General features: G+C 43.0%; 4 protein-coding genes, 1 long non-coding RNA gene and 1 pseudogene across 11 annotated transcripts in view; 4 read left to right on the top strand and 2 right to left on the bottom strand.

Annotated features, from left to right (window-relative positions):
- PHYH (phytanoyl-CoA 2-hydroxylase) overlaps positions 1–6,142 on the top strand; it is a 17,355-nt gene extending 11,213 nt beyond the window's left edge. The window contains exons 7-10 of one of the 2 annotated variants that reach the window (XM_067703606.1): positions 1,790–1,939; positions 3,828–3,959; positions 5,214–5,282; positions 5,826–6,142. In XM_067703606.1, the coding sequence (XP_067559707.1) occupies positions 1,790–1,939; positions 3,828–3,959; positions 5,214–5,255 (324 nt within the window). In that variant the 3' untranslated portion in view covers positions 5,256–5,282; positions 5,826–6,142. The remainder of the gene's footprint in view (positions 1–1,789; positions 1,940–3,827; positions 3,960–5,213; positions 5,283–5,825) is intronic. The other variant, XM_067703598.1, reaches the window with a different exon arrangement.
- Positions 6,143–26,505: 20,363 nt separating this feature from the next.
- Positions 26,506–36,220, top strand: UCMA (upper zone of growth plate and cartilage matrix associated). Of its 2 annotated transcripts, XM_067704935.1 has the most exons (5): positions 26,506–26,647; positions 26,962–27,027; positions 27,112–27,207; positions 30,542–30,640; positions 35,795–36,220. In XM_067704935.1, the coding sequence occupies exons 1-5, from the start codon at positions 26,590–26,592 to the stop codon at positions 35,890–35,892; spliced, it is 417 nt and encodes a 138-aa protein (XP_067561036.1). In that variant the 5' UTR covers positions 26,506–26,589; the 3' UTR covers positions 35,893–36,220. The 2 variants fall into 2 exon arrangements, with proteins under 2 accessions (XP_067561036.1, XP_067561120.1); XM_067705019.1 differs by lacking the exon at positions 26,962–27,027.
- Positions 36,221–45,038: 8,818 nt separating this feature from the next.
- Positions 45,039–81,863, bottom strand: MCM10 (minichromosome maintenance 10 replication initiation factor). 2 transcript variants are annotated; one of them, XM_067703542.1, is made up of 20 exons: positions 81,432–81,863; positions 79,555–79,642; positions 74,287–74,628; positions 73,378–73,482; positions 73,096–73,233; positions 71,287–71,458; positions 69,105–69,270; positions 67,233–67,400; positions 65,884–66,000; positions 63,032–63,231; positions 61,498–61,598; positions 60,407–60,517; positions 60,202–60,319; positions 58,265–58,493; positions 56,981–57,122; positions 56,235–56,353; positions 54,276–54,389; positions 52,241–52,386; positions 48,564–48,606; positions 45,039–48,477 (listed from the first exon to the last, which is right to left on the bottom strand). In XM_067703542.1, exons 2-20 carry the CDS (start codon positions 79,559–79,561, stop codon positions 48,394–48,396), a joined length of 2,622 nt encoding a protein of 873 aa, XP_067559643.1. In that variant the 5' UTR covers positions 79,562–79,642; positions 81,432–81,863; the 3' UTR covers positions 45,039–48,393. The 2 variants fall into 2 exon arrangements, with proteins under 2 accessions (XP_067559643.1, XP_067559636.1); XM_067703535.1 differs by having other exon boundaries at positions 81,512–81,863.
- Positions 81,752–128,047, top strand: LOC137205409 (uncharacterized). 2 transcript variants are annotated; one of them, XR_010934122.1, is made up of 4 exons: positions 81,752–81,803; positions 89,738–89,972; positions 122,324–122,422; positions 127,921–128,047. It is a non-coding gene; the product is annotated as an uncharacterized lncRNA (long non-coding RNA). The 2 variants fall into 2 exon arrangements; XR_010934124.1 differs by lacking the exons at positions 81,752–81,803; positions 89,738–89,972 and adding exons at positions 99,611–99,746; positions 101,539–101,602.
- OPTN (optineurin) lies at positions 92,650–133,201 on the bottom strand. 3 transcript variants are annotated; one of them, XM_067703567.1, is made up of 14 exons: positions 133,061–133,201; positions 128,024–128,200; positions 127,217–127,419; positions 122,610–122,771; positions 120,261–120,334; positions 117,971–118,105; positions 109,509–109,611; positions 107,887–108,002; positions 106,376–106,525; positions 105,906–105,999; positions 104,396–104,554; positions 99,494–99,624; positions 97,931–98,010; positions 92,650–93,604 (listed from the first exon to the last, which is right to left on the bottom strand). In XM_067703567.1, the coding sequence occupies exons 1-14, from the start codon at positions 133,071–133,073 to the stop codon at positions 93,477–93,479; spliced, it is 1,725 nt and encodes a 574-aa protein (XP_067559668.1). In that variant the 5' UTR covers positions 133,074–133,201; the 3' UTR covers positions 92,650–93,476. The 3 variants fall into 3 exon arrangements, with proteins under 3 accessions (XP_067559668.1, XP_067559657.1, XP_067559678.1); XM_067703556.1 differs by having other exon boundaries at positions 97,931–98,013; positions 133,061–133,199; XM_067703577.1 differs by lacking the exon at positions 133,061–133,201 and having other exon boundaries at positions 97,931–98,013; positions 128,024–128,189.
- An 8,456-nt stretch (positions 133,202–141,657) lies between these two features.
- Positions 141,658–143,296, top strand: LOC137206130 (ras GTPase-activating protein-binding protein 1 pseudogene; annotated as a pseudogene).
- Positions 143,297–144,179: the final 883 nt, after the last annotated feature.

Here is a 144,179-nt window from a genome sequence, read left to right as displayed (position 1 = left end):
TGGGTCTTTGTTGCTGCACACGGGCTTTCTCTAGTTGTGGCGAGTGGGAGCTACTCTTCGCTGCAGTGTGCAGGCTTCTCACTGCAGTGTCTTCTCTTGTTGCGGAGCGCGGGCTCTAGGTGCATGGGCTTCAGCAGTTGTGGCACGCGGGCTCTAGAGCGTAGGCTCAGTAGTTGTGGCGCATGGGCTTAGTTGCTCCGCATGTGGGATCTTCCCGGACCAGGGATCGAACCTGTGTTCCCTGCATTGGCAGGCGGATTCCTAACCACTGAGCCACCAGGGAAGCCCCTAGTTAGAATTCTTGCACTGAGGATTAGTGCTAAGTGAAAATATTTGAGTCTAGATTCTGATATAAAATCTGAAATTCGTCGATTAAGTTGAGGTTTAGGAAAGGTTGGTGCAAGCAACAGAAGTGGGTTTTCACTGACTTCAGCCGAAGGGAATGTTTTGGAGGGCTGCAGGGGCAGGCAGAATCGGTGGGAAAGCTGGCCAGCTCTGGGGGTTGGGGGTTGGGGGATGGGGAAGGAAAGCGGAAGTCCTTGCTCGGCGGGAACAGTTGGGTGGGGTACCTGGCATGGGCAGTGGACCCTGACTACATCCGGTCTCTTCGATCCTCTGCTCAGATTCAAAGCGGCCTCGGTGGGAGGTCAGATTAGCTTATCTTGGTTACATATCAACCCTGTGCACGGAGAGAAGCTCACTGGGTCAAAGTCCCAATACAGTGCAGTACGAAAGTAGTCATTCCCCAAAAGGAATTTGTATTTGGGATAGTCTTAGGAAAGGAAATGGGATGCTACCCTCCAAAGACCCATAAAGGTTTGCAAACTTTGTCACTTCTCGTTTTAGCTTCTTCCATAAAGACATAACCATTACCTAATACAGTGACTAACTTTGAAAATAGTTATAAACAAACACAATGTTTTATTTATTTTATTATTTTTTAAAATTATTCTTTATTTTATTTATTTATTTTTGGCTGCATTGGGTCTTCGTTACTGCGCGTGGGCTTTCTCTAGTTGCAGCGAGCGGGGCCTACTCTTCGTTGCGGTGCGCGGGCTTGTCATTGCAGTGGCTTTTCTTGTTGCGGAGCACGGGCTGTAGGCTCGCGGGCTTCAGGAGTTGTGGCGCACGGGCTCTAGAGCACAGGCTCAGCAGTTGTGGCGCACGGGCTTAGATGCTCTGTGGCATGTGGGATCTTCTCGGACCAGGGATGGAACCTGCGTCCCCTGCATTGGCAGGCGGATTATTAACCACTGCGCCACCAGGGAAGTTCCCATAATGTTATAATTTACTATTCTTTCTTTACTCTGCACGTGACATGAGTGGTTTTTCAGCCCAGAAAAACTGAGTATTTTCTCTCCCCTAGTCTGGGAGAATAGTTAGCTTCTCAGAGATGCTCCTGAGTAACAGAAGAATGATTTATGCCAAGTTCCAGGTGGGAAAGAATGATTATGGGTTAACCTGGAAAGCTGGTCTCCTGCATTACCACAAAATGCAAAGCTGATCTAGATCTTCATTTATAATTCAGTAATGAAGGGTAGGTGGAAATTCCAAATTTTTCATCCGGTCTAAAAAGTCCAAAATTTTAGCATCAACATGTGGCTTTCTTAAAACCAGTCATCTGAGAAGCTTTGGTATATGTAAGGTTTTTTGGTTTTTTTAAATCTAATTTATTTATCTGTTTCTCTTGGAAGAACTTAGAGAAGCTTTGTTTTCTCCTGATGAGTCATTGATAGGGTCTTAATTAGTGGCTTCCTCACATCTGGACTTGGCTTCTCTCGTGTTTTAGGGAGGGGTTAACGTCATGTTCCACGGGATCCAGGACTATGACAAAAATAATGACCGGGTGCACCTCCTGATGGAGAAAGGAGACACCGTTTTCTTTCATCCTTTGCTCATCCATGGATCTGGTCGGAACAAAAGTCAAGGATTCCGGAAGGTATGCATTCACATCACAGCTCTTTCTGAAGATGAACGGGTTAGGAACAAAAGTGCCATGATATATTCAAAGTTAAAGGATTTGTGACTTTTAACTAAACTGCCCTTTAGTCTGGTTTATTTAGCAGGAAATATATTTGCCTCCGTCACGCTTTCTTGCTCACAGCAGCAAGGAGCCAGGTGACCTCAGGATCCCAGCCTACTGAACATTCATGGAATTGCTTCAGAGTGAGTTTACTTAATTGGAAGCTGCTAGCGTATGGTTTCAGAGGCAAAAACAAAGGCAGACATACCAAATAAGAACATCTGGGATGTGTACAGCTCATATAAGAGGAACGTTTGTAATATTATTGCTACTGGGGAAAATATTATTGATCGCAAAGGAAGGTCTGAATTGGCCTCCCGGAAATCAGATATGGCCATGTTTTTCACCCCTTAGCCTCAGTGTTTTCAATTTCATGATTTCAGTGCTTACATTAAAAATTGACATAATTTCTCATAAATTCCCAGATTCCTTGCCTCTCTAAGATTCCGCAGATCTGACGATACTATGGGCTCCCATTTCCCTATGATGACATGGCTGTTTATACTAAATATTAGGGGCTTCTTTGGGGCCGAGGGAAGTTTTCCAGTCTGTCACAACAAGCCCTTGTGTCCCCTGAGGCTGAGGGTTAGTTGTCAGATTTCATCTTCCATTCATTCAAATATCCAGCAGGCTCCATGAGTCTGGTGAGGGATGGGCATGAGGGAAGAAGGCACTCCCCTCAGGGGTACCCAAAACACTCCACAGTCCAGTTACATAATATTTTAATGTAGTAGTTTAAAAAATCAAAATTAATGCCAAAAAATCCATGGTGAGCACAACGCCAAAATTTTAAAGACGAGGTCAGACCCTCCACTACCATGACCCTCAGAACTGTGCAAAGGGGTACAGGCACTACGCTGGAAATAATGTGTTTTAATATACTGACTTTATAATTTTTCAATATTTTTTAACTGCTTTAATGTTTGGGGAAGTATTAACCATTAAAAAATACATAAAAGGGTACAGGTAGGACTGTACAATTTTTCCCTGTTGCCTCAGGCTCCAGTATGGCTTGGTATGGCACTAGGGCTTCCATGGGAAATAAAGTTTGTGACTCAACTGCCTCGAAATTTGATATTTGGGGCAAAGTAGGAAGCTCTTCTGATGGGTGCAGTCACCCTAAGACAACTAACCTGTGACAAGGAAGGTGAGTTTTAACTACCGCCTTGCAAGTTAGATCTGTTTATAACTCCTTCAAGAATGGGGAGAACCGAGGAACTTCCATCCTACCTTCAAAAGGAAACGAGGTGGGTATTGTATGTGAATGCGATCAAACTTTAAACATCCTTCTGATTCAAGAGGGGTGTCTGCCTATTACTTCCTTTGCAAGGTCTTTTCAGTTTTTTCACCCCATCATCTGTGGCCATTGAAATACCAACTCATTACAAACTTAACTGAGTAACTTCTGTAACTGAGGTGATGAGAAACCCTGCAATACATTCCTCTGTAGGACTTGGCAGTATCCACTCATTAGAAAAATCAAATGCTAAAAAGTTAAAGACTTCTTACTTACTTAATTCTGTTCCCTGCCCCGTATATACCTTTGGAAAATAAATAACACAGCTAGTGAAAAACGTCATGTAAATTCTCAATTATCCTTTAGCTGGGTGGAAAAAAAAAGCAGCTGAGCCATCAAGAGACTGATTCAGGACACGTGGGAACAGCGTTCAGTCTAGAAATCGAACGCTCAGTGACAGAACTGACTTTCTAAAAGAAGCCTCCTTGCTAGGTTGCTGGTGTTAACGGGGTGTTTTTTGTTTGTTTGTCCTTGTTTTTGTAACATGAATCGATTCACTTTGCACAGGCAATTTCCTGCCATTTTGCGGATGCCAACTGCCACTACATCGATGTGAAGGGTACCAGTCAAGAAAACATTGGAGAGGAAGTTTTAGAGATAGCCAGTAAAATCCATGGAGTGAAAGACGTCAGCCTGAAGGTATGTATGTTTGTATGAAATGACAAGGTAAAGATCTTGGTTTTTTCTTTTCTTCAGATGCTTAATAATTCTCATACCTGATTTAATTTGAAAGTATAAAATGCTTGGGTTTAGAGCTCGTTTCGGAAACATTGCTGAGACCTGAGAATGACAGTGGAGTTTGTTTGTACTACTTCCTTCCCCAGCGTGGGAGACCTGAATTCTGTAAGTCTCTGGGCTGTCCTGTGGCACGCAGGCCGTCGTGTTGCAGAACGGACAGGTAGGAGAGGAAGTAGATAACATATTCAGGGGAGAGCAAATGGAGGACAAGGCTACCTTCTGAACGCACACGGTTTAAAGGTTTGGGCTGTCAATCATAGGCCTCCTTTGTTTGTAAAGAGAGTATATGCATTTGGAATTCCAGTAAGACTCCCAGAAAGCAATTCTCAAGCAAGTGTTTGTTTGGGTCAGTTTGCATCTGGAGTTTGACGAGAGCCTGCACGCAGCAGAGATGAGAGATCACTGATGCTTGTCATAGCGGGCGTAAGACGGTATTCCATATGCTTCCCTAATTAATACACCTTCTCTGCAGATTATTTGTTTTTAACTGGTGAACATTCCATGCTGCTGCTGATCGACAACAAGTTATCAGTCAAGGCAAATAAACTTATTTGCATCGTAGATTGTGTACATTTTAGCATCTGAACCAAGAACCTGACCCTACTTGTTAAATGTGCATTAGATAACTAAATGCATCTATTCTGGGGGCGACATGACCCCCAAATAGGCTGAGTGTAATGATAACTCAGGGCCTTCTAGTACTCTGAAGAGCCTTGCTCACCAAAGGCAGGGTACCACCTTCTGAAACAACTTCCCAGAGCACAAATCTTCCTCCACCCTTAACCCCTTTTCTCTTTGGAATCTGTGAATGTATCCCATATCTGAAAATGCTCTGGTCTCACACTGGCACATCCTGGAAGTCTTGTCCTTCTCCCTTTGTCCAGTACTTAAATGTCCTACAAAGGCAACATATTTTGCCAACTGGAGCTTCCATCCAACACCCTGAATTTCAAGGCAGGAAAAAAATGTATATACGTCTGAGGGCTGTCACAGTTGTACTAAATGAATCAGTTCCTGTATTTATTTGTCGTTACTCTCTCAGCTATAGTTCATTGGCTTTACTTAAAAGAACAATACTAACTTCTCTATAGAGTTCTTTGTCAGGTACAAAAGCACGTTCATATCCCTTTTCTTCTCTTCTTCACCAAAACCCAGTGGAGCAGTCATTATAGCTCCAAGTTCTTAATGAGAAAATGAAGAGTTCAAGAGATTGCCCTCAATTACGTAAGTGACGGAGATTTCAGAGTCAGGTCCAGTTCCCAAATCGTTCTTCCCAGGATACCTTGCTGTTTGCTCAAAAATAAACAAGAAAGTCTGAGTTGTTTTATTAGGAACAAAGAAGAAAAAACCCAAACCAGTAGCCCAGGACATCATTTTCATGATAATGATCTAATCAGGGGTACATGGCTCAGAATGGGGCAGGCAAACATAACCAAGGAAAGCAGGAGCTTGGGTACTAAACTGTTTGTATTGTGACCAGACTTAACCGCCAGTTCCAACACCTGTAATCAGCACGAGCACCAAGTAAAACAAGACTGACACGAGTGGGGACTCACTGTCTTGGCTACTAAACATGATTTTAGATGTTGGCAGGGACATTAACTGGACTCTCAGAATGTGCTTTATTTACTGTTATGACCATTGTGGATGGTTTTTTTTTCTTTTTTGTATTTAACCACTTGTAGATGCTAGTAATCTACTTTGCCTTATGGTGAATAGGTAAATCAAAGTGTCCCATAAAGTCACTGTGTTTGGTATTATTTCCAGGATGTTTGGAGATTTCGAGCACGCGTCGTGAAAGGAGAAAGAATCAACCTTTGAAATAGCCCTTCGCTCGAACTCTTTTCAAGAAAACCAGGATGGAACAAGGTCTCAGAGGAAAACCTTTTCTCAATGAGATGATGTAATCTTTTCTATCCACTTGTTAACAAAATCAAAGTGCACAGATCCGGTACTTAATTGCATACAGGTAATTCTGCAGCATGGTGGCGTGGCTTTAATGGGCATAAAATCAGTAAAAGTGAAATATTACTGTTTTAAGGAAAACTTGGGGTTGCAACTAATAAAGGTGATGCATAATTGAAGTCTGTTCGATCAGTTTCTTTCATTCAATTAGCTCTTTACCCAAGCAGGGATTAATGTTCTGAAACGCAAAGCCCACCACCTCCCAATTTCGTGTTGTGAGAGATTTCTTTTCAAATCTGGAACAATGAATATTGGAGGCACAGTTAGTGGAGGGCCGAAGAAGGGCATCAGGGAGTAAAAATGTGGGTGGAGACTCATGTTCTGACACGGGATTTCCTTCCATGGCCTCTCCAGCCCAACCAACCTCCTTAAAGACTGGATCTTTCCAAGCCTTTTTCTCTAAAGAGAGAAGACCAGGGTAACTTTCTCTGCCAATTCATATTGGGCATTTACGAATGAAATCTAACCTCTTTCAAAGGTCTTGGAAAATGGTTACTTTTTTTTTTTTAACATCCTTATTGGAGTATCATTGCTTTACAATGGTGTGTTAGTTTCTGCTTTATAACAAGAGCCAGGACATGGAAGCAACCTAAGTGTCCATCATCGGATGAATGGATAAAGAAGATGTGGCACATATATACAATGGAATATTACTCAGCCATAAAAAGAAACGAAATTGAGATATTTGTAGTGAGGTGGATGGACCTAGAGTCTGTCATACAGAGTGAAGTAAGTCAGAAAGAGAAAAATAAATACCATATGGTTAGATACTTTTGATTTGGATTTCGAGTGGTGTGGACTGGGGGGATTTAATAGAGCACTGTATTTCTACACCAGCTGAGGGCAGCAAGGAGCCACAGTCCTTATTCTTAAAAATTCTAGTTAAAGCTTTAATAAGAAAGAGTCCCCGTTTTTGTCATTCTGCTATGCACATGTTTTCCTAAATCTAGCTTCACCGTTTTTGTCAGTTTCTCTGTAAGAACACCCAGTTTAAGCTCAGGTCTTGCTAGATACTGGGGAAGACATGAGAATCCCTGACAGCGTCTAAGGATTATGGAATAATTGGAAATAAAATGTACATAGGGAAAGCCAGTGTAAACAGCATGTATGGGGCACTGTTCTGCAATAAACTTTTCCAACTAATTTTTTTTAAAGGTTTTTTTTTTTTCTTTTTAAAATTTATTTATTTTTGCTGTGTTGGGTCTTCGTTTCTGTGCGAGGGCTTTCTCTAGTTGTGGCAAGTGGGGGCCACTCTTCATCGCAGTGTGCGGGCCTCTCACTATCGCGGCCTCTCTTGTTGTGGAGCACAGGCTCCAGACACGCAGGCTCAGTAGTTGTGGCTCACGGGCCTAGTTGCTCCGCGGCATGTGGGATCTTCCCATACCAGGGCTCGAACCCGTGTCCCCTGCATTGGCAGGCAGATTCTCAACCACTGCACCATCAGGGAAGCCCCCAACTAATTTTGAATTTAAAATAAATGTGAAAAAGTAGACTTCATTAGGAAAACCAGACAGCAGAATTTGTCACTTCCCTTGTGCTTATTTATGGCTGCGTTGGGTCTTCGTAGCTGTGCGCGGGCTTTCTCTAGTTGCCGTGAGCGGGGGCTACTCTTTGTTGCCGAGCACGGACTCTAGGCTCACGGGCTTCAGTAGTTGTGGCACGTGGTCTCAGTAGTTGTGGCTCACAGGCTCTAGAGCACAGGCTCAGTAGTTGTGGCGCACGGTCTTAGTTGCCCCGTGGCATGTGGGATCTTCCCGGACCAGGGCTCAAACCTGTGACCCCTGCATTGGCAGGCGGATTCTTAACCACTGCGCCACCAGGGAAGCCCCCCTGTGCATTTTTGAGTGAACTCCAACTAGTCATTTGGGAAACATTTCCCATCTTAGCCGTGTCCCTTTTGCCTACTAGTTATCTAACAAATATCCAAGCATCTGTTACTGAACCAGGTTCGTTTTGCACCAGTTTCTAGAAAAGTTTTTCAAGCCGAAATGCTGAGACCCGAGGTCTGCAGCAGGGAGGAGACGGAAGAACAAAGCCTCAGATCTGCCTCCTGGAAGGCAAGGGGCTTGGGCTGTTTATGGGATAAGGCAGCAGGGCGGACTGAGGCATGGGGAGCGCGGGAAAGGTGACTGGGGAAAGGTGCAGTCAGGTCATCACTGTTATTCTGCGCAGGTGTGGCTAAGCCTCAGGTCTCTGCGCATTCAAAAAGGCAGGCGCTCTGCACAGACCCAGGGTGGTGTCTTCAGCCCCCTGATGTCAAAAGGTCACTTAACGGAGACTCGCGCATGCCCAGTTGGAGGGTGGGTGGTCCTATCCGGTCTTAACCAGTTCACCTCCAAGCAGACACAGCTGACTCCAAGTTCTGGGACAAGAACTCAGGCAAACATCGTATAGCAACAATTAAAACGACCTTGGTTAGTGGAGGCAGGTGAAATGGATTTGACTAACGATTACCCACGCTTTCACATTCACTCCGTGTAGCAGGCCCAAGTATGGAACGAAGACAGTAGCAGGATGAACTTGACTGCTTATTTTGCTTATGGGACCCCTGGAAAGGTGGGAGCCGATGTCCGCTGGAAACTGATGAGCTGGGATAGGAATATCACTAGATCTTGGCAGAATAAGGAAAAGCCTGGAAGATAACAAAAGCCTGGCTTCACAGTGGGGGAAGGGGATTTATCCTGGGCTTATGTTTATTTCACCGGAGACTCATCTAAAAAGAGTATATGAGGTACTCAAAGCACAGAACAAAACAAATAGAAAGGCTCCTCTTTTTCTATATTTGGGACTAATCATAGGAAAACCAGAAACCTTTCTCCTGGTATCTGCTTGGAGCTCGCCTCTTTTTTTTTTTTTTTTTTTTTTTTTGCGGTTCGCGGGCCTCTCACTGTTGTGGCCTCTCCCGTTGCGGAGCACAGGTTCCGGACGCGCAGGCTCAGCGGCCATGGCTCACGGGCCCAGCCGCTCCGCGGCATGTGGGATCTTCCCAGACCGGAGCACTAACCCGCGTCCCCTGCATCGGCAGGCAGACTCTCAACTACTGTGCCACCAGGGAAGCCCCTGAGCTTGCCCCTTTTAAACCACAGGTTAAATGAGTTTGAAAAGCTTATGATTGCATCAACAAAACATGATAACATTTCCCAAAGCTAATTCTAGTAATACAGCTCAACGGTTCAAACCATCTCAAATTTACCTGTCAAAATCTTTTCTTACTAACCCAACACAACGTGAATTAATCTCTCCTTCAACTCAACTCTTGTAACCATCCTGTATGTATAGTACATACCACCACCTGGCACTTAATACATTTCCTGAAAGTATGGTTTTCCCATTTGTAAATATCCTGCCTTCCTGAATAGAGATAGTAAAGACCCTTGAAGGTCCTGCCTATTCCTTTGGGCACCTCTGTTAGCGCTCACAGTGCCCTCACATATGAGACCCTTGCTATTTATTGCTTATTCAATGTAAGCACCAAACTTCTCAATTTTTTTGGCTGTGCTGCACAGCATGTGGGATCGAAGTTCCCTGACCAAGGACTGAACCCCTGCCTCCTGCAGTGGAAGTGCAGAGTCTTAACCATTGGACCACCAGGGAAGTCCCTCATTTTTGTAACTGTTTCTCTTTCGTAAGAGAGTATGTCCCTCTACCCTCCTACACTGTTGGTGGGAATGTAAATTGGTACAACCATTATGGAGAACAGTATGGAAGTTCCTTAAAAAACTAAAAATAGAACTACCATATGATCCAGCAATCCCACTCCTGGGCATATATCCGGAGAAAACTAATTCGAAAAGATACATGAACCCCAATGTTCATAGCAGCATAATTTACAATAGCCAAGACATGGAAACAACCTAAATGTCCATCGACAGATGAATGGATAAAGATGTGGTACTTACACACAATGGAATATGACCCAGCCATTAAAAAGAATGACATAATGCCATTTGCAGCAACATGGATGGACCTAGAGATTATCATACTAAGTGAAGTAAGTAAGACAGAGAAAGACTAATATCAGATACCACTTATATATGGAATCTAAAAAAATAATACAAATGAACTTATTTACAAAACAGAAACAGAGTCACTGATGTAGAAAACAAACTTATGGTTACCGGGGGGAAGGCAGGGTAGTGGGTGGGAGGGATGAACTGGGAGATTGGGACTGACACATACACACTGCTATATATACAACAGATAACTAACAAGGACCTACTGGATAGCACAGGGAACTCTTCTCAATACTCTGTAATGATCTATATGGGAAAAGAATCTTAAAAAGAGCAGATATATATATATATATATGTACAACTGACTCACTTTGCTGTATGGCAGAAACTAACACAACATTGTACATCAAAAAAGAGAGAGAGCATGTCCCTCTTAAACACACTTGGCCTGTGCAGCCTTGGCCCCGATTTCCGGTTCCTGACGTGTTTTCCCCTGAGTGTTCCAGCCACCTCTCGCTCCACTGCACTCTTCACCTCTTCACCAATACCTCTTTCATATATGTTGGGGGACAGGGACGCTGGGAAAGGAGGTGACTGTGACTGAGAAGTCTGGTTACTCATCAGAAGCTCCACAATAGGTTTGATTGTATTGAGTTTGATATCTATTTTTTAGGTGGATATGCTTTAAAAATTTTTAACTGCAGTAAAATGCACATAAAATTTACCACCTTAACCATTTCTAAGTGTACATTTGAGTGGTGTTAAGTACATTCACATTGTTGTGCAACCATCACTGCCATCTATCTCCAGAACCCTCTTCATCTTGCAAAACTAACCCCCTACTCCTCATTTACCCCTCCCTCCAACCCAGAGTACCACTAGTCTACCTTTTATCTATCTCTATGAATTTGACTATTCTAGGTTCCTCATGTAAGTGGGATCATACAGTATTTGTCTTTTTGCAGCTGGCTTATTCCACTTAGCATACTGTCCTCAAGGTTCATGTAGTTGTAGCAAGTGTCAGAACTTCCTTCTTTTTAAGGCTGAATAGTATTCTACTGAATGGATAGACCACATTTTGCTTATCCATTCCTCCATCTGCAGACACTTGGGTTGCTTCCAATTTGTATCGATTGTGAATAAAGTTGCTATGAACGTGGTATACAAATAACCCTTTGAGACCCTGTTTTCAATTCTTTTGCCGAATTTCAGGATCATATGGTAGTTCTATTTTTAATTTTTTGAGGACCCACCACACTGTTTTCCACAGCAGCTGCACCATTTTACATTCCCATCGAAAAATCACAAGGGTTCCAATTTCTGCACATCCTCTCCAACTCTTATTATTTTTGGTATTTTTTATAGTAGCCATCCTAATGGGTATGATGTGGTGCTGGGTTAGATATTTCTGACCAAAGTAAAATTCTTAGCTCAGACTTGTAAGGACAGTTGAAAGTTGACTACCTTACTGAAATAGAGTAGATGGAGGGAGGTGGTGTACATCTCTATCATCATGTAAATTCCCTCACTGTTCCAACCTGGAAACTTCTCCATCTCATAATACTTTAGTCTTTGGCTAAGACATTATCTCTGAACTATCAATTCTATCTTCTTCAGAAGGATACCTTTGGAAGTTCACAGGGACAAAATTATTCCAAATAAACATAAGCCACTCTTGGGTTTTAGTTCTAATGCCATTATCCTGAACAAGGCAGGTCCCACATAGGCTGACCCCCTTTGTCATGTGTTTGCAAGAGGGCTGAGAAGGTTCCCACTTCAAATCATCTTCCACCCATGTCACAAATTCCACCCTAGCCATGAGTTTGAGGACAGAGTCTCTTTCTAGACGCTCTCTTTTTTTTAAAAAAATGGGACTTGACTTTATTTTTAAATTAATTAATTAATTAATTATTTTTGGCTGTGCTGGGTCTTCGTTGCTGCACGCGGGCTTTCTCTAGTTGCGGTGAGCGGGGGCTACTCTTCGTTGCGGTGCGTGGGCTTCTCATTGCGGTGGCTTCTCTTGTTGCGGAGCACGGGCTCTAGGCGCATGGGCTTCAGTAGTTGTGGCTCACAGGCTCCAGAGCACAGGCTCAGTAGTTGTGGCTCACGGGCTTAGCTGCTCCGTGGCATGTGGGATCTTCCCGGACCAGGGCTCGAACCCATGTCCCCCGCATTGGCAGGCAGATTCTTAACCACTGCGTCACCAGGTAAGTCCCTAGACATTCTCTTTTAAAACTCAAGTGCCTCAGGAAGTCTGGCATTAAATCCTAACATCTTAGTGGGACATTTCCTCCTTTTTGATAAGAGAAATGGGACAGCCTTGGGAACAAAGGAAAGACAACAAATGGGGATAGAAAAGCAAAAGGGAAGAGGGTCACGGGAGGTGTGTAACAGTGATGCAAGGTGACATAGGCCAAAACTGGCCTTTCACCAGAACTGGCACTGAGCCCATGTGTACCAGAGCAGTTATATCTGCTGCTGAAATACGGAAAAACCGTCGTAACAGTGGGTAGCGAGCCGTTGTCCCGAGCATTTCCATCACCGCCCCCCAGGCCAAGTGCCGCCTCTCCATCCCAGTTGCTCCCACCTCTCTCCTGGGACTCCTCCCCACAACTTCCCAAATCCAGCGGCCAGAGGGGACCTGCCCCAGGACCGTGAACATGCCAAGCCTCACTAGTTATTCAACATTTTGATGTCACCTGCTTCCAACAACTGTCAAGTGGACAATAAAAGCAAGTCTCAGGATAGATTCTGCTACCGATTCCAACAGCTGTTGGCAAAGGGACAGAGGAGTCAGTCATCTAACCTGGTCTGTTCATCTCAGATCTCTCTCCTTTGCCATCCTGGGGTAGGAAACAGTGATCTGAGAGCAGGTGAGCCTTGTCATTTGATCTGGCCACAGGGTCCTTGTGAATGAGGGTCCCTGGACCTAGAATGCCACACCATTGGGGTCTGGTGGCCGCTTGCTTCTGTGTTGTACGTGAGAGGAGAGCTGTGGCCACACACTCTTTCTAGCCACAAGCGACCTCTATTAAGGATGGAGCACTGTTTCTAGCTTCCCTTATGGGAATGACAAACCCTCTGGTGCAGATTTAGATAATGATAGTTAAAGTACTTGAACATGAGTTCCTGGTGGGGATGCTTCAATGCTGACTAATCCGAGGGTGCAGATTAAATTTAATTAACACGCACCCATATTCTGCACTGTTGATTTTTTTGATTATTTTGCATATCAGAGGGCTCACCCATTTAAAATACACAATTCAGTGGCTTTCAGTAGATTCACAGATACGTGCAACCATCACCACAGTCAATTTTAGAACATTTCTGTCACCTCAAAAAAGAAAGCCGCTATACACACAATTCTCCTGAGAACTGTCATTTCTTGGAACAGAGTTGGGTGGGGAGAGGAAGGCCCAGGACTTTTCTCTTATTTATTTATCTATTTATTTATTTTTGCGGTACGCGGGCCTCTCTCTGTTGTGGCTTCTCCCCGTTGCGGAGCACAGGCTCCGGACGTGCAGGCTCAGCAGCCATGGCTCCCGGGCCCAGCCGCTCTGCGGCATGTGGGCGGGGCACAAACCCATGTCCCCTGCATTGGCAGGCGGACTCTCAACCACCGCGCCACCACGGAAGCCCAGGACTTTTCTCTTTTATTTGACTTTGATTGAACCAGGTGAATGCACTCCCCATTCAGAAACTAAAGCAAAATTTTAAAGTAAAAAAAATGAACAGGAAGAAACTGAGAGTGACTCAGAGACTGGTCACTAAGGGGTGCAAGCAAAACTCTCTCTGCCCTTCTCCGGATTTCTGCCCTAGGTCGGGAGTCAGTGATCTTTCTCTGTCAAGGGTCAAAGAGTCAAAAATATTTATTTTTCACTTCACTGGTCATACTGTGTCTATTGCAACAATTCCGGGAGGCAGCTGGGGACCACAGTAGCCGTGACCCCACGAAGCTCTATTTACAAAAACAGGTGGCCTGTGAGATTTGACCCCAGCTCCTGTTTGCCCCCGTGCTCTGGATGAATGCCCGGAGTCAGCAGAGCAAACAAGTCCTTTGCACCTGGGCAAGAAGCATCTGGCCTAGTGGCAGCTGTGCTTGGGGTGCACCCACGGTGCTTCTTTTTTTAAAAATAAATTTATTTATTTTCGGCTGTGTTGGGTCTTCGTTGCTTCACACGGACCTTCTCTAGGTGCAGCGAGCGGGGTTATTCTTCGTTGGGGTGCACGGGCTTCTCACTGCGGTGGCTTCTCTTGTTGCGGAGCACAGGCTCTAGGCACATGAGCTTCGGTAGCTGTGGCTCGCAGGCTCTAGAGCGCAGGCTCAGTAGTTGTGGCGCACGGGCCTTAGTTGCTCTGTGGCACATGAGATCTTCCCAGACCAGGGCTCGAACCCTTGTCCCCTGCATTGACAGGCAGATTCTTAACCACTGTGCCACCAGGAAGGCCCCGCACAGTGCTTCTTTAGGACAGAGAAGGTGCCGTGAGCCCGGCCCTGCCCAGGGCAGAGTGTGGCTTGCTTTCACGTGTGATGGATGGCTGTTACCTTTTCTGCTTTTCTTTTTTAAAAATGTATTCTTGGGCTTCCCTGGTGGCGCAGTGGTTGAGAGTCTGCCTGCCGATGCAGGGGACATGGGTTCGTGCCCCGGTCAGGGAAGATCCCACATGCCGCGGAGCAGGCTCGCTGAGCCTATGCTCTGCAATGGGAGAGGCCACAACAGTGAGAGGCCCACGTACTGCAAAAAAAAAAAAAAAAAAAAATGTATTCCTATTTTATAAAATTGAAATATAATTGACATATACCATTGTATTAGTTTTAGGTGCACCACATAATGATGATTTACATATATACCGCAAAGTGACTACCATAAATTTAGTTAACATCCTTATTTTTTTCCTTGATGCGGCCCATTGTTGATCTCAATTAAGTTAGGGACCCCGAGACCTGTGGTGTAGTCTGTAGCCCAGAAAGGAGCTCCTCTGAGGTGCAGAGGAGATGCTGATAGAGTCACAGAATCCACTTAATTATATACATCAATGTCCATCAAAACTCTTGGTTACAAACAACAGACACAGATCATGACCATAGGCAACAGTCATGCGCCGTGCTGGCAGGCTCTCTAGGGCTCAGAAACATGCAGGCAGCCAGGAGGCCCGGCATGCAGTGGACAAGAGCACACAAGAAAGATGGGCTGGGCCAGTGGCCGCAGCAAGAGCTGTGACCCTCCCACCCCCACCCCTGACCCTGGGGCCCCTGCTCTGGAGCCAAGACCTGGGGACAAGCTCTGGGGACAGAATGTGAGCCACATGCCACCTGCTGGCTGCCACCGAGGCGGGGAGAGAGAGGACACCGGCTTAGAGACGGCCAATATTTGTTACCGGTCTGAGACAATTTTTAAAAATTGTGGCAATGTGTGGAGGTATCTCTAGTGGCAAGAAGGAGTTAGGGGCCAAAAGAATATACATAAAAGACCTAACTCTTGTCTAAGTCACTGACTTTGTGTCTCATTTCCAGAACAAAAGGCCTCAAAGAACATAGACTTTATTAGGATAAATGTGGTCAGCGGTGTCTTCAACTCCCAGAATACATTTTTAAAAAACTTTTGATGCTACCATTTCTCTTTTAGTATTTATTTGTTTATTTGGCTGTGCCAGGTCTTTGCTGCGGTGTGCAGGATCTTCAGCCATGGCATGCAGGATCCCCAGTTGTGGCATGCGGGATCCAGCTCCCTGACCAGGGATCAAACCTGGGCGCCCCCGCATTGGGAGCATGGAGTCCCAACTGCTGGACCACCAGGGAAGTCTCTGACAGAGTACATTTTACTATCTATGTTTTGTGGAGTTTAACATATTTTCATATGCATTTCCTCACTGGACAAGCAGGACGGTACGGTGGAAAGATGAGCTTGGAGGTCAGACGAACTTGCATTTAATTCCTGGCTCTGATATTAAATAGCTGTGTGACCTTGGGTAAGTTACTTAACCTCTCTGGGTCTCAGAATGCTCATTTGAAAAATGGAATTAATAAGGCCTGTCTTTGAAAGTAAAAATATCCAGCTTGTTGGTGGAATATCAAAAGAGATCATACAGTGTAGTAGGCATTCAACAAGTGTTAGTTATAATGCTTTTTTTTTAATATTTAATTTTATTTATTTTTGGCTGCGTTGGGTCTTCATTGCTGCGTGTGGGCTTTCTCTAGTTGTGGCGAGCGGGGGCTACTCTTCGTTGTGGTTCACGGGCTTCTCTTTGCGGTGGATTCTCTTGTTGCGAAGCATGGGCTCTAGGCGTGCGGGCTTCAGTAGTTGTGGCTTAGTTGCTCTGTGGCATGTGGGATCTTCTCAGACCAGGGATCGAACCCGTGTCCCCTGCACTGGCAGGTGGATTCTTATCCACTGCACCACCAGGGAAGTCCCTATAATGCTTATTAATCCTCACAAATGTGAGATATGAGGACAAACATGTGTTGCCCCATTTTTGGTAATCCATTCTCTGAAGAGTAATTTAGCTGGTTTGTGCAAGAGATGAGACTGGAAAATCCCGGAGTTCTAATTCCTAGATCAGACGCTTTCTATCACACCACACTCAGAATACCTGCTGATGGTGTTTACTTATAATCACAAAGAAAATCATGGTTGTGGTTTATTTTCCTTGGTAGAATGTAGAGGAAGTGTCTATGTGAGCTCTGATTCCTTAAGTCTCAGAACTGGATGCAAAAACTTCTGCACTGACTCTGTTGGGGAGTGAAACCCCAGGAGACGAGAGTGAGGGAGAGGAGGGGAGGCTGGGAAGGAGAGGGAGCAGTGGCCAGATGGCTGGTGTGACACTGAACCAGCCACAGCTTCACAACAAAACAGCCTGCAGCTTGGTCACAGGGACATCTACAGAGAGGGCCTGGGGAACTTCTGCCGTCGGAGGATGATGTGGGGCAGCAACGGAGCAATTTAACTGCTGACTCTTTCCCTTATCCCGGGGGATAAAGATGGCATGGTCAATTAAATTCGGGGAATGCTAAATAAAAACATTTTCCAGCTGCAGGCCTTGTCAGAGCCTTTAATATGCTCCTGTGCATTGTGAATCTGGCGCAAAGGAGGAGAACAGAGTCTATATAGTACTCCCCAAATTTATCTGACCCTGGAAGCCTTTCATCTTGGAGTATCTTGTACTAGAGGGTGTCCAAACTTTGGGGAACCTACACCCTAAAATATTCCCCAGTGCTGGGCTGTTACTGGGAGTGACAGGATGATGCCCTCTCCCTCCGGTGAGATGCATTTTGGCATCTGGTGGGAGGAAGAGGGTCAGGGGTCTTGCCTGCTATTTACCAGTCCTTTTGGTTCCCCAGGCCTGTCGTGTAGGACTTAGGCTAACAGAGTCCCCTCGCACCCGAGTCTTGCCTGCAAAGCTGTCCCCACAAGTTGGGCAAGACAAGTTGGGGGGGACTGTGTGCCTGTTTTCCTTTAACACGGCTCAGCCCTGGCCCAAGCTTCTTGATGTGACTTAGTTTCTCTCCTCCCTGGGCCTGCCTTATGTAGTGCCGAGCTGTCCAGACTGTGGAGAATCCAGGATATAAGCCTTATATTCACAGGATTCCTGGATGGCCAGGGACCCCAGTCAGCTTGGCCCACACTTCTTGTCCCATAGACCTTATCTGTATGCTCTTCCATGGGCCTTGCCTTTCTGTTCCCCCAGAGAGCCCATCCTGAAACCAGAAAGCAGCTCTGTATTTCATCTCCAGAGAGAGAGCGTGCCTTTGCTGAGAAAAATGCACAACTTTCTAGGTGCCACTGCAGACCTAGGTTATCCATAATACCTCTGTCCTTGCAAAATTAAAAAACAAATTTTTTAATTGAAGTATAGTTGAATTATAACGTTGTGTTAATTACTGCTTTACAGAAAAGTGATGCAGTTATACATATATATACATTCTTTTTCACCTTCTTTTCCATTATGGTTCATCACAGGATATTGAATATAGTTCCCTGGGCTATACAGTAGGACCTTGTTGTTTATCCATTCTACATAAAGCAGTCTGCATCTGCTAATCCCAGCCTCCCAATCCAACCCTCTCCAAGCCCCCCTCCCCCTTGGCAATCACCAGTCTATTCTCTAGGTCCCTGATTCTGTGTCTGTTTCATAGATACGTTCATTTGTGAAAGACGTGAATTTTTCAAATTACACACACAAAGACTCTTAGAGGTTGAGGCCCAATGTTGGTATTATTTAAAATAATTTATTTTATTTATTTATTTTGGCCACACCATGCGGCATTCGGGATCTTAGTTCCCCAACCAGGGATCGGACCGGTGCCCCCTGCAGTGGAATTGTGGAGTCTTAACCGCTGGACCGCCAGGGGCGTCCCCAGTGCTGGTATTTTTAAAGCACCAGGGAGATCTGAATTCATAGTCAAGTCTGCGAACCACATCTCTAAACCCTCTAGAGTAAAGCTAATGTATATCCATCCATCCCAAGAGTGAGAACGTTCAAGTCTCTCCATCTGACAGAAGTCCAGGCTCTTTCCCATCGTACGTCACGGGTCCTGCAGGCAGCCGTACAATCTGCCTTGCTTGCATCTTTGGGAGGTTAAGCTTGGGACCATGGCCTAGTGAGATTAGGGTCTGCGCTGGAACCTGCCCTCGGTGAGTTGGGTCCGTCAGCAGGCTGGGTCAAGTCTTCAGTTCCTAAAGTGGTTGTAATTGCTAAGCTGTTGTCACCACGTAGAGCAGTAAACCCTTGGGGGTGGGCTTCCCACCTTCAAGTGTCACCTTCAGGACAGGGGCTTCAAGCCACTCTGACTGGGAGGCTTTTTAAATCCCTGACGGGTCAACTTCTGAGCAGTGAAGGCTAGGGGTGTGGTGTACCAGTAACCCAGGCACCAAGATGCTACTCCCAAAGCCTGGGGCAGCTTGGAAAGTGGGCAGTGGTTCAGTCTCATGGGTCAAAGGCAAGAGTCTGTTGAGGAAGGTGGGAGCCAGTGGGTCTGGGTCACAAGGCTCAGGCTCGTACGGTTAGGGCACAGGTGACCATGGCGGCACAGGGCGCTCCAGAGGTGGAAGCTACGTGCTCTGCTCTAGTTGCTGCCACGGGTAGCAGAACAAACGTCCTTCACTTTGTTTCTTTGCGTGGAGATGAGCCCCAGGTGACTCTCAGTCTAGGGTCTTAAGCCCAAGCTATGACAAGTCTCAGCAGTCTTAAAGATCAGCTCTTGCTGTTTCCACTGACAAGAAGCCCAAGCGATGCTGGGTGAGGACCTGCCCAAGACCCCCCTTCACTGACCTGAAACATCCCTCCAGCCCCTCTTCTTCTTCCTCTACCCCTCCAACCCCTCCCCGTCCCATAAGACCTGCCAAAGTGACTAATTTTCACAACAGTGAAGATCTACCCATTCCAGGTGATTGACCTCCTTCCAGAAAAATGGGCCCAACTCACCTTTCCCTTACATCACTAACTTACTTTACCCACCCCAACTCTAAAGGGATTCCTCAGCAAACCAGGAGAACCTGTCACGGTGGAACACCTTTCTGGCTACCTACACTGTTGTGGCTTCTCATCAGCAACTATTACACCATCATGTTCTCCATCTTCCATAACATTTCCAATAGGTACACACTCTTCTCTCACACATACACCATCATGTGTGCCCTGCTGTTTTATTTAGACTGTTTGCACTTTTCACTTTTGTAAGTACAGATACTTTAAACCTCGGTGCACATGAGTCTTTGTAATAGGTGTGGGATTTTTGGTGAGGGTTAGGGATAGTACTTTGGTGTGAGAAACACAAAAGGTGGCAAAGAGGAGAGGTGGGAAAAAATATAATGTAATTTTAGATGACTCGTGAGTAATTAGAAATCTCTGAATTCAGAGGGATATTAATATGTTTAGCTGACACAGGACAGACATTGACCAATCAGAATCAAGGCCAGCTGTGGGAGCACAGCAGGGTTCCCCGCTGGGCCCAGCATCATCCCCTTGGATAATGGACTATGGAAAGTAGGAGTCCTGCGAGGTAGCCTGGGGTACCTGGGGCAACAGTGGGTGAGAGATGGCTCAGGAAAGTGGATACTGAACAATTGATAAGGAAGTATTTTGATATTTTAGTAACTTGTTTTAGCCATAACAGTGCTTGTCTGTTGAATATCAACTCATATTCACAGCAGTCCTCCATGCAGCTGTAGAAGACCCCATGCCCTTTTCAGAGCTTTCCCCGCTAATGTGTCATATAGCCTAGTGGTGATGGTGGAAGGCAAATGCTTCTTGGCTTCCTTGCATGGCATGTGGGGAAAGCAAGACACAGAGAAAGGGTTATAATTTTCTCTATAAACTCAAGGAAGTTGTTGGTTACACTGAGAACAGAACATTAGCGTAGTGATGCCGATTGCACTGAATGGAGACATCTCCTGCCAGACTTAATTTCAGGAGGAGACTTCTAGACACCATTTTCATAGGGACTGATAATATTTCCATGGTGCATGAGGGAAAGAGCTATAAAGAAGCTCTATGACACGCTGGCTAGGTGCTTAGAGAAGTGAATGTCTTTCACAGGAAAATAAGAAACCAGGAAGGTTTTAGAAATGTTGTCCTGACTCACGAAGCCCTCACTTTCCACACCCACCTGTGTCAACACAGTCAGATCCAGAGGCACTTCAAATGAGTTGAAACTTTATATTTTGCAAACTTTCACTCTCTTGCCCAACAAATAAGCCTTCACATTCACATCTATAGGGTGTCTCCTTCTCACTGAGGAGGCGGCAGGAAAGGTGTCCATCTACGTGCTCTGTGAGGGCTCCTGAGGGGGCCGAGCTCTGAGGACCTCCTGCTTCCAAGGGTCATGAGTCCCCTTTTTGGTACAATCCTTAACTCACCTCTACCACACGGGGAGGTACTCGGGGTAGAATTAGTCCATTGAAAATGAAGTGAAATGAAAGAACATAATATATTCTTAGTATTAGCTATAGACAACGGGTTTTTCTATATTTAGTTCAGGATAACACTTACAGTTGGGCCATGGCATCTGGTGACCTCACCTGCACGGACCCACTCCCTAAGGATCATTTCCACTTACATGAGTTATGCCCTCTTTCCCTGGTGGATCAAATGAGATGCTGAGTCAGTGCCCTTGTCAAAGTTAAAACTGCACCAGAAAAAGCAAGGGAGAATTTATTCAAGACTATTGCAGTAGGGACTTCCCTGGTGGTCCAGTGGTTAAGAATCTGCCTTCCAATGCAGGTGACGCAGGTTCGATCCCTGGTCGGGGAACTAAGATCCCACATGCTGAGGGACAACTAAGCCTGCATGCCACAGCTACTGAGCCCACATGCTCGGGAGCGCCCCGTCCCCATGCCACAACTAGAGAGAAGTCCGCGTGCCGCAATGAAGAGCTCGCACGCTGCAACGAAAGATCCCGCATGCCGCAATGAAGATCCCGCGTGCCGCAACTAAGACCCGACACAGCCAAATAAATTAAAAAATAAAACATAAAAAGACTATTGCAATAGAGGAGAGAGACTGATCTCAACTCTACTGAAACAAAGGGCTGGAGATTTTTTTTTCCAATTGAAGTATAGTTGACTTAGAATATTATATTAGTTTCAGGTGTACCACATAGTAATTTGATACTTTTATAGAATATACTCCATACAAAGTTATTATAAAATATCGACTATATTCCCTGCACTGTACATTACAGCCTTATACCTAGTAGTTTGTGCCTCTTAATTTCCTTCCCCTATCTTGTTCCTCCCCCTATACCCTCCCCTCTGGAAACCACTAGTTTGTTCTCCGTATCTGTAAGTCTGTTTCTGTTTTGTTATATTTGTTCATTTGTTTTACTTTTCAGATTCTACATATTAGTGAAAACATACAGTATTTGTCTTTCTCTGCCTGACTTATTTCACTAAGCAGAATACCCTCCAGGTCCACCTATGTTGCTACCAATGGCAACATTTCGTTCTTTTTTATGGCTAAGTAATACCCCATTGTGTATATATACCCCATCTTGTTTCCCATTCATCTGTTGATGGGCATTTAGGTTGTTTCCATATCTTGGCTATTGTAAATCATGCTGCTGTGAACATTGGGGTGCATTTTTTTTTTTTTTTTTTTTTTTAAGCATGTATCTTTTTGAATTAGTGTTTTTGTTTTCTTTGGATAAATAACCAGGAGTGGAATTCCTGGATGGTATGGTAGACATGGAGAGGTTTTAAGAGCTAGGGTAGGGGGAATCACAGGCCACCTGTGTTTGCTAATTGGCCGTCACAATTGGAATAAAGTGCCCGTCAAAGTCAGGTGCCTACCCTCCCACAGAGGGCAAAAATGCTATCTCCTCTGGTGTGAGATAGAAGTGCTATCTCCTTTGGTGTTTTCATTTCAAAAACATGATTCCCAGGTCCTTGAGAAAGGCACTTCCTGGCTTGAATGTCTGGCAAGAGGTTAGAAGATTTGCGTACATTTCAAAGGTGCAGGGTAAGCATTTACAAGCGCACGTTTTCTAAATTAAATGTTCTTACAAAAGGGAGGTCAGGGGCTTACAGTCAGAAAGAAACCTGTCTAAAGTTCAGTCAAACTGAGGGGAACATGAAGGCCATCTTGGTTGCCCTCTAAGACAACCCACAAATGAACCACAGAATTCATGTCTGCTGCTTGAGAAGGACCCTGAACCCAGTGATACATAAACTTGGAAATTTCAGGTCCCTGGGGAGGTACCTTCTTATGAATAGCCCATTGAAGTGAGCTCATAAATGTTTCCCTTTAATGCCCTCACCCCAGAGTATTTTCCTTGATTAATGTTTATTGAAACATTTATGCGTCAGTTCGGTGCCAGAGACCATCTCAGGTATGAACAAGGTGGAAACTCCTCCTCAAAGAGACCTCACAGCATTGAAGGAGACAGACAAGTAAATGAACATCTTAGTTATAATGTGAGAGTTCCTCAGAAGTTAAACATGGAGTTACCATATGTTCCAACAATTCTACATCTAGGTATCCACCCAACAGAAATGAAAACATATGGCCACACAAAAACATGCACAAGAATGTTCACAGCACCATTATTTATAACAGCCAAAAGGTAGAAACAACCCAAATGTCCATCAACCAATGAATGGATAAATAAAATATGGTATATCTGTACAACACGGCATTATTTAGCAATAAGAAGGAGTGAAGTCTGCATGCATGCTACAACATGGATGACCCTTGAACACTGTATTTGAAGTGAAAGAAGTCAGTCACAAAAGCCGCACAGGGTATGATTCCATTTAGGTGAAATATTCGGAAGAGGCAAATCCACAGAGACAGAAAGCAGGGTAGTGGCGGCCCAGGGCTTTGAGGGTTGGGGAAAATGAGGAGTGACTGCTAATGCGCATGGAATTTCTTTTGGGGGTGATGAAAGTGTTCTAAAATTGACCGTGGGGATGGGATAGTATATTCACAAAATTACGGTTGTGGGAAGATGGGAAGAACACTGGATTTGACATCAGAAGACCTGGTTTGAATCCACAGATCACTGGACTTGATTTGTCCAATGACACACCCCTTGAACTTCCTCTGTTTTCTCCACCTCACAGAATGATCCTACCGTCCATCCACCCAGTTATCCAAACTAAAAACTCAGGAGCCACCTGAAATGCACACCTCCCAATCCCTCACTCCCTTGAGCTAATAAGTCATCAAGTCTCACTGATTCTATTTCTTCAATCTTTTTAAAGATCTGTCCTCTCCATTCCTGAGCTTCACCTGGACGAAGGCAACAGCCTTCTCTCATTGTCTCCACTTTAGTCTAATCCCTCTCACCCTCCACATCACGGGTGTGGTGTTCCTAAAAAAACCCTCATGTCACTTCCCTGATCAAAATCATTCAATGGTTCATTGTGTCATGAGAGCAAACACATATACAATGGTCTGTGCATGCCAGGCACTGCTGTAAGAACCGTGGATGCATTGTCTCCAATCCTCATATCAATCTGTGTGACAGAGGAGAGAATTGGGCACAGAGAGGTAAAATGACTTGCCCAAGGCCATGCAGCTGGTTCAGTCCAGAGCTGGGGCTGAACTGGGGGACTGGCCCTGGGATATGTGCTTACAGCTGCCATACTAGTCTCACAAGGATGGAGGCCAGACCCCTTACACCGTGACCTAGGCCCTGGCTACCTCCAGCCGCTCCGTGTGCTCCCGTGCTCTGCTATTGCTCATTGCCTGCAATTTCTCAAAAGGGCTTCATTTCTCTGGGCCCTTTGACAATGCCTTCCGTCTAACTGGGCTCTGGAAACCCTCATCTTTCAGGCTTCATCTCAGCCATCAGTGCTTCTTTAAAGTCTTCCTGACCTTCCCCCAACCCCCATGACCCCTACAGATGAGTATCCTGAAGCTGTTTCCATATCGTGTAATATATGTGTATATACACGTTTTTGTTGTTGTTGTTTAATATTTATTTGGTTGCACTGGGTCTTAGTTACGGCAGGCGGGCTTCTTAGTAGTGGCATGCATGTAGGATCTAGTTCCCTGACCAGGGATCGAACCCGGGCCCCCTGCATTGGGAGCGTGGAGTCTCAACCACTGCACCACCAGGGAAGTACCCTATACACGTGTTTTTGTAATAGCTTTTTTGAGATGTTGATCACATACCATGCAATTCACCCACGTAAAGTGTACAATTCAATGGGTTTTAGTATATTCGTAAAATTACAGTTGCATTAGAATCATGCTTTTGCCTTGCGGTGGGTGGCTTGTTATACTCTGGGGTATGATGTCACGAGGAGGCCACCTCTGCAGCACAGCCAGGTGCAGTGAGCAGCCCCAGAGGTGGGCGAGCTGAAGGTGCAAAACGAAAGAGGGTGGGAAGTGTAGACACCAAAGGGTCTAGAGGGAGAGAAAGCTCTGGAAGAACTGAGAGATTATACTTGGAGACCAGCCGTGGCCAGACCATTCCTTGGAGCACATCAGTGTAGCCGATAGAAATCTCAGGCCACCAGCCTTGGTATGTAAGAAATGTAAGCTTGTTTTTCCAGAACAAAGCTTACATCCCATTGCAAGCCTCCACCCTCCATTCAGTGAATTCTGGATCTCCTGCCCTTTTCTTCCGGGCTGGGCCTGAGAGAACTTCCTAGGGCTTGAGATTCTTCCCTAAGCCTTTCTGCGTGGACAGTGGATGCACAGTGTCCGACCTGAGGTGGAAGGTACTTCGGAAACGTTGGGCAGATTTACTAAAAGCTGGTGAGCGTGTGACTAGCACAGGTGCCTGGTTTAGGGTAGGTGTTCGATAAATATTCATGGCTGAAATGAATGGAACTAAAAAAGGCAGCAAGAAGAATTAGTGCATCAAGGATGTCACAGGTATTTCACACACCACTTTCTCACCCACAAGTCCCATCAACATCGCTCTGTCTCCTGGCCCTTCCCTCTTTCAAGTGACAGCTAGTCAACCTGACAGATGAATCCTTGCCGATGTGTCCTCATGGGTATTGCCCCTCCTGGGTTGATCATGCAGAACCCACCCGCACCTGGTTAAGTGAGGTCAGCCAGTGTTGAAGGGGAGCCCTCTGTGTGCTCACAGCCACCGAGAGCTGGCAGAGGTGTCAGTCGCACTTCCCTCCACTGGAAAACAACCCATTTATTTTGTTGGCTGTGCCTTGCTTATTTTTCCGCTATTAACATTCTTTTCCTGCCAATGGTCCAAGTACATGTGGGATGTTACTACGTGTCTGATGAAAGGGGAGCTTCATGTGGGTGGGTCTAGGGATGGTCACTATTAGGATGATTCTAAACAATGCCCAAAGGCAACTCTTTGGGCGGTTCAAACTTACATGACAGTGTCAAGAACAAAGCTCCTAAGGGACTGGGCTCTGATGGCCCCGTAGGGCTCGGATTCCATCGGCATTTCCATTTCTGGGAATGCATTTCCTCCCCTACACGGGGTGTGCCGTGAGAAGCGTGCCCAGAGGAGGGGCTCTTTACACTCTGTGCTCCGCCTCTCTTCCGTGGAAGGCCGACTGCCTCTCTTTCTCGATGTCTTGAAAGGGCTCGAGGGCCCCAGGCCAAGGGGTCTTTGCTTTGCTCGACAGTGAGCATCAGCTGGGGACATGTCAAGTCGGGGGCTACTGTCAGAATGGCCCACGTGTCCATGCCAGAGTCACACTAAGGGGGGCTCTTCCAGCCTTACGGTCCCTCCTGGCCTGACAGCTGAGTCAAAGTCCCCCATTGAGCCCCCCACATGCTTCAGCTTCCAGGACTAGAGTCCCCACCTCCCCTGAAGCAGATGCCAGGGGCTCTTTGAAATTTGCCCTTGGTCTTTGGAATCCTGACTCTGAGGCAACTCCTTGGGTGCGGATCTTGGAGAGGCCACTTCAGAACTGTCCTGGCTGAGGCTCCGATGACAGACTCTGCTTCTGTGTGGTTTGCAAGGTGCCAAAAACATCTCCGGTGCTCTGGAAGGCGCGGCCAATGGAAGTCGCGGCCGGGACCCCTCCCACTCCCCACCCCCCACCCCCCTCAGTGGCATCCCAGCCTCCTGCCTCTCTCTCTCCTTCCTGATCTGCCTGACACAGTAGTGAGGACCTGGCAGCCTCAGGATCTGTAGAACCCTGTGTCTGCAGTTCCCAGACAGAGCCTCGGCCTTTGCAAAGATGGCCTGGAGACAGCTGTTCCTGATCTGCTGTCTCTCGGCCGTTGTGCTCCTGTCCAGTGAGTATGCGAGGCCCCAGGATGGCCTTGGTGTTAGGTGAGGCTGCTCAGGTGGCCAGGTAGAGGGTGTACCTTCTGTTCAGAAGGCTGTACCTGGGTGTGTGTGTTTGTGTGTGTCTGTGTGTATAATACAACACAGTACAGAGAAACCAGCACGCCTGGTGGTTTCTTGGGGAAGTTGGCTGTGTGGCTGGTATCTGAGGCATCCAGTCTCCAGGGCAAGTCCAGCCCTGGGAAGGACTGTCCCGGTCTGGCTCAGGGTGAGGGCTCCTGTCGGGGTGCGGCAGCCCTCACGCTGTGCTCTCGTCCCACAGCCCTGCGGGAGGGGACTGCTGTGGCGGTGGGCTCCAGGCAGTTGGCAGGACATGAGGTGCAGGAAGGTGAGTGCCGGGGCCACCCAGGGGGCTCCCGAGGTAGCCCTGGTGAGCATGTGCCGGTTGTGACCGGCTTCTCTCGGGTTTCAGGCGTGGAAGGGAAGATCTTCATGCAGGAATCAGATGCCTTGAATTTCCTCAAGAAGCGAGGCAAGCGGTCCTCCAAATCCCGAGAAGAGGTCAATGGTAAGGATGCCGGTGGCCTGCCTTCTGCTCTTGCCTCGTGTTCCTTCTCTCTCCCACAGTCAGCTGGGCCAGGGACCAAGGGCTCAACCTAGGCCCTCGGGTCTCAATGACTGCAGCTCTGAATTAGAAGTTACATCACATTCCCTCGATTGTAGGTCACTCTTTGATTGGCTATGCTGCAGGGGTAAGAAACAAAGAGGATAGGGCCACACTGAATGCACTTAAGTGTTGAATTGCATCTCAGTTTCTGAAAGTTAAAAATGTTAAGGTCGGGGACGGGCGGCACTTCCCTGGCGGTCCAGCGGTTAGGACTCCCTGCTTCCACTGCAGGGGGCACGGGTTCCATCCCTGGTCGGGGGACTAAGACCCTGCATGCCGTGTAGCGAGGCCAAAAAAAGAAATGTTAAGGGGAAAATCTATGTTCAGTGGAGAGGGGACACAATAGCTCAGTGTGTGCTTTCCGGGTACTCATGGTGCACCCTACAGGCACTGTAAGCAGGGAGGAGGGCACATGGGACCGGGAACTGGAAATGTGGGCTTGGTGACAGATTTGCTGCTAAGTGGCCTTGACCACTTATTCTCCCTGGGCCCGTTTCCTTATTTACAAGCCCCTGAAAGAGTGGTGTTCAGCCAGCAGTGTGTTTTTTTTTTCTAGTTACTTTTTTTAAACATCTTTATTGGAGTATAATTGCCTTACCATGGTGTGTTAGTTTCTGCTTCATAACAAAGTGAATCAGCTACATATACATATATCCCCATTTCTCCTCCCTCTTGTGTCTCCCTCCCACCCTCCCTGTCCCACCCCTCTAGGTGGTCACAAAGCACCGAGCTGATCTCCCTGTGCTATGCGGCTGCTTCCCACTCGCTATCTATTTTACATTTGGTAGTGTATATATGTCCATGCCACTCTCTCACTTCGTCCCACCTTCCCATTCCCCCTCCCCGTGTCCTCAAGTCCATTCTCTACATCTGCCAGCAGTGTTTTTAAAAGTCTTCACTTCCAATGCATTTGGGAGGCTTTTGAGCTCAGAAGTATGTCTCCTTCTCAGCCTGAAGTAGGCCCTGGGATCCCCTGCTTGGCAGAGACCCTCATTTCCATGACCTGCCGACCCTTGAAGGGATTTGAGTTCTCTGTCCTTGAACTAGATTCTTCCAAGGACTCAGCTCTGACAGACTCTGAGTCCAAGGCTAGATTCGTTACTTATGTGTCTGTCTGAATAAACTCTTTGTGCCTCTCAGCACACTCAGCAAGGTAACTTGCTCAGTGAAAATAACAGGACTGTTTTCAAATGATGGGCAAGAAGTGAGATGAAAATGCTTGGAGATGAAATTCCCTTTTTTTTTTTTAAGTGGAGAAGTACACCACACTGGGAAAATCTCCAGGCCTCGCACAATTTGGGATTTAAAGGTTAGCAAATGTCAAGAAACACTGAAAAGACTGATGGAGTTTGGGCAGTTCTTGACGGAAATGAGAGAAGCAAACTTTTGGCAGACTCCCAGCGGGGAACGTGCAGGAATTTAAGAGGCAAATAGTTTCCATTCTCTAAGTGGATTCAGAACCATGAGATGCACGATTAAGCCAGAGGTCTGTCACCCAGGTTGGAAGCTCGGGGTTTCAGTCGTGGGAACCCAGGACAGCCCGGTGAACACCTAGGATGCACCTGAGTTAATCTATTGTTACCTGGTCAACTCCGGTGATGGGTAGAACAATGCCCAGTTATGTCTGAGGTTCAGTAAAGGCAGGCAACACTTTGATAAACTTGAATCTGGAACCAGAAAACAGGCAATTCCTATCTCTAAGCTTCTGCCAGACTAAAGATGTAAAGGTGTGAGGGCAGAAATGGATGAACCTAGAAACTTATTTGACGTTGGAAAATCTAAAATCGAGAGAGGTTTTTTGAGGGGGCTACATTAGAGCAGATGAGGGACAGCTGCACCTGCTGGTGAGCTGTGACCTGGCAGCTCAGGTAAGGTTCCCTCTGGTAAGCTTCATGTTCAACAGCCAAGGAGTGTTTACGTGTTCTCAGTGGCAGTTTTCAGTTATCACTGGGGGTATTTCTCCAACCAGAGGCGTACCTTCAGCTTTATAATGTGAAACTGGGACCCCTCATAAAAGAGTTTACAGCCAACTTTACTGGAATGCATTGCCTCACAAACTAAGGGATACCTGAGGTTGGTATTTTCATCATCAGGGAGTTTACCTGATCACCCCATATCCTGTACTAGTTATCTACTGCTGTGTAACAAATGAGCCCCAAATTGAGCAGCTTGAAACAACAAACATTTATTGTCCCAGCTTCTGGGGTCTAGGTCCAGCTTAGCTGGTGGCCTCAGGCTCAGGGTCTCTATGGGCTGTAGTCAAGGTATTGGCTGGGGCTGCATTCATTTCAAGGCCTGATTGAGAGAAGATTCGCTTTCAAGCTCACGCACATGGCCGTTGGCAAACCTCAAGTCCTGCGGACTACTGGTCAAGGACACCAGTGCCTGCCATGAGTGGGCCTCGCCACAGGACAGCTTACAACATGGCAGCTGGCTTCCCTCCGAGCAAGAGCAAAAGTGAGAGATAGACAGATAGATAGACAGACAGACCGACGAACCCAAGATGGAAGCCAGTCTTGTTTGTAACCTAATCTCAGAAGTCATATCCCGTCACTTCTGTCATATTTTGCCCATTAGAAGTGAGCCACTAGGCCAGTCCACACAAGGGGAGAGAATCACCTAAGGGCATGAATATCAGGATCATCTTAGATTCCCTGGACCACATCCTTATACCCTGTGGCAATTTCTATCACAGCAGCCATAATGCTCGGTGTAATTTATTTTCATATCTTTCTCCTTAAGTGGATCACAAGCCCCTTAGGCAGAGGGACAGAATCTTTCTTACTTGACTTTTTAATCCCAGTGCTTAGTATATATTCTGGCCATGATAGGAGCGCAAAGATGCTGAATGGACTTGCAGGTTAATTAATGTGAAATTAAGTTGGATTATTCCCTCACAGAATTCATTTCTATCATCAAATTCCTAGCTTCTAAGAGGACCAGCATGCTTGGATACACCATTCATTTTGCACCTGGAGCTAAATGGCTTCACCTTTTGGGGGTCTGTCCTCTCACTCACAAAACGAGGCAGGTGGGTGGGACACTCCCCCAGGTCCCTCAGGTTTAAAGTCTGTGTCAGGAGTGAACCATTTCAGTGAAGCCCCACTCTTAGCCCCTCACAAACAGCCCCTTTTGCACCTGATTAAGTTTCTCAGGCAGAATGATTAGTGTCCCCCTAAATGCGTGTGGCTGCCCCTATGCTTGGGGGCAACTCTCGCCTCTTCCCCTCCCCCAGCGGAGAACAGGCAGAAGCTGCAGGCGGATGAGCTACGGAAAGAACATTACGAGGAACAAAGGAACGAGTTTGAGAACTTCGTGGAGGAGCAAAACGATGGTAAGAGCTCGTCAGCCAGTGACTTCGGGGAAGTGGACCTCTGCAGGAGAACCATGTGATTTGCCTGTACTTCTCCCTAAATTTTACCTAGAGGAGGGAGGTAAGAGGAGGTCTACTTTCAATTCATATCTGTGGGAGTCTCGGAAAACAGGGAGAAAGTCACAACAGTGGCTACAGAACTTGAGAAGAAATGGAAGAGGACAGAACACCACTGGCTTGGAGACTGTGGGGCTGGGGGAGTTTTTGGTTGATCGTATTTTCTCCTCCTACTTGTGTGTGTTCTGTCTTAGCAGCTGCACTCCTGGCTTAGTTCCCGTTAGAGCTGAGTTGGGAGGATTTCAAACTCACTTTCAAGGGCCTTGGATTTCCATCAATGTCATGGCTCTAGGAACTGCCCATCCCGGAAAACCTAGGCCTTCATCTACCTAGTTATTATCATCAGCATCGGGTGACCAGTGGAAGCAAACCAGGACAAGTGAACTCAGATGGCTCCGGTCACGGGAGCTCTGTACCCTCCCCACCTCCAGCGTCAACATCTACAGCCCACGGGGCGGCTCCCCTCACCCAGAGCAAGTTTTTATGGGGTTTGCGTGTTCCCTCACCCAGGGGGCCCCCGAGCGTCTTGTTTGCAAAGCCTTGACCTTTGCCTCTGTGTCTCTCACCAGACAGTCAGCACACCTCATCCCCACCCTCTGGCCTTGGGAGACAGGGCTCCAGCCTCCTCCCAGGAATGCTGGTTTCAACCAGGCCTCTGGGTGTGGGGGAGGGTGGAGGGGGAGGGAGGCTCTGCCTTTGAATCCCAGCCTCCCATGGGGGATGGGATTCGACTTGGTATCTATTAAGCGCCCTCAAGGGTCACCTATAGCAAAAAATCCATAGAACAGGGTAATAGGGATCAGACCAGGCAGGCCAATGTGTGTTTTTATTCCTTTTTCGGTCTCTTCCAAAACTTCAAGATTTAAACGCTTCCAAGTAAGTTCCTGGATGCAGGTGAGCTTGGACATAAGACCCCAGTTAAGGTGACCTTTGTTAGAGAAAGTCTGCAATTTCAGTTCCCAAGTTGTCAACCCCTCGCTTGCCTGCTCTGGTGGATTTGGGAGGTAATATGCCCTTAGGGCACCTCTTAGTGGAAAGGACACCATCACCAGGTATCAGGGGGCTGCAGGCCATGCCCATGGCCTTGCAGGTGGCACCTGGCTGAGCCCTGCAGACAGGTGTTGGGCAGGACCCCAGCAAATCAAACATCCTGGGGAAAGCTCAGACTGTAGTAATTCAGAGGCAAATACTCCTGTTAAAGATTTGTTTACCTTGGTGGATGGCTTGGGGAGAAGCATTTAAAAAATGAGGATGTGGCCTCTAAAATTCCTTCAGTGTTTTTTTTTTTGTAACTCACAGTATTTTTTTTTTTTTTTTTTTTTTTTTGCGGTACGCGGGCCTCTCACTGTTGTGGCCTCTCCTGTTGCGGAGCACAGGCTCTGGATGCACAGGCTCAGCGGCCATGGCTCACGGGCCCAGCCGCTCCGCGGCATGTGGGATCTTCTCGGACCGGGGCACGAACCCGCGTCCCCTGCATCGCCAGGTGGACTCTCAACCACTGCGCCACCAGGGATGCCCGACGTTAGTTTTTAAAGACTTCCTTGCATTTGTTGTCTATAGAACCCTATCCTCCAAGAGTAAGTTTCCGTGCTATGCTTTTTTTTTTTTTTTTTTTTTTTTTGCGGTACGCGGGCCTCTCACTGTTGTGGCATCTCCCGTTGCGGAGCACAGGCTCCAGAGGTGCAGGCTCAGCGGCCATGGCTCATGGGCCCAGCCGCTCCACGGCACGTGGGATCTTCCCAGACCGGGGCACGAACACACGTCCCCTGTATCGGCAGGCGGACTCTCAACCACTGTGCCACCAGGGAAGCCCCTAACTCACAGTATTAATAGCAGCATTTTATTTTGTGCATTTTTAAATATTTCAGGTCCAAATCCCTAGCATCTGGATGAAAACCATTCCCTGTTTTCTCTCCCACGATGGATTAGGATGAGGGGTTAGGCACCTGAGGGATGCCAGGTCCTCCACCAAAGCCAGAGGAGACTAAGGTCAGGGGCCTCAGGCCTTGCCCATAGAGGAAGAGGCTGCAGGGCAGGGCACAGGCCTTCGGGGACTGTAGTGACAGCAGCCGTTGTCACTGGTTGAGCACTTGCCCTGCCAGACACTGTACTGAACCACCTAATGCTTACGACCAGCATCTCAGGTTTTACAATTGACACTTTACAGTTTTAAAAGCTCAGGCTTAGAAAGGATACATGAATAACCAAGGTGACGCAGGTAGTGAAGGATTTAAATGAAGGCGAGTTTGCCAGCAAAGCCCATGTTTTTGTACCGAAGGAAGACCAAATGCGTAGAGGTCTTGGAGAGGTTCTTCAACCCAAGGACTGGCCCGTGAGGATGGAGGGAGGGAGCGGCTCAGCGGGGGTCGCCCCCCCCACGAGCTTGATGAAAGAAGGAGAGGCAAAGAGGCGCAGGGGGTCCAGCCCGGCCGAGGGTAAACGCTGACAAAGGTGAAACTCGCTTCAGCTTCCCCCCTTCCCTTGCCTCTGCCCCGGAACAGACCATGCACAGAGGCCAGGTTGCCGGAAACCTCCACCGTGAGCAGCGCTCAGAGCCCTTCTCTGAGGCGCCCACGTTCCCCGTCGGTCAGGACCCCGGGTTCGGTTAGCTCTCTTGATTGACAACGTCACCTATTCTCAGAACACTGGAGAGCAGCAGATGATCGCTCTCTCCCCGAGGTACTTGCTGCATAAAAGCGAATGCTGAGAGATGCCACAGGGGACGGGAAGGACTTGGGTTTCCAGTGGAGGAATTTTAGGCAGGTGGTCTGAAGGGAGATTTCTGGATACCGGTGACCTTGCTGAGGGCCTGAAAACCCCACCTTAGTCAAAGGCCCCTCTACCAACCCACCCAGGATACTGGCCCTTGTCTGGGGAAGTGGGAGGGGCGTGGTTAGAGTCTCACTCGGCTCTGTCACGGCTCCAGCTTGTAACTCTACTCAAAACCACCAACTTCAAGGCAAAAATAGCTGAGTTCTGCCTCCAAAAGCTCAGGATAAACAGTGTTGAACTCCCACTTCTAAGGCCTACGTGGTAGCAGCCCAGGTCTGCTTCCACCTTCAAAGCCGGAAGCCTGGGTCAGGCTATCCCAGGCTGGCTGCACGACACCTGGCCACAAGTGGTCCCTACACGAAGGCTACAGTGTCCAGGCCTTGGGTCTTTACCAGCGAGACCTTCCCTTTGTCTAAATGAAATGGTCTAAGAAGAGTTCAGCATGATCTGGGAAGAAAAAATCAACTTTTATGTCAGAATCATGCTCTCAAGATTGGCCAAGGGTAGCTGCTCTACGTGGCCTGAGAAAGGTCTGAATGGCCCAAGGCTAACAGCCTGGGCTGACTCTGAGCTCCAGGTTTCCTCTAAGGAACCAAGTCCCTAAGAGGATTCTCAGCATCCAGGGTAGCGCCAACCCCAAGTTCACATAGAAGGAAACATACCCAGCAGACATGGCTCCTGCACACCCCGTGGTCACAAGGGTCCTTCCTGTTGCGGGCACCTGGCTCTCACAGGTGCTAAGGACCACGGGGACACCCACTTCCTCCATATCCTGAAGCCACCAGGCTGTCCTGTTTGCCCAATGCCACAGAGGATGCGTGTCACTAGCACCAAGGCAGGGTCACAGGCTTTTTGGTGAAGCCCACATTTGAGAAAATAGGCAAGGAAGACATTTTGAGTTTTGAATCCTTGCTATTACCTTCTATTAACTTTCTATCCTCTCAACGTTTTCTCCAAATACTCAAAAAAAAAATTGTGGTAAAATATCTAGAACACAAAATTTGCCACCTTACCTATTTTTAAGTGTACAATTCAGTGGCATTTAGTACATCCACAACCATCACCATTATTTATTTCCAAACCCCTTTAATCACCTCAAACTAACTTTGTATCCATTATGCATTAACTCCCCTCTCCCCACAGCCCTGGAAACCTCTAATATATTCTCTGTCCGTACACATATTTCACAGAAGAGAAATCACATAGTATTTGTCCTTTTGTGTCTGGTGTATTTCACTTGGCATGTTTCAAGGCTCATTCATGTTATAGCACATATCAGAATTTCATTCCTTTTTATGGCTGAATAATACATACAGACATATCTATATATTCCTGTCTGTCTGTCTGTCTATCTATCTATCATCTCACATTTTATCGATTCATCTATTCTTGTTTTAAGAACGGTTGGGTTAATGGTAATTCTGTTTAACTTTCTGAGGGTGCTTTTTAAACACCGAGAGCCTTGGGATATCTGCTCGCGCTTTAACGCGACAGTGAGTGTACCTAACAGTGAGTGACAGGCAGTCTTGAACTGGTATCAGGAGCCTAATTCTATAGGTTCACAAAGGCGTTATTCAGAAACATGTCTTATCAAAGACAGAAAAATCAGGACTTTCTTACTCATTAAAAACTCCCTTCTGCTCTTTTTAGCCTTTACTATGAAACATTTCAAACACATGGAAAAGTATATAGTATAACAAACTCTCATATAACCATCACCCAGAATCAGGGGTTATCAAGATCTTCCTGCACTTGCTTCACCCACCCCTTTCCCCAGTTAGCTTTAAAAACATAACTTTATTTTTAAAGCTAAGAAACAGTAAGAAGGAAAACCTTACTCATAATCCCATCACTCGGAACTGACAATCATTTCCATGAGTTTTTCAACAGTATGGTTTGCAGTCTGTTTTTCTGCTGCTGTGATTTTGGATTCTGTCTTAGTTGGTGTGTCTCTGGGCCAGTTTCTGCACGCGGCTCTTAGCCCTTCGCTGGCTGTACAGGGAAGGAACACTGAACTGAAGGCAGGGCCCCGGTCTCTGCTCTCTTGGCAATCAGCTCTGTGACGCTCACCTATCTGGGCCCGATCTGCATTAAAACGAGGCCTTTAGATTCGGCATCCTCTCAGGCCCTTCCAGCTGGGATTCTGTCTGTCATCCATGCACGCAGGCACAGTGGCTCATGTCACGTGTCACAGGCGGGGGGGGGGGGGGCTTTGGGCGGACTCGGTGGCTGCCCCCAGATCAGAGCCCTCCATCCTCACACGACGACTTCATCTCTTGTCCCCAGAACAGGAAGAGAGAAGCCGAGAGGCCATCGAGCAGTGGCGCCAGTGGCACAGTGACGGCCTGTACCCACCCTATCTCTACAACCGCCACCATATCTGACCTCAGCCCGATGCACCCAGAAGACGGCACCTGACAAACACGCCCACCCTCGGCATTCAGGCACCTCTTTTGCATACAAACAGGCCCCTTCCCAGGGCCTCAGCCTGGGGCCTTCTGTTCTCCTGGATGGAAACGCCCTGGCTTGCGCTTCTAGGCAGGTGAATTTCTGAGGTGAGCCAAGGCCTGTGGGGCATCACCCCTATGGTGGTTTCCCACTGCTTCGCCATGGTTCCCACAGTGAGACTCCTGGCCCATAGAACAATGAAAGAATCACAGTAGAGAGAAAAGACCACGTGTCTGCTTATAGTCTATGAATAAAAACGCTGAGTCAACACTCTGTACCATTCTCTTGAATCTCACACTGAGCCGCACCAGCTTGTCCCTCCCAGGTGACACTGGGCCTCTCCCGACTTGGGTGTCGGGAAGCTTGGATTCAGGAGCACTGCTCACTATTTCCGCAGCCTGTCTCAGCAGTCACGTGACTGGAAGGGACCTGCTAATGCAACTGTTTGGGAAAAACCATTCTCCAAAGCCCAGGTGCTTCGCATGTCTCTGAAAAAAGTCTTAAGGTTCAACGGTGGTTTCTTAATGGCATCACTCAGAGGCCAGGGTACGAGCAAGGCCGGCTGTAACCAAAACTAGACAGCAGATAAGGTTTAGTTTTAGTATCACCTCCTTTTTCCTCATAGTATTAATTTGCTAGAGCTGCATAGCCAAGTGCCAGAACTGGGAGGCTTAAAACAATGAACATTTATCCTCTCACAGTTCTGGAGGTTAGAAGTCTGAAGTCACGGTGTGGGCAGGGCCACACGCCCTCCTAAGGCTCCGGGTGAGGGCCCTCCCTTGCCTCTTCCAGCTTCCGGGGGCTCAGCTGTTCCCTGGCTTGTGGCAGCGTCACTCCAGTCTCTGTCGTCACTGTCACTCGGCCTTTTCTCCCCATGTCTCCACACACTCTCCCCTCTGTGTTTCTGTGTCTCTTCTTATAAGGACAACAGTCATTGAGTTAAGGGCCCACCCTACCAGCCCCACTAACTTGATTATATCTGCAAAGACCCTATTTCTAAATAAGGTCAACACTCACAGGTCTCAGGGGTTAGACTTCCGCATATCTTTCTGGGGAAACAATTCCGCCCATAGCAGTGCCCTTTCTTCTGTCCCAAGGGCTCTGCCTTCCTGCCCCAGACTCTGCACGAGGCTGCTTCCAGCCTTGCTCCCAACTGCCTTCAGGAATTCCACACTAAGAATGCAGAAAACTCAAGAACAGCCTAAGTGGGCACCCCTGTGGGGTCAGCTCTCGAAGACAAAGCGGACTGTGGGTGAAGAATGAGCACCCACTCCTGGCCACCTCCCCGCCCCGCTCCTGGGCCTTGTGCCTCCGCCGCCTTGACTTGGGTCCCAGGCTGGCTGCTCCAGCCTGCTTTGGAGGCTGGGTTTCCAGAACAGTAAAGGGCAACTTTGTTTCGAGGAAAAGCTGCTCAACTGTAGTAAAACCCCCCACCAGAGGTGGAACAATTAACCAGATCTGGACACTGTGCAATGAATGCAAAGGAATTTTTTAAAAGCCTGGGATAAAATCTTTAAAAACATTCAGTGATCAAGCAATATGCACATTCCAAGCCGCCTCATGTAGAGCCAGCACTTCATCTGAAACCAGGTTGTCAGCGAACACCCCACCTACACGATCTACGTTTTCCCACTGGCCACCCCCCGCCTTTGGGCCTGTCTTCAACAGACAGGCTCTTCGGGAAGCCCGCTGCCCCCCACGGCTCCCACTACAAGTACCAGGAGCTTCAACTTAGAAGGTGATAGCAGTGGAAGAAACTGGCATGAAATAAAAACTCTGCAGGTGCCTCAATATTTCATTACTGTTTTTTCTTATTACCTGATGAGACTGAAATTATTTGGGAGGAATGAGTATTCCAAAGTTTCGGAGCGTAAAGCTGAACAGACCAAAAGGGAGCTCTGCTATTTGTCCTCCATCTCTGCGATCTCTGGTCTACACTGGAGAAATCAGTCAGCTTGAGGGGAACATAGGTCAGAGATGGTCCTCTCTGAACTACAGGGCAGGAGCCTCACACACGCATCCCACCCGCTTCCTACTGCACCCTTGAAAAGAGCAGGACAGGGAGCCTTAGCAAACGGGCCAGACAGACCCCCTGGTCCAGGGTCTGTGCTCTCGGGGGCGGGGCCCCTCATGGTACCCGGCCACACACACAGATGAGAAATTCTTGCTACAGGCATGTAGGAACCACAGTGCCTCTGCTCAGCTCAGTTACTCAGGGAAGCGAGACAGGGTTGTCATGGGGCAGGTGCGAGTTCTGCTGACTGCTAGCTCAGGTCCTGAGCTCAGGGCTGCCAGCTGCTGGGCCAGCGATCCAAGTGGGCCTGTGCTCTACCCGCATGAAATGCCCTCTTGGTTGACCAGGAGCCAGATGCCAAGCCAGAAGATCCAGCCCCTGACCCTTTAGGTTGGTAACCCCAACTGACGAGGGTGTGCGTGCGTTTTCACACACCCAGATGTACAACAGAGAAAAGGCAAAGCACTGCTCTCTCACCTCAGCTAGGAAACAAAGGAGCCACAGTCTGGCTCATATGGTGACAATCACACACCCAACGCCTTCTGACCGGAGGGCCAGGAACCAGGTGCGCGGCAGCCGATGGAGTCTGACTCAAGGCCATACTCTGCAGCCACCTGGCTCGAAAAGCCTGCTGCTTACACAGGAGGGAACGCCGGGCCCATATAGATGTCAAATACCAAGAATGGTCTTGGTGAGTGGCCGGTTTAAAAGAAAAGCAGCGGACTTCCCTGGTGGCGCAATGGTTGAGAGTCCGCCTGCCAATGCAGGGGACGCGGGTTCGTGCCCGGGTCTGGGAGGGTCCCGCATGCCGCGGAGCGGCTGGGCCCGTGAGCCATGGCCGCTGAGCCTGCGCGTCCGGAGCCTGTGCTCCGCAACGGGAGAGGCCACAGCACTGAGAGGCCCGCGTACCGCAAAAAAAAAAAAAGAAAAGCAGCCTTTCCTTGTTTGTTCAAGAGCCAGGCTTGGCATGTCAGCTCTAGATAAAGAATTCTGGCAGAAGGAAGAATTCTATTACCTTGTTCTACCCCATCCTTAACAAGGGCCCCATTATACCTCAGGGTTTTAGAATTCCTTCTCTCAGAACCAATTGCAGCCATTTCCTGGGTAGGGTAAGAAGGATGCCAAAGGAAACATGACCGGAATCGGGGTAGCTGAATTTCATAGGAATTAGTAACGGAGGATCTATATTTTCAGAGACAGGCTTTGTCAAAAGGGTGGCCTTTGGGACATTCTTCTAACTCTTCTCTGTTCTTTCCTTACCATCCCCAAGTCCTTTAGGGGTTCCAGGTAAGTGGTTGAAAACAAATTTTGTCAAACGATGAATTGGTGAAAACTCATTATTTTTTTCCACTAATTCTGTATGTTGTCATTTTATTTTCTTCTTCATCTTCTCCTTCTTCTTTTATTTTTTTGAGAGTGTGTGTGCTCCAGGGGAGATTCTGCAACTTATTATCATGTGCCTTTGTTTACTTAGATTTCTGGAAGGAGGTGGTAATTTTCCTAAGACCCAAAATGATTTTAAATTTTTTTTAAAAAAGTGTCATATGCTTTTTAAAAATATTTAGTTGGGAAAATTCATTTCTAATTCCTTTTCAACCATTACGTTCTAATTCTTTGGCAAGTTTTTCATAATTTAAAAGTTCTTAAGGGATTTGTCCAAAAGCAAATTGGTTAAGTATGGATATTCTAGTTCACAATTTTAACTGGTATACTCTGTGATCTTACAGTGTACTACCACTGTAAAAAAAGTTTTGTCCACTTTCCACGTTATTTTGATTTTTTTAATTAAAAATATTGTGCATAGGCAATGTATACACATGATTTAAATTTTTCACAGGACAAAAAAGAATTCAATATCCTTTCCCTGTCTCCCAAAGAAAACCATCATCCCCAAGTCCTGAGCATCCTTCAAGTGACCTGGGCACATCTAAGTATCCAGCTATACTTCTTTTCCACTTTTATTTTTAAACTTTAAAATTCATTTTTGACCAGTGATGCCTACTTTACATATTAAACTAATTTTCTACCACTGAAAATCTGTATAGTAATTTATAGCTAAGCAGTTTTCATAAAGCCTTTTAAAGAAAAAGCTTCCTATGGGAACGGCGATATTTGAGGAGACATGACTGAAAAGAACACTGATTTAATAAAGTGAAAAGTGAAAAATATTTTTCTAGATAATTTCTCATTAATTTAGACCCTGTAATAATGAGTTTCAAATAACACACTAGTGAGCCTGAACCATTTAGTGTGTAGGCTCCCAAATTAAAAACTTTCTAAATAAAATGACGTCATTAATATGAGGCAGTGAGGTCCGGGAGCCTTCGAGTATGATTTTATTAGCTCATGTTTGGTTTGTTTATCATGTACCCAGCACAGAATTGTAGTAACAAGGTGCAAGATATTTTCTATTTTGTAAGCGGATTTAGATAATAAAAAACCCAAATATACCGTTAGATTGGTCCCTTGAAATCACTGCTGAAAAAGAGAGAATAGTACATTCCTTTAGTAAGTCACTGAAGACAGCTTTTCTTGAACCTTTAACTCAAAGTGCATGAATGACACACAACTGGACACTACTTTTGTTTGGGCAAGATTAATAATTATGTAATAAAGTCAGCATCACCACCTGAAAATGTACTTAGCTCAGGACTTGAATCCACTTCCTCCTCTCAAGGTTGAGCCCACTAACGGTCAATTGATAACATCACTCCAGGGAATATAAGAGAAGACAAACAGGAAAACCACACCATTATTTAGAGATCTCATCCAACCTTACTCAAAATACTTCCTTGACACTTAATGGTGAAGGAAAATGCTTTCCTCCTCAGACTGGGAACAAGAAAAAAAAGTCATACAGGAAATGAAATGTTAAAACTTCTCAGGCAACAAGATCCCATATGAAAATCCTAAGGAATGTATAAAAAAGCTGCTATACTAGTAGGTAAGTTTGGCATGGTCCCAGAACACAAGGCCAATAGACAAATATGCATTGTATTTCTGTATACTAGCATGTATGCAGAATAATAATTGGAAATTAAAATGGAAAAAAATACCGTTTATGACACCATCAAAACTATTTAAAAATAAAGACAAAATATATATACAATCTGTACACTGAAACCACTAAACATTGCTGAGAAAATTAAAGAAGACCCAAATAAATGGAGAGGCATATTCATAGATACAAAATCTTAATATTAAAGACTAAACACAATCCTAATAAAAATTTCAGCAGGGTTTCTGGGGTAGAAATTGATAAGCTGATTCAGAAATTTACACTGAAACGCAAAGGACCTAGAATTGCCAAAACAAATTTTAAAAAGAACAAAGCTGGAGAACTAACACTACCTGATTCCAAGACTTACTATATAGCTTCGGTAATTAAGACAATGGTACTGGCATAAGGAATGACATCCAGATTAATTTAACAGCACTAAGTCCAGAAGTAGACCCCCAAAATGTATGGTCAACTGATTTTTGACAAAGGAGTGAAAATAATCCAATGAGGAAATTATAATCTTTTCACTGAGTGGTGCCGTAACAACTAAATGTCCATTTGGAAAACAAGGACCCACAACCCTTACCTCATAGCTTATACAGAAATTAACCTGAAATGGATCATAGACCTAATAGTAAAAGCTAAAACCATATTAAAAAATTCTAGAAGAAAATCTTTGTGATCTTAAGGCAGGTAAAGATTTCTTAGCTAGAATACAAAACACATGAACCATAAAGTGATAAAATGGGCTCCACCAAAATGACAAAAATGCTCTTTGAAAGACACTTAAAAAAATGAAAAGGCAAGCCACAAATTGGGAGAAAATATTCACCATACATATATCCACAAAAAGCACTTGTATCCAGAACATAGAAAGAATTCTTACAACTCAACCCAGTAAATAAGTAAACAGATATGTCACCAAAAGAGATATACCAACGGCCAATTGCACAGGAAAAGATGTCATGAGGGAAATGCAAATTAAAACCACAATGAGATACCACCACACACCCATCAGGAATGGCTAAAACTGAGAAGACTGACAACACCGAGTACTGTTGAGGGTCTGGAGCAAATGGAACTCTGGTGCATCATCAGTGGGCATGTAAAAGGCCACTTCGGAAAACAGTTCAGCAGTTTTGTTTGTTTGTTTGTTTTGCAGTACGCGGGCCTCTCACTGTTGTGGCCTCTCCCGCCATGGAGCACAGGCTCTGGACGTGCAGGCTCAGCGGCCATGGCTCACGGGCCCAGCCGCTCCACGGCATGTGGGATCTTCCCAGACCGGGGCACGAACTCGTGTCCCCTGCATCGGCAGGCGGACTCTCAACCACTGCGCCACCAGGGAAGCCCCAGCAGTTTCTTATAAAGCTAAACATACTTACCAGGAATCCCACTCCTAGATATTTACCTAAGAGAAACAAAAACATATCCATAGAAAGACTTATACCTGAATATTGCTAATGGCTTTATTCATAACAGCCCCAAACTGGAAACAAGCCAACCCAAATGTCCATCTACAGGCGAATAAACAGTGACATATCCATACAGTTGAAATACTCAACAATAAAAAATGAACTATGGACACAGGCAATAACATGGATTTATTTCAAAATATGCAGAGTGAAGTATAAGAGTACATTCTGTATGATTCCATTTATATGAAACTCTAGGAAAGACAGATCTAAGCAGATTGTAAACGGATCAGTGACGGATGGGACCAGGGCATGTGGCCTGACTGGGAAGTGGCAGAGGCAACTTTTTGGGGTGGTGGGAATGTTCTCTATCTTGCTTGTGGTGGTGGTCATGTGGATGTATAAATTCATCAAAATTTACCAAACTGTACACTTAAGATGCGTGCCTTTTGCTGTGTGAAATTTAGCCCTTAATAAAGTTGACTTAAAAAAATACCAATAGAGAAGTCTCTGCTCAAGCAACATTACCACAGACTTCATTGCAATCCTGGTTTCTTCCCATAGTTTCAATCACTGAATTTTCTAATCTGCAAAATGGGGACACTCCCGATCTGGCCCTGTTTTGGGAAATATTATACAGTTGCTCCTCATTATTTGTGGATGCCATGTTTTTCCAAATTCACCTAATTGCTAAAATTTATAAAAGCAATAAATGTGGTGTTTTTGTGGTCACTTACGGACATGCACATGTGCAGACCAACAAGAAATCTAAGTTGTTCTCAGCTGAGGTAGAACAACAACTTTTGCTGGTTTCAGCTCTGATGCTGTAAAAAGATGTCGTTTTCATGCCACGTTCATCACATTTTTGTGCTTCTTTGGTGTACTTTTGCTGCTGAAAATGGCCCACAGGCATAGTGCTTAAGTGTTCCTGAGGGCAAGAAGGCTGGGATGCACCCTCTGGAGAAAAAGCGTGTGATGAGATCAGCTTTGTTCCATTAGGAGATACACTGCTGTCGGCTGTGAGTTCCATGTTAATGAATCGACGATACATATTAAATAAGGTGTTTTTAAACAGAAACACACATAATACAAGGTTATGTATTGATCCGGTGAAGAAGCCGTGACCAGAGGCTCAAGGGAACCTAAGCCTGTATTTCCTCTAGGAGCAGTGATTGGGTATCTGCTAGTTCAGCTGGTGACTTTATGAAACATAATTACTGTGAATAACAAAAATCCACTCTCTATGTATTTCTAGTTCTTTCTTCCTTTCTTTGGTGAAATGGCTTTGAGTTTTCACCACCGTGATTACTGATGTCCTGCTTTTCTCCAAAATGCAGGTCAGTCTTACTGGATACATGGTCTGACTGTACAGGACATGGCAGGCCTCTCCCCCATTTTGATCTGGAGAGTTCAGCTGTGTGGCTATACTGTCTTTCTTTAATTTTCTAAAATTCCACAGCTTTTTCACAAACTGCTGTCGACTTATGCCAACTGATTTCTTCCACCTTTTGTGCCTCTCTGTTATTTTCTTTAGATATATCGCCGTTTCTTTCTTCAATATTGGCAAATACAGAATCTCATTTTGGGGGTCAGTCATCCTTCTTTTGAGTGGTGCTGTTTGCAAATCTCTCCTTGTGGCACCTGAGATGTCTGTTTTACGTGTAAGAGCAGAGGCTCTGATGGGCTGCTAGCAGTGACAACTTAGGCAAACAGACTTACTCTCCTGATTTTAAAAAATTAATGTTGTCAGACACATTTAATCTCTTATGAACATCAAGCTTTACTTCTATCATCAACTTTTACACAAGAACCCAATCGTTCAATCACTGCCTGTCAACTTAGCTATATATCAACTTGAAACGTTTTTAGAAGTTGAAAACTGGAAAAATTTTAAAAGTGGAAACTTTAAATGTTTTAAGTTCCCTTTGGGGACAATTCCACACCAATCATTCAGAAGCTTCTTATTTGCTATTCTGGATCACTGTTATCTACATTAGTTCAGTTTTCCTTTTGTTGTTTGGAAAGGGAAAGTATGGTTTAACAAAACTCAAGAAAAAGATGATTTTCTTTAAAAAGCCACTTAATTCCTCTAAACAGAAAAAAGCATAGGGAGTTCCCTGGTGGCCTACTGGTTAGGATTCTGGGCTTTCAGTGCCGTGGCCCAGTTTCAATCGCTGGTCGGGGAACTGAGATCCTGCAAGCCCTGTGGCACGGCCAAATAAATAAATAAAATAAACCAAAAAAGAAAATAAAGGAAAAAGGCATAGAAAAAATAATCTATTGTAAAGATCAGAACATTGTGATCAACCACGAAGGACATGGCCAGTTTTTGTGTACTAACTTAGACCACCGTGTGCTTACTCTCTTCTGATGGCCCGTGATTATACAATAATCTCTATGTTGTCAAAGACAGCATAAGAAAAAAACACACATTTTGGATTTATATGAAAGCATTTAATACACATTGATAAAGAAGGTGGCAGGATTAAAGACTTGCCTCACGATGAATCACGTTTTCAATACAAACAAGTGCGTGCCCCCTCCAGCCCACCCATCCCTTCCCATCCCTGAATATTCTCTCTCACACACACACACACACACACACACACAAGGCAACCCAGTGGAAGCCCCCCAACACCTAGAGTAACTGAGAAGTAACTCAATTATATTTTTAATTATTTAAAATGTAAAAATCAAATTTAAAAACAGAGGGCATCTAGGTTCAGCTCACCCATTAACCTTTATAAGAAAGTTACTACATGACTTATACACAATATACAAGTGAATCTGGACTCTGACAACACCCTTGGTTCAAACAAGAACAAGTTGCTTACATAGGAAGGGGCTCCTCAAAGAGCAACCTGGCATTCAGTGTCCAGGCAGCTGCTCAGTAGTCACCTACTTCAGATCCATAGCTCTCTTTTAGGTTTATGGGACAAACACATCTACTCAAGATGAGCCATCAAAAATATCAGAATTTCAAGGGCTTTTGGTTCTTTTTGAAACTTAAACATTTTCTCTGTTAAAAATTAAAGAAAAAAACCACACACACACCTCCTGGAAAGTGAAATACTCCTAAAGATATAGCTATAAGGATGTGACCTTAGGGGGAACGCAAGCATCAGACACAGCACCTTCTATGCACAGAGAGCAGACTTCGATGAAATCTAAGGCATGTGAAATTTATTTCTGGCTCTCGGAAACCTAAAGCAACCATCTCTCACAACCACCTACGTCCCTACTATAATACCATCTTGGGGGAAACCTAAATTATTCCTAGCTAGAGTTTAAATCCCAATATAATAATCCTACCAATTGACCCAATCTTTAAGTGGCATTCACTTGGGTCAAACGGTATTTGGAAAATCAGGTCGCCCAGGCAGAGGACTCTCCTAAATGGAATTTTCTGGTGGTAACCTGCGTGAGGTTTGACCTATACTTCTATTTTTTTGTTTGTTTGTTTGAACAATTCAGAAAACATTAAGTTCCTTGTATTCACAGTTTGTAAAATCCCTCCACCCACCCAACATTCACTGAGCACCAGTAGGTCAGCACTATGTTTGGCACCTGGAAATTGAACCACACTAAAATATACAAGCTAGCAGGTGACATGGATAAACAAACCCATTACAATAAGTTCCCTGCCAGAGCAACATTCAAAATACAGCAACAATCTGGAGGAAGGAGCGCCGACTGCTCCCAGGGACACTGGGCAGGCGTCACAGAGAAAGCATGCTCAAGCTGCTTATCTTGTTTTTTTCCTTTTCATCATGACATCTTACAACATAAGTGACAATACAGAGATGAGCAGTAGTCTCCATGTCCCCATGACCCGGCTTTAACAGTTGGTAACTCAGCCACTTGTGGTTCACCGAAAGCCCCGTTGCTGCCTTCCATCCCTTTACTTTGCTTTGAAAGCCAATCCTCGACAATTTTATCATTTCACCCATAAATACTGAGCTGTGTTTGAGGAATGACCTGGAAAGGATCTTCCATGAGTAACATTCATCTCCCCATCTATTCTTCTGCCGGTCACTCTAACAGAGTCATACACCCTGATTCCTGACGGTGACTCCCAAGCCTGGGCTGGTTCAGGGCAAAGACCCAAGACATCATGGGTGCCTCTGAGTTGGCTGAAGGACAAGACGGAGCTGACCCGGTGAAACCCCATCGTGCCTTATCTCGAATGCTGACCGCATTCTTCTGGCCCTTGGTCCTCATAAAATTGCTATTTCTTCAGAAGCATATTGAGCACCTAATGTTTGTACCAAATGGTGGCTACAGTCCACATTCCCATGTGCCCTTAGCAACCTCTGGGGGAACCTCAGACAGTATGGGTCTTGCCCTGTGGGCCAAGCTGCCCCAGAGTTGCTTCCTGCCACGGCCTTGATCTCCCTTGGGTGGGAAGCCTGGTGCAGCTGAACGTCTGGGCTGTCTGTCTCCCACCTCTTCAGAGTTTCCCCTCAACATCCATGCAGTTAGTTACCTAACCCCGAACGCTACCCTGGACTCCCTCTCCAGCACAATCTGTCTGTTCCTTTAAGGCCATCCACCACTGTCCACCTCCATCATCACCCTTCCGTTCAGGCTGCCGTTCCTTTCCCTCAGGTGCTGCGATCCGCCAGCATCGTTCTGCCTTTAGCACCCCTGCCCCCGCCTCATTCTCCACGCAGCAGCTGAGTGGTATGAGAGAGTCCCCTGCTGAAAACCCTCTCGTGGGTCCCAGCACACACAGGACCAAGACCCATGTCCTCACCACAGCCAAGGAGGCACTGCAAAGTTCAAGGTCTGCCACCGCCTCCTTCTCCAGCCTCACCTGCGACACCACCTCCCGACCCGCAACCAAACTCTCCTTTCAGGGCCTGCTTTCTCGGGTCTCTGTGCTTTTACCTGGGAAGCGTAACAAAAGCCGCACCTACTGAGCCCTTGCGCATACGCGCTATCTCACATGAGTCCGCGCCACCAAGACACCATCGCCTTCGTTTTGCAGACGGGGAAAGTGAGGACGGGCACCTCGGCTGAGGACACAGAACTAGCGAGCGGAAGGGCTGAGACTCGGGCGTAACCACGAGTCCCAGGCTGCCCCTCACCCTGCAACATGCAGCGATCCCCGACCTATAATTCTTAACGTGTATGATAAAGCATATCTGCAAATCCCAAACTCCAGAGGATTCTCCTTGTGGGATGTTTCTGTTCTCCAATTGGGCTTCATGGCTTCTCAAATTTTATGTTTGTTTTGGTTAGAGGTTTCACTTTCTTTAAGCCATATTTAAATAAAGCCACACTTTAAAATGATGAGATTTTAGGCATTTCCATTACAGAGCTCCACGATATTCTAACAGCACAGAGACCATATAGATATGAATTGAAATGCCAAGTGGGTCAGTGACTTGATTTCCAAGAACAAAAGAGAGGTAACAGTGGAATCAACAGAAGGAACCCAGCTTTTAATATCAATACAGCAAGACTCTCTATCAAGGGCGACGGTCATAATTTTCTAGATGGCAAAACATTGTATTATTTTTAGACTTTGAGTGCTCAAAGACACATTTCAAGATCATTTAGTCCAACCTTCCTCATTTTACATGTGAGGAAACTGAAGCCCAGAAGTTAGGCAGGTTACCTGAGCTAAATTCATTCTTTTGTCTCTGGGTGTCCACATAAATACCAGAACCTTATTGTGATCAAGAAGCAACACTGCATTCTCTCCAACCCAAGAGAGAGAAACACAACTCTCTATCTACCTTCCAGTTTGGGGCATAAAAACTGTGAATTCTGCCATCAGTACTGAGAACAGGGAAGACAATGATACCTTGAATTTCCACTTAAAGGTCAACGTTAAATTTGATGTTAAACCAACACAACCGAGGAAGGAGGCAAAGCTGTAGGCTTAGCAAGTATTCGTTCTGACTGTGTCAATCAGGAACAGGGGCAATTCAGAGCCAATACTCTTGCTTTTCCAGAACCACAAGAAGCAATGTAGGCTGTGGGTACCTGTTTGAAGTCGGGGCTATTTAAGGCTATTCAGGAATTTGGCGTGTTCTTCTCCTCTTGGTAACAGGGTTTCTCCTCCTATCTTTGGACCTGTCTTTTCCTAGAAAAATAAAAATAGTTTAATAAGAAATGGGTCAATATTATTTGCATGGGTCACTAAAACCCATCACCTTGCAGATGACATACCTTTAACATTCCGTCCCGTTCCCACTTGAAGAGGCCACAATTACTGAAACAGAAAAGATGGGATTGACTCAGCAGTGAGGTTATGGGCCCATAGACATGAAGGTAATAGCACTCCCTGCGCTTGGGGGAAGATCTCCCCCATTTAAGCAGAAGCTGATCAAGGTGACATTCATTCCAGGCTATGCTCTATTGCTACTGAAAATACTCCAGTGATTTGAGAAACGGTCTTCAACTCTGCAGTAAGCTAGATACTTCAGAGAAGGAATTTCAAATGGTAGTATAACAGGGCTACACATGCTATAGGTGGTGAGTGCAAGCTTGGTTTCCAGTGCTGGTCACTGGGAAGACCCTTGGATCGAGGAAGCCAGCCTACAGCTACGTGCAGCCTATGGCTTGCCCCTTTTTCTCCTGTTCTGGAACTAAAAGGCTGTGATAAGAAAGGATTACTCTTCCTTCTGGTTTGAACAATCCTCCCCCCTCCCCCTTTTTCAGTAGTTAAGAACAGGGAAGACAGTGCTATCTTGATTTTCCACTCAAAGGTCAATGTTAAATTTGGTGTGAAACCAACACAACAGGAAGGAAATCTTTTCATAACCCAGAGATTTTTCACTCTCTTCACTCAAAGGGCCTGCAGACTCTCATGCTCACTTTTTAACATGGTAAGTGAATCCAGCCCCGAGGAGGCACTGGGATGCTATGGGGACAGCTCATTGTCTATGAAGTTTACTCTGGAGAAGAGAGAGAGAAACAGAAAAGAAATATAGTGAAGCCGTGGGACTATGTCTCCCAGCAGCTTTGGATCTGAGAGGGTCCGGGCTGTAGGGGTCACCCCACCAGCCTCATCCTTCCTCCCCATCTGGCTTAGACTCCACTCCCGCCCTGAGCATCAGCTGCCCGAGGACTTAGCCCCGAGCCTCTCCACCACCTTCCCCAGCTAGAGACCAACTGAATGTCTACTGAGAGACTTTCGTGGCCTACGACCAGATCAGTGATGATATTACGCACAGCTTACTGTCAGGGGTTGGCAATTACAACACAAGGGCCAAATCCAGCCTGCCACAGTTTTCGTGAGGTTTTGCTGAACACAGCCAAGCCTCCTTGTTTGAGCATCACCTATGGCTGCCACAAGAGCGGTGAAACAAACCACAGTGCCTGCCTAAGATATTTACTATCTGCCTTTCACAGAAACAGTTTGCCCATTTCTGCTCGAGATCAAGAATTGACAAGAGAGAGACCAGAGAAAGCAGATGTTAACAAAAATAACAGTGCCACCTGGAGGCTGAAAGGCATCGTGTTCTTCCATTTGAGTTGTACTTACTGCTTATCCTCAATGAACACATTTCTCTGATAATCAAATGTTTTACACAAGCTCTTGCTGTTACAATATTTTGGAGAGAAGTCAGATATCAATATACAAATAGCTACTTAGAACAATGCTAACCTAGATTGTAAAAAGATGCATAAACCAACTCCTGACAAGGTGATGAACTAGCCCCCACCCTCATCCCAAATCAGCTTTGGAGAAACTGGAAATGAGTGGAGTTAGGGGTCCAGGAAATAAACAACAACCAAAACGAAATGAGCAAACAAAAAGGTAGTGAGAATATCCTGGTGAAGAGGTGATAGTGAGATTGCCTCAAATTCCAAAGAATCAACATCATACAAATTATGTCCTTCAAGAATAATGCAATAAAGTTAGAAATTAATAACAAAAAAGATAAAATCAATCCCATATATATTACTAACTCTTGGGTCAAAAAGGAAATCATCCAAGACATTAAGAAATAATTTTAACTAAGTATCAAACTTTGCAGGTGACTGATAAAGCAGAACTACTTAGGGGGAAATAGGAGCTTTAAACTGATTTATGAGGGGACTTCCCTGGTAGCACAGTGGTTAAGAATCCACCTGCCAATGCAGAGGACACGGGTTCAAGCCCTGGTCTGGGAAGATCCCACATGCCACGGAGCAACTAAGCCCGTGTGCCACAACTACTGAGCCTGCGCTCTAGAGCCTGCGAGCCACAACTACTGAAGCCCACGCACCTTGAGCCCGTGCTCCGCAACGAGAAGCCACAGCAGTGAGAAGCCCGCGCACCTCAACGAAGAGTAGTCCCCACTCGCTGCAACTAGAGAAAGCCCACGTGCAGCAACAAAGACCCAACGTGGCCATAAATAAATAAATAAAACGCTGTTGGGAAAATGGTGCCAATAGACTTGCTCAACTCAGGGTTGCCACAAACCTTCAATTCATTTAAAAAAACTGATTTATGAGGCAACAAGAAAGGTTACATACTAATAAGTTGAGTTTAAGCTTTTAACTGAAGAATGTACACAAAACGGTACAAAGCAAACCCAAAGAAACAATAAGTACATAAGGATAAGGGTGGAAATCAGGAAAACAGAAAGAAAATCAATAAATGTTTAGAAAACTACAAGATGGTTTTCTGAAAAGGTTAACAGAACGCAGAGACTTCTATCAAGGTTGACTCTGAAAAACAGAAGAACAAAAACAACAGAACAAAATACAGCAAATACCTATTAATAAAATATAGCAAGTAACAGACTGAAAAAAGTACATTAGGGACAACTAAATATTAATAAGTTTGAAAATCTAAATGAAATGGATTCCTAGAAAAATATAAAAAGCTGAAATTGGTAGAAAAGAGACCATGAAATTGAAATGGTAATCAAAGCCACCACTTTCTTCCAAGAACAGGGCCTAAATAATTTTATAGCTGAGATTTACTAAACTTTCAAGAAATAATTGCTAGTTGATAGGTTATTTCAGGAAGCTGCCCAATTCGTTTTATAAGGCTCACATAATCTTGGTTTGAAAACGAGATAGGTCTATATAAGAAAAGGAAAAAAAAGGTCTAATTCACTTATGAATAGATATAAAAATCACATATGAAACATTAGCTAATTGATTATAACAGTGTGCTGAAATAAAAAAAGTCATCAGGATAAGTCGTGCTTATCCAAGGAATAAAAAAGGAAAGTTCAACTTCAGAAAAACTTAACAATGTAATGTACCACATTGATAAATCAAAGGAAAATAAGAAAAGATATCTAACAACACTCATAGTGAGTGAAGAAGGGGACAGAGAAATACATAAATTAGGAGAGCACTGAACACACCAAGGACAATGTTCTACAAACTGCACCCCGAACTGCACAGGTATTCCTCAGGCTGTTCTACATGAAGCATGCCCCCTGAGTAGTCAAACACAGCAGCTCTGCCTCTGTATCCAAAATTCCCCCCCAAAGTAAAAGCAAAAGTCCCTTAAAACACACATACTCACATATTATAAAAATTTAAACAAATAACTCTTTACAGCAGAGAAAAAAAAATTCCCTATCCAAGCCCCCCACAAACACACATATTTCACCAACCCACCATACGCAGGCTCCATTTATTTATTCAACAAACATTTCTGATAACCTACTATGCACTGGGCCCTATATTTAGTATTGGGGATACAGCTGTGAAAGGGGCAGGGTCCCTTCCCTCCAGGAGCATTTGGGGATACCCAGGAGCCGTAAGGTAGCACAGAGCAAGGGTGACCCTCCCGGGGTCACGGACTGTCCACAATTCCAAGGGAACAGCAACACATGGGAATTGGAAAAAGGTTCAGGAAGCCTGGATGAGACCAAGAACCCCAGCAATTCTCAAACCTGCAGTGCTTTTGGGGGAGCCTGCCGAGGGAGACAGTTCTGTTTCCACAGGGACACTTGAAAAACCTCTTCACACTGTCGTGCCAGTGGTAGTTGTGCTGCTCGCTGACGCAGGTCTCCAGAGGCTTGAAGTGGGTGTAAGCGCACTGCACAGAACAGCAGAAAGAAGGCACATGTCATGTCAAGAGCTCCGAAGGAGAAATGAGCCACCCGCCACAAGGGCAGCCTGTCCTGAGAACTGTTCTTTCGTCGCCACCAGGCAGGTGCCGGTGGAGCTACTATCTTCTGGCTGCAGTGATCATGTGATTTCTTGACTTTCCCCCTACTGATACCACTTCTTCTCATGTTTGCCCCAATGTCAGGTGTAAAATACACAATAATCTTCTGTGACATCAAGACAATAGCTAGGGCGAAGGAAGAAAAGGATTGGAAATCTCTAAGTAGCTTTGATTGGTCTGCCCTGTATTCACTGTAGTCCCTTATTGTAAGACAACAGATTACACCCATGGGGCCTATTCAGGAAGGATGATGAGCTGCTCTTTCATTTTCTCTTATAAGGCCACTGGAAAGGATTATAAACTTATTACTACTCCTATTTCATACACAGCAAAACCAAGACAGATATTAATTTACTTTTAATTTTGATCCTTCAAAGGACTGAAAAGAACAAGAAATGATAGGTGAAGGTTGAAACAGAGCCAGACAGTGTGCAATGTAATTTCGGGTAATCACACTGAGTCTAGATAAGTAACTTTTGGCCTTGGCAGCCTCAAAGAGGGCAGAGGAGAGTGGTATGCCAATTGGGGCAGGCAAAATAATCCCCCCAAGATGTGCATACCCTATTCCCTGGAACTTACAAGCATGTTATGTTACATGGCAAAGGGGAATTCAGGTTACAGATGCAATTACAGTTGCTAATCAGTTGATTTGTGACAAGAGGACCCCACCTCCCATTGCTGGTTTCAATGATGGAGGAAGGAGCCACGATCCAAGGGATGCAGGTGAGCTCTAGAAGCCGGGAAAGGCAAGGACATGGACTGTCCCCTAGAGCCTCCAGAAAGGAACGCACCCTACTGACATCTGGATTTTACCCCAGCGAGACCCACTTCTGACCTGCAAAACTGTGAGATAATAAATTTGTATTGTTCTAAGCCACCCAGTTGGTGGTCATTTGTTACAGCAGCAACAGGAAATGAATACACCAGCTTTGTCCTAATACAGCCACGCTGTCAGAGGAAAAGCTGTCCTATGAAGTAAAAGCTTTACTGATTCTCCACAGTCTGAACTTTCTCAAGGAAGCTCCACCTTTTGGCCCATCCCCTAAATGTAAAGGAGAATCTAAGGTTTTAAAGAGAATAAAGATAGAGAAAATTGCACTGGGTAAGCTAAACCTCTTTCTCCTCTTACATGTGTTCACGAAGCGGATTAGCCATGCAGACTTATTTCAAAGAAATGGTAATGGAAGTAGTATTCAGCAATAACTTTTTTTTTTGGCCATTTTTGATTAATGTTGAGGAGTAGAGGATTTTGAATTTTCTAATAGACTCAGGGTAAAAATTCCACAAACAGAGACAATAATACAATTCACACTCTGCCCTGAGATTCAATCTAGTAGGTTAGGACCTGAGCAGAAGGGAACAACAGTAGTTGATCATGACATCTGATGCCAAATCAAGTTGTTCAACCAAGGCCCCAGGGTCTTAGGTACTATGGACTGAGGGCGTGCTAAAACTTGAGGAGGAGAGATAAGAATACTCAGTCCAGTGGTCAGATGGGAAGAGGCTCTTCCACAGAACCAGGAGCTGTGGCCAAATGAGGAACATCTCAATACAAAGGCTCTACCATCAGAGCTCAGTGGATGGGTCACGAGAAGCCCGGTGCTGGGCTATCGGATGCCATTTGGTTTGCAGCCTAATTAAATGGCCCGGGCAGGACTCTGGTCATAAGACGTGGGCCCACACCCCAGACTCTCCACATCCTGCTGAGTCCCAGCAACCCCAGACAGGTCGTGGGGAGAACTGTCTCCCGCACTCACCGTCCTGCACGTCACGACTCGACATTTCACTTCCCGGGTGTTTCTCATCTTTTCTTCTATTTGTTCTTTTTTCACCAGGGGCTCAAAATAGTGTTCCTGCAGCTCAGCCTCGGCCTGGAATGACAAGACATCCAGAAGACCTTGTACCAAATCTGATATAGACTCAGGCAGCTGCTTAATAATAATCAAATCTGAACTGAACAGACAAGCTAACTGTATGAGGATCAATGAACTGCAACCCCAGACGGTAAGTAGAAACAAGCCCTTAATGGGCAAAAAGAGGGTATGAAAGCATTTGGTGATGTGTGAGACACTAAATACAAATTTAAACTACTGATGTGATTAACAGCATCATCAGATCAAGTGCGCACCAGAAGGGAACTGTTTCCACTGTTCCAATATAGATTCAGCTATGGGAGAGGTGCTGGATGCTTCCCCAGTGATGACACCCATTCTATTCGATACTATTCTCCAGACCAAGCACTTGGCAGGAACAATCCCTGCTTGTCTGGAACACAGGTAGGAGGTGTGAAGGCAGAGAGATATTCAGGGCAGGATGTGGTCACAGCTCGAGTCAGTGCAGCTGCACCAGGCAAAAGGCGCAAGGTCTTTGGTGGCCACAAGAACCAAGGAACTCAGCTCTACAGTCTTTTGGGGTCTGCTTGAGCACCTCTCCTGACTGAGTTTCAAGTCCAGTAGAAAGTTATATCATTGTCTCGTTAGCCCTTTGTTAATCAAAAGAAAGGCAGATCATTTGGCATATTGGCACTAAGTGGGGGACATTTTGAAAATCTGTGGGAGTACTTTTTTTGTTATCCCAGTGACCATAACCTTTGCTACTGGCAGGGACCACAGACACTACACCTTCTGCAATGCACGGAACAGTCCCTTACACATCAAAGGATTGTTCTCAATGTTCTACAGGGCATCCATGTGGATGAAAAACCCGATTATAACCCTCAAACCTAAAAGCATTATATACAACACCACAATACTTGTGCATGGTTTTCACATACACTGACTGTTCCCAAAGTCCTGTGGATGTGGAGAGACAACTGTGCTTTGATGTCTTCAAAAGTTTAAAAAAATAAACCACATTGTCAAAGAAATAGGCCCACGGTATTCAAGTTTCTAAGAAAACACATCTACTGAGTATTCATTGCTAGCTGCCTGATAAATCCACTTATATATACTTACAAATCCAAGCCTCTATTTTATTACTTCTTCAAGGGTAGTTGTGCCCATGTATTTTACATAATGAAATACATATTTTTATTATAAACATTTTCCTTTTTTCCTCTTTATATTACAGCTAGGATATTATATTGGTATTTTTGAAATTACTAGCTAGGTAATTTACATTATCCACAATTTAATTTCAGAATAAGAGAACAATACAAAACACTTGTTATTAAAAAGGGGCATTGTGAGTGTTGAGTTGAGAACTACTGATTTAGAGCATTTGCAGGGTCCATATAAAAATGTATGAATGGAAAAATCCCTTCCCATACTGCAAGGCAGAAAATAGTAGATAGTGGAGAGCCATTAAAACATAACTTCACAGCCATAACTACAGGTAAACGTTTTAAAGAGTTAATTAATCATTTAAAATTGAAGTATAGTTGACTTAACTTAGTTAAGGTGTACAACACCTTAGTTAGTTTTAGGTGTACAACACATTAATTTGACATTTTTATAGAATATACTTCAAAGTTATAAAATATTGACTGAAACATTTTATAATACTGAAGTCAATTTAAATAATGTTGAATGATATTCTTCAATGCAACAAAGGCAAAGCTAAAATCTATTAGCAATATTCCTGTTCTTCAAAACAAAATCAAACAAACTGACATACAACTAACATCTCGGCTAAGGAAACAGGAAGAGATTCTTAACAATACTAGCCCGAGTCTGAGGACATCTCTGTCACCTTTGACCTTCTGGGCTCTTTTTTACCTCTTTTAGGATCCCTGTGTGCCTCGATTTTGCTTTTAGAATTTTCTGAAAATCCTCAGATTCCAGGTAGGCAAGCTGTTCTCTCCTTTTTTTCCTGGCAGGCTCCAATTCATCCTCAGCTAGAGCAGAAAGAAAAAGAGTGAACAGAGGAACCTCAGAGGGCCAGCGGGCCTCGCCAACTCAGCTGCGTCTCCCCCTACAAGACCCTTCAAACTGCATTTACCCCCACTTGGTATGAGCAAAGGATGGCTCTTAGAGAACTGAGTTGAGAAGTACAAACTAGAATATGCGGGAGGGGATGGCAGACTTGACCACTAAATTAGAATAGTTTTCACCTTAAAATAAGAGCCAATTATGAAAACAGGTAACAACAACAACAACAAAATTCCTATTTACAAACTCATGTTAAAAGGACACTGCCAGCTTCAGAGTTTTAAAAATAAAAATAGGGCAATTTAAAACAAAGGAATTCTACTTCTTTCAAAACAAATCTTTCTACTAATATGTATGTGCAAAGATTCAATGAGTAATCTCAAGTTTTCAAATTGTGCATAATTTCATTTTAATTTAATGTGACTATAAAAAACAATCAGTTCCAACTGCAGAAATTCTACTTAGGTACTCTCCATAGAGGTAAATGGAAATAAAATAATGTCTTTTGATGTCAGGGAGGCTGGTTATGTTTTGGACCATTTCCTTTATAAGCAGTGTCTCTTTCCTACTACTAAGTTTCCCATTCGCAGTACCTTGAGGAGAAAATGTGTTGTTCTTTTCTACACGTTCCTTCACTTCCAGGACATCCTGGGGTTCCTTTAGCTTCTTAATGCTGTTTGGGTCTGTTTTTGTAAGAATCTGGCCTTTTACCCTTAATTTGGTTATAGCAGCCAACTAAAAAAAAAGGAAAGAGAGGGAGATAAAAATCTAAAAGATGAGATAGGCATCTGTAGCTCTGTATCCCTTTCCAGTGATTAGCCAGGGAATTCTGGCTGTTCTCAAACATACATTAGCAAAATATATCTTCATTTTACTTAGCATTATTAACACAATTATTAAAATTTCAAAGAATGGAAGACAGGTCTCTAAGTTAGTAAAACAAATCTCAGCTTATTTAAATATCAATAGTTAAACTTCAGCTAGTCCTTCAGCTAGTGTGTAGGCTTTTAGACCCACAGAGGAACAACATAAACATTTTGGAAGTTTGTTTCAGAATAGACAGATTAGGAAAGGATTCCAGCCCTGCCACTTACTAGTTTATAACCTGACTTAATTGTTCAGCTTCAGTTTCTACATTTACGAAATGGGGATGACAGCACTAACCTACCTTTTAGGGTTGTGGTTTTAAGGATAAAATGAGACAATGCAAGCCAAGCATGTACTTGCACATAGTAAATAGCATGTATGCACATATCACAGACACACAGTAACATACGTGCATAATTGCTATTACTATTACTGTAGGCATGGCTTTGGCTTGCAGCTAGCCTTTGCCCTTCATGTGGTTCTAGCTACTAACTAGAGTAAAGAGAAGACAGGCTCAAGTCGGGGGCTCAGGGTGACTCAGGAAAAGGAGAGACAGAGCTTGCTGAGGTGGTGGGGTTCTGACCACCCCCAATTCCCACTTCAATCAGAGCAGCTTAGCTTTTATCTGTCTACAGACTGGGCTTCTGTGTAAGATTTCTTTTAAAGAAGGATTCTTTAAACCACTATTTGACAATTCAATTGCCTCAACAATTCCAAGAATGTTTCCCCCTAATACTAGGGTCTCCAGCTGTAAAACAGTATCTTCTTCTAGGTTATCTCCTGCAGCCCAACAAGAACTAGTATGGAGACAGTAGTTAGTTCTCTTGGATTAAATTAATGGCATTATGTTGATACCCATTATCATTTAAAATTCCTTTGACTAGTTATCATGATCAATAAATAGGTATGAGGGGACTGTCTTTCCTGGTCACAGGTATATAAAGTTTGAAATACCAGCTGTGTGTCACAGAATACAAATTCAAGTGGTGAAGAAAAGAGATGCCAGTTACCTTTTTGGCTTCTGCTAACTTATTCAGTTTTGGTCTTGGTGGTGGTGACTCATCAAAAAATAGGACATCATCTCCTTCTGGGATGTCTCTTCCAAGCTTTGGCATCTGTATGGCTGGGGTTCCTTTCAGCTTGGGGAACTCAGCCCCCGCTGGTGGAGACCAAGAAGGGGGCTGCCGAGAAGAGGATGGCACAGCTGGGCTCTCAACTTCACTCGCACTTTGGAGAAATCTTTAAAGAAATAGGCAGTCACAAACTATGCACACGAGCACAAAACATGCAGACTGGGAGACCGCAGGCAGGCCACCAGCTGATAAGCAGTTGTCAGTAAAATAATTTTCCCTTTTTGGTTATTAATTCAGATTAGTGCACAGTAAAAACAATACTAGCCTCACTAACTCTTAAGCTAACTGGTTTTTCATTGAATAAGTGCTCACTGTTGCCCCAGTTTAGAACTGATTACTATTCTTATCAACTCGCTTCCCAGTGGGTGCAGACTATGGAGCACCTTCAGCCCTGAAGGCAAGCTGTGGACTGTATTCCTAGCCCTCTGGTTAGCCGAGATCCTTCAGGAACTCACCGAATCTCTCTGTACTTTGTTTCATCTACTGGGAAGAGATAACACATTTGTTACATTTGGAAGTCCTAACAGAAAGGTGCTATAATTCACACAGTGATTATTTTATATATGGCTTTAAGGACTATTTAAAAACAACAAAGGTCAGAAATCATCTAGGCCAAACCTCTCATTGTAGGGATAAAGAAATTGAGGCCCAAGAGCCAACTGCTCATAAGTGAGAGGCCCGGGACTAGTAGTACCAGGTAATCCTGGGCCAGTCTTCTCTCCCCTACCACATCCCCACTCCTGTAGGCTCTAGGCTGAGTTTGCAAATTGCCTAGCAGATCCTGCCCAAAGGTATGTTTTGTTTGGCCAGCAAAATTCTGAAAAACTTCAGACTAATGCCTTTAAACTGACGGGTGCTTTCTACTCCCTACAAGGTTCACAACTCCATATACATTTTTATGTCCATATATATACATTTACGTCACCTGTAGGCCCCTGATGAATACCTCTATAGATATCCCACCAGCACCTCAAACTAACCTGCCTGAGGCCAAATCCATTCTCTTATTTTTCCAAAGCATTTCCTCCTGACTCGTAATAGGTGTCCTTTTGCATGGAACTAGGTACCCTACAGGAGCCTAGATCTGGGACAGCATAATGGTTCAACACTGGAGTAGAACAGGTAGGTGTGAGTTCAAACTTGGCTCCACCACTTACTAACTCTGGTCTTCAGTTACATCAGCCCTAAAACAAGGCTAAGAACACCTCGCAGATTATGGTAAGGACCGATGGGATGTGTGTACAGTGTAAAGCAGGGTGGCTCAGCGCATGCTGGGTGACTGTAAGCAGTAGCTCTTGCTACCATCGCATAACTTGAGTTCAAGAGTCTTTGATTTGTTTACCTTCCACACCCATTTCCACTTGCTTTTGCCTCTGAAATGACTCTCCATTCTCAGTGCCTCATTTTTATCACTGACCTGAACAAATGCAGAATCTACGCATTGGCCCAGCCTGTAATTAAAAACCTAACTGTGGCAAAACTGAGAAATGGGCACCAAACAGCTCAACACCTACTTTCCCTTTTCACAAAACTGTCTTTATATGTTACTCCTTTCTCGTTTCCACAGTGATATTAATTACTGCAGCCTGTACCACCAGGTCTCAGGATTTACTAGCATAAGTCAGAAATACATAACTTTAAATGCTTTATAATTTTAAAGGTTATGTTAAAATTAATTTTTTAAAAACTTCCAAAGTTAAAAAGGTAGCCAACCACCCCAAATCCAAAGTCACACTTTTGAAATCTATTAAGACATCCTCAGAATTCCTGAGATGAGCTACCTAAACAGGGAACATTAAATCTGTGACTCCTACCGTTTCTGTATTTCTTCTGATTTCTTTTTCCGCAACTCTAACATATGCTGCTTCTGTTGCTTCAAGAAGGCTGATGCCGAGATAGACTGGAAAGCAGGTTTCGGGCTCCCCATGATCCCTGAAACACAAGGCACAGGCTGAGGGGGTTCTGAGAGGCTGTGGGGACCCACGCGCAGACACTAGAGCAGGTACAGGCTGACTCTACCTGATGACTTGACTTTGGCTAAATGATGTTTCAAGTTTCTGGCTCCAGACGTAGGCAAGTCCATCAGTTCCCTGAATTCCTCAGAGCAAGACAAGCTCTTCTGGCGTACTCCTGGAATATACAAATATCAGCATTAGAGGATTCAAAATTCAGAGTATTTTATGTCGTGTGACTTATCCCTTTTTAAACTCTGCTTTCATAACTTTAGTTATTTGTAAATGAAGTAGATGGAATATCAAGAGAAAAGAGAATCTTTTACCTCTAACCTCAGACCAGTAGGACTGCAAGGGTAAGACAAATGTATCTTATTTTTGAAAAATGATTAGAATACTAATACCTGCAGGGTCATTTCATACACTATTCCTGGAATATGCACTATACATAAGGATCCATGCTAGACCTGGACCACTGTTATGAACAGAGCCCCAAGGACAGGGTGGAGGTGGCATTCTCCAACCTAGACCTGTTTTAATGAAAGATAACCGACGAGTTTGACTAGGAACCTGATACTACTGATTCTAGTGCTGGACACTAAGAGTTAGACTCAGATACGTCAAGACATTTTATTTTATTTTATTATTTATTTTTTTGGCTGCATTGGGTCTTCGTTGCACACTGGCTTTCTCTAGTTGCAGTGAGCGGGGGCTAATCTTCGTTGCGGTGTGCAGGCTTCTCATTGCGGTGGCTTCTCTTGTTGTGGAGCACGGGCTCTAGGTGTGCGGGCTTCAGTAGTTGTGGTGCACGGGCTCTAGAGCACAGGCTCAGTAGTTGTGGCACACGGGCTTAGTTGCTCCGCGGCACATGGGGTCTTCCTGGACCAGGGAACAAACCTGTGTCCCCTGCATTGGCAGGCAGATTCTTAACCACTGCACCACCAGGGAAGTCCCCATCAAGACATTTTAAAAAGCTAAGACACAGCTAAGATTAATATGCTGTTTTTTCTTAAGATGCTGCCAACCAAGCTTGGTTCGTTCTGCTGAGGCCACATCACTCACCAAGTATAACTTAGTGTTAGGATCTAACCAGTTTCAATCCTGAAGGCTACATGTTTAAACCTGAGAAAGAAAAATAGTGTCTAGAAACAAAGTTACCGAGTTTTTGTTGAGTTTCCTGAAGGATCAAGTCTGTGCCCTTAACCACCAGATTAGTCAGAGTGGTTTGAATCTTCTTTTTAGGTGCGACAGCAGCTGCACTGAAATGACAAGAGTCACCCCCTCAAAAAAGGAAAATCACTGAACTTCAACACTCTGTGAGGTAAAGAAGGTGCAGAAGTAGTCATTTACTACAAACTGTCAACGTTTCTCAAATCACCATGTAAGTAGACTTTCTTAATACCATGGCCCTACAGCGTAACTGGTGTGTGCATTATGTCACAGATATAAAACAACAGGCGACCTACAAATTTGATTGAAGGCCGTTCCGGAAGAGCAAGTTGGCAAGAGAAATAAAAAATATGCCATCACTTTGATCAAGTAGACTAGGACTCACCAAGTAGTCTAGGATTTACCTAAGACCTATGCAAAAATTTAGGATATTAACGGAAGCTTTGTTTGTATTGTTAAAAGTTGGAAATGCTATAAATGTTTATCCATGGAGACTTATTTAAATTATCACAGAGCCATGTAAAAGAACACCACGTAGCCACTAAAAATAATGCCATAAGTGAATGTTCCACAAAGTAAAATTCATTATTTTATGTGGGAAAAAAGAACGTTGGCAAAGTATAGGTATATTATGATCTCATTTTATACTATTAAAACGTTATACATTTGAGAAAAAAGGACCCCTAGAACCATATATACCAAAACTAACAGTTATCTAGGTGGTGGGATTATAGATGGTTTTTACTGTTTTCTTTTGGCTAAACTGTACATACATTTTTTTAAAATAACATATGTGTATTGCTTTTTGCAATTTGGTAAAATACAGAAATTATTTTAAATCTTAAAAATGTGCTTGATATCACAAAATATACAGGAAGTGAGAGTCCTCTAGCCCAATTTCTGTTGGATCGAGGACAAAATCTGTTTTGTTCTTGGACCAAGTGTAGCTCCCTTGAGCCAGGTCCCCACCTGCCGCATCCTCAGACGTACTTTCTAGAGAACAGGGACGAGGCCATCCATCATCTACTCAGGGACTCCAGGGAGAGAATGAGATCCCCAGAGGGGAGGCCACGCATGCCAGCCTCAGCAGCGCCCCCTCCCCCGTGAGGCTTCTCTGCATATTCATTCACTAAATTAAATGTGGGTTCCACGAGGTCGGCAACCTCGCACTAATAGTCGTCAGGGAAATGATTTCAAGTATGTCAACACTATGATTAACACTTTTAACGGCCCATCAGCCCTGACAAAGCAGCACTATTCACATTAGAAGCCAAAGAGGAAGTGTGGGTTCCCTGTTAAAGACCACCATGACCTGACTTAGTTTCCCCGCCTTCTGAGTGTTTTCCTCTCTTCCCAGGAATGAAAGAGGCCCTCAGCCGTCTTGTTCCAGGCGGCACGCTATGAGAGATAAAACCTGTACAAGTCTTCCAGGACCGGGATAGAAACGTACAACCACTCTTTTTACTCTTAAAAGAAGACAAGCAAGACCGCTGACCCCAAAGAAGCCCTGAGAAAGTCTCACATTGAGGCTGCATACGAGGCTGAAGAAACTCCTCCGTAGTAAAAACCATCCTGACACAGCCTTTCTTTCAGGCTGATGCCTTTGCGGGCAAACTTCTTTGGAATTCGGCCGCCGGAGAAGGTGGACTGCAGGTCTGCTCGCCTGGCGCTGAGCCTCTTGTACTGGGCCTGGATGTGATACTGACAGTATTCACAGTCATTCTGTAAAAAGGAAGAGCGGCTGCATCAGCGTTAGGGAGACAGGCCGGGGACAACGTTAAGAGACACAGATCCTTTCTCCCAGTCTCACAGAGAGCTGTTCTGCGAGAAGAAGCCTCCCTGCTGACCTCTGAGACCATTCTTGATGCACAGCTAAGCAGCAACTTGAAGTTCTTTTCCTAGGTAAGGATGGGGGGGCGGGGATGAATTGGGAGATTGGGATTGACATATACACACTACTACATATAAAATACATAACTATAAGAACCTGCTGTAGAGCACAGGGAACTCTACTTAATACTCTGTAAGGGGCTATACGGGAAAAGAATCTAAAAACTGTGGATATATGTATTGATATATGTATAACTGATTCACTTTGCTGTACACCCGAAACCAACACAACACTGTAAATCAACTCTACGCCAATAAAAATTAAAAACAAAAAGCAGGGTTGGTGGGAGACGTTCTTCCCCTAAACTCCTCTGAACACACTACTTGGGTGAAAAAGTGGCATCATTCACCGCCTTTGCCCTCTTTCTACAATGGAAGTAAAATCAGCTTCTAGGATGAACCTTGAAAAGGTCATGCTAGGGACTTCCCTGGTGGCGCAGTGGTTAAGAATCCGTCTGCCAGTGCAGGGGACATGGATTCGAGCCCTGGTCCGGGAAGATCCCACATGCCGCGGAGCAACTAAGCCTGTGTGCCTCAACTACTGAGCCTGCGCTCTAGAGCCCAAGAGCCACAAATACTGAGCCCGCGTGCTGCAACTACTGAAGCCACGCACCTAGAGCCCGTGCTCCACAACAAGAGAAGCCACCGCAATGAGAAGCCCGTGCACCACAACGAAGAGTAGCCCCTGCTCGCTGCAACTAGAGAAAGCCCACGCGCAGCAACAAAGACCCAACGCAGCCAAAAATAAAATAAATAAATTTATTTAAAAAAAAGGAAATAAAATAAAAGGTTATGCTAAGCGAAAGAAGTCAGACACAAAGGTCCCATGTTGTATGATTCCTTTTATGGCACATATCTAGAGACAGAAAGCAGATTATAGGTCACCAGGCAAGTGATTACTTAATAGGTAGGGTGTGTTTTTATGGGGTGAAGAAAAGGTTTGGAAGTTAGAAGAAGCTGGTGGTTGCACAACAAAGCGAATACACTAAATATTACTGACGTGTACATTTTTAAATCGTCAATTATACATAATGTGAATTTTACCTCAATAAAAGTTAAAAATAAAACAAAATCAGTTTCTAGTGAGGTTTTCTGTTTCTCTGGTTGACTCTTGGACGAATGCTACCCTTTCAGTGAAAGAAACAAAGAGAAACTCCGAAGTATTACCCTATTGGGTGAACCTCAGAGATGGTGGCAGTGGCGTTTTAAGTGATTTGTCAAGTACTCCCCCTGAGACCTCTTTTTCCAACCATCTCCCTCCTTCCTATGTCCTGCTCACTAGTTCATCTGTTAGACAAGAATGAGGGAAACAAAAAGAGATGAAACCAAAATCTGTCATTTAATCCTTTCAAAGAGCTCTAAGAAGTACCACTTAGATGGATAGTATCCACTGGGATGGCTGCAATCAAAGACAGACAATAACAAGTGCTGGCCGGGACGTGGAGGAACTAGAACACTTACAATACTGCTGGGGAGAATGTAAAAGTCACTTTGCAAACCAGTTTGGTGGTTCCTCAAAAGCCTAAGCATAGAGTTACCATAAGACCCAGCAATTCCATCCTAGGCTTATATATACCCGAGGGAACTGAAAATGGACATCCACACAAAAACCTGTACGTGAATGTTCACAGCAGCATTGCCCGTAACAGTCAAATGCGAAACAACCCAAACGTCCATCAACCAATGAATGGATAAAAAGAGTGTGGTCATCAATGAAATATTATTCAACCATAAAAAGGAATGAAGCGCTAATAAATGGCTTTGTAGCATGGATATAGCACAGATGAATCTTAAAAGCATTATGCTAAGTGAAAGAAGCCAGACACAAAAGGCACATATTATACAATTCCATTGTATGAAATGTCCAGAATAGGCAAATCTATAGAGACAGAAAGTAGATTAGTGATTGCCAGGGCTTGGGGAGAGAGAAGAGTGGGGAATGACTGCTAATGGATATGGGTTTCTTGGAAGGGTCCTGAAAATGTTCTGAAATTACATAGTGGTGATGGTTGCACAACCCTCTGAATATATTAAAAGCTACTAAATTGTGCACTTTAGAATTGTGAATTGTCTGGTATGTGAATTCTATCTCAATAAAGCTTTATTTATTTTTTTAAAAAGAAAGCTCTAAGAAAAGGTATAATAGAGTTAAGTATTGACTAAAATAAGGTTTCGGTATATTTCATCATTAGTGTTTAATCTCCACCACTAGAAAGAATTGAGGGCAAATTAAAATTCTATCTTTCTTATACCTCCTAGTCAGCTAGCAATAAAAGATCACTTTCCTAAGAGGTTAAATCTTTCCCCCACCCTCAGCTTTGTAAACTGGCCACTATTAACCACACATTCAATTTTCTCACTTTGATGCTTCCTGTTATGTAGGAAACTCAGTTCCAAACAGGTCATTACAGGTAAAGTACCTATAATTTATTCCTATTAGTTTCTGTCTTTAGCAAAAACCACCCCAACAAAGCTGAAACCTACCAAATTCACAGTCTGTGTACACGGTTCTCCATTCTTCTTCTTTGCTTTACAGGTTCCCAGGTCAAGAGCTTCCCCCATAATTAAGACCTTTTGAGGATGATCAATAGATAAGCACACCTGTAGAAAAAACGGGGAGTTGGAGTTAAAAGCAGACAAAGGTACGGCCTTTCAACAGCAAGAATGGATATAACAACAGTTGGCGCGAGTTAAGAAGCTTTTTATCCTTTCTATCAGTGCACTGGAATTTGAAGCCAGTGTTCCATAAGACAGCTGTAGAAATGGGACGTGTAGAAGACACATTTAGTTCTCCACCCACTATCTATTTTCTCCCGTGTCTTTGCTATCAGAATCCAAACGCTCAGCCTTAGATGATGGATCCAGTTCCCAGTTTTCCCAGCATTCTTTGTAGCTAGTGGTGGTCATGTGACTCCACTCAGCAGGAGTCAGCAGGGAAGGTAGCTGGGAAAGCTTCTGCTTTCCTTTAAAAGCAGAGCAAGGAGCCTGGCTCACTTCCTGCCTTGAATGGAAATATGATGGCTAGAGCTTCACGGCCACCTTGTGACTAAGAGGAAAAGGCTGAGAGACTCATGGACACCAGCCCTGGCATCACCACACTGCCTATGTCTGGATTTTTTATTATATAAGAAAAACAAACCCCAGGGTTTACTATGAAAAAGAAACTGTAGCGAAGTTCTTCTGTTATTTGTAGCCAAACACCTTCTTAACCAATAAATGAAGACTTGCTGCCCTTCTCTGTGAAAGCAAGGAATGAAATAACTTAGTCTCTCACTCCTTGTGATATAATAATCTGCCTACAACAGAAGCAGTAGCTTCTTGCTGGCTTGAGTGGAGAAACTGTTGCTATTCATACTGTATCTAAGTTTGCAATTTACTAGAGAATCAGTAGGTAGTATCCAAACTCTAATGATGCTTGAGAAGATGAAAATTCACTTTAAAAATGAAAATTCACAAGCTGCAGCTATGATTGTACTAACAAATGGAACACAGTTCCCTCAACTATAAACCCTTGGCTTCTCAATGCCATCATGGAAATTCGTGGGAGATCTAAGGGAACCTGAGCCCAAGAGTTGAAAGAATTACAGGAACCTTGGAACGAACTTGAAAAGATATAACGAAAGAAGTTGTTATGAAGTACTCCAGAGCAGTCTGCAATTCAGCATGTTGGTGGGTGAGGGGTAGATGAATAAACAGAACCAGTTTAATGCGACAAAAGAATATAAAAGCTTGACTTACTACCTGGAGGTAGACCAATATAAATGTTTGTGATAGAACTCAGCTAAGTTATAAAGACCAATAAAAAAAAAAAAATCATGGAAACAGAGTCTTACCTCCTCTGAACCATCCTTGGGCTTCATGGGGTTCGCGTTGAGCAGCCCTACGACGGTACCCTGTTCAGTCTTCCACAGTTCTTTGTGAACCTCTCCAAAGAGGAACAGTGACACGTACCGCGTCAGGTCACGAAGATCATTCAATCGCCAGATGCTAAATGTTTTCCCCTGGAGCAAACATTTATTCTTATTTTTAATAAATTTTGAACAATGGGTTACAATGTCTCCATTTACTGTTCGAGTGTTCTACTGTGGAAAAATATCTAAGTATAACCCACCCTGAATATGTAATCATCAGAATGTCTGTTAATTATAAATTAATCCTTTCTCTAGGTTTTGGTATGACTCTTCTCATTTTAGAAATGAAGGTGAAGAAAGGCAAGCCAATAGCAAACTTGTTACTAGCAGATACAAACTATGATATATAAAATATTTAAACAACAAGGACCACTACTGTATAGCACAGGGAACTATATTCAATATCCTGTAATAAACCATAATGGAAAAGAATATATATATGTATAACTGGATCACTTTGCCGTATACCAAAAACTAACACAACATTGTAAATCAACTATACTTCAATAAAAAAAGAACTTACTAATATAAATTTTGTGAATATTATTTATCACTGATTATGTTATCAATATTAATAAGGAGGTTTCAGCTTAATGTTTCTAAATCTCTGCTTAGCTTAGAAGAAAAAAGCATCATTTAAAGAAAACTAGTTGTATTTAACTGTAAAATTTTGGAAATACTATGACATATCAAGAAGTGCAACTCAAAATGCTGCCCATTTATAATATGAACATCTTCCATGTTTACAGATTTTTTTTTTAAACAAAATAATTCACACAACATTGAATCAAGCTATTTCAGAGGCAGCCCAGAGTGGGCATGGTTACAGGTTATGGTGAGCTATCGCCCAGACTCAAGTATTCTAATTATTCTCCCAAGGATTTGTACAGAGGAGTTCAGATAAATTTCACACCTATTATTTCCATGTCATTATAGCCAGTAGTGATGCAATTAGGAACTTAACCAAATGAAAACCAGACTTGTTCACATTCAGCGAGATAGAACAGGGCTAGAGCAGGATTCAGAATCTGAAACTCAAGCCCTCGTGTCAGAGCTCATAAAAAAATCTAAGGTTGGCCAAGATCTAAACTGGAGAATGAATTAGTTTTGAGCAAGATTATTTGCAGTATTTTAGAGAGAGCCTTTGAATCAAAAGCCAGTTCCTTCATTTTACAGGTAAGGAAACGGAGGTCCTCAAAGAAAGATTCAGGGCCACCCTAAGGCCACAACTCCTGCTAAGTGGAGAACGAGGCTTAGCATCCAGATTTTCTGACGTGTCAGGCCATAAAATAATTTTCCTGTTATGCCTCAGTCAACTGTTATTTTAAAACTTGCTACATCTTTTGCAATATCCATCAAATTAAATATACCATACTGTACTGGCACAAGTCAGCAATTTCAGGACTGTTGCAATTGACATCTTACACCTAGTAAAGCTTCCAAAGGATCTGTGAACTCAGCCTCTCTGAGGACCTGCTTCCCTTGCACAAAAGGGACTGCAGTGTCATAGGGGCATCTACATGCATCAACAAACAATGACAAGTGACATAAGAAAGAATGACATGGACAGTAAAAAGCCCAAGAAGCCTGTACAACCAGATGTTCTTTAAGTAGGGCCCTCCTTACACATCTCCCCCGCGGGTACCAACCCAACGATGGTGTGGCAACTTGGGAACTTATTAGCAATGACTTCAAAATGAAATACTGATGGCCTCTGGGTAACAAATCAAGAACATATGAGTCCCCACTGTCAATCTGTGATGAAACAGCTGAGAAATCAATAAAATGGCTTACGCTGTTAGAACTCTGTGGAGTGATTTTCTTCAATATGACCCCAAATGTCACCCAGTCTATTTCTTCCAGCTTCTCACTTGCCATCTTTTCCTTGAGCTGAGATAGTCTGATCAGTCTTCGGCCAGTCATTTTCTTGTTCATTTCTGTGGAGGATACTCGAGGCTTCCTGGGTCAAGAAACCAGCGATTGGTAGATTATTATTCTAAGAAGAGATTATCTGGCACTGTAGCAAATTGGTTAGCACAGATGTAATTGGCAGAAATCTCTAAAGCACCTGTTTTCAGGGAGGTGTAGTTACGTAGTAATGGACAAGGCACATATTTTTACAGCAGATAAAAATGAGATAATTTTGGGACTTCCCTGGCGGTCCAGTGGTTAAGACTCTGTGCTTCCACTGCAGGGGGTACGGGTTTGATCTCTGGTCAGGGAACTAAGATCCCACATGGCGCACAGTGCGGCCAAAAAAAAAAAAAAAAGAGAGAGAGAGAGATAATTTTAAAAGCTAGGTCTGCTTTTCCTTGGATCTAGAACTGGGACCTCTGTAGAAAATAAAGATCACAAATTCTTTAAGTTCTTATGAATTCTAATATAAAGTTATAATATCCTTTTAAAAATAATCTCTTGGCTTTAATACAAAATCATGAATTGCTTAAGTAAATAAGATATTTCAATTCCATCAATTCTGTAAGAATTTCAGAAGTTCTACTATTTCTAATTAGTTTTCTTTAAGCCAACCTTTTCACATAATAAATAAAAGCTTTGAACCTAGCTTCAATTAATATATTCTTTTTCCTAATGAGTGGCTAAAAACTCATGAATTTGCAAATTGTTTTTCTCTAGTAGAATATTAACATCTGTTCCATGTTTGATCATATTACATATTCAAGGACAAGAGAAAACAGGAAAAAACATGCTTTCTGACTCTTTCAGAAGGCTTCTAGAAGAGAAAGTCCAAGAGCTACCTCTGAACAATGAAGAATATTCAGGAGGGAAACACTGACATAGGTGAAGAAATCCTTTCTTTGCCTTATTTCTGTAAGTTAATAGGTTACTATCAGGCAGTGATCCTTCCGAGTATTTCTAGGTTCTATGGTTCAGGTAGAACAATTATAGAGACTCAAACAATTCTGCAATCCGCTGAATTTGTAGGCCCCTCAGAAGCTTTGGCTGAGTGTTTCAACTTCATCTACTTCCATACAGTTCAAACGTTCAGCACGCTCACATCAGCAACATCTTTCATTATCTGTAGGGAGTTTCAACTGGGAAAGGCAGTATCATCTCAGGAGGGCCACGTTTACCTTGAAAAAGAACCCTGAGCCCCCTCAATGAGCTTTTACTGTATTCTGTCCCTCCGACACTGTCTCAAATGTAATTAAGATACTGATCTTCCCCCCAATTTTGGAGAGTACGGAGTCTTTACAATAAACTTCTACTGCATGTTAGCAGTCACTTGTTCTCCCCCTGCTTAATAATAAACTATTTAAGAGCTTAGCAGTTTTATTTTAGATTGACAGCTCAGGTCTTCTAGAGGGGTTGCACCTGGCTACTCAGATAGACAGTACTAAAGGCAATCGGGTTTCAGAGTTAAGGGTTACTGCTCTGCCCTGGGCTTCAAGAGCAGTAATAATGGAGATGCAAGGCAGTAGTGATGCAGAGCACAGAAGATTTAAAAGTCCAGGCTTTTCCCTGAACTGATCCTGGGATTTATTCCTATTTTAACTGAATATCTTAATTTCTCCATGGAAAAGATACACAGAATATAAATTGGCCTTAAAAGTTATCAGGAAGAAAAAGAGCACAGCTATTTCTCTTAACATCAACTGTAAGAAGACACTACTATCCTGGTTAAACTGTATATACCTTTAGGTGTTTAAAAATAGTCTCTATCACTGTTTCCATCAGTTTCTGATTAAATACAGTACTTATTATTTACTGACCTCTTTTTATGAACATATGTCTTTTATTCTTTACACAAGCAAGAGAAAGTTTTCCTCATTCATATGTAAATATATGGTTCAAACCCAGTGCTGATGGCCTAGTATGGTCAAGTTCAAGAGCTGTAGGTCTTATGCGGATCTGCGGTACAAACACACTATTTCTGGAACGCCAGGTCCCTAGGAAGGAGGAAGAGGCATCTAGTGGGGCCTATGAGCACAGTGAGAGGCCCGTTACAGTTACTGACCTGAGCCTCAGGCCGGAGAAGGCTTCCACGGAGACTGTCTGAGTTGTTTCCCCAGAGCTCCTGGGGGTCCCTGCACTCTGATCCCTCGTCATCCCACCAGGCTTGTTCCCAGGAGTTGTTCGGAGTGGTTGGGAAGGTGCACTTGTCATCTTGAAAGATGAGCTTTGGGGCTCTAAAAAATGAACATAAAAATTAAAAAGAAAACCACACTGATAACTAAACATTAAATGGAATTGGTTCTTTTTTTAATCAACATATGCAATAACCAAATCTTGAGAGAACAAAGCAAGTCCACAGGACCATTTCTGTACTACCCCCAGATCTGCAGTGTGGTCCAAAGAGCTTGCCACGTATGAAAATGTTTTATAGCGCCGCTGTCCAGTGTGGCGGCCACCAGCCACAGGTGGACACTGCCCACTTGAAACTGACTGGTGTAGCTAAGGAAATGATGCCTAATTTAATCTACTTAGCCACATGTAGCCAGTGGCTGCTGCAGCAGTGCTGCTCTAAAACACTGTTCCTCTGGGCAAAGCCATTTACTGAGTATTCACCATATACAGAGCACTGCAGAAGATTCCATAAGGGAGGTAGAGACCTCCTACAGAAATCAGTAATTAGTGGAGATGTATGCACAGGGTCAAATTCTACCTGAAAAACATCCAAAGTGAGCTCCCCTTTGTTTTCTTATCTCTTGTTTCATTTCATTTCAATCCCATTTTACTTGGGGGGGGTGTAATTAGGGGGCCCAGGGTATTCTGACATGGTTACTTTTCATATTTTAGAAGCATTTGATAATGCTCCTGAGGGTCAGAAAGCTTGGGTACTCTCCTTAATACAATGTCTCTCTCTCTTAAGTAAGATTGTTGTTTACCTTCAAAGCGACTTTGGATCACTTCTCGCAAGCCAGGGGCCAGGACAACCCTAGAACTTTAGAATCTCCAGAAACCATGCCCTTGACCCATCCCTTCAAAACCTAACTTTGGACATTGCCTAATAAAACAGCTTAGTAATATACCAAAAGTCCTAAGGGGATAAACACTATTAATAAGTGGATACATGGAATATATAATTTGTTGTCAAATAAATACGAACACTAGGAGCCTACAGCTATTCCGTCCTATTGAGCCATATGTATCATATTGTAATGAAAAGGGCCTCTCTGAACATGTGATCAATAAAATGTTGCTTACTCTAAACTATGTTATCTCCAGACCATTTTGTCTTAGATCTTCCAAAGAATCACTTTGGGCAAAAAGGCAGTACGACAAAACCAATACATAGAGCTTATAAATCCTTTTCATTTTATTTTGTGTGTATATATGTACGTGCTGAAATAGGATTTTGAGTACCATTCTATACTCCTGGCAAAGAAGCCTTTTCTAAAGAATGGACCTTCTGGTTTAAAACAACCTGGCTTCACATAAAACTTGATCATTTTATAAGGGGATCAGTCTCACAGTCTGAAGATTAAATCTCTAGATTGCTAGCATAAGAACTCAACCCAGTGGTTATACTTGACTATAATTCAAGTCAACTATAGGACTATAAGAGCTAAAAAAATATTGAATCCACTAAGCATTTAGTTAAATTATCTATTCTCTACCTAAGGATTTTCTAAGCACTTTGAGATGTAGAGAAAGATTAGGAAGTATAGCATATGGTTTCCATTCCCAGGAAGCTTACTTTTCTCAATGGGCAGGTAAGATACACCAAAACACACACACACATACACACACACATGACGTTGCCAAAATATATTGCAAACAGAACCCAAGCAGTGAGAAACCAGGGAGGCCTCAAGTACTACACCTGCAGGTGAAACTTTGGGTGTCCGAGCCACCCGCTTGGGTTTTGGTAGAGTAGGGACGTCAAGCTCTGCAGAAAAGCGCGACGACTCCTGAATTCTCTGAACTTTCTTCTCCTTAAGAGGGGGACGTGGAGACTTATCTACTCGATTAAAAGTAAAAGAAATTAGTAAAGAAAATTTAGAAAGGGGCTCAAAAACCGTTTTACCAGGAGTTGGATGCAGAAGTAATGTTATAATTTCTTCGTAAGAGAAATGCATACTATCCTTAGAATTAGTCTGATTACCTGGGGTTTTATGCAGACGGGCTGGACTTGCAGGCTGTTTAATTGTAGTTAGTTTCAGCTGTTCTTGTAAGGACTTCATTTGCTCTTGCAACTTCCTTAATTCATCTAGGGAAGAAAAATATATTGATTTAAGAACCAGACCAGAGGAAATAGTATACATGATGAAAGTGCTGAAATGATTTTTGATGTCCACCCATCACCTCCACAACCTTGAGACCCACAATAGAATCACATACCGAAAACTCACAATTAACTTTTGCACTTCGAAGGGGTCCCCTCAGAGAAAGAAACATGATTATTTCCAGTAATCAAATCTCTAATACCAAAGCTGGTTATGAATTTGTACTACTGACAGATAATCACAGATACATGTCCATGGTTGACAGTTTCTTAAGTCAAGAAATGATTGTATTTATTTCGTAAATCAAGTACCATAATTAATATAATAAATGCTGGCTCCTGTATTAGAAGAAATAGCCCATTGATTAGAGCAGAATTTTACTGTAATTTAAAAATATATAAGAAAGACGCCAGGAATAAGGAAATGGCAGTCCTCAATGTGAGTGTTCAGAAATGGTCTTCTGCTGAAGTAGAACGTGTAGCTGCTTTCTAGTCTTGTCCCTGGCCCCCTTTGCTAAATCCTGAAGTATTATTTTTCTGTAACGAGCGTGAGAAATGTTAGAGCCATTCTGCGAAGGATCAGTCACACCTGGCTGACCCTGATATAAGGGGGCCTCTGTACCCTCCGATGCTGGCTTTAAATGCTCGCTCCACTAACTCGTCCAATGTCCTTGGCAAAGTCCTTCATCTCTACCCCTGACTCGGCAGCTACTTTGAGGAAAGCTGTAAGACGGGCGGTCTGCATCAGGGCTACTGTAAAGGAATTAGAGAAAGCAAGTGGTAGGGCACCTTGCAGTTCCTGATTCGTTTTCCCTTGACTGGGGGCAGGACCAGGGAGGACCCTGCTGTGCGTTGATCGCGATGTAGGAGCTTCTTCCTCATCTGCTAAGTCATCCATGTCTCCAAAGAGAGCATCCAAATTCTCCTTTTGGTCTTCAGCCTTTTCCACTTCACCCTCATCAGCCTCCTCTGTGTAAGATTCACCATCACCGTCAGCATCAAAGAGCTCATCGAATGCATCAGGTTCACCATCTTGCTGGGTCAAGGGCTGACTCTCTTCTGAATTACAGTCCAAGGCCGACTCATTCTCCTCCAGCAGTGCGGTCAGCAGAGACAAATCATCCTCCTCCACTATGGGAAAAAGAAGAAAAAGCAAAGAAAGAAAGCCTACCTGTGAAAAACAGCCGTTGACAAGCAGAGTTAAAACATTCAACATTCATAAGGCAGTTAAAATGACTCGGCAGATTCACCATTTTGCCTGGTGTAAGTATTGTTCTTGTTTCTACCTTTCCTCTCCCCAAGTGCTTCTTGGAGGGCACTGGGCTAAGAAAGCAGGAGCCAGTATCTGCTTAGTGACCACCGTGGGGCAGCCACTGGGCTAGACCTGTTTACCTGTGCTACTTCAGCTAATCAGACACTTCCTGCAAACGAAATTCAACCCACAAGGGAATAACTGAAAAACATGCTAAGTATACATTTAGGTTCTAGATGGACATATTCCCTCACTTTTTAATCATCTGAGCAATTTTTAAAAACTATAGAAAGTTACAAAGCATTATATTAAATGTATTCATATCCTGTCACCCAGAATTAGCCATCACTAACATTTTATCATGTTTGCTTTTAGCTTGTACATTAAATGGTTGGGGAAAAAAAAAGTTTAAAAGGTTTATCACGTCAAATCTTGTCCCAACTCCTTACCACTGGCTGGCTCCGGGCCCCATTGCAATCACTGTCATAATTTTGCTATATCACTCGAGGCCATTCTTCATACTTTTAACATAAATATATAAGTATTCATTAACATAGTATTCGGTTGCTTTAAAAATATTTATATAGATTATTTCATACTGTACGTGTTACTCCTATCCTGGTTTCATTCAACATTGCATGTAAGATTCATCCAAATCAAAATATAGTTGTAGTTTATTTCTTTCAACTGCTGTATAGTATTCCACGGTAAGACTGTATCACGTTTTACTCACCCATTTTCCAATAAAGGCCATTTTCCAATAAACGGGCTAGTTCTAATTTTTTCCCACTGCAAACTAGGCTGCAAGCATGTATCTACCTTCCTGTACATTTGTGAGAGTTTCTCCCTACTGCCTCACCAACATCTGGTACATCATCTAAGATGTTCTCTAATCTGATGAATGATTTTAAAAGGTAGCTTGCTGCTTTGATTGGCATTTCCAGGATTACTGGTGAGGTAGAGAACTGCTTATGTTTACTGGCCAGTTGGATTTCTTCTTTCTTGATTTATCTGTTTATTTTGTTTGCTCATTTTTTCCCCTATTTGGGCATGATTCCTTTATAAAATCAAAGGCATTTAAAGCAAAATCATTAAGAATATGTGATGCACCCCCTCGCTCGAAAGACAGGGGCTGAAACCTAGAAAGGTTAAGGGTCTGTTCAGGATCACATGGTGAAACAGGTCAGCACAGGAGCCTGGGTTAGGATGGAGATCTCTAGATCAGTAAACCAATATCCTTTCCACTGCTCTATGCTCCCTTACCAGAAGGAAATGAGCCAATAGCCAAACTCAAGGCCTAGAATCTGATGAAAGAGTCTAAAGCTTAAAGTCAGGGGTTGCCTAACGATTAGTCTGAATTGCTTAGTCAACAAAGACTCCAAGACTGCAGGGTGCAGCAAGAGAGAAGAGCCCATGAGACTCCCTAGGCGCCAGCTGAGATCACCACACCCCCAAACGGAGCCAAGAGGCCCTCCTCTCTCTCCCGTTCCAAGCTGCTGTAAAGAGCACACCCTGGAAGAGGCCTGGGCCCACACCACTGGGAGCCACAGGTGAAAAAGGTTGCCTAGTGGCTCCACACTCTGGGCCTTGAACCCATCTTTTCATGAGGACCAGGGCTGATCCCGTGATGCCTTCCATCCCAGTTTACCTCGGTCACCACCCCAAATCATCTGTCTTCTCCAAGTTATACTACTCCATCTTCCACCATCCTTGCTCCCAAACTCCTGGAATCTGCTCTCTGGACCCAACAGAATCTACAACCAGCCCATTTCCTATATCTTCAGTTGCTCTTACAACAAAAATCTGGCTGCCTTGTGACCCTCTTGAGTGGAAGTTCTTTAATCATCCACACTGCAAATGCTGGAATGGTGTCCAGCACGCACTAAGCATGCAATAGATATCTGGAGATCAACTCCAGGGTTCTGATGTCTTCTTTGCTTATCCCTGTTCACTCTGGAACCTCTTAACTTTTTTTTTTTTTTTTTTTTTTTGCAGTACGCGGGCCTCTCACTGTTGCGGCCTCTCCCGTTGCGGAGCACAGGCTCTGGACGCGCAGGCTCAGCGGCCATGGCTCACGGGCGCAGCCGCTCTGCAGCATGTGGGATCTTCCCGGACCGGGGCACGAACCCGTGTCCCCTGCATCGGCAGGCAGACTCTCAACCACTGCGCCACCAGGGAAGCCCCCTCTTAACTTTCTTCAAGCCACAGTTCATGACAGAAGATTTTTTTCATCAAGATCCCCTCCTGGTTGCTGTCACCGACTGATTTCCCTTTGGATGCCTCCCTCTTCCCCTCCATCTCTACTGCTGTCACCATTCTCAGTCACTACAACCTGCACAAGGATGATCCAGCCAATGCCTTCGTCTCTGTTTCCTGACCTCACCTTCAATGGTCCTGTCCTCCCCTCATCTTATGGTTGCCAGGGATAATGGGGGTGGGTGGAGGGATAAATTGGGAGATTGGGACTGACATATACACGTTGCTATATATAAAATAGATAACTAATAAGAACTTGCTGTATAGTACAGGGAACTCTACTCAATATTCTGTAATGGCCTATATGGGAAAAGAATCTTAAGAAAAAAAAATAAAAAGAGTGGATATATGTTTAACTGATTCACTTTGCAGTACACCTGAAACTAAACAACATTATAAATCAACTATTCTCCAATAAAAGTTAAAAAAAAAAAAAAAGATGTCCAAATCCATCGACCCTCCTACAGTGTTTTTACCACCCTCATACCCCATCTCCTCACTTTGGATCCATGTTCTATCATTATAATCACTGCCTTCTAAAGCTTCTTAACTCCCCTGCTTGTCTCTCTTGCCCTCATGGTTCTTAACCTTGATGAAATCCGAGAGGCCACCACCTCCCTGCCTGCACTCCACCTGGTGAACTTTCCTGAACAAAGACCCACCACCATGACTGGTTTAACTTTAAATATACACCCGCCAATAACAAACGGGCAGTCAATACTGCTTAAAAATCCTCACACTTCCCTGATACACTTGCTTTCCTGTTCTCTAACTCCTTCACACGTCTCTCCTTAAACCTCTGATGCCCTCTCCTCCCACTTTAATCTTGGCTGACTGATGTTGTTTCGTATTTTATAGGAAAAAACATAGAAGCAATCAGACTTCATCATCTTTCACTACCAAACCTGAACCTGTATTCTCTGCTTTTCCTCCAGCGATGACAGATGAAGTGTCGAGTCCTATTTCTGGCCCATTTCTCCATTTAGACACTGGTTCCCACTTTCAGCTTCTCCAGGACTTCGGGTGACAATCACCAGCTCTCTCCCACATCACCGGTTCTTCCCTGTCTCCTGGCGCATTCCTCTCAGCATCCAAGCTCGTTCCAGCGCCTCCCATCTTACCAACTACCTGATATTTCCCTACTTGTTTTTTTATTATCTTGCTCTCTCTACTAGCAAGTAAACATGGATGTTGTTCAACAGCACCTAGCACCAGGAAACTTTTTGATTTCGTCTGTACTGGACCAAATTGTAAAGCCATGCCAGCCAAATGAGACTTTTTTTAGATACAGTGATTTCTGAGAGAACATGGACCCATTCACCACTTCTTCTCATGACCACCTCACAGCAAAAAGTTACACTTTGTATTACATCAATGGCTCTGTAGGTAATTTGGTGATTTTAAGAAATAGGAAACTATCATTATACCAATGGTACAATCAATCTCACATATTATCACAGTGCGATGAATTTCAACATTTGGTTTTAATTTTTTTAAAAGTCAAAGTGTAACAAAGTTGGGCTTTAAAATTACCAGCCAGAGTACACCTGAAACTAACACAACACTGTACATCAACTATACCCCAATAAAAATTTTGAAAAATAATAAACAAAATTACACAACCAGAAAAATAATGCATTTTACTTGTTAGGGTCTCTTCACAGCCAGCACAATCATTTTTGTGCTGCTCTCAGGCTAAGCTCTGCTAATTAGAGCAACATCACTTTGCTAGGTAAATATTTTGCACACATCCCTGCAAGATGAACAAAATTTAAAAGCACTATAAGAATTTAAGTGAGAGCTAGACTGAAACCATTTCAACAGATTTCAATATCAAATGTGAACTCCGACGTGGGCTGCCTGGGTTCAAATCCCTGCCTCTGACAGTTTCACTTGTGACAAGTCACTCAGACATCTGTCTTCCGGTCTATAAAATAGTTGCTGTGAGGGTAAAATCAGTTAATACAGTCATCTCTGGTATCCACAGGGCATGTGTTCCAGGATCCCGCATGGATACCAAAATCCATAGATGCTCAAGTCCCTTATATAAAACGGCGTAGTATTTGCATATAAGCTATGCACATCCTCCCGTACACTTTAAATCACCTCTAGGTGATTTATAATACCTAATACAATGAAAATGCTATGTAAATACTTGCCGGCTCTCAGCAAATTCAAGTTTTGTTTTTTGGTACTTTCTGGATTTTTTTTCTCGAATGTTTTCTATGTGCAGTTGGTTGAATCCACAGATATGGAAGGCCAACTGTATACGTAAGATCTCCGAGCAGTGCTTGGCATATTGTAAGTACATGTCAACTACCGTTATTATGAAAGACAATCAGTGCTGTCAGGAACAGAAATCTCACCTGATTAAAACAAATAACATTCACTGACTGAAGTGAGATTTCTTTCGAAACACTCAGACAGTGCTTGAGGGGAGGGCAGCGATTTTCACTATTTTATAAGTGGAATAAGTAACAACAAGCCCATGAACACAAGAGTGATTTTCCATGAAACAAAGAGGAACTGAGAAAACGGCTAGGACTCACCATCCATGCTGTCAAGAGAACAGTGGAGATGGAGAGCTGTGAGGCAGGATCAGGTGCCCAGGAGATGGCAGGAGATGCAGGACCTTGGCTGTGTGAAATGAACATAAGAAAAGACACCCTTGAGTCTTCTCTCTCACATTGCACGCGTATCCAGCAAACCCAGAAGCCTACATATTGTGGGGGCTCGAGCTCAGAATTCATCCAGACTCTGGCTATTTCTCACCCCACCACCAACACCATCTGCCTCCTAGTATGGAAGCAGTTCCTTTTCTTGTCTCCAATCTATGGTTACAGAAACTCGGTTGAGGTATAGTTTGTTTGATATTAGGTTACACAGATGAGACAAATTGTGAACAGGTATTATGAAGGCTGGTCTAAATAGTAGGGCTATTATTTTTTATTTCTTGTAACACATCTGAGGTCTACATTGTCCATAAGAGCCTACTGTGTGGTTCTACTTAGTTGCAGCCTTAGTCACATCAAGATTTCGATTCAGTACTAGTTAGCAAAGTTCAGAGGAATAGTTGGCATAGTTAATTAGGATAAAGTCATATAATTCTGTGCAGTTTCCTTTTTTCATTTAAAATGGTTTTTAGAACTGCAAGAAGAAAATATAAATTTTTCTAGGCTACTGCTTAACTTACATGGGCCCTATAATATATATGACCTTGGTAAGTCCGATGTCAAGTATTAATTATGGTGCTTTCTTTTCATTTATTCAACAAACATTTCTATGGACCCATCATGCAGGTTCTATGGACCCTGCACTGTGTTGTCTACTGGGGAATCTGCGGGATTGTAAGCTTCCTGAGGGCTAGGTAGGAGCAAACTGTTCTTGTTTATTTGTATAACCAACCCTGTTTTCCCCCGAACAAACCCACGCACCCTTCCTCACCCTCACACCTAGGACCATCCGACAAGTGCTAGGGGTTCTATCTCCAGCATATTGCTCAAATCTTTTACTTCTCCCCAATTTCACTGCCAAAAAGCCTAGTCCAAGCCACCATCAATCTTTTGCCTGGACTACCGTGTTAGCTTCCTGTATTGGTCTCCACTGTCTCTGTAATTTATCCTCTGTACAAAAGCTACGGTAATCTTTTCTTTCCTTAGTAGTCTTTTAGGAACGTTAAGTCAGATGGCAGCATTCCCTTGATAAAATTTCTTTAATGGTTTTTCCATTGCCCTTAGAACAAAATTTACAAAAGTTCCTGCGAGGCAATGGCTACTCTCTCCCGCCTACTTCCACTTCCTCAGTTTCTTCTAAAACCACTCCGCCCCCCCTCCCCCCCACGGAGGATGCTCCAGCCAGACTAGCCTGCTTTCAACTTCTTGAACACACAAGTGCTTTGGGGCCTCAGGTTCTTTGAAAAGCTCTCCCCTAGTTCCTTCTCATCCCTCAGTCTCTGCTTAACTCTCCATTTTTCTAAGCCTTTCCAGACCACCCTATCTGACCAGGCCCCTGGAACCCTCTCACCTCCTCCTTTTCACGACTTTATTGCACATTCCACTATGGTGTACCTGTCTGTTACCTGTTAGCCACTTTAAAGTGTAAACTTCACGAAGGCTGAAGTGATGGGTGACGCATTCAGTAACTATTAGCAAATCATCAATTTGAACAAATGAATGAATGAATAAGACACAGTACAGACGGCACCCGTTTAGCAAGCGTCTTAAAAGGTTATCTTTAAAAAGAAGAAACTGGACCCTTAAATAGCCTGGACGGCCGAACACCTGGCACCTCTCGGTGCATTTCGTAACTGCCCGCAATCCCCCAGCCCCGGAACCTCCGCCGCTCAGCACTCAGCGCCCACCCCCGCGCCCGGCCCCGCGCTCGGCCCAGGTCGCCCCCGCGCTCGCCCAATTCCACTCTCGCCCACCTGAGCGCCCCCGGACTCCGCGCCTCCCGCCCTCGGAGCTCGCTAAACTCTCCCACAGACGCGCGCGGGCAGTCCCTCACCCTGCCCCTCAACAGTCGCAGGCCCGCTCCTTAACCGGCTCCGAACTCCTTCCCTTTCTACAGCCAGACCGCCAAAATTCCAACTCGACTCCGCCCCCACGCCTCTGACGTCAGACGCACGCCGGCTCGGGGCTGCACTGATTGGCTACTTCAGAGGTCTTGGCGGAAACGACCGCGGGCGGGCGGGAAGAAGGTGACCCTTGCGTAGAGCAATCTGATTGGCTCACGTGACCGGCGCCCTCTTTGTTGGGGGCAAGGGAACTTCCGGTCGGTGCAGCCCTGGCTTCCTCCGGTAAGTGTTCTAGTGTCCCCACAGGCGCCGGGAAGTAGAACTGTCCCTGTACGGTATGTTCATAGGAGGTCAGAAGTTAGTTCCTGACACTTTCCGGCACTGACCGTGTCATCCAGTTCTGAGCCTCGTTTTCTCTTACGCTTGACGCAGAGAAGCCTGCACACTGAGGCTCAAACCGCGGAACCCACTGCAGACCTTCCCCCTGCCCTCACAGATTGCCTGTGGCTGGGTTGACTGTATAGAGGTCTGAACAGGCTTGTTGATAATTTCGCTCGGTTGGTTATTTTACAACCTCGTTTTCAGTTGAGATAATGGGACTGAAAAACAAACCAAAAATCTGGTCCACTTTTACCTCTCTCTGACCGTCGTCACCGTCTGTAAAATGAGAAGGAAAGACTAGATGAGATTCTTAGACCCAGTAGAAACCACTGTTTGCGGAGGAGTTCGTGGTCCGTGGACTTTAATTGCGTCAGAGTTGGGAATAACTGTTTTCTGCTTCTTCCCACCAAAATGTCAGCATCGGGAGACCAGGGGACCGTGTCTTTTTCATCTTCCTAGCTCTTCCTCTGTCTTTTCTCTTGCTGTTGGTGCCTGGCACACAATAAATGTTTACAGAGAGAAAAAGTCGAATAGAGTATTTGCTCCTGAACAAGGCACTTAGCTTTGGCGGGGGCGGGGCGGGGGGTCAATTTCTTCAACCGTAAAGTGCTGATAATAGCGATAACTAGAGGGTTTCAGGAAGGATCAAATGAGAATTTCCAGTACCTTTTCACACACTGGTTATCAGCCATAATCTTAGTGCCTCAGGTGTACATGTTTGGACAAAGACAAGGTACATATTGTAGGCATTTAGTCTAGTTTGGGAGATGTGATCTATGCATAAAAGACAACATAAGGTGACTACCAGGGAGCACCAGTCTTGCTGATGAGGAGGTAAAAGATAGGTGGAAAGATGAGGTGGAAACATTTTAAAATGTAGGTAAAACAAATAGGGTGGCAGATGATGAATATTCTGTAAGCGGTAAAGGGACCCCGTTTGAGCAGGTGGGGGAGGAAGGTAGATGGATAGAGAAAGGTGTGGCTAAGTGCCCAGACTATGCAGTTAAGACTGCATGATTTTTAATTGCCACATGCTAACTGTGCAACCTCGGCTAAGTTACTTAACCTCTCTGAGCCTCAACTTACTTATGTTCAAAACAAGGACAGTCATAGTTATTTCACAGGGTATTGTGAGGATTCATGAGAAAAACTTGAAAATATGCAGTGTGCCCAGCACATGTAAGCATTAAAAGTGTAATAACTTTTATTCTTACTACTTTATAAGGCAATGCTTAGGACGATTAAGCTAACAAAGATAGGTGCTCGGGAGAATTCCCTGGCGGCCCAGTGGTTAGGACTTGGTGCTTTCTCTGCCGTGGCCCCAGGTTCAATCCCTGGTCAGGGAACTAAGATCCTGCAAGCCGCACAGTGAGGCCAAAAAGAAAAAAAAATTCAAAAGATAGGTGCTCAGGAACTGGATACACCAGAAATTGAAGACAAAGAAGCTTGATAGATCGTGATAGTCCCATACTGTGAGAGCTGAAGGGAAGGGACGAATTGGAAGCACTTTACGAGGGAAACTTATCTGCTTTGGTAACTGACCAGAGGAAAGTTACCTTTGGCAGGAAAAGGAGAGGAGGATGGCCAGGTTGGCAACAGCTGAGAGACGGCTGACTTACAGAGGAGGAGCTTGCTTTGGACAGGGTAGAGATGTGAGTTCAGCCTGAGGCGATGGGGAGATTTCAGCGCTACCTTTAGATATGTGACCCAAGCCAAGGGGACATATCAGGGCTGCAGGTGTAGGCTTAGTGAGTGCAGTTGAGTTCTCTAAAGTAGAGATTGTAGAAGCAGAATATCTTTGAGTATGTTTCCAGGGTTAATGCACCAGACGATTAAATCGATGCTTCCACCTTTCGGCCCAGCAGGAAACAATGCTATTCAAAATCAGAAAATCAGGGCTTCCCTGGTGGCGCAGTGTTGAGAGTCCGCCTGCCGATGCAGGGGATACGGGCTCGTGCCCCGGTCCGGGAAGATCCCACATGCCGCGGAGCGGCTGGGCCCGTGAGCCATGGACGCTGAGCATGCGCGTCCGGAGCCTGTGCTCTGCCAACGGGAGAGGCCACAACAGTGAGAGGCCCGCGTACCGCAAAAAAAAAAAAAAAAAAAAAAAATCAGAAAATCAGATCTTCTGTTGGAATTAACAGCCGGTTTCCAAAGCACCCACACCACCTCCCTGTAGACATCTGTTTACATCTGCCTTCACATCTCATGCTTTATGGCACAGAATTCTCTAGAGTCTTATCCCAAACTTGAATTTGCCCAACTAACTGAACAAAAACGCTTTACTGAGAAAACTGTCATCCTTCCTCAGAGGCAGTTCTCTACTTGAAGATGAATGGCCCTCCTGAGAAAGGAAAACCCAGCCTCCTTAATTTTCCTAACAGAATATTGTCTTTGTTGCCCAAATAAATGTCTATTGCTTTTCAAACAATCTAGAGGTTACTTCAAGCAACAGGGTATGTTCCTCCATCTCAACTGATGCTTTGCAAAGAGAAGCCAATAAAAACAACTCTAGCCTTGCTGGTTTTAATTAATTCATGAGAATGCTCAACACATTTCTTCCTTGGTTTTGCTGAGTTAATAACTACAATACATACTCTATGCATGCAGAATAAATTCTAAAGGACAAAATTGCTACATAAACCTATCAGCTTACTGAGAGTTCCTAAGCCAATATTTTTTTGTATTATACTTCATATCTTTGCAATTACTTACCTAGAAAAAAGAACACTTGCAATAACTCAGTGATGACCAATATCTTCACAAAGAGAACATAATGTTATTTCAATAATTTTTAAAATGACGAACTCTGTAAGTCAAAGGATACCAAAGAAGATGGTAAAATTATTTCTACTTTTTGCTTTCATAGCAAAGCAGTTTTGGTACCTGTCCTTTCACTAAAACATTTGAATATTGGTCCATATACTTGATTCCTATTACACTTCAAAGCTGCAACTAGCTGTTCTATCAGCTTTCTTCCATGAATTAATGATTGCATAATAAATCTGATATTTCATTAAAAGCAATTCCAACTTAGCCCTTTCATTATGGGTCAAATGAAATTGTTGGTCAATTTTCACCATAATCTTGATTTTATGATTTAATGTGAACAATTTTATATGTGTTCATATTAAATAATCTTATATATAGTTAAAAGGTTTTTTTTTTTCATTTTTAAAGAAAATAATAGACTTTATTTTTTTAGAGCAATTTTAGGATTACAGAAAAATTGCGTGGAAAGAACAGAGTTCCCATATAGCCCCTTCCACACACACAATTTTTTTTAGTAGATCTTTATTGGAGTATAATTGCTTCACAGTACTGTGTTAGTTTCTGTTGTACAACAAAGTGAATCAGCCATATGCATACATATATCCCCATAGCTCCTCCCTCCCTCCCTATCCCACCCCTCTAGGTGGACACAAAGCACCGAGCTGATCTCCCTGTGCTATGCAGCTGCTTCCCACTAGCTATCTGTTTTACATTCTGTAGTGTATATATGTCCATGCCACTCTCTCACTTCGTCCCAGCTTCCCCCTCCCCATGTCCTCAAGTTCATTCTCTACATCTGCGTCTTTATTCCTGTCCTGCCCCTAGGTTCATCAGTACCTTTTTTTTTTTTTGAGATTCCATACATATGTGTTAGCATATGATATTTGTTTTTCTCTTTCTGACTTACTTCACTCTGTATGACAGACTCTAGGTCCATCCACCTCACTACAGATAACTCAGTTTCGTTTCTTTTTATGGCTGAGTAATATTCCATTGTATATATACACCACATCTTCTTTATCCATTCACCTGTCGATGGACATTTAGGTTGGTTCCATGTCCTGGCTATTGTAAATAGTGCTGCCGTGGACATTGTGGTACGTCCTCTTTTTTAAAATTTATTTATTTTTTGGCTCCGTTGGGTCTTCGTTGCTGTGTGCGGGCTTTCTCTAGTTTCAGCAAGTGGGGGCTTCTCTTGTTGCAGAGCACAGGCTCTAGGAGCGTGGGCTTCAGTAGTTGTGGCTTGCGGGCTCTAGAGCGCAGGCTCAGTAGTTGCGGTGCGTGGGCTTAGTTGCTCTGCGGCATGTGGGATCTTCCCAGACCAGGGCTCAATCCCATGTCCCCTGCATTGGCAGGCAGATTCTTAACCACTGCGCCACCAGGGAAGTTGCACATGTCTCTTTTTGAATTATGGTTTTCTCAGGGTATATGCCCAGTAGTGGGATTGCTGGGTCATATGGTAGCTCTGTTTTTAGTTTTTTAAGGAACCTCCATACTGTTCTCCATAGTGGCTGTACCAATTTACATTCCCACCAACAGTGCAGGAGGGCTCCCTTTTTCACCACACACTTTCCAGCATTTTTGTTTCTAGATTTTTTGATAATGGCCATTCTGACTGGTGTGGGGTGATACCTCATTGTAGTTTTGATTTGCATTTCTCTAATAGTTAGTGATGTTGAGCATCTTTTCATGTGCCCCTTGGCCATCTGTATGTTTTCTTTGGCACACACACAATTTTATTATTAACATCTTGCATTAGTATGGGACTTTCTGTTACAATTGATGAGCCAATATTGATACATTATTAACTAAAGTCTATAGTTTACATTAGGGTTCACTCTTTGTTACACATTCAATAGGTTTTGACAGAGGTATCCACCATTACAGTATTAAGCAGAATAGTTTCACTGCCCTAAAAATCTTCTGTGCTCTTAACCCCTCATCCCTCCACCAAACCTCTGGCAACCACTGACCTTCTTTACTGTCTCCGTAGTTTTGCTTTTTCCAGAGCATTATACAGTTCAAGTCATACAGTGTGTAGTCTTTTCGGATTGGCTTCTTTCACTTAGCAATATGCATTTAAGGTCTCTGCATTTTTTTTTTTTTTTGTGGTTTGATAGCTTATTTCTTTTTCGCACTGAATAATATTCCATCACATGGATGTACACCACAGTTTGATTATCCATTTATCTGTTGAAGGACATCTTGGTTGCTTCCAAGTTTTGGCAGTTATGAGTAAAGCTATTATGAACATTCATGTGCAGGTTTTGTATGGATGTAAGTTTTCAATACATTTGGGTAAATTCCAAGGATTGTGTGCTTAGTTTTGCAACAAATTGCCAATCTGTCTTCCAAAGTACCATTCTGCATTTCCATCAGCAGTGAATGAGAATTCCTGCTGTTCCACATCCTCCCGAGCACTTGGTGGTGTTATTGTTTTGAATTGTAGCCATTCTAATAAGTGTGAGATGGTATCTTGAAATTTGCAATCCCCTAAAGACGTACGCGGTTTAGCATCTTTTCATATGTTTATTTGCCAACTCTACATCTTTGGTGAGGTATCCATTATCTTTTGACCTTTAAAAAATTGGGTTGTTTTCTTATTGTTGCATTTTAAGAGTTCTTTGGATATTTTGATACCAGTTCTTTCTCAGATCTGTGTTTTGTAAAGATTTATTCCCAGTCTGTGGCTTGAGTTAGTTTTTGTGAAAGGTGTAATAAGGTCTGCAACTAGATTATTATTATTATTTTTCTTTTTGAATGTGGATGTTCAGTTGTGCCGGCACCATTTGTTGAAAATACTATCCTTTCTCCACTGAATTGCTTTTGCCCCTTTGTCAAAGACTCTCTGGGTCTATTTCTGGGCTCTCTGTTCTGTTCCATTCATGTGTTTGTCTATTCTTTCACCAGTACCACACTGTCCTGATTACTGTAGTTTTATAATAAGTCATAAAGTTGGGTAGTGTCCACCTTCCAACTTTGTTCTTTTCATTCAATAGCGTGTTGGCTATTCTAGGTCTTTTGCTTCTCCATATAAACTTTAGAATCAGTTTGTTGATAGCCACAAAATAACTTGGGATTTTGATTGTAATTGCATTGAATCTGTAGATCAGGTTAGGAAGAACTGATATCTTAACAATATGGAGTTTCCCTATACATAAACATGGAATATCTCTCCATTTATTTCTTTCATCAGATCTTATACATATTTTATTGGATTTATAACTAAGCATTTCATTTTGGGGTGTTAATATAGATGTTATCGTGTTTTTTTAATTTCAAGTTCCAATTATTCATGGCACACTGATATTGGTAATCTGTGTCTTCTCTTTTCTTAGTTAACATGGGTAGAGGTTTATCAATTTTATCAATTGTTTCAAAGAACCAGCTTTCGGTTTCATTGATTTTCTCTATCGAGCTCCTGGTTTAAATTTCATCGATTTCTGGCCTCAGTTGTATTATTTTCTTCTGTTTATTTTGCGTTTAACTTGCCATTCTTTTTCTAGTTTTTTTAAAGAAGCGTTAACTGTTGCTTTTAGATCTTCTTTTCTATATATGCAGTCAATGCGACACATTTCCTGCTAAGCCCTGCTTTCATTTCATCCCCAAATTTTGATGTTATATTTCATTTAGTTTAAAATATATTTAAATTTCTCTTGAGACTTACTTAATCCATGTATAACTTACAAAGTGTATTTAATCTCCAAGTGTTTTGAGGGTTTCCAGGTATCTTTGTGTTATTGATTTCTAGTTTAGTTCCACCGTGGTATGAGAACATACTGTGTATGATTTCTGTTGTTTTAAATTTCTTAAATTAAATTTAAATTTCTGTGTTTAATGGCTCAGAATGTGGTCTGTCATGGTAAATGTCCTCTAAGAGCCTGAGCAGAATGTGTATTCTGTCATATGTACACTATGAAGTATTCTATAAATGTCAGTTAGATGTAGTTGATTGATGCCGTTCAGTTCAACTATGTTCTTAATGAGTTTTTTGACTATTGGGTCTGTTAATCACTGACAGAGGGATTTTCAAGTCTCCAGCTATACTAGTGGATTGGTATATTTTTCCCTGTAGTTTTTGCCTTATGTATTTTGATGCTGTGTTTTTAGGTACATATACAGTAGGGATTTTTATGTCTTCTTGGAGAATTGATCCCTATATCACTTTGTAATGCCCCTTTATCCCTGATAATTTTCCTTGCTTTGAAATCTTGTCTGAAATTAACATAGCTACTCTTTCTTTTGATTAGTGTTGGCATGCTGTATCTTTCTCCATCTCTTTACATTTTATCTATATGTGTCTTTATATTTAAAGTGGGTAGAGAGCATATAGATGAGTCTTGCTTTTTTATCCATTCTCAAAGTTTCTGTCTTTTAATTGGTATATTGAGACCAATGATGTTTAAAGTGATTACTGATATAACTGGATTAACATCTACCATATTTGTTACTGTTTTCTGTTCACTGCCCTTGTTCTTTGTTTCTTCTATTGTCTTTCATTCTATTTCTGACTTTCCTGGTTTTAATGGAACATTTTATGTTATTCCATTTTCTCACTTCTCTTAGCGTATCAATTATACTTTCTAAAACTTTTTTTTGGGGCGTGGGGTGGTGTTGCCCTAGAGTTTGCAATATACATCGACTACTAATCCAAGTTCACTTTCAAAGAATACCATATCACTTCATGGGTAGGGAAAATACCTTGTAACAGAGTATCCCCAATTCTTCCCTCCTATCCCTTATAACACTGTTGTCATTTATTTCATTTATCCATTAGCTATAATCACCAAATACATGTGGCTGTTGTTACTTTGAACAAACTGTATTCTATTTGGGAATTCCCTGGCAGTCCAGTGGTTAGGACTCCATGCTTTCACTGCCAGGGCCTGGGTTCGATCCCTGGTCGGGGAACTAAGATCCCACAAGCCATGCAGCACAGCCAAAAAAAAAACACCAAAAAACAAAAAACGAGAAAACCTATTATCTGTTCATGAAGAATAAGAAAAATAAAAGACTTTATCTTCATGTATCCTTTCTCTAACGCTTTTCTTTTCTTTTTATAGATCTGAGTTTTTGACCTTCTCTGAGGAGGTTACATTTCTGGCAAGGCAGGTCTACTGGCAACAAATTCCATCAACTTTTGTTTGTCTAAGATAGTCTACTGCTCCTTCACTTTTGAAGAATAATTTCCATGGACACAGAATTATAGGCTGGTGGTTCTTCTCTCTCAACTGTCTTCTTGCTTGCATGGTTTCTGAAGAGAGGTCTGATATATTTCTTATCCTTGCTCTTCTACAGGTAAGTTATTTTTCCCTTTTGGCTTCTTTCAAAAAAATTTTTTTTGTTTTTGATTTTCTGCTTTTTGCCCATGATACACTTAGGTGAAGACTTTTTTGGCATTTATCCTGTGTGGTGTTCTCTGAGTTTCCCAGATCTGTGGTTTGTACCTGTCATTAATTTTTGAAAATTCTCAGCCATTATTACTTCAAACATTCCTCTGTCCCCTTCTCTCCTTCTGGTATTCTCATTGTACACTTTCTATAACTGCCTCACAGTTCTTGAATATTCTGTTCTTCTTCATTCTTTTTTTAAAATTGCTTTTCAGTTTTGGAAGTTTCTCATGCCATTTCTTCAAGCTCACTGATTCTTTTCTCAGCCATGGTCAGTCTACTCATGATCTCATCATAGGCATTCTTTATTTCTGTTACAGGCTTTTTGATTTGTAGTATTCCCTTTTGAGTTTTTCTTAGAGTTTCCATCTCTCTGCTTACATTACCCCTCTGTTCCTGCATATTGTCACTTTTTCCATTAGAGCTCTTAGGATGTTAATCACAGTTGTTTCAAATTCCGTTTTATATCTATCCATTATGTCTGAGTCTGGTTATGATGCTTTCTTTATCTTTAAAAACTATTTTTTGGTCTTTTAGTATGCCTTATAATTTTTTGTTGAAAACTGAACATGATGTACTAGGTAAAAGGAACTGTGGTAAATAGGCCTTTGGTGTGGGGTTTTTGTTTATCTGGTTAGGAGTTGGACTATTAGTGTTTGCTGCAGCTGTGTCATATGCTGAAATTTCCTCTGGTGTCCTTGTTTTTGTCTCCACTGTTGTCTTTGGGTTTCCCTATAGACTTCTTAGAGAAAGTCTAAGATGTGCAGTTGTTTCCGTTGTAATCCCTTGTTATTATACAGAAGCCCTGTTGATGTGGTGGTGAGGGGTAGCGGGGAGGGGAAGCATTCTATAGGTCTATGGTTAGTCTTTTCGTGAGCTTGTGCCTCTGGGCTGTGACCTTTACAGGTTTTTTCCCTCCTCCTTAGGTGCTAAGAATAAGGGGGCATAAGTTGGGTGTATCTGTTCCCCCAGGTTGGTCAGGCTCTGATAATATCCCAGCAAGTAAGGCTCTGGTAAAAAAGTTTCCCTGAGGAAACTTCTTAAGAAGAACAGAATGCTCTGGTGTATTTCAAAATGTCTACTCCCACCTGCCCCCCAGCCCTGCTGGAATTATGGGGGAGTTTTTTCTAATCTTTACTGTGGGAATCTGGTAGGATCTGTGGAGGTAAAACTCATGAAAGTGCAGGGTTCCCCCTAAGACTGAGCTCCCCCTGGAGTTTTTAACTCTCAAGCTCATCCACACTGAGACTTTAGCAATTCTTCAATTACAGTTTACATTTTCCTACTCAGGTACTGGCTCCTACTGTGGTTTCTGCTCCTGAGACTGTGGTCTGGTCATCAGCGACTCTCTGTATCTCCCTGTTTGTCTCTCCAGTTTGGGGGCAGAGGTTTACCCTGTGACCTCAGTTCTCTGAAAGATTTAAAAGAGTTGACGATTTTAAGTTTGTTCGGCGTTTTTCTTATTATAAGGATAGGAGTGATGACGTCCAAGCTCCTTACATGCCAGAACAAAATTATTTTTAACATAATATTTAAAGACTTAATTGTGTAAAATTATTAGCTGTAAAAGTTTCTTTTGCTCCCTCATATTTCTTCACATTTGCCATCTTTCTGTTGTTCCCATTAGCCACACAAGAATACAGCATGGCTGGCCCTAGAAGAGGGACCTAAATTCTGATGAGGTGTAGTTAACTGGTAACATGGAACAAGGCCTTGAAGACTAAATTAACTGGATAAGACATGCACAGACTTTACAAGTTGTTTACCAAACTGTTTGATTCCCCCAAAACAATAGCCTCAATTTAAATTGACCATATGAACTTGCCTTCATTTACAATCCATCTAATTAGCAAGGAAACAATTTGATAACAGGCTTAATCAGCACATTCACACTGTTATTTCACATTGGGATCAGGTTAATATTTTTACTTGAACAAAGTAAAAGGATATTCCCAATATCATAAGTGTAGAACCATTTGGTTTGCTTTTTTATTTAGGATACTGTAGAAATCTATCTTCTCCAATATAAGATAGTAAGGGAAAAGAATTTAAACTAGAAACTATAAACAAGAAATTAAAAGTAAAAATTTCATAGTTATTTTAGAAATGTCTTTAACAAACCCCCTGGGGTGGGGGGGGGGATCTAAATTACTGTTGAATTTGTGCAGTGTGTTCTCCTGGCATGAAGCTGTAATTAACTGTTTTGATTCCTGTTTTAAAAAATATATATACCTACACACATAGGCACACACAAGTCAAGTTTGTGTAGGAGAGATTCTTATGACAAAGTCAAACAGAGGAGATTTAAAATTTTTCTCTTAAATATTTTAGGATATAGATACATAAGGACATTGCTAACTTTTATGGCTGGTAAACTGTAGGTTTACAAAATACGGCAAATCCCTATCTTTTCACCTCCTTAGAAAGAACAGTTTCTAATTCAAACACCACTTACTGGTATCTAGTAAAGGGATTTGCTCATATTCACGGAATTAACAAAATGGTTCTGAATAAGTATTAAGCTTATATGAAGCTGAATACAGAAAACACATCCTATGAAATTAGCTAGTCATATATGAACAATGTGAAAGATTCATAAGCAAAATTTTATTTTGCAATAACTATTTTTTTTGCAATAACTATTTTTGTGATTATGAATATAGAGCCTGATCCAGGAAGAAAATTAATAGATAGCTATTCTTTTTAGAAATTAATACACTATTTACTGTATAGTTGATAAACATATACCTGCAGCACAACAAAAGAAAAAGAAAACTTTACACTGTGGATGATTACATGACATCCAGTGAACCTAATATATCCGCTTCACGTAGGTCAGTATTTTTTCACTTGTCCTGAGGATCAAGTAAAAGGTCACAGGGCTCATCTGAAAAGAGCCACATCGTAATTTTGGTGCTGTGGCTGAAATAAAACTGTAAGATATACATACATACACAACCCCAGATAGATCTATCTTAAATGAATAAAGAAAAATAACAATGTAATTTATTTAAAAATACTTCAAAGACACTTTCTTGATTAAATCTGTGACCACTTCATTTTTCCTGCCTCCTTAGAAAGTTCTTAATCAGTGAGGCTTCTTCCATCTTATTACCACATTTACTCTATCCACGATGTCACACACTCATAACCCGCATGGACAGTTCAGTGCTCACATCAACAATATTAAAAAAAAAACAGACCTCTTATCAGAAGAGTGGTACGTTAAGGATTCTATTTTGCGAGTTTGTGGGAATGCACCAAAAAATGTCCTTTTTAGAACATAATGGTTTTCTTTCTCCTAAAATAATGAGCCAAAATATTTGAGTGAAACAAATGACACAAAAGTACAACTCTTGGAGGAAAAAATCTGACATTTACCAACAGTTTGGGGGAGGTGAAAGGTCAACACTTAAATGATGCAGTCTGTAACATGAATCAGTAGTGTATCTATGTCGGGCAGAACTTCTCCACATTTGGGGCAAGAATGAATTGGAATATTCTGTTGTTCCTGCTGCATCCAGTTTCTATCCTCAGCTCCTGGGAATAAGCATTAAATGAAATGTTAATCCATTCCTTCCATGTTGCAAGCAGTTTTTAAAAACAGATGGTAAATTTTAATTTTAACATCAGTTAAACTTGGTAATCAATACCTCGTGGGAAATGAATACAGGTTTTATTTTGGTCTTTAACTGAAGTAATCGACACACATAGAAAAAAATCTCCAAAAGTAATACCTGCTTCCCTATCATGTTTTAGGATTTAGGCTCTGTTCCAGGTTCTAGGTATGTGAAAATATGTGGTTTTGGTTTTAGGTACAGGATGATACATGTTCTAGTAAAAACTAGAATATTTGAGAGAAGAAAAGGATAGATGAGGATGTAAGCTAAGGAGAAGGAGAGAATTTGGACAGTGCGCAGAGCGTGGAGAGGGACCCTGGAACAGCAGGGACCTTCTCAGGAGCAGAGACAACAATTACGGCCATTCAGTAGATGCTTTTGAGCACTTGGGAGATGGGAGAGAGGGATACAGACATGGTGGGGACATCAGGCAAGAAAAAGAGACAGTGGCACGACGTGAGGGAAGCACTGAGGCTGTGTCAGACACAAGGTGGTTTTGTTGGGGAGGGCAGGAAAGGGCGCCTGGCTCAGACTGCTCGGTGCAGACAGGCCCCTGATGAGACCAGCTCCACTTGAGAGGAGTCTTAAGAATGAACAAGAGTTATCCAGATAAAGGAAGTGAGGAGAAGGAATTGAAGAATCAGTCCTATTGTTTCCCCCAATTCTGGAGTTGGACTGAGGTTCAAGTCTTAAATCAAAGAACGCTCTGAAGAAGTCAGGGCTCTCAGCAGGTCCCCTGTGTGCAGACTGTGCTCAGTACAGGAAATGGTTTCTAGTTCCCAGAGCACCTCATTGATCTGATCTTTCTGCACCGATGCAAAGCATTTTAGTTTTTCAGCGTCTCCACCCAGGTCTCTAGATTTTTATTCAGCCCCCAAAATGTTTGTTTTTGCAGATGATAGTGGAGGTAACTTTTTTTTTTGATTAATTAATTTATTTTTGGCTATGTTGGGTCTTCGTAGCTGCACGTGGGCTTTCTCTAGTTGCGGCGAGCAGGGGCTGCTCTTTGTTGCGGTGCGTGGGCTTCTCATTGCGGTGGCTTCTCTTGTTGCGGAGCACGAGCTCTAGGCGCGCGGGCTTCAGTAGTTGTGGCACGTGGGCTCAGGAGTTGTGACTCACGGGCCCTAGAGTGCAGGCTCAGTAGTTGTGGTGCACGGGCTTAGTTGCTCCGCGGCATGTGGGATCTTCCCGGACCAGGGCTTGAACCCATGTCCCCTGCATTGGCAGGCGGACTCTTAACCACTACGCCACCAGGGAAGCCCGAGGTAACTTTTAGTATGGTTTTTTGCTTCTGAGCATATTATTTGAATTCACTAACATGGGAGACTGTTACGGATAGTTTGTGTTAAGCAAACTTTAGAAGCACCCTTGAATAGAAATACTGATCGCAAAGCATGATTTCTGAAGCAGGGAGCTTTCTAACAGTCTCATTGTTTCAGATCAGGGGTCAGTAACTTTCTGTAAAGGGCCAGACAGTAAATATTTTAGGCTTTACAGGTCATAAATTTTGGTCATAACTACTCAAGTCTGCCACTGTAGCATGAAAGTAGCCAGACAATATGTCAATAAGAGGGCATGACTATGCTGCAATAAAACTTTACTTATGCAAACATGTGACAGGCCAGATTTGGCCCGTGGGCTGCAGTTTACCAAACCCTGCTCTAGATGACAATCTGCCACTTATCAGGGACTGTTAATTCATCCCTTTAAACTTTATTGCATCTGTCTGTGCCTTTATTTTTGTCCTGGTCTAGGTTTCAAGATGCAGACTGGGGCTGTTTTATCAGTCAGCTAATGGGTTCCCTCTGCCTCCTGGCTCTTCACTATAAAATAAGCTTAGTCAGTTTTCATTATTAACACATCACACTCATTTCTGCCTTTGCCCCTTTATTCTCATACAGAAGTTATCTAAATCCTGGCTTCCAGGTCAAGCTTAAAGTCACATCTTTCCAAGCCCTTTCTCAACCCCCCTGGCCCTTAGGGGTTATCCTTTCCTCTTATCTCCAGCACTGTTATTTCTATTCCTTACTTGTTATCTTGTATTATGAATTCATCTTTTTATGTGCACATCCTGTCTCTCCAACTAAACCATAGGCCTTCACGGATCTGACCATGCCTTATGCCCCTTTGTTCCCTCGTGTTCAGTCAAGCGCCCAGACCAGAGTAGACACTTAGACGGCTGCAGACGGCAGAGGACAACCATGATGAAATATACTGAGGGGAGCTATTGTTTAAGGCAGCTTTGTTAGGAAACAAACAAAAAATCTTAAGACAATCTGTTTGGAATATTGTTTTTTATAAGACAAAAAAGCTTATTAGGATAATTAAGAATACACTTGCACTCTGTGGCAATTTTTTTTGTTTGTTTTTTTTGTGGTACGCGGGCCTCTCACTGCTGTTGCCTCTCCCGTTGCGGAGCACAGGCCCCGCGGCCATGGCTCACGGGCCCAGCCACTCTGTGGCATGTGGGATCTTCCCGGACTGGGGCACGAACCCGTGTCCCCTGCATCGGCAGGCAGACTCTCAACCACTGCGCCACCAGGGAAGCCCCTCTGTGGCAATTTTTAGATTATAAGTCAAAGAGTGTTTGACCAGTTTTTTTTTTTTTTTAAGTGTAAATAGATATTTGCCTTATATCTGCCCCTAAGAAATCCAGGTGCAAGAGATTGTCCGTTTTTTGAACCAAAACAATCTTGGAGGCACTTCTAGGTATGGGGTATATGGATGTTGCTATAGGATATTTAAATTCACGTTAGAGAAAAGGCCTGGTGGTGCTCATGTGGGTAGATGCAGCCTTCAGAGAACACAGCTTTGCCTGCTGATGCTAAAAAATGCCTGAGGCTAATATTTATGTCAGTCCCTGTGCTGCTTCTGCATATGCTCCATGAATACCATGTGTATTATTTTTTGTGGAATTTTTTTTCTATGTGTATTTTTAACCTGAATTACTACCTCTAATATTTACTTTAACCTAATTTTTCCTGTAAAAGAACTCTGGCAGGGGCATCGGTGGAGTTAGGAGGTAAAAGGGATACTCAGAAATTTCCCTAGGATTTAATAGTTAACTATACATACTAATATTGCTTCCTTGCTGTTGATAACACTGTGATAGTTCCATTTCAATAGTCTGTTGGTATGTGGAAGGGACTTAGACTCAGCCAGCATTTAAAAAAAGTTAAAGAACCAGTTATGTGAAATGTGGATAACATCTCTCTCTCGCTCTCTCTTTTTTTTTTTGGATAACATCTAACACCCTGATTCTTCTTAGTGGCATTGCTATTAACTTTTCATCTAGCTATGTCAGTCTTTGATCCTGTGAATTTTATGTTTTTTCATATCTAGACTCAAGGAAAATACTTCCCTTTCAGTGATGTAATTTACTGTAAATGACGGAACATTATTACTAGAGTATTAAAACCACGCAATAAACAAAGCACCATACTTTGAATAAGTGTCATGATCAATTTCACTCAGGGAATTAAAATCTGGATGTAGTATATAATTAGTGCCAATCTATTACATGCAGTACCATGTAGTGGTGAACAGTCAGATAACCTTGGGTCCCATGTCCAGTTCTGTGCCTAAAAATCCTCGTGATCCTGGGTTATTTAACCTTGTCTTCTGGAAGATGGTGATACTATATACCTCGTGGAATTTTTGAGGATCACATGAAATAATATGTATGAAGGGATCAGCACAGCATCCATGCATAGTCAACTCTCAATAAATGGTAACATTACTATGTGCAAAACAGGAAGCAGGTGAGCATATAAGCTCCAAGGGAGCTTATTTATTAGAGTACTTAAATGCATATTTAGAACACATAAATAATGGGGTAAGAGTTCATTGGAAAGAGACTGTAGGAAGAGAGATATGAGTGAGGGAAGGGCATCTACGTGAAGGATACCGCATAAGCAAGTATATGTAGCTATATAAGCTTAGGATAAGTTCAAGGAACAGGAAGTGATTCCACTGGCTAATATCTATAGGGGAACAGAGTGAGAGAAGGCTCAAAAGTTTGGCTATGCCAGGCCTTAACTGCTAGTGTGAAGAGTCTGGTCTGGATTCAGTAGAGAGTAGATGGAGTTTGAGGTACTGTGGAAAAAAGACTGATAGGTGCTACATTTTTGGTAGCTTGATTTGGAATCCATTGTATAGATGTATAGTGGAATTTTTCTTCAAGCATCTTCTTCATAGGATAGCTAACCCCGGGAGCCCTGACAACCTAGAATCACACGTGACTCACCTCTTTGAACGAGATAAGCCTGCTGGTCAGCGTCACTTGCTCTCGCCCCATGACGGCTCTGCATTTCCATCAGGGACTGCCTGCTGGGATGAAAAGCAGCACTATATGTGAAACCCTGAAATACGACAACGTTGAGCAGGCATTCAACAGAAGTACGAGAAAAAAAGACCTAAACTACAAAGCCAAGGTTCATAGAAACCAGAACTTAAGAGTAATTTGAGCTTTAAATATTACTGGCACTAGGACACAATGTAGTAAAAGTAAATAAGATTTTTAAAAATCAGGAAACAAACAAAATGTCAATTGACAGGGGAAAAGATTAGAAAAAAGTGGCATATTTCTAAAACAAGACACAACAGAGCAATTAAACAGAGTGAAGTAAATCTACATATATATATATACACACACACAGAGTTCAAAATTAGTTATGTAAAGCAAGTTGCAGAATAATACCTATAGTGACCGTTTTATAACCTAGGCACCTTGTTTTAAGAAATTAATATTACCTTGTTTTAAGATATTATATAGATGTGTATATATGCAAAAGTACAAAACAGCTGGGGATGCTGTTGCAGGCAGTGTGGGGAAGGGAGAGAGGACTATAATGGCAGGGGGTGTGGGGAGAAGACTGCAACTTCATCTACAACTCCTTTTTCTTTTAATAAAAATATACTTGGGGCTTCCCTGGTGGCACAGTGGTTGAGAGTCCGCCTGCCGATGCAGGGGACACGGGTTCGTGCCCCGGTCCAGGAAGATCCCACGTGCCGCGGAGCGGCTGGGCCCGTGAACCATGGCCACTGAGCCTGTGCGTCCGGAGCCTGTGCTCCGCAACAGGAGAGGTCACGGCAGTGAGAGGCCCGCGTACGGCAAAGGGAAAAAAAAATATATATATATATGCTTGAAGAAAATAAAACAAATATTAGTAACTGTCGATTCTGGATGGATACATATTGGTGTGTATTATTTTATTCTCTGTATTTTTCTATTTTCTATTCCTCAATATTTCAGTTTTTTATCAAAATGAAAATTTTAAAGATAGAAGTAATTTTAGCAGTATTTTCTTTGAAAACATTACAGAATTATTTAAAGTGTTAGGAATATTTCATCCATGACAATGGCAGGATATGACTTCGGAACACATAATGTCACGTTTTTACAATTTATCTAAAAGAACTCGATCAGGTTCCCACAAGATGCTGCCAGGCCTTGCAGGGCAAACTAAGTGTTAGGGACACCGTCAGGCAAAGTGTGCTCAGAGCGATTCTTTTTTTTTTTTTTTTTTTTGCGGTACGCAGGCCTCTCTCTCACTGTTGTGGACAGGCTCCTGACACGCAGGCCCAGCCGCTCCGCGGCCATGGCTCACGGGGCCAGCCGCTCCGCGGCATGTGGGATCTTCCCAGACCAGGGCACGAACGCGTGTCCCCTGCGTCGGCAGGCGGACTCTCAAGCACTGCGCCACCAGGGAAGCCCCAGAGCGATTCTTATAGCTCAAATTAGGAAACACTGTGGGTCACCTCTCCCACAGACCGGGTGATATGTGCTCTAAGTCTTCCCCTCATTCACCTGCCTTCATCTTCAAAAGCATTATTCTCTTTCAGCAGAATTGCCAGCTGCAATGCCATTTGCTCCTTTTCTTCATGAATCTTCTCTCTTGCTGCTCTTTCTGCATGAAAGTCAGAACAATAAACCTCCATCTGTTAGAGGAAAAAAAGAGACAGAAGTTACCACCCAGACAAATGTGGATTCTCTACAGCTCACCTGCTGATAAGGTGAAGAGGTAGTGCTGCATCCTGTGACATTGTCTTGCAAATAACAGGTACTTGTCCCTGCTAGAAACCAGTGTAATCACCATGACTTTCCAACTACCTTCAAAGAGAAGACACAAGTTACGTGTGTGTGTGTGTGTGTGTGTGCTTTAAACTATCAGAGCCCAGCAATTACATAGATATAGGTAGTTTAAATACTGTGTGTACCATTAGTTCAGTAAAATTCTCTGGTCTCTTTTTTAAAAATAATATTCAGTACTAGCTTAATATGGTAAATGGTTTATTTACCCTGTCAGGTATATTTATGAAGGCTGGCCTTAAGCTAAATTTAAAATAACAACAATAAATAGATGCTATTTATTGAATTCCAAACATCTGCAGCGTCCTATGTTTGGTGCCCTTATTGACCATTTTATTTCCTCCTTATCCAAAATCCTGGGAAGGCAGAATTGCTATGCTCATCTTACATTTATAAATTTAATAGCTCTTAATCTTGGGGAAATTAGTTAAGTGCTCAAACGAGCATTTGAACCCAGATTGAAGCCCATGTACCATGGACGCTTCCATTTACCATACTGCTTTCCACAGTGGTAGCCAGCCTCCAAGATGGCGCCAGTGATCCTTACCTCTTGGTAATCATACCCTCATGTGGTCCCCTCCCACAGTGAATGGGCCAACCTGTGTAACCACTAGGATATTACAGAAGTAATGGTGTGTGGCTTCTGAAACTAGGTCATAAAGGACACCATGGCTTCTGCCTTGTTCTCTCATGGATCACTTGCTCTGGGGGAAGCTAGTTGCCATGTCATGAGGGTATTCAAGCAGCCCTATGGAGAGGCACACATGGTCAGGAACTGAGGCCTCCCGCCCATAGCCATGAGAATGAGCCATCTTGGAAATAGATCTTTCAGTCCATCCTGAGTGCAGCCTCATGAGAGACCCCGAGTCAGAATCACCCTGCTAAGCTGCTCTTGGATTCCTGATCCATAGCAACTGTGTGAGATAACAAATGCTTGTTGTTTTAGCTGCTACGTTTGGAGAATAATTTGTTACCTATAAAAAAGTAAATATGCCATAATATGTAGTTTCTTCACTGTTACAAAAATTATAAAGTGAAAATGAATGCCTTAATAGTGAATTGAGCATTATTTCAATACCAGTTTTTAACTTCCTATATTTAAAATTGGGTTTTTCATTTCAAATTTAGTGGTTCTCGGATACAAATTTATTTATTATTTATTTTTTCGGATACAAATTTTTATCCATTACTTTAAAAAGTAAAATTAATAAAAATTTAAATATTCTAATCACACTGTAGTTACCAAAAAAGTATGAAATAGATCATTTTAAGGGACTTCTGCCATTTGTGAGTAATCCAACATTTTATGGTTATCATTGATAGATTATGGGCTTTTTTTTGAGTCAGACCTAAATCTGAGTTAGAGTCTCACCTCCATCAGTTATGAGCTTTGAGCCAGTAAGAACTGGGCCTTTGTTTTGTCCATTCCTATATCCCCAGCAGTGAGAACAGTGTCTGACATAAAGTGCTCAAAAAAGAGTTGTTGAATGAATGAACAAGAGTATCCATCAAAACAAATGTCTCTGTACAGAACATGGCAAAAGTACATGACTACAGTATCATGCACAAACAAAGGAAATGCCTTAAAGAGCTCAGGTTGAAATTCTATTCCTGTCGAAATAAAACTAAAACCATAAGTTCAGTCAACCACTTCCATATTTCACTGGGCCAGCCACTCTGGGCAGCTGGTACTGAGTATGTATATAGGGAATAATAAACTTCTGGCATTGTTACACTACAAATAATCTGTTTATCTTCTTCAGATTGGCAAACATTTAAAAGAGTGATGCAAGGATGTGGGGAAATAGGAGCTCTCATCTACTTCGGGTAAGAGAATAATTTTCATTATGCATTTTTGGAAGACAACTTGGTAATACTTATTTAACTTAAAAACAGTCATATCCAATGACCCAACCATTCCATTTCTGTATCTTACTAGAGATTCCACAAGTGCACAAAGACACAGATACAAGAATGTTCAGTTCAGCATTGTTGATAATAGCAAAAATACTGGTACAACCTACAGGTCCATTAATAGAGGACTGGTTAAACCTGTCATGGCAATGTACACTTTGGACACCATACAACTGTTAAAAAAAACTACATATGGCTGTGAGTAATAACATGGAGAGATATCCAAGATATATCATGAATGAAAAAGTAGTGCAAAATGTATGGCATGATCCCACTTTTAATTAAGCAAACAAAATAAAAACAAACAAAAAAAGGTTTCCCCCCACTTTTTTGGTAATTTTACATCTCAGGCAGGATGTATGTTCACTAATAAAACTCTTCTCTAAGGACTCCACCCACCAGTATGAAAAGTGGGCCAAAACAGTCACAACCAGCCAATTGTACACAAATTCTTCCAGAGAACAGTGAGAGAAGAAATGTGCCCCAACTTGTTTTTATGAGGCCAGTAAAACCCTGAAATCCAAACCCAACAAGGACATGAGCAGAAAGAAAATTCTAGGCCAATCATACTCAAGAATATAGATACAAAAATCCTAAGCAAAATATAAGCAAACCAAATCCAACAATATACACAGAGAATAATTCAAGAAAGGCAAAGTTTAATATTTTAAAAATCAGTGTGATTTACCACATTAACAAATTAAAGGAAAAAGGCATATAATTATCTAATTATATCATTATACGAAGAAAAACATTTCCTAAATAAAATTCAACATCCACTCAAAATAAACATTTTTGGCAAACAAGGAAGAGAAGGGAATTTTCTTAATCTAGTAAGTGATACCCATGAAAAGCCTATACCAAACACCACACACTCAACAGTGAAATGTTGGAAACACTGCCACTGAGACTGAGAGCAAGGCAAGGCTGCCTGCTCTCTCCACTGTTACACAGCATTGCACTGGGGTCCCAGCCAGTGCAATAAGGCAAGAAAAAGAAAGAAAAAAAATATAATGAACTGGAAAGGAAAAAAAAAAACTGTCATTATTTAACTGATCTTAGTGTACCAAGTCCAAAGGAATATTTAGAAATATTATTAGAATTAAAATGTGAGTTGAGTAAGTTTACTGCATGGAAAGTCAATATTAGGAATCAATTGTATTTCTATATAGCAGCAACCATTAGAAAATGAAGTTTTAAAAATGCTATTTATAAAACTATCATAAAAATAGAAAATATCAAAAAAATAGAAAATATCTAGGAATAATCTAATAAAAGATGAGCAAAACCTTTACTAAGAAGATTAAAAATATGACTGAAAATAATTAAAGAAGATATGTCATGTTTGTGGACTGGAAGAGTCAATGATGTAAAGTTGCCAATCATCTCCAAATTGATTTTTATATATTTAATAAAATTCTAATCAAAATCCCAGGGTTTTTTTTCTGTGTAGAAAATATCAAGCGAATTCTGAAATTTATAAGAAAAGGAAAACCTAAGGTCCTCTTGAAGAATCTCAATGAGGTAGGAAGACTTGCTACCAGATATCAAAGCATTTGATTCTTTATAATAAGACAGTATGGTACCAGAGCAAGGATGTACAAATAGCCCAATGGAACAGTATAGAATCCAGAAATAGACCTGTGGGTACCTGGACACAATATGTGACAAAGAGGGCATCAGAGTCCTTAAGATGACCTTTTAAATAAATGGTGCCAAATGAACAGGATATTCATGCAGAAAAAAATGTGAATCTTTACCCTTACCTCACTCCATATAGATGGTTTTTAGATCTTAATGTAAAAGGCAAAACCATAAAACTTTTAGAAGACAACATAGGAGAATATGTTCATGGCCCTGAGATAGTGAAAGTTTTTAAAACAGGACACAAAAAGTACTATAATCATAAATAAAAAGACTCATAAACTGGATTGCATTAAAATTAAGAATTTTCGTTCAACAGACACCTTCATGAGAGTGGAAAGGCAAATCATAGAGTGAAGAAATCTGCAAAAAGTATAACTGGCAAGGGCTTGTATGTGGAATATATAAAGAACTGCTATAAATTGAAGAAAAAGCCAGAAAACCAGAAGAAAACTGGGCAAAGACCTGATCAGGCTCTTCACAAAAGGGGATGCTTAGAAGGCCGTAAACATCTGAAAAAGTACTCACTCTCATACCATCAGGGAAATGCAGATTTAATGAGACACCATCATAAACCCACTAGAATCGTTAAAAATTCTAATACAAGTATGGGTAAGGATATAGAGCAACAGGAACTCTCTGTTGGTGGGAGTGAAAACTGGTCCACTTTGGAAACCTCTTTGGCATTATCTGTTAAAGCTGGGTAACATGCATACTCTATGAACAAGCAGTTCCACTCCTAGGTGTGTACCCAACAGAAACGAATGCACAGGTGAACAAAGAGACACGCGTAAGAATGACAGAGCAACATTAAACACAAAGCCCCAAACTGGAAACAATCCAGCTGTCTATAAACTGTAGAATGGGTAAATTCAGTGAGTAATACCCTTAAAAGTGTGGTGCACTTTCCACCTGTGATATACTTCAGTAAAAAGGTTTTTAAAAATATACTGGTGGAAATAGTATAAAATCAAAACAGATACTTTAAGCACTATCACTTTCCTGTTAGAGAATATAATCGGGGTTGGCCTGCCTCGGCTCACATTTGGGAACGAAGCCTACCTGAGCCCTGAGAACAGCCATGGTTTCCAGGTCCTTCTCCTGCTTGGCGATGGTCTGCTTCATCTCATCCATTTGGAGCTGCTTGGAAGCCAGGGCTTTCTCTGCCAGTTCCAGCTTTCCACTCAGTTCCTGCAGCACCACCTTATCCACTTTTTCCGACTGAAAAAGACAAACTTATTCTAGACATGGTTTTGAAATAATTCAACCTATTTTAGTAAAATATTAGATGAAGGTTTATTTTTTAAAAAATGACTGGCTGTAAACTATTCTGGTAATCAGCAGTGATAACTTATTCGGCAACTTTCATGCACTGAATTTACACCTTGAAGATAATAATTTCCTAATTTAAAATAATGATTTATAAAAAGAAAACACTAAAATAAGGGAGAAAATAGTAAACCCTATCTCAGGGCGGGTGTAAGCTGCTGATACTCCTATTCTTTCACTCACATTACTCTTAACTTTATGAAGTCAGTGGAATGTTTGAATTAAAAATTTACTAGGTCCTAGAGAGGAACAATATTCTAGTAAAAGTAAATGAAAAACAGAAAATATATTTCTAAGAATATAAACTCAAAGACCCCTTCTAATTCAAAGCTCCTGTGGTCTTTATTTATTCCAGCTTTATTGAGGTAAAACTGCCAAATAAAATTGTAAAATATTTAAAGTGTACAATGTGATGATTTGATATATATATACATCGTGAAAGGATTCCCACCATCGGGTTAATTACTACATCTATCAGCTGACATCTCTATCCATGGTGTTTAAATTATCACACCATTCTGGGGGCATTATTACTATTACTATTACAATAATTTAAGATGCAGCCGGATAAGTCCAGGGCCTCAAGTTCACTGACAGCAGGCAAGCTAGCCCTGTGATAGCTCCAGGCAGCAGTCTCACTATACAGTCATTACTCATGTAGGAGCCCAGGCTCAGCTCTCCTACAAACCCATCCACTGTTAGAAATGCTAAAAGCTTAGCCACGGAGCAAGTAAGCCCAGGCGCCACAATTACTGAGCCTGTACTCTAGAGCTCGTGCTCTAGAGCCTGCGAGCCACAACTACTGAGCCTGTGTGCCACAATTACTGAAGCCTGCGTGCTTAGAGCCCGCACTCTGCAACAAGAGAAGCCACTGCAATGAGAAGCTCGTGCACAGCAACGAAGAGTAGCCCCCACTCACTGCAACTAGAGAAAGCCCGCGCACAGCAACAAAGACCCAATGCAGCCAAAAATAAATAATAAATAAGTAAATAAATTTATTTAAAAAATGCTAAAACTGTACTCCGACCATAGGACATGCACATCACCTCTGTACACAAGGCACATTATACATGTGTGGAATATCAGGAGTTATAAAATGTTATAAACACTTAGACACAAGAAATCAATTACAAATGGAAAAACAACCCTTGAAACCAGACCTAGTTAAGGATTAACACAACTACTTTAGATATTTACATAAAATGTTAAATGGCTATGAAAGTAATTTTTTTTCTATGAGTACCTCTCTTCTTTTTAGTTCCTCAGTTGTTTTCAGTGCATTATTGTATTCTTGAAGAAGCCTGTTGTGTGTCAACTGTAGAGTGGCTAATTTGGACCTATTTAGAGAGAAATTTTAAAATGGAATCTTGGGAAAAATATCATAGAAGCTTAGTCTTACCTCCCAACCCTCTTCTGAACACTCAGGTGACAAAATCTTCCCTCCCACCCTTATCATCCCACCACCTACTAGCATGTTCTTACTTGCAAAGAAAACAATTCCCCCCTCCCCAATCAAGATAGATTACAAATAATTTTCATAATTGTTATTATAAAACTTAACATTTATCTCCTCAGAAAAGTCTACTAGTACGCCTTCAAATAAATAAAAGAGAAAAAAATTTTCAATTTATTCTTAAATCCTGATTCCAATCTGCATAAAAGAGCTATTCTATCTTCTTTTAGCAAGTAGCCATTCAGTCACAGCATACTCACTTTTCATCTTCTGTTTTTGCTTGCTCCATTTTGATTTCTGATCGCATGCTTTCTACTTGGAGCTCTAACTTTCTGTTATTATAAACAAGCTCTTGCTTTTCATTCAGCTCTGATGGGTTTGGAGAATTTTTCCTTTCAAGGGCCTGACATCTAAGAAAGAGCAAAATTTCATGAGGACAAAACAATACTTCATTTCTCAGTGGCTTTTAAACGAATCCCCAGATTATGTAGCAAATGCAAAGAATTTTAGGATTACATTTTTCAAAAATTTAACAGTACAAAATTAAATATTTTATCCTCCCTGCTTCTTTACTAGAAGTAAGTAATATTTCTGAACCATTATGCCTGAATATAAAAAAATACAGATTTTTGTAAAAGAAATTTCCATATTTCTGAACCGTTATGCCTAGCATAAACAAGTACAGATCTAAGATCACACAAGCTACTGTCTACCTGGAGTAATTGTTTCAACTAGTCATGCAAATATATTTCTGTGATTTACAGACCAAACTAGTAATTGGCTAGAGGTGCTTCCCATATAGTGATCCATGGATATCTTTAGTATTTTTAAAACTATGGGCTCTGTTAAGCATAAAAAATATGACTTCTGACAAAGATTCAATAGGGGAGAAGGAAATGCTTTCAGTCCTCTTAAAGATCAGAGAGAAAATTTCAATATAACAGCAAATACAAACCATTGATAGCTACGTGCAAGGCATTAACGCAAAGCATGTTAAACATTAGCTTACTTAATACAAAGTCAGAATTATGACACAGTTTACAAATGATAAAACTGAGACTCAGAGAGGTTAAATAAATAACTTGTCCAGGGTAATACCACAAAGAAGGGGTAGATCCATATTTCACCCTTAGGTCTGTTTCTCCAAAGTCCTTCGCATCAGCTGCTATGCTGTACTAGATAACCATTAATACTGTACAACCTTGGTCAGTGTAACTCCGTGGAAACATACACTTGTATATTGGGCTAGAAATATGTTTGCTAACTAATCCAAAAGAACAACATCAACTTAGCTTTCCTAAATTTGGGATAACTTCTTACATCAAGAGAAACAAGCAAATGCAAAATTCTCCCAATTTATAAATTAGACTTCATAACTGATTGAAAATCAATTTTTTTTCCTAAGTAAATCTCACTCAAGTTCTTCTTGCCCTTTGTAGCTTTTATGTTTGTTCACATCAATGTGGTCAGCTCACGTAAGTCACAGGAAGTCTGGCTCACTGCTTTTTCCAGGTCTTCATATACGCTTAACAAATGTCCCCAAACAGCAGAATCAGAGTCCCTTGGGCCCATTCCCCCATATTACTACAAGGACTTCTTAATATGTTTCTATATTAACCTGAACATTAGTGTTTTCTGAATTCATATTTTAATTAGGTCTCTTTTTCTTTTACTCAGTAAAACAGTAATAAAACTATATTTGTGTATATTAACATATTTTGTAAAACTGTACACTTTTCAAAGGAGGATAAAATTCGTCTCTCATTCTTACTTTTCCTGAAGTCTCTTCTTCATCAGGTCAGCCTCACTGAGTTTCGTGTGAGCCTCCTGAAGCTCCTTAAACAGGGTTGTCACCTGAAGGTTCAACGTTTCCACTTCACTTCCAACCTGTCATCCAGGCCATCACAAACACGCGTTTATCAGAGGCTAAATGAACCTCTTTGTGAGAAAACAGTGTGAACCACTGGTGTCTAAATAAGACTGCTGAATTGATTAAACTTTTGGCAATTAACGCCCCAAATACCTTGTATGGAAAAAAAAAGCTTTGGGTACAACTCTGTTTCATTATAGATCATTAACTGATCAGTTTGGATGCACTTGTGATAATGTCTTTATCTTAATTAAAATGAATCCTGGACTTCCCTGGTGGTGCAGTGGTTAAGAATCTGCCTGCCAACACAGGGGACACAGGTTAGAGCCCTGGTCCAGGAAGATCCCACATGCCATGGAGCAATTAAGCCCGTGCACCACAACTACTGAGCCTGTGCTCTAGAGCCGTGAGCCACAACTACTGAAGCCCACGTGCCTAGAGCCCATGCTCCACAACAAAGAGAAGCCACCACAATGAGAAGCCCGTGCACTGCAATGAAGAGTAGCCCCTGCTCGACGCAACTGGAGAAAGCCCGCACGCAGTAACAAAGACCCAAAGCAGCCAAAAATAAATAAATTAAAAAAAGAAAAGAATCCTGATCATAGTTCAAGGGATCATAGATCACAGTGATGTCAAAGCACAATCTAATTTATCCAGCTAGCAACTCATGCCCATGTTCCCTGGCTGATTTATTTTTCTAGTTTACTCAACTATTTTCACTGTACTGCCTTTTCCCTGGCAGCTCTAGAATTTTTGTCAGTGAGTTTTATGGTGCCATGGAAGTCTCAGTACTTCTCTATTATTAGTTACCGATTAGTTGTAGTCAACAGGGTACTACTATTCACAGGTGTTCTCTTCATCTCCGTTTTTAAAATATTCTCCATTCTCTTGAAAGTAGGAGACTCAGCCCAGAGCATGGCATACAGTAGGCATTTGATATATACTTGCTGTATAAATAAATTAGCTAAAGTATTTTATGTAAATGCCTTTCTCACGGGCTACTATGGGTCTTACAACTTCCTGCCTTCATGACCTTTCCCCAAGCTTCGGACTGTTTGCAGGCTACGAGGCACGTCTCTGAGTTGCCACAGAACAGAAATGTATATGAGCATGTATATAAAAATGAGCCTTTTTTGTTCATACTCTTTTGTTCAAACCAGTAGTGGGATAGAACCAAGATCTTTCTGGGTCACATCCTCAAATGATCTTATTATAAATTGGACAAAATTCCTTTCTCAATTAGTGGGCCTGTCCACTTAGGAATTCTGGAGAGAAAATCAGCCAAGAAGAGAGAGAGACGTGATTTCCTAGAATCACTAGGACAGGAATACATCTCAGTACAATTTACAATGAATGAAATTCAGATCAGGACAAGGAAATATGAGAGAAATAGAAAATACTCAACATGGAAATTATTTCTCTATTGCGAAAGCCAATAACACATCACAAGACGCGGCTCCAGCGCCTGCACTACTCTCTGTCCACCGGGGGTGTGGTAACAGTCTTAGACTCTTAGTACCCACAGTTTCCGTGCCTTTCTCCTCTTCTTTCTCTTGTTCTGTGCGCCCCTCTGTCTGGGTCTCAATCTCACAATGATCCTTCGCTTTCTTTTCAAAATCAGAAATTCTGAAAAATTAAAGAATATAGAAAAGTTACTTTCTCTTTGGCTTCCAGAGGAAAAACAATTGCGGAAGCACTGAAAAGAACACTGTTCAAAATCTGGATAGAAGATCAATGTTTTCAAAATCTCTTCGCATTCTCTATATTAGCTCTGGTTTTGCTTTCAATCTGATATTGGCTAGAATTGATTTAAGGGATGAATGCACATGGAGGTATAAGATATGTATAATTTATCTTGAACACTGAAAAATACTGCCTCTTTTCACGTCATTGTCATGCACAGAAATATTTTTTAAATTTGTGTTTTTATGTTTGTACACATGTGCATGCATATGTGCTACATGAGAGTGGGTGTCCCTTTATAAGGATCCGGCAGAGAGGGAAAGACTTGTTTTTTGGGACCCATATAAGTTTATGAGGTCCTGAAAACAAACAAATATAGCAACATTCTTACACTGAATCATAATCATATGAAAGCCATCCCGATACAAATGAAATAAAGAGACTTGTGGTTAAAGACGGTAGATTTAAATATACGCATGTAATTTTTCTCCCACCTTGAATGCCACTAAAATGACTTTTAAAAACCACATACCTACAAGAACAAAGAGAAAGGGAGAGGAAATAATAGCAAGAAGATTTGGGAAGCATTAGGTATGAGTGGGAACTGACTAGATAGCCCAAGAGGACTGGATCTGAGCCACCAGTAGGGAGAGCCAAGATGGAACCCACTTCATACTGTGGGACCCCAAAGGCTCAGGAATCAGTGACACCAGGTACCTCTGGACGTGGGGATAAAGTTGGGACCTGTTTAAGAATGACTAGAAGGTCATAAAATAAAGGGTCTCTTGACTCAGAGTCATTAATCAGAGTTGAGGGGTTGGGTTCCCTACTGAAAAGAGGGGAACTTACAGAATACTAAGACCCTCAGCCTTCTGTTCCTACTCATCTCCAGAATGCTGGCATCTAGAAAAGTACCCTTCAGACAGGAGACTGGAAAAGTCTCCTCTGGAGAATTTGATCAGGAAAAGGAAAAGATTTAAAGTTTCTGACGTAAGACTTCCCCAAGGAAACCTCCCGGCCAGATCTCCCTACACATGCACACAGCACTTTGTTTTTAAATAAATTTATTTATTTATTTATTTTAGGCTGTGTTGGGTCTTCGTTGCTGCGTGCGGGCTTTTCTCTAGTTGCGGCGAGCGGGGGCTACTCTTTGTTAGGTGTGCGGGCTTCTCATGGCGGTGGCTTCTCTTGTTGCAGAGCATGGGCTCTAGGTGTGCGGGCTTCAGCAGTTGTGGCTCACAGGTTCTAGAGCGCAGACTCAGTAGTTGTGGCGCATGGGCTTAGTTGCTCCGCGGCATGTGGGATCTTCCTGGACCAGGGCTCAAACCCGTGTCCCCTGCATTGGCAGGCGGATTCTCAACCACTGCACCACCAGGGAAGCCCCACACAGCACTTTGATCAGCATCTAACCCCCCAGTCTTAAATCCAATCAAACAGTAAAGATTACCAGACATTTCAGGAAAACCTTAAAATGAAACAGACAAAGTAAACCAGAAAGTAAAACAACTTACTGAAATTAGAATATGCCAAGGGGAAAAACTTCAAATAAAACACAAAAAACCTATCATTAATAGGGACAGAAGGAAACGTATTACCACCATAATAAAATGGAAGAGGAACATTCAAAGGAACTGTCCCCCGCCCCACAAAGAAGATGGAAGTTGATCAAATGTATCAGAAAGCAGAAAAAGAGAAAGAGCAAGAGTGAAGGGGGGATGGAGAGAAAGAGAGAGATAAGGAGAGAGAGAAAAATGGAAAAGAGGAACACCCAGTTGAGAAAGTCAGAGGACTGGTCCAGGAGGTCCAATTAAAAATAACAGTAGTGCTAGAATGAGAGAACAGAGAAAACTGAGGATAAGAGATTATCCCTGAATTATTTCAAGATCATTTTTTGAGAACTGAAGGACATGAGTTTGCAGAAAGAAAGAGGCCAAGAATCTCCAGAACAAATGGATGAAAACAAGGTCACACCAAAGCACATGTGAAATGTCAGAAAACTTGGGACAGAGCAAAGAACCTTTGGGGGAGAGGAAAAACAAAAGAAGTTTTAAACCAAAAGATTAAGAATCAGAATGGCAATGAGTTTTTCAACATTAACACCAAAAGCTAGAATACGATGAAGTAATGCTTTCAAAATTTGGAGGGAAAATTATATCCAATACAGATTTCTATATCTAGCCAAATTATCCATTAAGTATAAAAAGGTAGAAACAGACATTTTCAGATATGCAGTTCTCAGAAAATATCCTTCCCATATATTCTTTCTTAGTAAGTTAGTGGAGATATTTAAAGATATTTAGGGAATGAGAAAGGCATTGGATTCAGTAAACAGGTGATCCAACACAGTAGAGATGAAGGAATTCCACAGGACAATGACAAAGGGAGATTCCAAGATGACTGCAATACAGCAGGACCTAGATAACAACCAGGCTGACTCCAGGAGAAAAGTCTTCAAGAGAAAACTATTAGACTACTAACATGTTTGAATGTAATTGAGATTTCCTCACTGGAGAAGAGTATGGTGAAACTAAGCAAATTTTTGTAAAGGTAATTCTGCATAGAGATTTTTTTTAAAGTATAAAAAAGGAAAAGTGGTCAAAGCATAGAGCACAGCTCAACAGAGAACTGTATGTGTGCATGGGTATGTACGCAAAATAATAATAAACAGTAGTGACCTAACTGAATGTCAATATAATCAGTTTTGGAGTGGGGTGGGAAGAAGGGTCCAGAAGTGTGTGGAGTGACAACGGTGAGGGTGAAAGGCAGTTAAATCCTCATCCTTCATAGCGGGAGGTCAATAGATTATGTCTAAAATAGGAAACAAAATTTAAGTAGCAATTTAATCTTGATATATGGGAGTATGTATCAAAAGAACCAGCTAAATATGTTGCAAGTGGTTGCCTGAGAAGCAGGAAAAGGAGGTGGGGGGTGGAGGGGGGTTGGTCAAAGAATTACTGTTTTTCCATAAAAAGCTTGTGGAACCAATTCTTTAAACTATGTGAATTCAAACCTGATTTTTAAAAAACTTAGTGATAGGGGCTTCCCTGGTGGTGCAGTGGCTGAGAGTCCGCCTGCCGATGCAGGGGACACGGGTTCGTGCCCCGGTCCGGGAAGATCCCACATGCCGTGGAACGGCTGGGCCCGTGAGCCATGGCCGCTGAGCCTGCACGTCCGGAGCCTCTGCTCCACAGCAGGAGAGGCCACAACAGTGAGAGGCCCGCGTACCGAAAAAAAACAATTAAAAAATTTTTAAAAAATTAAAAACTTAGTGATAATAACAAATAAACAAACAGCATTAGTATCTGTTGCAAACTGCCCAACCTAACTGGTGCACAGGCACTGTTTCTAGCTAAGCAAATCAATGGGCCAAGAGCTGGTTGGTGCAGGGTTGAAGGATGGGCCGTTATCACGCCACTCACATATGACGCAGGCTTCTGACCTACATTTGAATTTCAACTTAATTTTGTAGGGCAAATTTTCATCTCGGCTGACTTTTCCCTACTACCTCTTGATTATCCCGGGTCACACTTCATGTATACTTTCCCTCTCCTTCCTGGCTATCAGTTTAAGTTTGTTTAGAAGACACAAATTGCACGAAATATGAATCCTGGCAAACAATGGAAGAAAGGCAAGTCTGTTGTCCGCTGTCCCCACAAATCCCTAAAACTTTTCAGAGTAAATTTTAAACTGTCTGTTACCCCTATTTCTCATGAAAATGGTTGAAGACTGACTTATGTATTTGAGAAGAAGACATGTTAGGTCTTGGAACGTCTTTCCATCATATCCCACATAGTAAATCAAGCCAGGTTGTCCAGGAATCAGTGATTTTATTTCTTGATTTCAGTCCGACCTTAGCCAGGAGGTCATCCTAATATACCCACACGGGGAACATTACTCTTGGCAACCAATCACTGACTTGCCAGGTGTTAAATACTGCGAGAAGGCTGACTCACAAAATGGAAATTTAATGCTATTGAGAAAGGGATCCTTTACAGGGAGCTCAGGGTGAGAGAGGGAAAAACCCATCTCAAAGGCAGGCCTGACTTCCTAGCTGCAATCTGAAAAGCTATACCTCCAGACAGAGAGCTATCATTATTTTGAAAGCAGGAAATATATACTAGATTATATGAAAGATCCGGATGTATAATCAGAAAATTCCTAAGTTTATACTTTTATCATTAAAGCTAATCATGTTATCTGAGGAAGGATGAATTACTGGCTAAACTTGACTTCTTAGAATGGTGTGCAGAACTCAGGAGGGTAAACGTGCCAATGAAACAGAAACACACTGATTACTTATGACTATTAAGGGTCTTTTTCAAAGCAAAACATCTTCCCTTTAAAAATTGGCTGGAATAATTAAGGTGTAAAAAGAATGCTTTTACTTAATTATTTTTCTGTGCATTAGTACTAGATTTGGGGACTTGTCAAAAAGGCAGGATGAATATTTTACTCCATTAGAATACATGGTACTAGTTTCCTGGAAGTTAACCTCTGAACTTTTCTAAGGGACAGTGGTAGGATATGGGGTAAAAACCTACGATTCATAGCTATCATACCTTTTTCACCTCTGAAAAGAGCTGACGATCAAATAAGTCATTGGACAAACACTGAATATTCTAGGTTACCCTCATTCTGAATAAATAACTTACGCTTCATATTTTAAAAACAGATCTTATAGTTAAAAATTTCAACTGCTTCAGTTAGAAAGTGCTTCTTATAGTGCTATAATTTTAAGATTAATGAGCCATTTATAATGTCTGAGAGAATTAATTATGTCTCAGACATAATATATTTATGTATATTATAGTATATTCTATTTATAGTATATTTATTATTAAATGTTGCAATCAATGGAACCCTAAAACTGTTGCATTATCTCCCCCGTCTTATGTGATTTCGCACTTTGCCTTCATAAAAAGTTCATTCACACGTAGAAATTCATTGACTTCACAACTCTATGAGGTAAATAAATTTTATCCTAAAGTGCGTGTGTATACCACATTCTATGAGGCCAGTATTTCCCTTATACCAAAGCCAGACAAAGACAACATAAGAAAAGAAAACTACGGACCAGTACCCCTTAGGTATACAGATGCAAAGATCCTTAACAAAAGACTAGCAATCCAAACCAGCAACATATAAAAAAGATCATACGTCATGACCAAGTGGGATTTATCCAGGGGTGAAAAGTTAGTTTGACATTGGAAAATCAATCGATGTAATACATTATATTAATAGAGGTTAAAAAAAACCCATACAGGGACTTCCCTGGTGGGCCAGTGGTTAAGACTCTGTGATCCAATGCAGGGGGCTCGGGTTCGATCCATGGTCAGGGAACTAGAGCCCATATGCCTGCCACAGCTAAGAGTCTGCATGCCACAACTAAGAGCCCGCATGCCGCAACTAAAAAGATCTCCCATGCTGCAGTGAAGACCTGGCACAGCCAAATAAATAAAGGTAAATATTAAAAAAAAAACCCATACAATCATCTTCATAGACTCAGAACAAGCATTTAACAAAATCCAAAACCCTTTCATGATAAAAATTGCAACTAGAAATAGAAGGGAGCTTCTCAACTTGATAAAAGCATCTATGAAAAACAAAGGTAATACCAGCTTAATGGTGAAAGACTGAAAGCGTTCTCTTCCAAGATCAGGAACAAGACAAGGATGTCTACTTTCTCCTCTTTTATTTAACACTGTACGGGAAGTCTAGCCAGGGCAATTATGCAAAAAAAAGAAATAAAAGGAATCCTGGTTGGTAAGGAAGAAGTAACACTATTTCTTTGCAAATGACATGATCTTGTTTACAGAAAATCCTAAGGAATCCACTAAAAAAATGATTAGCACTAATAAATGAATTCAGCAAGGTTGCAGGCTACAAGATCAATATACAAAAATCAGTTGTAGGGGCTTCCCTGGTGGTGCAGTGGTTGAGAGTCCGCCTGCCGATGCAGGGGACACGGGTTCGTGCCCCGGTCCGGGAAGATCCCACATGCCGCAGAGTGGCTAGGCCTGTGAGCCATGGCTGCTGAGCCTGCACGTCCGGAGCCTGTGCTCCGCAACGGGAGAGGCCACAACAGTGAGAGGCCCGCGTACCGCAAAAAAAAAAAAAAAAAAATCAGTTGTATTTCTCTACACTAGCAATGAATAATCCAAAAATGAAATTAAGAAAACAATTTCATGTATAATAGCACCAAAAAGACTAGAATACAAAGGAATAAATTTTGAAAAAGAAGTGCAAGACCTGTATGCTGAAAACTACAGCACATCATTGAAAGAAATTAAGGATGACCTAAGTAAATGGAAAGACACCCATGTTTATGGATCAGAAGGCTTAATATTGTTAAGATGGCAATGCTTCCCAAATCGATCTCCAGATTCAATGCAATCCCTAACAAAATCCCAGCTGGCTTTTCCCCCCAAATTAACAAACTTATCCTAAGAATTACATAAAAAAAAAAACAAGGGACCCAGAATAGTCAAAACAATCTTTTAAAAGAAGAACAAAATTGGAGGACTTGCATTTCCCAATTTCAAAATTTACTACAGAACTAAAGTAATCAAGACTGTGTAGTACTGACATAAGGATAGACATGTAGATCAAGTGAATAAAACTGAGTCTTTAGGAATTAATCTTTACATTTATGGTCAACTGATCTACACCAGGGCTGTCAAGACAATTCAGTGAGGAAAAGAATTATCTTTTCAACAAATGGTGTGGGACAGCAATATATCTACATATGCAAGAATGTAGTTGGACCCTTACCTCACACCATGCACAAAAATGTACTCAATATGGATCACAGACTTAAACGTAAGAGCTAAAAGTATAAAACTCTTAGGAAAAAACAGGGGGTGAATCTTTGTAACCTTGGGTTAGGCAATGGTTTCTTAGATACAACACCAAAAGCAGAAGGGACAAAAAACCAAACAGATAAACAGGACTAGATCAAAATAAAAAAAATTTATTTTTTTGGCAAATGATGGCAACAAGGAAGTGAAAAGATAAGTCACAGACTGGGAGAAAATATTTGCAAACCATATACCTCATAAAGGACTTGTATCCAGAATATTAATGAACTCTTACCATTCAATAATTAAAAGACAATCCAATTTTTTTAAATGGGCAAAGAAGAAGATATACAAATGGCCAACATGAAAAGATGCCCAACATTATTAGCCATTGGGGAAACAGAATCAAAATCACAATAAGATACCACTTCACATCCACGAGGATGGTCATAATCAAAAAGATACACAACAGTGGTGTTCATGTGGATGTGGAATAAGTGGAACCCTCATACATTGCTGGTGAGAATGTAAAATGGTGCAGCCACTGTGGAAAACAGTTTGGTAGTTCCTCAAAATATTCAACAGTAACCATGTGACCCAGCAATTCAACTCCTAGGGATATACCCAGAGAATTAAAAAGATATGTCCACACAAAATATTGTGCATGAATGTTGAGAGCAAATATTATTCATAATGGGAAAAAAGTGGGAACAACCCCAATGTTCATCAAATGATGAAGAGATAAACAAAACGTTGTCTAGTTACGTCACGGAATATTATTTGGCAACAAAAAGGAGAAAAGAACTGACACATGCTACATCATGGATAAACTTTGAAAACATTATGCTAAATAAAATAAGCCAATCACAAAAGACTACATGTTGTATGATTCCATTTGTATGAAGTGTCCAGAAAAGGTAAGTCTATGGAGACAGAAAGTAGAATTACTAGGAGGGATGGGGAGTGAGTGCTAACAGGTATTGGGTTGCTTATTTGGAAGGAAAAATGTTCTAAAATTATAATGTGGTAAAGGCTACATAACTCTGTGAATATTCTAAAAAAAAAAATTGAAACGTACACTTCAAATGGATGAATTGTATGGTATCTTAATTATATCTCAATAAAACTGTTAAAAAAGCAACGTATGGGGCTTCCCTGGTGGTGCAGTGGTTGAGAATCTGCCTGCTAATGCAGGGGACACGGGTTCGAGCCCTGGTTTGGGAGGATCCCACATGCCACGGAGCAACTAGGCCCGTGAGCCACAACTACTGAGGCTGCGTGTCTGGAGCCTGTGCTCCGCAACAAGAGAGGCCGCGATAGTGAGAGGCCTGAGCACCACGATGAAGAGTGGCCCCTGCTCGCCACAACTAGAGAAAGCCCTCGCACAGAAACGAAGACACAACACAGCAAAAATAAATTAATTAATTAATAAACTCCTACCCCCAACATCTTCTTAAAAAAAAAAAAAAGCAATGTATGCATATTTCGCATTGCCTATTTCATACCTTTCTTTGGCTTCCTTGAGGGCAAGTTCAAGTCTCTCCACCTTCTGGTTTCCTTCCCTTAGACAAAGCAGGAGCTGGCTCACAGTTAATTCCTCAAATTCCAAATAATTCCTGGCACCTTCTGCAGATTTGCTCCTACATCAGGACAGCATAGAGGTTAAAAGGTTTTCATGAGAAAACAAAAATGTCAGAGTCTACGAATATTACTGGAACCGGTTTAAAGGAACTGCTTTCCAGAATATTCTCTAGTTAATTCTCATTTACAGACCAAGCACAGCTGGCCCAGTGACCACCAGTGCCTCACTCCTCCATGCTTTCCAGGGAAGGAGTGGGGACTGATGGGTAGGCTCGATTTACACTGCACGTGCTCGCTTCCTCCAAATGGTCACCATTTCCACGGCACCAGACCACAGGACCCACCGAAACAGTGGGGCAGAGGTAGCCCTGGTTTTTGGTGTCCGGCTTTTCTAGAGGACTAATCTCCAGGAAGACCACAGTCATACAAAGGGCACAAGCACGTGTGCTGCCCATGGTGACATGCAGACCACCGGCCTTTCTCCATCTCGACTGAAACCACCACGTTCTCTAGTCAGGAGAAGAAAATCATTTTTGTTTCTGGTTTCAAACAATTAGAGAAGAGAAATGTAGGCACTGTTGGCATGTCAAATATTTTTCTTGATTTCCAACTCAGATTAAATCAAGAGGCAGTTCAATGATGAAGAAAACCACAACGAGCACTGCAGCAACTAAACATTCTGGACAGCTATGCTGATGCCAACAGCAGCTGCTCTTTCAGTAACCTACTCAAGGTCACACATCTAACAAAAAGCCAGGATTCAATCCCAGTTCCCATCGCCAAAGCTCAAAGTCTGAACCTAGAAATCCATCTCTGACTCCTTAAAATACTTTCAAACAGGGTAAGGAAGCTGTTATTAAAAAATAGCTGTGTGGGGACTTCCCTGGTGGTCCAGTGGTAAAGAATCAGCCTTACAATGCAGGGGACGCGGGTTCAATCCCTGGTCGGGGAACTAAGATCCCACATGGTGCGGGGCAACTAAGCCTGTGCACCACAACTACTGAGCTGGCGCACCTCAACCAGAGCCCACCTGCTGCAAACTACAGAGCCCAAGTGCTCTGGACCTGCACCACAACTACAGAACTCACACGCCCTAGAGCCTGCGCGCCACAGCTAGAGAAGAGAAAACCCACACGCCACAACTAGAGAGAAGCCCTTGCACCACAACAAAGAGTAGCCCCCGCTCGCTGCAACTAGAGAAAGCCTGCGTGCAGCAACAAAGACCCAATGCAGACAAAGATAAATAAATATAAATAAATAAATTTTTTAAAAAAAGCAATAGGGGAAAGGGGGAAGCTGAGGAATTTCTAACTAAAAAAGGGAGTAACTTTCATTTCTGCCAACTGCCCTGTTTGATGAAAAAATATTATCTAATCCTGATTTTCTCCCTTATACAAAGGCTTGGGAGCATAACTGAAAAAAAAAATAACCCACTTTTATGTTTTATAAGTACATTCATCAAGTTATAGAAAAAAGATACTAAAAGCCTATGAGGGAAGAGATCCTTAGGGAAATTTTCAGATAACTCTTCTTAAGCAGAGTCATGCAGTAGGAACCTGCTTACAGAGGATGAGCTGACAGCGCATTCTGGGTCAGAGCTGCTTGCAAGAGACTCAGGTGCCCAGTTCCCCTGCCGTCTCCTCCTCAAGGTCCCCCCACCTCTTAAGATGTCGGCTTCCTAATATCTACTTGTCACAAGTCTACTTGCAGTTCACCAGGTAAGATATCTGGGCACTTTCAAAAAACAGCCACCGTCACTCAGAGCAACAACAGTCATTGCTATGGAAGATTATCCTGAATTAGTCACCTTGGCTTGTACTCGGGAATGAACAGGGAAGACAAAATGGAAACTTCCCCCTTATCAGCTGGGCAGCCTGGTCCGGATCAGACTGCACCGGTAAACAAATCAGGAAACATGGGTCTCTTAATTGAGAAGAAGCTTGTTTTCACTGCCCATCTGATGGAGACGAAACACCTCTACACAGAGTGGTGAGGGGTCAGTTCACCGACAAAGGCACCAAACATAGTTTTTCTTCTCCACCAGTTTGGGCTGCAACATTAAATAGCAATTCAAATGGAACATTCTTGAAAGGTCCCGGTATAAATTAATAAGTGGCTTTTTCAGCCCACCATGTTTGGCCTCCCAGGGGAGAGCTGAAAGTGACAAGACTGCCCAGCGTGTCTGTCTGAAAGCCCTAGTCTGTCTTCACATACGTGTCAATGGAATCAGTTCTCGTGGTCCCAGGACTTGGCTTGATTTCTTTCGTTGCCACAGCTGCTTCTCCCTCCTGTAAAAGCAGAAATGAAAGGGATTTAACATAGTATGTCTGCAAGACAAATTCCTTATCAAAAGAGAAAAAGGCAAAAGAGCAGGAATTTGGATGACACACAACCCAAGGAACCTATCAAACGTGGAAATGTGAGATGTTTAAATTCGGTCACTCAAATGTAATGGAAATTTACCCTTCCCTCAACCTGCACTCCCCGTCAGGACTATAAACATCCAGGCGAAGACGAGAAGGTCGAGAAGGTCGGGCTCCTCTCATTCAGCAGTCAACCTGACCGCCAGCACAGGAAAGCTTATCTTCTTCTCTTTCTCCTTGGCAGTTCCCTTCTCCCCGACCAGATTAAGGTCACACAGAGCTAGTGACAGTTCCACATACCTTTCCCACACAGTCCTTTAACATGCAAAATGTTAGAACTTGCTGAAGCCACGTTGAAAAGAAGGCTGTTTTCTGTGGGCAAGGCTCACAAGCATAGGTTAGGTCCTATTAGAAATCTGTATGCATGTCGGGCCACTTAGGGAACAGGAAGACTAAGACACTTAAATGATTTGAAAGACGTTTCTTTTTCTTTTTCTTTTTTTTAATATTTATTTATTTATTTGGCTGCGTCGGGTCTTAGTTGAGGCATGCGGGATCTTTCGTTGCAGCGTACGGGCTTCTCTCTAGTTGTGGCACGTGGGCTTCATTGCCCTGCAGCATGTGGGATCTTAGGTCCCTGACCAGGAAACAAACCGGCATCCCCGGCATCAGAAGGCAGATTCTTAACCACTGGACCACCAGGGAAGTCCCTTGAAAGACATTTCTATTCCAGTGAGCTAGCAGAAAGATCTTCCAAAAATACAGAGATGGTTCTAGACAATTCTGTGTGTGCACACCATTCCTAAATCTTGGGCAGTGTTTTTCTGTTCACAGAAGCAAGGCAAGAAAAACATGTTGACACTAGAAATAACTGTCACTCATCAGTGAGGGAGAATATTATGCTAACCATTCATCCCAAAGAAAGAAGCCTCATTTGGAAACTTCTGATACGCTCCTTGGGCTTCCTGAATTTTATCAGCTATCTGCAGAAGGTTAACGCTCTTTGATCAACGCTGTGTTTTCATAATCTTTGCTCACTTGCAGAAAGAGTCCTCTGACATTAGTGTACTTCCTGATTAGTATTTTACTTCGCTTGACTTCAGCCCCTATTCATCGAAAATTTATGAGGGGCGTGGGTGGTAGGGCTATTAAGAGCCATTTTGCAACTCTGTTCACCTTGTGCACAGCAAATAAATGAGAAGGTAAAGTCGCACTCGACCATTTCAGACACATCCATTAGTTATTAAGCTTTCGTAAGGTGCCCCTCACCCCGCCCCACTCCCACTTACCTACAAAGTCGAGTTTTCTCTTTCAGAGACACAGGTAACCTCTCTGCCTGTATCAGACGTGTACTCCGACAAAGCTGGAGTGACTGTGTGTGTGAGGGAGGATTTTCTCCTCCTGGGCTTGTCTCCCTCACCCTGTATGCAGTTTTTTTCTAGTGGCAGAGGAGAGGTCCCTCTGGGCTTCACTTACCTTCTGTGCTCTTTAGCAGGACTGCCTGCACGCCAGCTACCCTGACACATGCTTCCCACCAGGGATGGGCCGGCACATGCTGCCTCGCCCAGCTCGCGTCATTTGGGGTTGCACATACATGCCAGTTAGACCACCCTGCCTTCAAACCCTGTTCTCGGGGGTTCCCTAGCAGCTGCCGTTAGAGGGCAGGGACAAGCCAGGGTATTCCCTGAGGGTCCAACCAGAACCACTCTGCTCTTTCTTTTCTCCACTTCTTAGTTTTAATATACCAACGTTCCTCGTAAGACTTTGCTTGAAAAGAGGGTTCTGTTATTAGTCAGTGTTTTAAAGCCTTTTGATTTTACCGCATCTGATCACAGCTCCGCTTACCTAAGTGAAATGCTGAACACAGCTTTGAGACCTGGGCTGAAAAAGTTTATGCCTTTTTTTTCTTTTTAGGTCAGTCACATAAATTTGTCAGGACATACTGGAAGAAGAAGGACTATCTCTTGTCAGGACATACTGGAAGAAAAAGGACTATCTCTTTGGTCATAAAAGGTAATCAGTATTTTCCATTTCAGCTATGATAGCCACAAGCATCATGTTATACACTTACGTTGACTACGCTGAAGTTTCCCCACTATCTGGCTACCTCATGTTGAAAGGAAATGGTGGTATTTGTAGCAGCTGTCCAGGTGAGGTTTTTGTAACTTGCTTAAAACAAAACCAAAACCAACACACTTACGGCCATCCTGATTTCAACAAAGGAGTCTTCGGAGGGGCCACCTGAGTTCAGCTTGAGTTGTAATTCAGACACGATGCCCAGCAGATCGACCTTTTCAGCTTGAAGGCGTGCCACCTGGGTCTTCAGCTGTTCCACTTCCTGTTCTGCTTCTGCCTTGGGGACCTTGGGGACGAGGAGCAAAGTGAATTAATGAATCACGCTAGGGACTTGGCCATCAGACTCGAGTGTCTCCATACCCACTGGCAAGACAGCTATGCTTTACAGTAGGATATTCTAGCTTATCCTTAGCCATTTATTTTGACATGCCAATTAAAATGGAAAAGCTTACATTATTTTATCATATGCAAACAAGTGGAAGTTAAAATAACCTCATGACAAGAAAGGCTTCCTCAGCATGCTGAAATAATCTGATGCCATGAAAGTAACCAGCCAGACTTTGGCAATGGTAGACTTGTAAATTCTAGTCCCGAATTCCACAAAGAACTGCCACAACTCAACCTCTTGCCTTTTTCTCCCCCCTACAAATGCATACCCACCCCTACTCTCCCCATTCTTGTCATGTCTACTCAGAAGCCAGAGCACCAAGGGCATAATGTTATAGTAATAACAAAACACAACGAAATTCTCCCAGGTATGTAGTCTGGTTGCTACAGTACTCTATGCTCATGTTTTAAGGTTGCTAAAAATAAGTCTGGTGAGAAATAAGAAAACTGAAAATTCAGAGGCTGGTACCAAGGGTGGAAAAATTAAATTTCTGCCTCTATAAAAATTAATAATAAACATTAATATTTCCCTGAGTACCTACTGTGTTCATCCTGTTGCAGTTACTACATATGACAAAGTCATAAGAGAAAGAGCCTGTGGACATGTGGTGTTTTTACTTGGGAGAAGGGAGAGCAGATTCTAGTCCACACTCTGCTAATCAGAGCATGTGTCACCTTGAGCAGTTTCTCTCAATGTCTTGGCTTCAGTTTTCTCGGCTCAGAAAGAAAGACGTGGTACCACGTGGTCTCTGTGGTCTCTTCCAGTCGTGACCTTCTTAGCCTCTCTGATTTCTTCCCTCACTGCTCTTATGGACATGGTGCCACCAGAAGCACATACACTTGAGATTATCAGAGGATTGCAACACACAGAAAATTCTCACACACACACACACACACACACACACACCCTATGACAGATCTCCTAAGGAATGGTAAACAGGCCCAAAGGCTTATAGTAAAACCAAAAAATTATCAGAAAGGCTTGTGCACGGACCATAAACCAGCTAGTCCATGAAGTATTAAGAAGAGAGGGCTTGTAGTAATTGGCAGCATGGAAATGCCCCTCACACCAGTGGAATCATGCTCTGCCTTCATTTGGACCATCGTCTTGCTAGGAAACTCCCACAAGCGTTACAAAAAGCAACGCGTTGTAAAACTGAAGGGTTAGGTCTGTAAGGAAAGGTTAGAAGCTATGCAGTCTCTCTTGGTAATGACTCAGACCAAAGAAATGTATATTTAAAGGCACGAAAACATAAAAGAAAATGTACTGCCTAGCCTGGTACTAGGAAGCAGGTGGGGAAGGGCAAGACTATGCTCTGTGGGGGATTTTCACATCCACCCTCTTGCCCTCCCTGAGTATACTGTGAAGAATGGACTTTTAAGGAAGGAAATAAGAGTTTTAAACAAGGGTCTGACGACTGGGGATATAAGGCCATGACTCTAGAATCTCAGATGTCAGGTTAGTTTTCTTTTATGCAACTGTGCGGATCTCTTAACTACCCTGGGGAAATTACGGATCCGCTGATTTGGCTATAAAACACCTCGTGAGGTGACACCTTAAATTTCTCTGCATTTCACTTGTTAAGGCTCTGACCATCGTCTTCCCGGACTAAACTTCCAGGGCTTATTCTCTGGATCTCAAGCCCAGCTCCATTATTTGTTATGTGTTTCATCAGTTTTGAGCACTTAGCACTGATTAGCCTTCGTGACACAACAATTTCTCTGTCTTTTTCTGTGCTTGTATTGTCCTGGAAATGTGCCCAGGATGATATGCCATTTTATAATCCAAAAACAAGAGTCTATCTAATGACCTTTGCCTGGCCATCTGTAGTTAAAAGTTAAAAAGTACTCTTTAGAGATCATTACGATGTATAATTCAGTGAAACTGGACAGAACCAGTAATGCCTCGGCCTCACCCTAAAGATCAGAGGCAGATTTCCAAAGGAAATTCCCTGCTCCCTTCCCTTGTGTGACACAGACCACAGGAGAGGCCCTGATGGCTTGTGGGGGTGGGTGAGTGGGGAGGAGGGGCGCATCCTGCAGAAGCAGCAGCAAAGATGGGCCAGCATGAGTGAGGAAAATCTGAGGCCTTGAGAGCTTTAGTAAATCAGGAAGATGAGGGCCTAAATTAACAACAACTGGGCTTCCCTGGTGGCGCAGTGGTTAAGGATCCGCCTGCCAATGCAGGGGACATGAGTTTGAGCCCTAGTCCGGGAAGATCCCACATGCCGCGGAGCAACTAAGCCTGTGCATCACAACTACTGAGCCCGTGTGCCACAATTACTGAGCCTGTGCTCTAGAGCCTGCGAGCCACAACTACTGAGCCTGCGCTCCAGAGCCCGCGAGCCACAACTACTGAGCCCACGTGCCTAGAGCCCGTGCTCTGCAACAAGAGAAGCCACTGCAATGAGAAGCCCATTGCACTGCCCCCACTCGCCACAATTAGAGAAAGCCCGCACGCAGCAACGAAGACCCAGTGCAGCCAAAAATAAATAAATTAAATAAATTAAAAAAAATTTTTTTTTAAACCAAAAAAACAACAACAACAACACAAGTGGTCCAGGGGACAAACATTACAGAAGAGGCAGGGGGGGCAAGGGGTGGGCCTGGGAGGTACAGTCTGGGGGGATACAGCTGATGACCAAGGGTTTTTAAGAGTCCTAAATGTCACTTTGTCCCAAGGGCTCATTTCTCAGTCCTGCTTGTAGTTTGCTTCAGCTGATCGTCTGCACTGAAAGAAGCTGTCCAGAGCTCCAGCTTCTGATCTCAACTTCTTCCAATCCTGGGACCTTTTTGGAAAACCTACAGGCAGACAAACTGCTTCTGGAAGCTTCCTTTTTGGCTTCAAAGTGCTGGGCCCCCGCAGGCTGAAGCCAACTGTCAGCCCACATCCCAAAAGCCAAGGGAGGAAAACAAAGTGAGATATTTTCTTCCAGCAAGTAGAAAATTACCCATATATCCCAGTGATCATTTCTTCAGAGTATTCTACCTCAAAAATATTTAGACAATGAGAGGTTTTGCCCAAAGAAGTGACTTAATGCCCTTTGAACTGTAAGACAAACTGAAGCATCAGACATGATAACTCTTATCAATAATGAAACATTTGCAATGCAAATACAAATTTATTAAAGCTGAATGTTTTCATTGTCCCATGAGCAGGAGTTGATGAGTAAGATCATTGATATAAACTATGATATTTTTCTAAACAACTTTTCATTCTTTAGATTATTCCATATTTCTCTTTTCCTTATTTTATTTCTTTGTTTGTATTCTTTACCTATTTAAGAAATTAGACATCAACAAAGTTCAAGGTAAAGTCTCAAGAAAAATCACTGATGAGGGGAGGGATAAATGAGGAGTATGGAATTGACAGATACAAACTACTTCCTGTAATAAACCATGATGGAAAAGAAAAAAAATAAGGGAACAGATACAAACTACTGTACATAAAATAGATAAGCAACCAGGATTTACTGTTTAGCACATGGAACTATACTATGTATCTTGTAATAACCTATAATGGAAAATAAACTGAAAAAAATTTATATAACTGAATCACTTCGCTGCATACCTGAACTAACACAATATTGTAAATGAACTGAAAAAAAAAAAAAGGAAAGAAAATCACTGATATCCAAGAATTAACCCAGTGTTCCATCCTCCCTAAAGCTGTTAAGTTCTAGGTTTGGAAGAAAATGAACTGCAGATGTCCATCTAAACAAATAATACCCAGTGAGCCTTAGAATATGGGCAGAGGCTTCAAATGTGCTCTGATTTTCTTTTTCACTCACATCTTTGATACTCGTTCTCAGGTGTGAGCACACTTCTTGGGTTCTTTGGGTCAGTGGAAATGTGGCAACCCTACAGCCTCATATCACATGACATTTGTCAAACCAGTTTTCAGAAGTAAATGTAAAACATAAAGCGAGGAATCTATTTTAGACGGAGAGAAAGGACAAGGTCAATGAGTGAAAATTCTGAGTGATAGATTTCTAAAGTGTAATTCTACACCAAAGACATAAACTGACGACTAACACTTGGATGGTTCTAGGCAGAGGTCCTTCCGTACCATCTATAATGAATACAAAATACTGACTTATAACCGTAACACTCTTTTGACTATAATCAATATGGTCAAAGCTTTACCCATTTCTTTCCTTCACCAGAGATTATCCATGACCCTTAAAATTGTAACCAATGTTCTCATCAAGCACGCTTCTTTCAAGATAATGCAAAGCACCCATCTAGCCTGCACCGTGAAAGGTTTTGATCTAGACGTCTGGTCAAGTAAGACTGCACTACAGATACGAACAGAGTAAAATCACAAGTGGTCAGTCTGCTCACCCCGAATGACCTTTCAGTTTTCCCTTTTAGTTTTCCGAGGTCCTGCTTCAGTTTTTCATTTTCAAGACTCAGTGCCGTTAGGCGCTCTTTGGCTTCTTTGCTCTGGGTCTCAAAAAAAAGGCGTTCTTCCTTCTGCTTTTCTGTCCAGGCTGAAAGCTCCTCAAATCGCCCTTTCATAGCTTGATTGTTCAGCTTCATGGCTTCTGCATGGGGTGCAGAGGGAGAGTGTCACACCAGGGGACTGGACTTGGGGACATGAATGGAACCCACCTGGGCCCCAGGGTCAGCCGGAAAGACTGCGAAGCAAGATGAGTGAGTGGTTTCCACTTCCAGACAGGACTAGCAGAGTCTAATGTCGTCTCTAGTCCTGAAGAGTCTCAAGAAAATAAAATTGATTTTATTGACTTATAACAAAATGTCTATTAATAACTACATAGACTGAGGTCCATCACTCCTGGATTCGAACACTGGTTCTCCCAAAAACCATGGCTGGAGATATTAGAATGCTTTCTTTTAAGGTAATATTTAGGACTAACTCTGTAATAATAGCAGCCTTGTTTTCTTTTTCCTTTTAAATGGGCTAAATGTCATTATACCATTTCCCAGAGATGCATACTCTTTATTTTTACCTGTATCCAAAAGTAAACAATGGAAACAGCTTTAGCCTTACTCAGAGCTAATTCTGTGCTCTTTCTTCCCCCAAGGAACCAGGCGCAGAGACAGGGATTCACCTATAAGCTATTACCAAAGGATGGCATTCCCGAAGGCCCAGCGTGAATGAAGAAACATGGGGCCAGTGTTGCTCACCTTTCAGCTGATGGTTCTCAATTAGAAGCTCTCTCATCTGCTGCAGTAGCTCATGCGGGGTGAACGTGTCCAGGTTCGGGTGAGCCAGACTGGGGGGTCCATTTCCTGTGGTTTCGTTGGGGCTGTCCCCCTTTTCAGTCAGGCAGCTAACTGGTTGGTGGGACATGGCAGCAGTTCCTATGGAAAAGTCACAAACCAAAAATATAACTGTTCCCCTCTGCATGGCGTCCTCACGAGTCCCACAAGCCCATGTGCAAGTGCTAATAAGTATTCTACAAGGTGCTTTCTCTCCCATTATATATATATATATATATTTTTTTTTTTTTTTTTTTTTTTTTTGCGGTACGTGGGCCTCTCACTGTTGTGGCCTCTCCCGTTGCGAAGCACAGGCTCCGGACGTGCAGGCTCAGCAGCCATGGCTCATGGGCCCAGCCGCTCCACGGCATGTGGGATTCTCCCAGACCGGGGCACGAACCCGCGTCCCCTGCATCAGCAGGCGGACTCTCAACCACTGCGCCACCAGGGCAGCCCTCTCCCATTATATTTTGAACAACCTTGATTCTTCCTTTTTAAACAAAAAAGGTACATCCTAGCTTTAGTTTGTACGTGTATGTCTGTGTATAAGTGTGTATAAAGGGGTACAGTGAGGAGATGGGGGATAGAGGAGGGAGAGACGGACATGATACCACGATGATCAGGAATCCTAACGTGGGGAGTTCAAGAGGCTTTCCATGTATACATTTGTAGATGTTGGCAAAGTATTATTAAATGGATTTTCCCCAGAAAAATCTTTAAGCTCAAATCTTCCTATTTTGGGTGAAATTGTATGGTATGTGAATTATATCTCAATAATTAATTGTTACAAAATCTCTTTATTTCTTGTATATTTGGCTGAGAGGAAAGGGAGAACTAACGTATTTCGAATGCTTACTATGCTCTTGATCACTGCACCAGACTGTCAGTTTCTAATCCTCACTAAAACTCAACTAGACAGCCATTTTCCTGGCGACAGAGCTGAGTTCACAGAGGTTTTATAGCTCATCCAAGGTCACTCAATGAAGGGCACAACCGAGCATTAAGGATGATTCCAAAACCCAGCCCTGTCACACAGTGAAGGCAGCACTGAATACTTAGGCTTCCATAGTCGATACTTTTGCAAAGCGTTCTAAAAGACTAAGAAAATCTTGCTTAGTTGTTGCATATTCTGAGAATATTTTAAGCATACCACTTTATTTGTCGAGGGGTCAGTGTGACCATAAATAAGATAGATGGGTGTACCCAACTGTACTTCTGTATGGCCTACCACCTGGGCAAACACAGAAATCAAATGCTGTGGGCAAACATTTTCTTTTACACATTTCACAGAGATGATGATATACCTTTTCATGAGGAATTGCAGAGTTACGGCATCAGTCACTGGAAGCTGAGGAGAGAGAAGTGCTCTCTGATCTATTGCTGTATAACCTCTGGGTGTGCTCTATAGATAAACATGGAAGGCGGGCCCATTCACCTCACCCAGAGTTCAGATTCCACTTCACCCATCCATCGCACACTGCCAGAAATCTTAAAGAAATAACCAAGGCTGCCGGAAGGATTTTTTCTTCTTACTTCTTAGCAATAACAGTCAATGAACTGCTTACAAACAAGTTACTAACAAATTTTCACTGCGTCCAAAGAACCTCGTCCCTGTGAGAAGTTCCCACGTGTGCCGAAAGAACCTGCCACTGCCGACAGGAAGGCAGAGTACAAATGACTATCTCTCTAAGAGGCTGCAAGGGAAGCTTCAGTTATGGTTTTTGTTGTTAATTCCCTGCGCATGTTAGGGCAGAAGCTGGGGAAACCACCATGTATTAATGCCCGTATATTAATGCACCAAACCCTTGGGGTGCAGAGCAGTGCTTCTTTCCCACTGGCAGGAGGCAATCCCTAGGCTCTCTGGAGGTCTCCTGGAACTGAGAGCCTGGTGACCTGCTTTTGGTCTAAAGGACCTGTAAGGTGAGCTGGGACGAAGTGAGAGAGCGGCATGGTCTTACAAATACTAGCAAATGTAAAATAGCCAGTGGGAAGCAGCCGCATAGCACAGGGAGATCAGCTCAGTGCTTTGTGACCATCTAGAAGGGTGGGATTGGGAGGGTGGGAGATGCAAGAGGGAGGAGATATGGGGATATATGTATATGTATAGCTGACTCACTTTGTTATACAGCAGAAACTAACACACCACTGTAAAGCAATTATACTCCAATAAAGATGTTAAAAAAATAAATAAAATAAAGGACCTGTAGGAAATCAGAGACAGTGCTGCTGAGGGGACAGCCGGCCCCCAGCACTGTGGCCTGTGTGATTCCTCTAGAGCAGCTGGCACAGGAAAGGCATCCTCATGGAATTCTTTAATGAGGACGGCAAGTCTATGAAGTGAAAAACACGGATAAAGCATTTTGAGCCTTTTGAAAGCATATCCTGATTCATTTAGAAAGAGGTACACTGCTAAAGTGTGCTATCTCTTAGCATTAGGTGACCAGAATAGACTGCTCTTGTTTTCCCCAATAAAATAATTGGGATTATTGTGCATAAAATAATTTGGATAAAGCCAGTTTCTGACTTTCCATAAACTCATTTTTGCATAGTACTATGTTGGCGCTAAAATTTCATAAAAATGGGTTTTTACTAAATAACAGTGCTCCTATCTATTTTGCAAAGAATACTAAAATTCTAAGTAATTGACAAAGATAAAATCCTTGTAACGTGTGTCATTCACTTGTCAATATTAAATTTCCTCAGGTATTCAAGGATTAGACTATACTTTGGAGACATTTAACAGATTTGTTTTTAAAGTATCTAAAGCAGGGGGAGGGAAGAGTAGGGGAAGGGGGAGGGGAGAGAAGGGAAGGGGGAGGGGAGAAAAGAGAGACTGTTCCTTCCGATATTTTTCCTCCTTGACTTTCCGTTATATCTCCACCAAGACTTGAGGCACAACTGTAACAGTTAAAACCGATTCTACTTATCAACTTTTTCTGGTTGCCCAGATTTTATAAGGACATGAGAGAAAAAAAAAAAAAAACAGGGTTATGCTGAGGGAGACAGTAGAAAAATAAACCGGGTGCCACTAACCAGACACGTGACCTTGAGAACTCATCTGACCTCTGTGATGATTTACTGACTTGCCTAGCAAATGATGATCACTATAGCTGCTTTCAGCTCAAAAGCCCTATGAAAAGTATTAAGCTTCTAGCAAGATCACAGTCCAACCCGCACTGTCCAGCACGTACACCCCAGCACCCTCATAGCCATGCTGCCCTCTCTCACTAATACATACGCCCGTCCCGATTATAGTGAGCTCTTTGCTACGCAGCATTGTTAGGAAAACTATTTGGTAATTCAAATGTCATAGTATATAAGAAGTTAACACAAATGCCAAACATAAGCACATAAATACTTATAAACAAAATTTTACTAAAAGCAATTTAATTGATTTTTGGTGACTCAAAGTGCATTTTATGATTTTAGAATATTTGGGGGGCGTCATTACAACCTATCACAGTACAGTGCGTATATGAGATGTCTACTGGTAGAATGCCAGTTAGAGAAAGCTGAATTCTCTAAATGTTTAGCATCACCTTGAAATATTTTCAATTGAGAAAATGCAGGGATGTATTATAAATCCTTGCACACATCCTCAAAGGTTATGAACTAAGGAACTAAGCCATTTACTCCAAGATTCTGTCTAATAACAGAATTTCTCATAAAAATCCAACCAATGATCAGAAATGCATCATTTCTAAACAAAGGTGTTTTATTTTTAACTACAGAAGGGTGAATTAATTTAGCACAGGATTTGTCAAGATTTCACCAATGAGGAAAAATAGGAACCACCTGGAAGGTGGAAGATCAAAAGCAAAATCTCCTAGATTTTATTCCTGTATCTGCTATTCAAATTCCTGATTATAATTATTGTTCTTAATTCCAGAGGTCAAGTAATTACAGCAGTGACTTGACTTCGTAGGCAGGAGCTTAAATCTTGTTTCTGAGTTGGCCTTAAAAATGACCCAGCCGAACTTATTCAATGCAGGAATGTCCTGTCCGGTTTCCATGGCAGATGGTCATATAGACCAGGCTCGAATGACTTCAATGACAGAAAAAATGAGCACATGACCTTAGCAGGCAACTGCCCATTCTATTCCAGGATGGCTCTGACTGCCAGAAAGCTGTTTTGTATCCAACAGAAATCTGCCTTACACTGACTTCTCTCCATTGGTCGTTGGACCATCAAGAATAATACAGAATAAACCCAGGTCCTTACCCTGGTGTGGCTGATTCTCCGAACCTGCTGATTAAGTATTCACAGGTTCAATCCCCACATGGATACATTAGTTTTAAACAGTGAAAACCTATTTCCTGATCAGAGACAATTGCTGGCTATTGGCAAATCCTGGTTTGGGTTTTCAAGGGGATTGAGTAACATTCCAAGATTGCATCAACTAAACTCATCACCATCCCGGAAAAAGAACTCAAAGTACATATCCTATTAAGGGGGTAAAAGGAGACTTAACTTTTATGCCAGAAATGGTACTCTGACTTTCGTAAGTGCAAACATACAGAAAATGGAAATAGACGGCCTCATCACCCAAGGCAGGAACCTGAGAGTTATGCTTGATTCTTCCTATTTGCTCTTCCCCCAAGTCTAATGGGTCACCGAGTCCTGTCACTCCCACCTCCTCTAAATCCCCACCAGCTTAGGTCAGGCCCTTCTTGTCTTGTCTGGCCCACAGAGTACGGGACTTTCGTCTGTTTTGTCCACTGCCGTGTCCCTAGCACCTAGAACATTACCCGACATATATGGGGGTTCAACAAATACTTGCTGAATGAATTTGCATAGCTTCCTCCATGGCTGGACTCATCTCCTTCCATTGCAGCCCCACTACCTCCATGGTTTCTTTCCTAATACCAGGGCATCCCCCTGCTTAAACCCCTCCCACACAGACAGAGCTCCAGCTCCCGAGCAAGACAAACATGGCCTTTCAGAGACTGGCCCCCACTTACCCAGCTGTATCATCTCCTGTCACCAATGCCACTCATGCCGGAGGCACATTAAAGAGCTCACAGTTCTTGGCCTTCTTTTGCTTTTCTACCCTTCCCCGAGATGCCTGGATCTGCTTTTACCCTGGCAAACTCCCACTGGACAGTTCAATGCCAGCTCGAACAGATGTCCCGTGTAAAATGACCTGTTCTTTCCTCTGAGCACCCAACAGCGCTTTGTGTGTTCCACCCCCTTGGTCCTTTTATGTAAAGTACTGTGATCACACCATGCCAGTCAATGTTCCCATCAAACCTAAGTCAAGGTCTCTATTTTATTCTTCCTGCAGACTGGCACACTGAGAGCAGGCTCTCAGGAAATGTCTGCTGAAATGAAATGAAGCTATAGTGTAAGAGGTAAAGTCATACACTTGTAAAACACAAACCCGACATACTAGTATTATGAGTTTTTCTACAGTTCAGTGGCACTCATTTCCGGATTCTTGAACTCAACTTATTTTGAAAATTAGTACCACTTTTAAAATATCACTACAAAGGTATCTGGATGTCATTTCATAACACATATCCTATTACTCAACCCACATAATAGGTCAAAGTGAAAACAAGAACTTTCAATATAATTTTTTTCTTTCTCAGTGAAACAGATTTTATTTTCAAAACACAGAGTTTAATTTCTTCCTTTTCCTTTGGATTTACTATTCCATAGATTCCAAAGAACATATCACACAGTCCAAGTCTCTATAAAATTCAGAAAAAGTGAGGCTTGGAGAAGAGAATACCCATGTGCCCCTACCTAAGGGTGGGGATTCCATGGGAGGGTAAAACAGTGACCAATTCCTTTCAAGAATGTTTGTTTTGTTTTTTCGGAGAGTTTAGTTGGAACCCATAACATTAATATGCAACTTGAGGTCAGTTACCAAAAAAAAATACTACTTTTATAATGAAAAACTAAAATTGGCCCAGTAGAAGAACTGGCCAATCACCCGGAAGACTCTAATTACTGTCCTCTCTACAGGCTACATTTCGACTTGTCTTGCCCAGGGCATTACGGGGCAGTCCCTGGACTGGCCTCTGCTACTGGACCTCCCCAGCCCACTCCAAACTGGGCATATCCTGGGCGGGGTGGCCAGGGCCCCCTAGCTCTTCTCTCCTTCCGGCAAAGAGCAAGGGTGAGGGGTTCTTCTGTTAACAGTGCGTTTGCTTAACCAGATCCCAGGCTTTTGATGTTTTAAGTTTTGGTTTTCCGTTTCATCCTTAAGCAGTGCTGTGGCATATAATTTCCATACAGCAGTCTTCCTGGTGGAGGAAGGAGGCTAGACGGAACCTGGGTTACATTTTCTCTTAGCGATGCTCATTGCTTGCAGCTTACACGATAGAAACAATCCCTTTGGGGTTCTCGGCCTCATCACATATTCATATTCTCTACGTATCTATAAACACACACATACATACATACATGCCCTCCTAGACACAACGGTTTATGAAGATTCTTTTCAGCTGTTCAGTAATACCGCCACCTTAGAGAGCGGTCACCGGTTCTTCAGTGTCCTGGGCCATCTCGTAAAGCTAGAGTAGTTTGCACGTCTTCCAAAGGTGTGTCCTTAACCCCTTCCCTTATAATGAGGAACTGGCTGTACAATCATTCCCAACCTGCGGAAGGATGTCAGCCTCAGACCACCTTCATGACCTACAGGGAAGGCACCTGCGGCCAGCCTGGAGGGTAAAAAAGGGGGAAGGGGCGCTTTGGGCTGCACGCCCCCGCTGCCCTTCCGCACCAGGTCAGGATCGCCAGGGCCCGGAAACCCTCCCAGCGAGCTCAGCCGTCCCACCCGAGGGGACGCCCCACCCTCTCCACCCACGTCCCTACTGGCTCCGGGTCGCGGGAAGGCGGCTACGTGAACCGCTTCCAGGGCGGAGAGGGAGCCCCTACCCGCCCCCTGCCCCGGCTCACCCGCCGCCCGGGTTCTGGCCTCCCTCGGGGTCACTGCCTCCTCGGCATCGTTACCGCTGGGAGAGGGCTCTGGACCCGGATGCAGACGCCGACCAGGGGACCGGCCGGGGGCGGCGGCGGCGGCGGCGGGGACTGGGGAGCCTCTTGCGGACGCGCGGCCTCGCGACCCCACCCAGCGCTGCTCAGCTGACAGTCGCGCCAGCCTCCTCACCTCCGCCCGGGAATTTCCCGGGCCCCGCCCGCCGCAGGCCCCACCCCAACGCCCGCCCCTCGGCAGGCCGCTCCCCCCGCAGGCCCCGCCCCAACTCTCTTCCCTGCCTGTCTCGTGGGCCAGCCCACAGCCTCCCTGCTAGCCCCGCAGTTCTCCCAGGGTCCAGACCCGGACGCGGGTTAATGCGGGTTGCGCATTAAGCCAGTGTGACTGCCCTGACGGACGGCGTTAATTAAAACACTGTTAATTAAATGGAGTGTGAGGTGTCGGTCTTCGCCGCAGGGGGTGCCTGTAGAAGTCCAGAGCCACGGGGGCCGCTGCGCCCCACCGAAAGAGGGCGACGGTCCCAGGCATCCTTGGGACGAGACCTCAACCTCTGTTAAAGGCCTTACATTTAGATAGAGTTAATTGAGCACTCACGGCTTTCCACCCGATTTTGCCCTTGAAATACACCTTTAATTAAAAACACAAAGCCTGCCGGATGCTTCTGGGGCTCTTGTTCCCGGGGAACAGGCCAGCCGTTGACACTCGGAGGTTTCAGGTGCTCCAGGCAGGTGGGATTACTAGATCGACCTGGACTGTACCTGGAAGGCAGAAGTATTGATCTACTGGACCGGAGGAGGGTGGTTGCCTCCAGACTAGACAGCGTGAAAAGTGAGGAAACAAGACGAGGAAGGAGGGAGCGCCGCACTAGTTTGCATCCTAAGCACCGCGAAGAGGGATAAGCAAGGACGCAGACACAGGACACACAAGGCGTCTGATCGCGAGGTCCAGGTCTCGGCGAAGCCGGTGCGGCCGGTTCTCCGGGTAACAGGCCACTCGTGTAAGATAAAACAAATTTGGGCGGCGTCCCAGGAGGTGGGGGAGAGAGAGTCTGGGAGCAGGTTTGTGCTGAAGAGTAAGAAGGACGCGTCGCACGTGGGAAGAAGCTTGATTTACGAATGAAGAGGCTGACGCTGCTCAAATCAGCGGGATACCAAGCACGTTGCTGCTCACCCGAACTGCTTGCTGGTTAGACGGAAACGGAAAAAAAAAACCCTAATCGAAATAGGAAAGGGGGGACGCGCCCTCTCCTGGTATCCTGAAGGATTCAACTCCTCTATTTAGACCGCCTGCTCCAGGCCAGCTCTTCCTGCCCGACCCTTAACACCACCCAGAGACTAACCCCCTGCTCAAGGCAAAGAGGGCTAGCAAGTCAGTACGTGCCCCAGACCCAATTCTGGAGGGCCCCTCCTGGGCTTGTTAGGGGTGCCTGGGGCGAGTCAACTCTACGGGCTCACTTCCGGTATTTTAAACCATGTTAAAGGAGAGCTTAAATGAGTATTAGAGAAGCTCGGAGCAGGGATGGGATGGGATGGGGTGGGATAGTTAGGGGTGGGGGGAGGCGTCATACACAAGGCTGCCACCAGCTGTAGAGTGAGAAGGTTGAGGGTGGGTGAGCTTCTGGTAGAGAAAGTGGTCAGGGTCGTTTTCTCCAGACCCACTTGCTCCTGAAACGTTGAGCGCTCCCACCACTTCTTAGCTGTGTGACCTTGGACAAGTTACCTAATCTCGATGAGCCTCATTCTCTTTATCTGTAAAATGGGGCCTCTAATACAGGTCCAAAATTCCAAAGGTCTGAGAATCCAAAGCCTTTCTCGGTTCATTTGGTGGCAGAACCAGACCCAAACCGATGCAAAGTTATTTACATTCTTTATTTACATCACTTAATATGATTATTTGTTTCACTGAAGCCACCTTAATTAGATTGTATGAGATCTGTTTCAGACCCTCTTGGGGAGTTATATTATGTAAATTACATGCACCTTATTACCTTCCTGAAATCCAAAACATTCTGAGTTCTGAAATAGAGTTCATGCCAAAGGCTTTAAATAAAGGATTTGGAAATACAGAGCTTACTGCCTAAGGTCACTGTGATGATTAAGGGATAATACATGTAAAACACTCAGAACAATGCCTGATGCACAATGTTAGTTGCTCTTCTTACTGCTAGTGTTAGAACCAACTCTGGGGACTTCCCTGGTGGCACAGTGGTTAAGAGTCCTCCTGCCAATGCAGGGGACACAGGTTCAAGCCCTGGTCCAGGAAGATCCCATAAGCCAGTGCACCACGACTACTGAGCCCGTGCTCTAGAGCCTGAGAGCCACAATTACTGAAGCCCACAGGCCAGCCTGTGCTCCGCAACAAGAGAAGCCATCACGGGGAGAAGCCTGCGCACCGCAACGAAGACCCAACGCAGCCCAAAATAAATAAAAAAATAAAATAATAATAATAAAAAGAACCAATTCTGTTTCTTAGCCTGAATAGTCCAGCAGGGTGCCTCCTTCCTCTCTCACACTTCCATGAGTAGATAGAATCTAAGTGCAGCTAAGGAAACTGAAATTATGACATGCTCTCTGCTGTTCACTGATGTGGTTTTGCGGTAGGTTAATGCAAAGCAGCGTGGTAGGCTATTTAGTGAGATACTCATTTGTGTCGTGCTTTCTGTGCCCCTCCCTACCCACCTGCTTTGTTTGGAGAATACAGCTAATCCCTTTGTGTTTCCTATCACAAGGGTATTTGCAAGATTCTTGGAAGACCAACCTTTCTTCTTGTCTCTTGAGAAAGCCCAATCATCATCTACCCCAGGTGTCCTGGAGGGAGAGAGCTGAGAACCCAGGTGGGGTGGGGGGCTTTCACAGCATTTGGGCGAATGGGAAGGGGGTGGAGGTTGGCGATCTCCTGAGCATCAAGGACTCAAGCCTCAGCCCCTGCAGCAGCAGGACACATGGCCAGCTCTTGGAGTGACACAGCTGTATGAGACATCTATTGGACCTTGGGGACTTGTTCTCACAACTTCTGCAGATTCTGGAATGCTGGCTTGTCACTGGAAATAACAGAGCAACCTGCCCTCTCCTTAGAAGAAGCTTTACGGTAGATGGTGAGGATACCAGCATCAATGGACTGATCAACTTAACGGGCTGAGGAATAAATGGCCCTAACTCCAGTGGATGCCAAAAGCCCTCCTGGATTTTTCCATGACCCCAGGGAAGGAGAGGCTCCACTCAAGGCCTCAGTGATGCTCAAGAGTGGATTTCACTACACTCCTACAGGGCAAGGGCTGGGTGCACAGAAAATAAAGATATGTAACATATTTGTGCATATCTGAGCTACTGGTAGAAAAAGATACACGCTTGGGATACCAGATCCAAAGACTACCTAAACTATGATCTACCTATACTATGACTCCATATATATGAAATGCCTAGAAAAGGAAAGCATAGACGGAAAGCACACTTGTGGTTGCCTGGGGCTGGGAGTGGCTTGGACTGCAAACAAGCTCGCGGGAATTTTGGGGGATTGAGGAAAATATTCTAAAACTGGTTTGTAGTGAGGATTGCACAGCTCTCTCAGCATAAAGATTATTGAATTGTACGCTTACAATGGGTGAATTTTAAGGTATGTAAACCATATCTCAGTACAGCTGCAAAAACAACACCGAGGGAATTCCCTGGCGGTCCAGTGGTTAGGACTCCACGCTTTCACTGCTGAGGGCATGGGTTCGATCCCTGGTCAGGGAACTAAGATCCCACAGGCTGCGTGGCGCAGCCCGCCCACGCACCCCCACCCCCAGAAAACCAAAATAACAACAACACAAAAAACCACCAAAAATAATACCAGAAGTAAATCACCATGCTATCCAGTAAAGCGTACGCCCCTTCTTCTGTTGGGCCAGCGGTGAAGTGGCTGTGTCAGTCATCTACTCTGTAGCTGAGCTGGGTCTGGGCTTCGTTTGAGCTTTAGTTAGATTCAGTTCACGACTGGCTCCAAATATTCTGAGGATGGCTTCCTCAAAAAAAGTTCAAAAGAATTACCATATAACCCAGCAATTCTACTCCTAGGTATACACCCCGAAGAACTGGAAACAGGGACTCAGGCGAGTGCGAGTAAATGCCTCTAATAGGTCGCTTCCCTCTTACTGATACTTGGTGTTGCAGCAACTCCCTGGATGAGGAGTGAGGCTTCCGTCAGAGCCAGGCTCTGGGATTAGGGGCTACTCTGTCGCCCATTTAGCAGCAGCCTCAGACAAGTATCTGGAGTCCCAGGAACAATGCCTCTGCTTTGAGAAAAGCCGGAGCAAGTGTGTGTGTGTTTGTGTGTGCGTGTGTATGTGGTCTCTACTTCCTTCCTCTCCTTTGCCCCCCAGCTCTAGACCTTGAAACAGTAAACTCACTGGGGAGAAGCTGGGTGTTTATCTTTTAGGTGATCTTCAGTCCTCTGTGAACATTGAATAAGAAGACCACAATAATACTGCTACTTCCTGCTTCTTCCCATTGTGTAAACACAGACGCTGTCATACTCCCTGCCACCTTTTCTATCAAGTCAAAGTAGAGCATGGAGGAACACTGAATTCTTGTTTCTTGATGTGGCACATATATACAATGGACTATTACTCAGCCATAAAAAGAAACGAAATTGAGCTATTTGTAGTGAGGTGGATGGACCTAGACTCTGTCATACAGAGTGAAGTAAGTCAGAAAGAGAAAAACAAATACCATATGTTAACACATATATATGGAATCTAAAAAAAAAAAATGCTTTTGAAGAACCTAGGGGCAGGACAGGGATAAAGACACAGACATAGAGAATGGACTTGAGGACACGGGGACGGGGAAAGGTGAGCTGGGACGAAGTGAGAGAGTGGCATGGACTTATATATACTAGCAAATGTAAAATAGATAGCTAGTGGGAAGCAGCCGCAAAGCATAGGGAGATCAGCTCGGTGCTTTGTGATCACCTAGAGGGGTGGGATAAGGAGGATGGGAGGGAGATGCAAGAGGGAGGAGATATGGGGATATATGTATATGTATAGCTGACTCACTTTGTTATACAGCAAAAACTAACACACCTTGTAAAGCAATTATACTCCAATAAAGATGTTAAAAAAAATTCTTCTTTCTTTGTTTTACTTTAAAAGTGTTAACAGTTCCTGGAGCAAAATTTTCTGTTGAAGTATTAATTAGCCAGCGCCCACTGATTTGGGAAAATAGTCACAATGAGACACCACAATTCTTCGTCATGGTCTGAAAAGCATTGCCATCCTCTTCTTTGTGTGCCTGAGGAGTGAGAAATTGCCTCGGTGCCTCACTTTCTACACAGTTTCTTGCTTCTGATTAAATAATTCATCTGTCAGTGTTGAAGGACATGATTTCTCCTTTTCTCACCTCCCTTATTCTTCCAAAATGAGATGTCTCACTTCTCAGAAGTGCATGGGGGAATGAGGGGGCACAGGCCTGGGTGTCAGACTATATATTTTATATATCTTATATATTTTTGTGTATTATTATATATGTTATATATCATATTATATTTATACTATATAATTATATTATACTTTATATGCTTTATATATCGATATTATATATTATGCTGTATTAATATATAATTATATTATATAATATATTTATATTATAGATTATATATATATGATATAATTATGTATTATATATAATTTTATTTTGATTTTACAGTTTGAAATACATATATATATATCGAGAGAGAGAGAGAGGAAGAGAGAGAATGATTGATTTATTACGAAAAATTGGCTCATATGATCATGGAGGCTGCCATGGCCAGCTTGAGAGACAGGATTGGGTGTGATGGAGAGCTGAAGCTGTGGTCCCAGGCCAAAACCTGGCAGGCTTGAGACCCATGAAGTCAATGTTTCAGTTTGAACCTGAAGGCAGGAAAAATCAGATGTCCCAGCTCAAGGCAGCCAAACAGGAAGAATTTCCTCTTATTTGGGGGAGAGTCAGCCTCCAGTTCTATTCAGGCCTTCAACTGATTGGATGAGGCCCACCCACATTAGGGAGAACAATCTGCTTTATTCAGCCTTATCAAATTAAATTTTAAACTGATCCAAAAACTCCTTTATGGAAATACCCAGAATAATGTTTTTCCAAATGTCTGGGTCCCCCATGGCCCATTCAAGTTGACACATAAAATTAACCATTGTACTTCTATAGACCCTGACTTAAGGCGTGGCTAGTTAAATTATCAGAAGTGATTTTGCAATTTGAAAAGTTACAAGTCCCCTGTTTTCATGAGAAAATGTATTCATATATGGCTTTCAAATAGACTATTATAAAACTGGATACAAAACCTTAGCTGGATTGCCCATGATCTTTTGTCCCACAAAACCTCAGTGTTCCCCTCACCAGACTACGTTACCCTTTTTCTGATTTTGTGGACAGAGTTCCCATTTCTCTTGTCACAGACCAATAGACAGTTATTAGATTTATAGACATAATGCCCTGATGAGCAGTAATACAGGTTTCTCTGGGGCTGGTCCCCTCCGATCTTCACAACTGGATGCCAGGAGCATACCTCTTTCTTTTCTAAGGTCCATGGTTCAATTCTCCAGCTGATATAGCTTTAAGTTTTGCAACTGGTGCTGATGCAGTTGAGTGAGGGGTTTTTTGCTTTTTGCCGTGTGTGGAGCAGAGCTCGTTCCTCTCCCGCTCAGCCATGCAGGTTGAATTGACCAAAGCTATGGTTATGGAGAAGCCTAGTCCCCTGCTGGTCAGGTGAGAATTTGTGAGACAGTATTACACACTGCTGAACCAGGCCGCAGACATGCTACACAAATTTTATGGAAAGAACTCTTCTTATGTCCATGGGGGATTGGATTCAAATGGAAAGCCAGCAGATGTGGTCTACGGACAGAAAGAAATCCATAGGAAAGTGATGTCACAAAACTTCACTAATTGCCGCACTAAGATCCGTCATGTCGACACTCATGCCACTCTGAATGACGGTGTGGTGGTCCAGGTGATGGGCTTGCTCTCTAATAACAACCAGGCTTTGAGGACATTCATGAGACCTTTGTCCTTGCTCCTGAGGGCTCTGCTGCAAATAATTTTTATGTTCACAATGATATCTTCAGATACCAAGATGAGGTCTTTGGTGGCTTAGTCACTGAGCCTCAGGAAGGATCTGAAGAAGAAGCAGAGGAACCTGAAGAAAGACAGCAGACCACTGAGGTGGTACCTGATGATTCTGGAACTTTCTATGATCCAACTGTCAGCAATGACTTAGAAGGACATTTAGAAGAACCTGTTGCTGAACCAGAGCCTGATCCTGAACCAGAACCGGAGCAAGAACCTGCGTCTGTGGTCCAAGAGGAAATGCCTGAGTGTATTGGAAGAAACTACTCCTAAGAATGCTCAGAAGAGTTCTTCTCCAGCACCTGCAGACATAGCCCAGACAGTGCAGGAGGACTTGAGAACCTTTTCTTGGGCATCTGTGACCAGCAAGAGCCTTCCACCCAGTGGAGCTGTTCCAGTTACTGGGATACCACCTCATGCTGTTAAACTACCAGCTTCACAGCCTCGTCCAGAGTCTAAGCCTGAATCTCAGATTCCACCGCAGAGGCCTCAGAGGGATCAAAGGGTGCGAGAACAGCGAATAAATGTTCATCCCCAGAGGGAACCTAGAGCAGTCCGTGAGGCTGGTGAGCAGGTGACGTTGAACCCCGAAGAATCGTGAGACACCCTGACGGCCACCAGCTCTTTATTGGCAACCTGCCTCATGAGGTGGAGTAGAACTTAAAGATTTTTTTCAAAATTATGGGAATGTGGTGGAGCTGCATATTAACAGTGGTGGGAAATTACCCAATTTTGGGTTCGTTTTGTTTGATGATTCTGAGCCTGTTCAGAAGGTGCTTTGCAACAGGCCCATCATGTTCAGAGGTGAGGTCTGCCTGAATGTGGAAGAAAAGAAGACTGGAGCCGCCCGGGAAGGGGACCGCCGAGATAACCTCCTGCAGGGACCTGGAGGCCCTCAAGGCGGGTTGGGTGGTGGGATGAGAGGCGCCCCCCCGCGGAGGCATGGTGCAAAAACCAGGATTTGGAGTGGGAAGGGGCAGTGCTCCGAGGCAGTGAATTGCTCTTCACCGATCTTCAGGCAGCAGTACAAACCCTAGCTCCCACAGAATGGTGAATTTCTTCAGCCAACTTTTGGTATCTTGGAATCTGATCCTAGTCTATCATAAACTGCTTAAGTTTGTACAATTTTACTTTTTGTGTTAATGGTGTGTGCTCCTTCCTCCCCCCTCACCCCATTTTAGTCCTTCACTTCCAATTTTGTGGAATGATATTTTAGGAGAAATGGATTTTTAAAGAAGAAGGAAAAAAAAACTGCATTTCCTTGCTTTATTTGCATATACAGACTGGATTTTTTTTTAACAGTTTCCCCAAAAGAATGTGTCTTGCTTATTACTGACATTTGGTAAGTTTCATTCATTGGGATATTTCTTTTTTTTTAAATTTTATTTATTTTATTTATTTATTTTTGGCTGTGTTGGGTCTTCATTGCTGTGTGTGGGCTTTCTCTAGTTGTGTTGACGGGCTTCTCATTGCGGTGGCTTCTCTTGTTGTGGAGCATGGGCTGTAGGCGTGCAGGCTTCACTAGTTGTGGTGCATGGGCTCAGTAGCTGTGGCTTGCGGGCCCTAGAGCGCAGGCTCAGTAGTTGTAGCCCCCAGGCCTAGCTGCTCTGCAGCATGTGGGATCTTCCCAGACCAGGGCTCGAACCCGTGTCCCCTGCATTGGCAGGTGGATTCTTAACCGCTGCACCACCAGGGAAGGCTGGAATATTTCTTACTTATTTTCTACATGTTTCAAAAGCCTGTGAGAATTAACAGGATTTGATAAATATTTTGAAGGCAGGAAAACCCCAAATTGTCTCTTCTTTGAGAGTCATGACTACCTTCTGGTGTGGAAAATCTGCTGTTGGAAAAATTGACAGTTTAGATTCTCTCTGGTATGTTTAAAAACTGAATAAAAGGAGTGCTAGTGGAGCTTTTCTTTGGATACGTGATCACAAAACAGTTCCAAAACCTACTGTTTTTACCACTGAAATTTAAATTGTGAGATAGGTTTTAAATGTCTAGAATGCAACTGATAAGCTTTTCCTGAACTGTTAG

This window comes from Pseudorca crassidens, chromosome 1, assembly GCF_039906515.1.
Source record: "Pseudorca crassidens isolate mPseCra1 chromosome 1, mPseCra1.hap1, whole genome shotgun sequence".
Lineage (NCBI taxonomy): Eukaryota > Metazoa > Chordata > Mammalia > Artiodactyla > Delphinidae > Pseudorca > Pseudorca crassidens.
The sequence above is the reverse complement of the archived record's forward strand: the minus strand, read 5'-3'. Positions and strand labels throughout refer to the sequence as shown.

Excerpts from the sequence above, each read along its gene's own strand:
- OPTN (XM_067703556.1), bottom strand. Across the intron at positions 108,003-109,508 it reads AGGAGAAAGGCACGGAAACT|GTTGGAAGTGAAGTGGAAAC; the intron begins GTGGGTACTAAG and ends CCTGGATGACAG. Across the intron at positions 93,605-97,930 it reads GGCTTATCTCGTTCAAAGAG|GAGCTGAGGATAGAAACTGG; the intron begins GTGAGTCACGTG and ends GCTTATTCCCAG.
- MCM10 (XM_067703542.1), bottom strand. Across the intron at positions 60,320-60,406 it reads AGCCAAAGTCAAGTCATCAG|GGATCATGGGGAGCCCGAAA; the intron begins GTAGAGTCAGCC and ends CTTGTGTTTCAG. Across the intron at positions 56,354-56,980 it reads CAACACATTTTCTCCTCAAG|CTGAGGATGAATTGGAGCCT; the intron begins GTACTGCGAATG and ends TTTCTGCTCTAG.
- UCMA (XM_067704935.1), top strand. The coding sequence starts at position 26,590 with ATGGCCTGGAGACAGCTGTTCCTGATCTGCTGTCTCTCGGCCGTTGTG. Across the intron at positions 26,648-26,961 it reads GGCCGTTGTGCTCCTGTCCA|CCCTGCGGGAGGGGACTGCT; the intron begins GTGAGTATGCGA and ends CTCGTCCCACAG. Across the intron at positions 27,028-27,111 it reads AGGACATGAGGTGCAGGAAG|GCGTGGAAGGGAAGATCTTC; the intron begins GTGAGTGCCGGG and ends CTCGGGTTTCAG.